Below are 109,664 nucleotides of genomic sequence, written 5' to 3'. Positions count from 1 at the left end.
TTGATTTTACTTTAACATTCCATAAATTGTTATACTGATTTCTCATTTCCAGTTCTGAATAATGTGTACTACAACACTGTTGTTGTTCCCATTTTCATTCTGTCAAGTGTCTTGGGAAAAGTTGTAGAAAAATGCATTGTCTTTCACAAGATACACGTAAAGGATATCCTAAAGTTTAGCGGTTTGGGAGAAACCTGATATCCAGCCAAGATCATTGGATTCAGTTCTTCTAGCTCATATAAAGGCATATGATATTGATGTAGCTGAATAATTGCAAAATGTTTATTTCATATGGAGCACAGACATGTTTGCATAGCTGCTGGGGATTTCTGCCTCATTTGGTCATCATACACAGCCGTGCAGTGTTTCTGTGTTATTGTTATATACAGAAGGAGCTGCACATGGATTTTGACAAGGTGCAAGAAAAGAGCCAGAGACAGAAGCTCCTGCAGTACCACTGAGACATGCACAAGACGTACTGTGAAATAAGAGGTGATGACGAAGTGCAAATTTTAACTATATTTGAATGTTGATTGTCATATATTGAACAATCCTACATGTCACATCAGCTAAGGATCAAATGTCCAATTCAGAGGATGAGGAACATATTATTAAAAATATAGTCTTGCCTGCAAAAACCAATAACAAAAGCTTTCACCTCAACACACAGCTGTGTTTACAGCCTGCTGTCCCAAGACTGCTTTTGCAGCCCACTCCTTCACTAACCCTGCACAACTCCAAATAATCACGAGCACACACATGCACATGGTTAGAGGCTACTACACAGTGACACACATATGGCCCACAACAATCTCCCCAGCTGATATTGGCCAAGATCCAGGTTCTACAGGCACATACTTGGCAGGTTATTTAGTAAAATCTGGGGGAAATCTGTCTGGAGCAGAATTCTATCCCCTGGAGAATTTGTAAGCCAAATATCAAATTGTTGGTACACTATGATATTTGTGTGTGTGTGCGTGTGTGCGTGTGTGCGTGTGTGCGTGCGTCCGTGTGTGCGTGCGTGTGTGTTTATGAAGTATTGTAACATTAACCAGTGAGACAGAGGTGATCGACTAGACATACACAATAAAGTGCCTTACATCCTATCAATCAGGTGTTCAAGTAATAATTAACATAATAATGACATTCCTTATTTGTCCCCAACTTCATTTTTTAATTCTGTTGTTATCTGTCTTGATTTTCATATATACACACATACATGCATTGCGTTGTCAACAAAAAGATAAATTTATGAAGACAAACGATGGACTCAGTGTACTTACTTTAACGTCCATGTCTTGTTTAACTTTAGTCTTTATTTATTTGCTTTTCAGATCCTTTACAGACCCTTGAATACTATTTTCCAAAAATTACAAATTTTTTTCTGCCAAATTTGGAACAGTTGGTTATTTCAAATAAGTCTTAATCACAAGTCTTTTTCAAACTTAAACTTTTATAGATGCATACTTAGTCAGGGATATGTAATGTTATAAATATTTAAGATTCAAAACCAATTTTGGCAGGGCTTTAATATGCTCAACTTCTGAGTCAGCTGAGACCTCGAAAATAGATATAAACAGTTGTCGCAAACTGTCAGTAACCTCCTTTAAAGAGTAGCTATTGTGGTTTTCCTTATTTCTTGTCATGTATGCATAATGTTACTATGTTGGATGTTCATAACACTTTACAGGTGATTTTTTTTTTTCATGGAAGAAAGTACACTCCGCTACAGTCAGAGTACAGATACGAGAGACCCAGAAAAGCTGACAGATCAGAGCATATCAGTGTCATAGTCTGCTATGTCCTGATGGAAAGAAGAATTTAAATTACCTGTATTAGTTAGTCTGTAGTTGTTTTCTCTTACTTGGTTTATTATTAAGAAGATTGTGTTTTCTTAGTTTTGGGGTTTCACTGTGTTATGTTTTTTCCCTCCTTTGTTTCTGTTTTTGCTTTGCAGTTGCCCTGCATCAGCCTTGCCAGTCTTTCCCGACTCCTCATTTTCTCCCAGCCAATCAGCGCCCTGCCTGTTCTTCTGCCTAATCACCTTATTTCCCTCACCTGTGCTTCTCCACCTTTTTTCCTCACCTGCACTTCATCCCCTCATCACACTAGCTTATATTTAAGTCCTGGTTTTCAGTTTAGTCTTCATTTGATTTGGTTGTGAGAGCTGCAGTTTGCTGTTTCCCTGCTTTGAGTGATCTAGCAGAGTTCCTGTCACCTGCATTCTCCTGCTTTTCGGTCCGCCTGTTCAACACCTCACGACAATCAGAAGGGGAACTTAAGGAGACAGGTGTTAAAATAGAGCACGTCAGAAAGAGGATGAATGCAGGTGTTCCAGCACAGATAGCATGAGGAAAATAAAGTGTTTTTTGAAGATTAGGGCATGTAAACATGTAAAAGCAAATACTTAAAATACAACCTGGAAATGAGCACAACTGCTCTAACTCCTCACGACATACAAGATCCATGAATACAAAACACATACAAAATTTCTGTGGTACTTTCAATTTTTAAGAAAGCATCGTATTCACTGACTGCTTTTGGAATTTGTTTAATTGTATAAAAGTTGCCAGAAAAGTCATTGCAAAAGTTTGGAGCAGAAGTGAAGGCTTTGGAAAAACACAATTATGTACTTTGATAAACTCATTCTCTACAAATGTCCCTCTTGGAAAAACATTCAGAAAAAGCACACTCTGCTAAAGACCATGTTTTCTTTCCAGTGGGTCTGGGTAATCTGCAGCTGCACTCTCTGGGAATCAAGCTTGTAAACATCTTATTAGACTTGGCCCGCATTGGAGTTAACATCCAGGTGCTCTTTTATTCTGACTTCCATCAGTTTCTTCAATGATCAATCAGTGCAAAGTTATTAATATACAGCCACTAAAACACAAAATATGCATGCGGCTGTTGGGTATGAAGTATCATGCACTGTATGTTAGAGACAAATATTGTCGCACCACAGCAGTTGATACAGTGTTCATGAATGTAGGTCAGTGCATGAAGAGAGAGAGAGAGAGAGAAACCAAGCAGAGCAACAGCTCTAAAAGTAACATTTGTAATTGTAACTGAGCTTGAGGTCCTGCAGGATTGTTTTTTTTCTTTTTTGAGCAGCTATCTGTCAGAGAAACTTTTCATTAAGATGTATTAATGAAAAACTGATGTTAAAGTGAGAGCCAAATGTCTGTTGTGCAAGTGTTTCAGTATTGGGTGTTTGATGTTATTATGAAAAAGACTGAAAGCATGTGAAAGATATTAATAATTTTGCTTGGAGGATCCCCTTCTTATAATGCTTAAATTTAATTCATTCTAATGAAATAGTGATGAAAATTTCTGGCGGGTGCTTTTTAAACTTAAGACTGGTTTTATTTGAAGTATTATAAGATAAATGAGCTGAATATGACATCCAGAGCATACAGTATGCCTGTATACAGAAACAGTTGAAATAGCAAACAGTGTGAGAGTGGAGGGTGGACCAGAGGGTGGGTGATCGACTTTCGTGACGATGCTGTCGCCATTATCAACGGTAATCACCAAATGAGCAAGACTGTAGCACACACATGCACTGACATGCATGTGTGGCCTGACCATCTATCACGACTATGGACAGAAACCCAGATTACAACACACACAGAGGGAAGGTGACTTCATTCTTTGTTCTGGACGCCATTACTCCACTGTATCTCTCCATAGAAAATGGTGGTTTGCTGCTATATTAAATGTTGCATACAAAACCTTGTAGATGAGTTGATCAGCCAACCAAGTAATCTAAAAGTAATCATATAGAATAAGTTACATTACTCTGATGAAGTGATTTAAATAGTTAAATTACTTATTACATTTTGAACAAGGTAATTTGTAATCTGTAACCTATTAGGCTACATTTTAAAAGTCAGATTTTAAGAAGAAAGCCTGCGTGAAGAGATTGGATGTGTTGGGGAAAAAAAGAAATTATCTAGGAGCCAAGGAGAGTCTAATTGTGTCATGGGAAAGACAGGCTCCACCCATATTGTAACTAAAAGTCAGAATCTCTCAGCTTCTGTTGCACAGATTTTGATCATTCTGTTTAGAGTTTATCTCTTGCAAGTCTACCAACTTCATTTAAGTGCTGTATTAAATCTCTGCAGAGTATCCCTGAAATGTCTTTCCCACAAAGAAGGTTTAAGAAGTTGTCCATTTTGCATTTCACTTTATTTGAGTCAACAATGTTAAATTTCCATGTAAGGTTAGATAAGAGTATCTAAATTCAACAATGCATTTATTGTGTCCTCTTCACCCAAAAATCTCTTTGAACAGATTCCCAGAGCTACAAACAGAACCTGCAGAGGTTGGCTAAGGCAACGTCTGCTTCAAGGTCAGCTGGGCCCAAGGGAATCTGTTCCCCCTCTCTGGTATCCCCCACCTCAGGAAATTACCATGAACACATACTTCTCTACACACTGACATTCAAAGGCTCTCAGCAGTACCCCTGATGCCAAGATCCAGTTTCATGCTGTTTGTCTGTTATCTCTGCTGGCAAAGGAAAAGCTTCTCATTTTTTTCCTATGTTATTTGTAAGATGTGTGTCCTGTATACATGTGTGTTGAGACAGTGCGATGTTTGTGCACAAGTTGTATGCAAGTGATACTCAACTTACAGCCTGTAGGCCAAATCTGTCCCATGACAGGGTGCTGAGTGGCACCCCAACCATTTCTGATTTGCAATGAAAATAAACTGATGAACACTGGAAATATTTTGTACTTTCACTATGAATCAGGTGCAAGAATGCATTAAAGGCATGAAAATAGATCTTGTTTATCAAAAAAAATCCCATGGGAGGGTGCTTGGGACCCCCGACAGAGGTCCGGGTTAAGTCTCAAATTTTCTCAAATCTTATAAATACCCTTGACAACACGTGATCTGTGCAGGGCTGCTGCACCTGGCCCCTAGTTTTGTCATTTTGCAAAAACACCCCCCAGGCAAAACAAGTTGAGTATCTTGTTGTATCGCTGGCCTTTGTGACCCAGTGACAACACAAAGTTAAAAGAAATCAAAAAATGTATTAAAACAGTGTAGTTTCCCTTTACTCACAGACCGTGAAAGATCAGCCAATCAGGAACGATGGTCCCTCCCCTAGCTGAACTTGATTGACAGGTCACGACGTCATTGCGTGATCCTGCGTGTGTGTATTTGAGGAAAAGAGAGGAAACAAGAACGCATGATTGCGACGGGAGAGAAGGAAGTAAACGGACGGAATTAAAGTTAATAGATTAGATAAAAGTGAATGTATCAACAAGTAAACGAACCAACCCAGAAGGCAAACTAAGGAGAAGCAACCGGGAGCTCGGGAAAACACCGGTTTTCCACCTCTATCTATCTCGGTAAGCTAGCCAACTGCGTGATGCTAACATTGCTAATTGCACATGCAGTGCTACATTGCCTACACGTTTTTTGATTGTTGTGAGAACGTTTATTACCTCGGCGCTGTGGTTATTGATTTTTGATAGTGTTTAAAGCATAAAGCTGTTAATTAGCAATCCTAATACAACTGAAATTAGTAACCTGATGCTCAAGTTAGCAGAGTACAGCTGCATTATGTGTGTTTATTTGTTTTAAAGATCAGCTGAGTGAATTTCACAGCACTGTTAGTAAAGAGAAGGTAATGAAAAATACAACATTGTTTTTCATGCTCATTTTATTATTATTTTGAGTGCCAAAATGTGTTTGAATTCTATTGTGGGCAGATATATTTCATGTTTCTGGCATGCCTACTTCCATTACAGTAAGAGCCTTGCAAACATAAGCAGAGCTATTCTTAGCATGTACTGCCTACCATTTTTCCTAATATAGGATAAAGTATAGCTTGATGCTATTGCAGATGGTTAGTATAGGCTGTTATTTTATTAGAACTACAGTGTATGATGGTATACGCTGGTTCTACTGAATGTTGATTCAGAAATTGAACTGAGATGTGAAGTTTTGAACTATAGTGTGATAAATAGGCCTGAACATGTTATCATTGAGTATTATACAGCATGTGGTGCTTGGTGTTACACGGTTATTATGCTTTAGTATGATTGTTGTCCAACACATAGACATATAGAAAAAAAAAACTTAAAGTCCTTCTTGCAAAAACAGGTGAGCTGTTATGGACAGAGTGAGAACCAATCAGAAGATCCCTTTCAATTGATGGTGAGCCTCCCGGTGTGATCCTGACAGGACGTAGAACGGACCCATTGCATACTTCACGTGGTGGTAGGACAGTGCCTTGACTGCTACACACATTCATCCAAAAGCGCATACTCTTTCAAAACCGTTGCAGAACCATGACAAACATTTTAAAGGAGAACTGCTGACAGTAGATAGACTAACGCTAACAGTGTCCACATATTTGAGAGACAGCCTTGATTTACAGTTGATCACTGTGATCCAAGTGGTTTTCAAAGAGTTTTGTCAACCCAAAGCGTTGCAAAAATCACTCAACACACAGTGAAAAGGTAAACTGCAAATTCACAAAAATTTAAGCTGATTTCTGTATCCCTTTTATGCTCTGCCACTTGCGTGACCAATAGGATTAATGGAGGAAAAACAGTCACCGGGCTCTTTGGCTCATGGCCTCAGAATTGCTATTTTTAGTGAGTTTCAGGTCTTTTTTTTCTGTGGCGTCAAGCTTAGAAAAAAGTGACAGGAGAAAGGAGCCAGCTGAGTCAGTGTGAGCCTGCTTCTCATTTGTGCTGACCTTGCGTTACAGGACTGTCTCACTAGTGTCACTCACGCTTCACACTGCAGGAGGGAGCAGAATGAGATGGAGGGGAGAAAGGTATACACAGGAAAAGAAAGACAACATTTGGTTTACCATAGTGCTTGTTGGGATTTAGAAATGCAATCAGATTCTGTGTTAAAGAGCCAAAATAACAGGCCTGTATTTGAACTCTGCTACATTGCTAATTAGTGAGAAATTACAAGAATTAAAGAGAATAATTCCACTGAGAGTTTGTTGCAGTTTTCTAATTGCCATTGTGACGTACCGTTTTATGTTCATTGTTTGAACATTGTTTAAAAATAGCACCATTAATCACGTTTTTAAATGTTAAAAAAACAAATTGTTCTCTGGATTGCATCTCAGAGCAATCAGTCTGCAAAGTTAAGTATGAGCTTATGAAAAAATACAACTAAAAAAATGCTTATTTCCCCACAGCTTCTGAGTGTTTCAGTGTGAGCATGTGCAGGTGTCAAATATTTTACTGAGAGCCCAAACATTTCAGTGTATGGTAAGTCAATCAATCCGTTGGCTTTTAGAGGGCTGGAAGTACCTCAGGAAAGACAAGAAATATTACCAATTGTGCTTATGAACTATTGTATGAACCTTTTTTGAAATGTACAAATGTTAAGACTCTGTAGCATTTGCACGGTTTATGAGAGCAGTGTCATGTGGGAGTAGAAATATCAAGGACACATGATGGACTTAAAAGTGACAAACATGCTAAAATTTTGACCAGTTTATTTTCAGGATGGGAACACACAAGCTACAGTATCTTTACTTTATAGATGGAAATTCCAATATACATTTATATTTTCACATACCGCAAAGTAAACAACATACTAGCAACTGTATCTCAACAGGTAGCAATTACACGATAAATTTACCTTCACTTCCAAAGATTTCTTTGAGTATTAATAGCACAAATTGAAAAGAGGCATGAATCCAGTGGACTTACTTAATATCATCAGTTTTCTGATTGTCTGCAAACGGCTCTCAGCATGAAGGTGGCTGAGCTGGCAGCTAGCAGCTAATGGTGCTAACAAAGCAGACGGTGCACACAACTGCAAATGTGCTAGAAGTGTCATGATCTGCTCTGATCTCCCTCTTGGGGTCATGTTTTATCCGTTTTGATTTTATTTTTAGGTCGTGCTAAGAGTTCCCTATACTTCTTTAACTTTTCATTTGTAAGAGGAAGACCAGTTTTCTCAGTATGCAGTAACACATATTTGCTATGTTCTCTTCATTTACTTTTACAGTGACTGCATAATGAAAATGTCTAGAAGGGACAATGAGTTTATTCAACTAAATCTGAGCATCATGTATTATACAGGATGATAAGATACTGACATGGTGATCTTGAAATAATGAACTTAAATAAATTATTAGCCATTATTCTAAGCTTCGATGGTCTACTGATAATCTGACTTTTATGACTTTTCTTAATTGCTAGCATTCTGAGTGAGATGATTCACTTTTACTGTTTACAGTCTCCAAACTTATGCATATTAATTAATTGGCCACTAGAGCAAGGTCGGTAACAAAAGCTGGTACAACACGGGACAGCAGAACCCCAACTAGATTTCTTTTGACAACACAGTCCTGAGTTGCAGCCAACCACTGCTTTTACTGATTGTGAAGAATGAAGAGCAATAACCCATTTATTCATGATCTCATGCTCTGGGCCTGAATGGACCATTCAACCCTGTGCAGGTTGTGGTGTCGCCAGCCAACCCATTAAAGGGTGGGGTGCCTTTCTAGTTAGTAATTTTTTACTTGCATGAATTACGAGCTACGGCAATAAGATGGAGTTCAAAGATCATGTGGATGGCACCCAGTTGGAGAATACAGAGGAAAGGGAGGGAAGGTGAGTGAGCGTTTGCCAGGATTATTCAATCTTCCCTGCTCTGCAGTAGTCCTAATGGACTCCATTCCTCTTTCTCTGTTCACTCTCCTCTGGTTCTCTCGCTCTGTGTTTCTACAGTAGGCGACTGCGGCAGGAGAGCTGGTCGTGATCCGACTGCCTGTCAGCCTGTTAGTCAGTTAGGATTGTCAGAATGTCAGCAGCAGCTTAGTGCAAGTTCACAATAAGGTTCGGAGTCCTGACTTGCCTCTTTTTCTTCACTTGATGTATCCTTCTGAGTCAGTTATGAAACCTCACCCTTTCCTCCCCCTCTCTTGCCTCGGTTCTTCTTTGCCCTCTCTATTTGTGTCCAAGATGTGAGCCAAAGGTCTGACGGAGATACTGAACTTAAGAAAACACTCTTGGCCCTGAATCAGGAAAGGTTAAACTAACATCATAAGCTGTGAGGAAAAGCAACTGGGCAACAAAACCACTCCTTTTCAGTGCTACAAACACAAAAAAAGAAGCTACACCAAGTCTTTAAAAGGCAAAAAATTGATTGTGGTGGAGGCGAAACATGTTTCACATTATAGGCCATTATGCTGATTTATGATTGATAGGTTGATAGACTGCGAGTCAAGCTTTTTCCTAGATGGAAAAAAAATCTATAATGCTGCACCGAGCATTTTCAGCATTTTAAAACACCACAGTTGCCCGTTTATTTCCCCATGGCTCTGCATATCACGTGTACACCTGATGTTTTTCCACAGTGTGTGAAGCATATCCCAAAGCTCTGTAAGGAGGTGTAGGTCACTGACCCCTCACTGTCAAGGAAACGTCAGGCATTATCCTCTGCAGGTTTTTCAAATAAAAACAATAACGGCAAGCTTTACTTGTGGGGTTACAACCGGCATTCCATTCAGATTATTCGTCTGCTACTCCCGAGCAAAAATCTCACGCATGTTTGTGATGGATTCAATAAGAGCAGAGCTAATCAGTGGTGACGTGCCATCTCAGAGCGTTCGCTTGGCCGTACACAATGAAAACAATAGCAGAAAGTAGCTGCTTTCCAAAGTCACAGCGTTCCCTGCAAGTTTTAATTAATTTCCCATTTTACTCTAAGCTCCCATGTCTGTTATCTGACAAGATTTATTCAGAGAAACTCAAGCTTTGTATAATTAGTTTCCAGTAGTATACCAGCTTACAGTGTGACACTTGTGTTCAGTTTGTGATTTTTCTCTAATTATTTATTCTCTGGCATTTGTAAACAGCTTTTGTCTTTTTGAACCTGTAAATGTGGCCGGTTTGTGCCCGTCCGCCTGATGCAAGAGTCTCTCCATGAGACTGTGAGAAGTACAGTTTTATGGCTTGGCTTGTAGTGCAAGTGCTCAGATACAGAGGCAGTTGAGAGTAAGATTAGCAGAGACATAGCCAGTAGTTCACCCTGTAATCATCATAACTTGCAAGTGTAATAAATATTCTTTGATAACAGACCATTACTTTTTATTAACTTTGATTCTCCGATCCTTCAAAGCCACAGCGATGCTGCTTCACATCAAACCACATGAAGCTTAACTTTGAGACCAACTGATTTTACGATGATTTGCATTCAGCTTTTCTTAAAATTACAACTAAATTGGTCTCTATTGGAGCAGATGTTTTTCTCCCTTGCTTCATTTTTGTTCACTTTCTTCATGACATTTTCCTGTTGTCTCCTGTCTTTCTCAACACCATATCTCATATGAAATATGCAGCTCTTCTGCTGCAGCGATTTACATTTGGTGGTAGTGGTGTTTTGCCAGTGCAGGAAGGAGAGACGTTCATGCAAGAGCAAGAAAATTTTGGTGTAAATTCAACGCGGTTCTCGTATAACAGAATGAATAATTGTTGTTTTGACACACTTGCTGATCAGAATGTGTTTCCAAACTTTCTCTCAAAAAACTCTTGTTTCTGATTGTTAAAGAACTGCCTCATCTCTCTGTCTGCAAGACGGACAAGTCTCAGCTTCATGAGTGTGCCCAGAGTGGAGAAGAAAAATGGGGAATTAAGGAGTATTTACAGTAAGAGCAAGATCAGTTGTATGGGGCTTTTTGGCCAAGAAGAGACGTGGATCAGGCTTATCATTGAGACAAGCCAACTGCTTGTCATGTCAGCTTAAAGCACTGGACCGCTTAAGAACTCTAGGCACAGAGAAATTTGCTCAACACTTTGTTTAGATTAAGTTGGAGGGAAAAAGTAATGCTAAGCACTATGGCTTATATCCATATTATTTGCACTTAAATAAATTGACTCCTTGGGTTTCTTTTTGACAGAGAAACTTACAGCAGCATCATGCTCTGTGACTGAGTCGACAGCTAAGAAGACAGAGAATGACTGAGTAGCAGCCTGACACTATAATATATCGGCAGTATTAGAATTTGAATTTTGATCTTGTGAGCAAAATGTCCAATTTCAGTGGTTCAAATACTTAATATTTATTTATGTAGTTTATATACAATATATCTCACTCAGAATGATATAGGTTATAATGACAGTCATTATAACTAATTACTTAGCATTTAGGATTCACTGTAGTCATTTCTTGTCCCAGCAGATGTTGAAAGTGTGATGGTGTAGACATCCGTTTACTCAGGTAGGAGGATGAGGTCCCCATGCATGCCATTCATACATTTTCTAACTTATAAGTTTCGATTTTCCTGATTCAAAATATTGTCCCAAAGGTCTGTTTGGCAACTGTCTTTGTGGCCATTTTGGATTGCCAACGACAATCGAAAATTGGCATAACTTTTCAACATTATACTTTTTTTCTGTGTAACTTAAGCATGGGGAATTTATTTAGCGGTTACTGTTATGCTTTCAACAAGTTAGACACATTAAAATTTGAAAAATATGAAAATATCAGAATAATCGACACTCAAAATCTTGTATTTACCACATAAATGTGTGTGTATGTATGTATGTATATATGTATATCTATCCTCCTCATGGGCACACGACAAGTGACATAGCCAATTCAACATCTGCAAGGTTAGCATGAGCTATCACAGCAGCATCTCTTAAACTGTCCCAGTAGCACCAAAATGGATCGATTTGTTAATTATCATTAGGTAACGTTAGCCGTGTAATGCTTTGGATGTGATACAGTTAACCCTGTCACTGTGTGTGTGTGGGTGAACTCATAAACTGTCTCTAGCGTGGAACTCACACTCCTGCAGCATTAGTCTCCTAGCGCTGGGTGTGCTTGTCTCGTGATACAAAGAGGGCAAGAATTCACATTTCACCATTACTAGCATTTTGTGGCCTGCTTTTCATATCCTGTGTCGGCGACATCAATAGAATTGTTGAAAATTGGATGGCTGGTCCACATCCATTTATGTAGGTGTGGTCATGAGTCATAGGCACTGAGCCCAGACTCCATCAGGTGGGTTTAATCAAAGCACACAGTTTCTTGCACATGTTGTGTCTATGTCATTATTGAATTGATGCAGGTAAAACTGATGATAGGCTAAAATGTGGCATCACCTTCAAGAAAGCCAGCAGGGTTGCTGAGTGGTCCGAGATGCTAATTATATGATAAATTATTACTGTAAATGGCAGCTAAGTATTCCTTTCAAAGGTCTGAGTCACTGCAGCTGCCAGTAGTAGTAGTAGCTGAGTCAGGATACTGTGGCTCCTGTGTTTGATTATAACCCAGAGTCTCAGGGCTCCAAATGTCTCCCAGGGTGTCTCTCACAGGCTGAAGGAAAAAAGGACAATGTGTTTTGGCCCGCATGAGTAACCAAACCGCATTTCTTCTCTCTTGCACGGAAAGGAGCGAGAGAAAGACAGATTGCAGCACAACAGGGATGTGAAATCATAAAAATTGACAAGGTTTTGGGTTTGCTACTTTCAAAAATGTTGTTTTCTGGCTGATAAAAACCTGGATTACTTTTAGTGATTTATGACAGCATTAAGCATCGCGTGATACTTATTCCACAGCCATTTAGGTGCCTGAGAGGTCAATAGATCTGAACGGACTGGCCCAGTCAATGTGGGTGGTGTAGCTGCAGATAAAATGAGTCATGTTTGAACATGGTTGTTTTTTGGGTTTACTCCTATAATGAATGGTAGAACACTGGAAAAATTGCTTTGGCTTCTTAACCGATGACAGTTGCAGACCACATGATAGAAATATCAGGCACAGCGAGCTGTGAATGATGAAGATTTATGGGGGAGTGTGGATATCTTCGAAGTGTCCCCCATGGCCCACACATTTCCTGAAATGTCCAGAAAATAGACTCCTTCCATAACCTCAACATGAGAGTTCACTCTCATCACTGCCACCTCCCATACTGTGTCCTCTGCTGCTACCTCCCTTCACCTCCCCTCCTCAAACTCTTATAGAGATTTAGATATGCATCAGGGTATTGCACCTTTCCAAAGCCCTTTTCTATGATACTTACAGTGCACTGTCATTTTGACTTATACATGCGTGGAAAAACACTTGGTGATTGAGGAGAAACAAGCGTTGGCTGCAGGGAGGGAGGAAATATATGGCAAGAAAAATGACTTTCTGCAAGTCACTGTCAGTGTAACTGTGCTGCCGGCGATATTTTGAACCATTATTATCTCCTTCTGATTCACTGCAGTCGCTTGACACTGGATGGTTTCTTCTCAGCTCTATTTTATTTTAAAGTCTTTACACGATGAAACATGGTCGGAGCTTCAAGGTTTGTATCCAGCAGTGTCAGTGTGAAAGATGGCTGCACTGCAACTCTTTCCCCTAGAAAGACAGGAGAGATTTGGACCTTGTTGGCCAGATCGTTAATAGTAAAGCATAAACATGACTTAATGCCAGGGGAGTGGATACACAGTGGTCCATGCATCTGTTTTATGCTTGATTAAACCATTTTGTAGGCCATGCTGACATGGACAAAATCAAGCAGCAGCCTTCAGGGATGAAAAATGAAGCCAACGCAGAAGTGCCAAAAAACTGCAGTTTCCCAGAATGGCAACATGAGTTTGGGTCCAAAAGCAAGTTAATCCCCAAAGACTCCCATGTTACATGTTTACAGCCTAGTATAAAAAACAGGTTTGGTTTCTATAGGTAATTTCCCCATTCATGACAAGAGTATGGGGGGTTAATTTTTATGCAACAAATTTTTTATTTTGTTAAGGCTTATGCATGGGGTCAGGGTGTCCGCTGTGAGAGACAGGCTGTGTGCAGATATATTGTCTATGGCTTTTCAGTTAGATCCACCCTTGCTCCTCCACAGCTCCATCATCCCGTCCTAATATGGTCACTTTTGGCTCCCAAAATCTAAAATGGCGACGGCCAAAATGCCAAAGTCGAAGTTTCAAAGTGGGAGTCCACAAACCAACAGGTAACATTATGGTGGCTCCATTATGTATTGTCTTATACTAATTTATAATGGGTTATGTGCAATATTATAATAATAATATATATATAATAAATACCATGCTGTCCACTGTGCACATCTGGATGTCAATATGATGGATGACATGGCAGCTTCCAAAAGTGAGCCAAAAAGTATTGATCGCCCCCTGTTGGCTGGCTCCAGTAAGGATCATAAACCCCGCCCCTCCATGTCAGCAGATGGGCCAAACTAAAAACTAATAATGAATGTCAAATTTTTCACAAAGATGGTTTCTATTATTTTACGTAGTTATTATATGGTTTATGTGTGTTCATGTGTTTGTTATTCTTGATATTTTTGGATTTTTATTTTTTCATTTGGTTAGAGAATATGGAAGTTTGGCATCATGATTGACAGCTTAGTGTGCCAATCGGTGTTCGTGTGATCAGTGGAACTGCTTGTGATTTGTCGTATGGGTTTTTGGGTGGGAACTTGGTGCTGCTGAGACACTACTGCACGGATTCTGGCTCCAAATGATGTCACCAGTGCAAGATGACTACGATATTTTGACGTAATTATTGTACAGTGTGAGGAAGTGGAGAGGTGTTGTCCATCCTTAAGTACAATCATTAGTTTTGATATAATCGTGAAGAGAAGATCTGCTGCTAAGTTATTAAAGGTCAGAGATCTGAATCTTAGACTCTTGCAAACTACAAGATAACATTTACTGATCCTCCATGTTAACTTGCCCCTATATTCTACAGAAAAGCCCTACCGTGATCTTGAAAAACAATTATCATGGCCACGTCAGGGCACCATTTGTCTTTATCGTGCAGTGTTCCCAGCTTTAGAGGAACATCCAGCCTGTGACATTCTTTCCAGCACACTCTGTTTAGCAGCAGTCAGAACAGCAGCACTCAGCAGCACTGCGGTTGCTATTTGTAGACATACCAGTAAATACAAAACACTGTCTCCCTTCACTTTCTGAAGAACTACAGGGGGGATTTTTTGACAGGAGGCAAGTTTTGCTTTGGCTCGCTCACCCCTCGCTTAGCGCCGAACCTCAGTCCGCCTCTTTCTCTCGCTTCTCTTGGCCCCTGCGGCGTGAGCCTTCCAGGTTGTAAAGGATATGGGTTGTGGTTGTACATAGCTCAGATGAACTGAATTCCTGGCAGCGTGGCATGTCACTCGGAGGAACAGTAAGATGTCAAGGCCAGCGAGCCATGAATGAAGAGGGAGAGAGAGAGAAGAAGAAAAACTTGCCCTAGAGATTGTGTCTTGGAATAAGATGGATGAGGTGAGAATTCCATTTCATTATAGAGGCCATTCAGAGCAAAAAAAAGCTTCATTTTTTTCAGCTGTTTTGACATAAAAAAATTTCTGCTTACTATGAATTCTTTTCCATATTTGCAGGTTGTAAATGTCTAAATGAGCAGCTGTGTTTCAACATCAGGCAATTCCAGCATTTAAGTCAACAGCCAGTGAGACTGAGACCTATGTAGATCCATGAAAGTGATGACTTTAAAGCAATAATTTCCCATTTTGAATATACCTCATTTTCTTGCCAAGATGGGAGGATCGATACCACTTTCATATCTGTTAAATTAAATATTAGCTGAGAAATCGTTGGCCTGGCTCTGTCACAAGTCTGCCCTCCAAGCAGAGCAAAACTCCTGCACACTGTCTAACTTGCAAAAAATCATTATTTAAATGTGATGTTTCATTACTTGACAACAAATCTGCCTAACAACACGAAACGGCTTTATATGTTGTGTTTTTTTTAATCTGTTCTAAAATGAGTACAAAAAAATAATAAACTGTAAAATTGACATATTATGTTTTGACATGTAGGGGTATGTGCCAAACTATTACTTCTAGTATGACTATTCAATCCAGTCGCCAGAATAAATGTTAGCATTGAATATTTCTGCAAACCACAGATATGTTACCTTTGTACGTTTCATGTGTATGATATAGCTCAGATTTCATGTGTAGAAACTGAGTTTCTCATCAGGAGGGCACGGTGGATGGCCTGCAGAGGCAAAACTGCAAAACAGTAGATGGCTGCAGACCACTGTTCTAGACCAACAAAAGCAGGTATTTTTTTAGTGAGAATTGGTAATGACAGGAGCATGTATTTTTAACAAGAGTTCAGGATATTTCTAGCCATGTTTGTAGCAATATAGCTGTAGCCAGACGCATTATGTTTTCAGGTTGTCTGTTCACATGTCTGTCCCATTCTCCTGAATGCGTTATCTCAAGAAAGCCTTTAAAAAATTCTTTATATTTGGCACAAACATCCACTTGGACTTAAGGATTAATTGATTAGATTTTGTTCAACAAAGGCCAAAAGTCTAGGTCACTGTGACCTCTTCTGTCTCATTCTCATGACCGCTATATTTCAGGAACACATTTAGGGAATTTGTTTCTATTTGGCAGAAGCATCAACTTTGAGTCAAGGATGACCTGATATGAATTTGATGGTCAGAGTTCAAAATAGTTGCAGAGTCATTATTTTCCATTGTACATGATCACATTCAAAGAACATTACATGGTTAATGGCACCCTAAGGCTAATACTTAAGTACCTGTATATTTTTTCAAATGTTAGTTATAATACAAATTTGATATAGCTTGAGTCAAGTTGAGTATAATCTTTTTAAATAAAGTAATAATTAAACCAAATATTCAAGCATGATACAAACCTTAAAAAGTCTTTTGTTGAATTATTGCTCCAGATCTTCCCAGTGCTCACAATCCTCCTCTTCAACTAAACTACTTAACTTCTGAATCTGTTAAAATGAAAGAGTTACAGAGGACAGCCAGAACCAAGGTTGGCATCAAATTCTGGACCTTGACATGGAAACAAGATTGAGCGTGGAGGACAAAGTAATCCTCAGGGCAGGACACTCTCAGATTTGTGAAATACGCGTATCATGAGGTTAACGCTTGAACCAGATCCAAGTTGACCGACCTTGTGAATTGTATAGTGTGTGAAAAGAGTTGAATTCAGACCCACAGCAGTAGAAATACTTTATTCCTGTGCTCTTGTTTTCCACTGAATAATGGGCATATGAGACTGGGCACAAAAGAAAACCTTGTGTCATTAATCATGAGCTAAAAATAAAACTCACACAAGTACAGCCCTAAGTGATGGAGAAGGTGACCAAAACAGTGACTCTCTGGAGAGTACAGCTAGAGATGTTGAAAACAGCTTAATCATTCCCCACAATGTATGGATGTGTGTGTCTGCCTGTGTGTGCATGAGTCTATATAATGCATATACAGTAAATGTGTTTCAAAGAGCCAAACTGGAGAGCGAGACTATCACTCATGGTCCAAACTGAGTGTGTTTGGAGAACATGGCGCTGATTGTACTTTATTTACAGCCAACTATAAATACATATACGGATCTTTTTACAGTCTTCTCAAAACTGAAGGCGGCAGACACCCACAAGCTCTTCACACTCAGGCCTGTTAAGGAATGGGAGTGCCGCTTCCCTGTCAGATGGAGATGCAGGCGGAGGACACATCATAGGTACTTGTTTTCTGTGAGCTGAGATCACGAAATAAGCTTGCACGCTTTGTTTAGCTTGATGCCAAAGCATTGTGCATTTACACTAAGAAAAATACAATTGTTAGTTATTTGCCTGACTTTGCTTCTCAGGGTCACATTACAGACATGAATTTTGCAAACATCATTCTTGTCATTTGAGAGTGAAAAAAAATAAACTGTCTCAGTATTGTAAGCTGTTACTGTAAGTTATTGTGTGGCAGTATGGCAACACTGTCAACTGACCTCTCGTGAACCTCACCCCGCATTGTTTAGCCGCAGCGTCGAGCCAGATATGTCATTGTTTTTGCTTTTGTAGTTTCTCTCACGCTCACTCTGTCACTGAGGAGGGTCTTTCCAATACGACTCGGCTGACCTCACACAGCGGACTCTGATTTTGTTATGAAGCATTATGCACATCTTTGTACACAAAGCAAGGAATGCTCAAATGTCTGTGTACAAATGAGCATATCTACGTTCTTGTAAGCGCAGGCCAGATTTGTATGTATGTTCCTATCTGTGGTTCAAAACCTCTTGTTGAAGGCCCAGAAACACAGGTTGAAGAAAAACTGGAATGGGCTCAGAAACGCCGAGCAGAGCAAACACAAGTCCAAGACTTCAAGTGGAAACTATTCCAGACTAAAGTCCCATCTGCTTTCACTTTAGAGTCTGAGTCCTAAACTAAATAAAGATCCCTCCTGAACACTTTTATTGCCCTTTTCTTTCTTTCTATCCATCCTTCTCTCGTAGTCTTTTCTCAGTATCTCCTATTCGGAGCACAGATTCTCTTTATTGTTACTTTGTGGGAGCTTCAGAGAGTTGAATGTGAGCAGGCTGTACTGTATCTTTTCCCTCCTCTCTCCCTCTGGTCGCAAATAAAACTGTCCCGTGGTGTTATGAGTTAAAATGTCCCCAGTAAAGGCTAGATCTATTCCCTTTCATATGCGACACTTGGAGTTTATTTTTTATTGATGTGTACTGAAATAACTTTAACCTTCATCTCATTTAAAATGCATTGTTATTGTTATTACGGGTGTATACGTAATGGCCAGCGTCTGTGCCTCCTGCAAGTTTTGATATACTGTAACTTAACTGTTGTAACTGTTCAGGAGAATAATTCTAAGGTACAAGTAGTTAAATCTACTGAGGGGCAACTGTATGTTGGCGGGTTAAAGAAAAAACTCAAACACAAAGATGTCCTTTGTTACATTTTAGCGCATCTTTTTTTTAGTCTTACAACCCAGTTGCTAGAAAAAATGCTGGCAGTATACATTTTTGCAAACTACAGATACAATAGATTTGTATGCCATTATGTAGCAGATCCATTGAAATTTTACATTTCAACAACGCTGTGATTAATGTGTGGTTAGGTTTAGGCACAAAACCTACTTGGTTAGGAAAATATGGTGTTTGGCTTAAATACCTGGTTTTTAGGGGTACAATACCACCTGGAAACACAGTGATGTCTTGGTAATAAATTTACTTAAAAATTTGCACTATCCTAGCAGGAGTAGGAGTGATGGCTCAATAAAAGCAACCACTTTCTGGTGCACTATTCTGGCAGAAAATGCAGTGATGTCTAGGTGAAAAACCTAGACATTGCAGCAGAAAACGCAGTCTCCGGAATTCACAACCACTTTTTGTGGCATTATCCCTGCTGGAAATAACAAAAACGGGTCACCAATAGACTCCCACCATTGGGGCAGAAAACGCTGCTTGTAAAACACTGACATGTCAGAAAAACACAACTGGTTTTGCTGTTTTATGGTCTGTCAGTGATCTGCAACTTGGCAGGCGACGCTTTTGTCACTTTAAATTTTTTGATATGATATATATATTCTCGGTTTGCAGAAACATACAATGCCAACATTTTCTTCTGACATCTGGTCTGTTTCATCTTCCATTTTTATCCAGTTAAAAGAAAGGGCTTCCATCCTGTTCATTAAAAAGTTCGTGGTAGGCAATTTTATTTACTGCATTTTTTCATATGTTTATACAGTTTGTATCTGTACATATGTGTTTTGCATCAGTAGTCATGGCCACTTTCTCTCTCCTCCAATACTGAACACTCATTTATATATGTGATATGGGAAAAGAAAGAGGGCAATAAAGGGATGCGCCAAAAGGCAGATGCCAAAAAAACATCTGAATACTTTTTTTGCTTATGATGTTTGAGTCACAGGGAACAAAGAAAACATGTTTTCTGGGACAAAGACATAATTTATCATCCTGTCATTTAAGTGCCTTTAAGATCATCATTTGATTAAGTAACGGATAACTCTCTTCACTCTTCTGAGGTTGGATGCCATGCTGTAAATTCTCGTCTCTGAGGGCAAGACGGCATTTATCAAAGACATCTTTTTAAGTTGTGCACTTCCCAGCAGCGCAAACAACCGCAGAGTAGCACAGCAGCATTAAATATTCCAATCAGTTCAACAAACAGAATTGTTGAGTACCGTCTGAGCTCACAGGGCCCTACCATAATGAATAGTTACCACAATAAACCAAGGCAATCTGACTTAGTCTACACCACAATTTTAAGTCCCATTAAATTCTCACTGGGATAAAAAAACACTGTAACTCTGGTGCTGCTGGCGAGAAAGACCTGATGAATCCACGTTTAAGTGTCGGTGTTTTAAACGTCGACCAAGGGAGCTCCTACACGGTGAATTACATCCATCTGCTAATGTCATTCCAGCATGCTGCCCTCCCTCCGCCTCCCTCTGCATGGTATGGTTTAGATTGTCACACTCTGCAGCCAATGCAATCACAGGGCTAACTCCCAGGCATGCGCTGCAGCCCGTCGCCAACGGAGGCCATGTTTTTGTTTGTCTAAACAAACACTGTCCATTTTTGATGTTAGATTTGTTTGAGTCTCAGATAACAGGCACCAAAGGAAGGGATTGGAGTTGCTGGGCACTGAACAAAGACTCCTTCATCCATACAAATAATTCATAAAATGAATGAAACACTCCATAAGTCCACACGGATCTGGAGAGGCATCTGCTGAACAAAGACATTATGGTGAATTTGTGGTTGATGGTGACCACATCTCCCAAAGAGACATTTACTGTATATTTATGTGGAGATTCTGTTTGCTGAGGTGCAGTCTAACTGGCTGTCTCGAATTGGTATTACAGGTCAGTGGAGGGCAGACTGTTCTCTGCCTGCTGGCTGGGTCACATGTGACCTAATGGTGCTGGAGACATCGACCGACCTCCCATCTAAGTCTTCCCTTGGGACTCTAACCAGCCTCACAGGGTGCATGAATAAGTCATGAAGTACAGACATCTTTTCAAGAGGTGATGCTCCTCTTTCGAATTGGATTTCTTTATCACTTCTTGCCTATTTAAATTCAGAAAGGGAGGCTCTCTTCATTAAAGTGAAGAATAGCTTCAGCGTCTCTGGATCAGGACCAGCTTTCTTTTAAGAGATTGCACACTTGCCCCTCTCCTTCCCTGTCCTCTGTTTCTCCTTTGGGTCCTCTTGTGGTGAAGAGGGCAATTTATTCATCTATTGATTTACTTGTTTGCATGTGAGCCCCATGTGAGGGAGGTGGATTTCTCTGAGGAGTTCTCGGTCAGCTGCAGTGAGGCCACATCTGGACGACTGAGTCAGATTGAATATATAAGTCAGTCCCTTCTAAAAAAAAAAAAAAAAAAAAAACCCTAAAAAAACAAAATTGTACACGCAATATCAATAATTCCAAAAAAAAGAAGAAAAAGGCAAGAGATTTGTGCATCGTTTGTCACTTTTTGTTCTGCTTGTTTATTAAGGTGCTGTTACATTGAACTGTTTATTGTTCTCATGTGTTTTTATTTCGGGTCTTTTCAGTCTGGGTCTTGGCCATCCCCAGTTTCCAGAAGAAAATGTTGGCATTGTAGGTTTTTGTAAACCACAAATACATTACATTTTGTGCATTACATTCATACATTTCACAGCAATGTTTTTTAAGTGATGTATATCAGTTTTGTCATCAGGAGGTGGAGGGGATTGTGGATAACATTACACCTAAGATGCCTGCCATGCTGCAGACCACTGTTTGAGACCAACAAAAGTGGTTGTGTTTTAGTCATTGCTGTGTTTTTAACGGCTCCATAGCCACCAAGTGTGGGTGTTTTTTTAAGCAACCCATCGCTGTTTTTCCAGCAGCATTTTAGGCATGGAACCTGGGTTAGCGACCCGTTACCATTTTCCACCAGGATAGTACCACAAAAAGCAATTGTTCTTTTAGTAAGACGTTGCTACACAAATAGGATCTTTTCCTAATCACAACCAAGTGTTTTTCGTGACCAAACCTAACCACGTTTTACCCAAACATAAAGAAATGTTAAGTTCAAACACGTCCACTAGAAATAATCTACAAATGTATATCCATGGTTTACAGAAACAATGCAAATGTTTTTTCTGGTGACTGTTGCCATCCCCCAGGGAACAAGATCTGCATGATGAGGGTGTAGAGGTCAAAGGTCAGAATACAACATGCTTAAGAGGGGTGAGAAGGGCTTCAAGGATGATTGAATGTGAGAGAAAAGAAAACAAACTAAAATGGTAACCTGATGCCCCTTGGAGCTAATTTATGTATAAAATGTGCAGAAAGTCAGAAAAAGCATCAAACACCTCTAAGTTCATAATGCTGCATGACTAAAGGAAGAAATATTGCTCCAGTATGTTATCCTTTTTTCTTTTCTTTTCTATTTTTTTTTTTTTTACGTCACATACCAGAAAAGGCCCCTGACACCTGACTTTCCATATCATGGATGAAGTGGTATATCTATTTTTAAATCCAACTAAGCAAGAAGATGAGAAAATCGGGATATAGTGAGTGACAATAAGAGTTTGTTAGATTAGTGTTGGCTTTCACATGCCACAAGCCATTTAGTCGAACATAAAGCAGATGCATATTACCATCAGAATCCAGATCCTGAACTGAGCAGTGTTTCAAGAAAACAGCAATTCTCCGTCGGGTTTGTAATCATCCACAGCCTCTTTCTTATAAAAGTCTATTCACTGTGAGTAAATGTGACATATCATATTACTGTAGCTGCTGCAGTGTCAAAACCTGATCCACAATAGAGACAAAAACATGCCAGAATTGTTTTTATTCATCCCGCATTTTCCTCCATCATACTATGCTGTCTTGCCATGTGATGCTATTTGTGTACACATTCACTGGCTTACTGTCATTCAGCAGATCAAATTCTGCATATACTGACAAGCAGCAAAACACAGTTTCAGGAAAAAAAATAGAACAAGCAAGAAAATATGAGTTTGGCAGGAAGAGACGAGGATGGAATATGCAATTACACAGACAGGAGGTAATAAATAAAGGGTTATAGTAAAACAGTTTCCTCTGGTGTGTGGTATGGGTGTGTGTGTGCATGCACATATTTGTTTGGACACAAACATACGCAGGTCACAAATCTGCCCATCCTAGCATGCATTCATAGCAAAACCATGGATTCACCAAGCAACATGTGCATGTATTTTGGTTGGAATTTCAATTTTTGCCAAGTGTGACTCAAACTACTCAATCTGTTTTTCATATTTATGACATTTAGCCAGCTGGGAGAGGAAAACTGGCTGTTGTTTGTGCATCACAAATGTTGTCTCTGTCACCAACAAATACGTCACTTCGTGTGAGTGCTTGAGTCGACCATTATGTATTCATCAAAGTCCAGAGTACAGGAGAAGGAGGATGGATAAAGATCCCAGTTTCCAACTTGAAAACATCAAGTGATGGATGATGCACCCTTTTATTTCCCAAGAAACATGACTACATCCAGTTAACAAGCTTGTCAACTGATAAAATTTTATACAGCTGGTTATTATTGGTCATATTGGAATCCATAGGGTCGACTATACTATCGACAAGATTTTTTCCTTTTGGCCATTTGACCCATTTCTAAGAACAAGAGTGACGGGTTAGAGAGAAAGAGTTCATAGAGAGGGTTTGAAAAGAGGACACTAAAGTTTACTTTGTACTTCCTGGTTATAATACAGGATAAAAAACCTTCTTTGCTGTAACTCAACGTTGGCAGTCTAAACCCAGCTGAGCTTGAAGCAGTCAAAGGTATTAAACTGGTTCTTAAGCTTCCACAGATGGATACACAACTGTAAGACCCTTTTCTGCTTTAGCCTAGATATACTGTACTCTCCGATGAGGTGGATGTGACTGGAGGGCACAATAAACACTGAGCTGAATATTTCTTAACTGTAAAGGACAGACGTCTCGGGAACATCAGCAGCAATTGCAGGGCTAAGATGAGCAGCTTTAACAGTAAGCCACAATGAAAGGCTCGCAGACGCCATGATGAGCTGTGTTATAAGCTGCACTCGCCCAGAATAAAGTTGAAGCTGTTTTCTTGAAGTTTTTTTTTTTTTCCTTTAGCAGGATAAGGATTTGTGAGAGAATGTTGGGATCACTCATGGCTAGTTTTGATTGGTTTAATCTCTACCGTTGATCCCGTGAACATACCGTCTTTGAGGGGTTTCAGGGGGGATGGAGAGGAAGGGAGGCATTTGCCAAAATTGCAAAGAAGATCATAAAGAAACAATGCACTCGCTTCTTACGAGACCTCAACAGAAAAGTGGACGACGTGTACAACCATAATTCAGGGAACAATTAACCTTTTGTGGCAGGTGGAAGAGAATAGTCTTGTGGGTAAAATAGGGTCCCATATACCTGAATGGCATTTTTTTTAAACCTGTTTTTTTAGCACCCTAATAGTGTCTAGTTAAGGATTTGCCTCACTGCCAAGGTCAACTCATGGCATGGGGTTTGTCAACGTAAATGGCAAGAAAACGTCCATTTTCATAATTTCTGAACCAGGCAACATATGAAGATAAAACAACTCACTTTTATAATATAACTTTGACACCAGGAGTCAAATGGAAAGGCCATTTACATTGTACAACCACTATTTTTGGGGTAAAAAGCAGACAAATGACACATTTAAGGCCATTAACAATATAACTTATGCTTTTTTTTGCTGTAGCTTTGCAGTAGTTTCCTGCAATAGCCAAATGAAACTAGTTTATTTTCTTATATCACTTGCACAGTGATTAAATGGATGAGGTCTATGTGCCAAAAGAAGTCAGTTCCATGTTGGTGAGGAAGACTTCAGGTACCTGATAAAGCAGGATTAATACTGTTGAGTGTGACCTATGTTATAAGCCTTTAAGTTTCATAATCTTTCTTATATACAACCAAAAAACTTTGTTTGACACAATTACCTAGTTCTGACCATCAAATGTGGAGCACATGTCCCCATTACACTTAATAAAGAATAGCTGGATGGATTTACACTTTGCATGCAGCCTGAATTTACTCCAACACCCCAAAGTCACATAATTGCCCGTTATGTAACATTTGCTAATTGTGGGTATCTGTGAAAATAAACTCTACTACATAAATTGACCCTGAGTTTAAATTGTACCTGCTTAATGTAAGTTATTTTCTTTTAAAAAGAGACAAAAACTCATGTGTTCATTACATTTAACCCAGGTATGATCTGCTGTGCATGACTATGTCCCTGGGCTGCACTCAACTGACACTTAATAGTTGTGCAATCATCACAAAGGCTACAAAAAGAAAAAAAAACACTCAGAGGAGCTGCTCTGGTGTCTTTTGCTTCATAAACTCTATAAACACTGTGAGATTTAGTCCAGCCTGCAGAACTGAGGGAGAAATTACACCATGACCATATAAGGACATCATTTCTCCTGATCTTGCAATCTCCAATGCAGCTGTGTGTGTGAGTATGCATGTGTCTGAGTGTGTGTGTGTGTTATATTTTTGGAAAGTGAGGACATTTTTGCCTGACATTTTTTCACTTTTTCAGAAGACCGTTTGGGGGGTTAGGACGATGGTTTAAGGGTTAAGGTTAGACATTGGATTATGTTTCAAGTTCAGGTTAGGTGTTAGGTGCCCAGACACACCAAACCGTCATCAAAGAACAAGTGGTGATGAAGGCTGACTATAACCATATGTTGTCTGTATCTCTGCAAAAACATTGCATTTGAACGCACTGTAAAGACTAAAGACAACAACCAACTAGTACGTAGGTTCTGGTTCTCTGCATGTTAGGAAATAACTCTCAAACTGTGGTGGTCTGTACTCATTATTCAGAAAGGGGACCCAGAAGATAAATAGGACGGATGTTAGTTACAAACATTTACAAACCATTTCTGCTGAGGACCTCAGTGGCTAAAAACTAGGGCTGTCAGCACATTCTAGGGCTGTCAGCACATTCATCACAATGTGATTAAAGTCTGTATATAATGCATTATTTAAGCGCCTTAATCAGCGGCCGACATGCCCATCTTCAAGAGGCTGTAGCAGACTGAGTTTTACAACTAGAGTGATAATACTGGTATCATGTAAAACTACAAGACCAAGGAATCCAGCAGGACCAATCATGTCATGCTAGTTTCTCAGGAAGGGGATTAAATCACACTCCGAATTTAAGTTGAATTTTTTTTTATGGAAAAATGGCATGGCCATTTCACATGTCCCTTGACCTCTGACCTCAAGATATCTGAATGAAAATGAGGGTGGGTTAGGGTTAGGGTTCTGTGGGTACCCATGGGTCTCCCCTTTACAGACATGCCCACTCTAGCATTGTTTGCTGTCATTTGATTTCTAATCAAGACAATCTGGTACCTTTTGCCTTATCAATATAGACTTCAAAACTGTGAAATGGAAAATAATGGAATAGAAAATGTGATTTAAAAAATTTAAAGATTTAAAGATTAAAAGATTAATCGTGATTATCTATGGAAATTCTGTGATTAATCACAGTTTTAAAAATTAATCATTTGAAAGCCCTGCTAAAAACCTAATCTTATCTAACACTATTGTTTTGATCTCATGCCCACTTGTCTTCAGCCATTTGCTTGCTTCCCTCACTTTCATTTCACTACTTGTGCACACAGCTGAACAGCCAATCAGAGTGCTTTCATTCACCGAAGGGCTCCGATGTTTCCACCGCCGATTCAGCATTCTGAATCGACCTGGAACAAAAAATCGACAAGGGCCAACTTTTACCAACAGTGCAGGATGCACTGCAAAAACTTGGGTGACAGGCTTTTTGTTTCGGGGCCCTTAGGGCTAGGGGTTAAACATTGTGATTGTTATTGTGACGGTCAAGGTTAAGATTTGGAGCGAGGGAATACAGTCTGTCAGCGAGTGTCCTTAAAAGTGATTGTGAGAGGGTATATGATGAAATAATGATATTATCAAATTTGCTCCCTCTCAGCAAAATGTTTCACCGTGTCCAGTAAAATACCAACTTTATTTCTATTTTTCCCCGACTTGCTCTTTGCAATGTCATGTCACTTTCCCAAATGAAACATAAGGGTAAATCCGCAGTTTCTGCCTGAGCCCAAAGAGGAATCCATGAAAACTCTCAGTGTAATATAATTTCCCCATTTTACAATGTCACATGTGGTATTCGATCCAAACATGTCAGAATCGTGCTGTAATGATCCAAAAATGCAACAATTCCTCATCCGCTAGAAGCTTTTCTGGATCCTCTACATGCAACATTTTCTTAAAGGAGTCTGGGGATAAAACATGGAATGGGTTTGGAGGGAATACAAGAATGAGAGGAGGGAAAACCGAGAAAGTGTAAAATCTGCAAGTGGGAGAGAAAGCAGGTGGGCCCAGTGCGTCTGACCTGTAAAACTCGCTTTAGGGTAACGGCGGCCTGCTGTGCCAAAGTGGACTCACTTTCACTTCATGCTTAGGGTGGGGGAGGTCACAAATGTGCTCGTGGTGGAATTCATCCGGGAGAGACAAATAGACAGAGGCAAACACAGTGACATAGACACAGAGGTCAACATTTTGGAGTTGGGGGATCTCTGGAATGAGTCTGGCCCATTGTTAGCCTCCTGTTTTAATAGATTTGACAAATAAGTTCATTTTGATGAGTCGCCTTAACCACAGGAGAGAGGCTTAGGAAGTGGCTATTTGGGTGGCGGTGGTCTCCTGCATACCTAAATCCTTATAAGCTCCCTATAAATTAACCTTCTTGGGGAATTCACTTCCAGAAGAGCTTGTGTGTCTCTTTAAAATGCATTTGAGGTCCTGCTGTCTCCATCACCGATAACAAAACCAGTCAGTTTCTATTTACTGTTGCAACAGTCTCTCCAAATTCCTGTATATTTGTTTTAGCCAGATAGTGATTCAGTATTCTTCTTTTTGTTGATTCTTTATGCTAAATGATGTTAAAACCATTAACACAGCATCCTGTCTCTTCAGATGAACGTCACTTTGTGTCTTCGCAACCACTTCAACAGAAGCAAGGTCAACAACTGGCTTTCACTTTATGCATTATCATCTTCAAAGTGTTGCAAAATAATTTAGAGGTAGAAGAAAGAAAGACGAGGACAGAAAGGAAGAGCAGGGGAGACTTTGCTTTTCTTGCAGGGGGGGAGACTGTCTTGTCATTTTAAAGGGTTTCGAGGGGATGTTTGTTCACCCTCTTAATGGCTTAAAAGGACTGGAAGCATCTATCTTTCTCTCTGCGCATTTCGAGGGGGGAAAGCCCAAGAGGAATGGACCAATTCTGCCCTGTGACTGATTGCACAAACTCCAACAGATATGCCCTTAGCACACTTGGAAAAATACCATTATTAAAGCAAATATCACAATGGAATTTCCATTACGCTGACATGATGTGGGGATATACTGCATATTATTAAAATCCCATGAAACCAGTTTACATTTTAATGCACTCATCAGAAGTTCAGGAATCTGGAATTTCATGTTTTTATAAAACTTAGGAAAACACAGTTCAGTACTTGGTCTTAAGAAATACTTGTAGATAAATAGTATTTTCTGTAGAACACTGTTGCATGTATGCGCGCTGTGGGTGTATTATCATTGCATGGTTTGATACAGCCCCTTTACATCCATCTTTTGTGACTTTGTGTGAATGTGCATGATATAAAATACATATTTACATAGAAATTTAATTTCTGTAAGACTACTAATATGTCTCAAGAGGAGGATATACTTCACAGGAACAGCAGTGTGCATGTGTTGTGAAAGAAGGAATGAAAAAAAAGCTGCACAGTGAGAGAGAAAAAATAAGCGAAAAAAACTGTTGCTAGAAATAGATAATGAATATAGATGTATGCGCGCACATATGCACACATATCACCCTCTAAATCACCCTCTAAATCATTTATGCTAGCCGCCACTGAGCGTGACCAGTGACAGCCGTGTGTCTGACAGGCCTCCGTCATGTGGAGCCTGGCACTGGAGCTGACAGCCTGGTCTGAAACATGAGGACTGAGTGGACCTGGGAATCTCTGGGGGGCTGCGTAGGATCTTTCTGCACCTCCGTGTCCCACACATCTGGCCTGCTGCACTGCTGTTAATGGCTGTCAGTACAGGCGGGTGGTAGAGGTGAGGGGAGGGTAACAGTGGTGCATTCTGGGGCAAGAGATGAGGTTGTACACAGCACTGCCATGCAGCTGTTCTGTGGTCTCTTTCTTTTTTTTGTCTGTGCAGACTTAATAAATATGTGAAGATTAAGCAGGCATATAATAAGTGGTTCATTTATCTGTCAGAGGAAAAGCTGTATCCTATGTCATTATTTATGTGTATATGTATCTATGCAGTTTTATCCCTGCTTGTTAATAGTAGTAGTGCCTGTAATCACACTGGGCCTGTCAGTGGTCTATCTGACATAAATTTGGACATTATCCTTTAAGACGAGTGCTCCAGTGAGGCTCATATTGTACCTTTTCCTCATAAACAGACACATTCTTGGCATCTTGGGCACATTACTTACTGCAACTTTGGATTTGACATTAAATACAGGCTACAGTGCACAAAGGAGTACGTCTTGTGACAGCTTATACAGGAGTAAATGTCAACTTTAAGATAAGTTGTCCCTCCTTGTCCCTGCCAAATTATTTCTTGCAGTTTTAATTATCAATCATGATATAGCATCAGAGATACTGTTGTTGAGGTCATGTATCTAGTGTGTTTTCAGTGTTGGGATTCCTTTGTGGTGTAGTGGTTTGAATTTCTCTGTAGCTGTAATGCATTTTTTTCTCTCTATTTTGAATATTCATATTTTTTGTTTTTTTTGTGTGTCTCTTTGTAGCTGCTTTGTGTCTCTTTGAGGCTCTTTGCATCTCTTTAAGTCATTTTTGCATCTTTTTGGTTGTTTTGTGTATCATTGTAGTCATTTGTTTCTGCGAGTTAATTATGCATCTTTTTTGGTTGTTTTCTCTATGAGATCATTTTGTTTCTTAATTGGTTGTTTTGTGTATTTCTGTTGTCATTTTGTCTCTCATTTGATCATTATGGACGTTTAGTCCATCCATGCCTCTAAGACAGAAAAAACATTTAGAAAAATTCACCTTGAACTCTCACCTCAAGTCATAAAGTTGCTATCTTTACAATATTCACCTCTCCTATTTCTCTCCTCTAGTCTTTTCTCTCCCAACAGTTCCAGCTGACCAGAGTAATGGAAAGCCTTATGCCAAACCAGTCTGTACTCAACACATGGTAGAGTCGGCCTAGTGGGTCTCATAAGGTTGAATAATGTAAATGTCACCAAAGAGCTCAGACAGAGACCACAGACAAAGCCAAGAGAGCCAGTGTCTGAGTGCAAGCTTATGAAAGGATTCAGAATTGTATAATCTGTAGAAATATTGAGGCATGATGAGCCCTGTAGCAGTCTCATCTCATCCCACTATTACATGTTGATGCAGCCTCCACAACAATGCAGTTTCGTTTTTTAACTCCCTGGAATTTATACTGTAGGTTTATCATTTTCTGTCACTAATGAGAGAACCAGAAATGATGCTAAAATGTCATAGTTTCATAAGAAGGCACCATAAGTAAAACACATTTCTAAGACAAAGAGCAGTGTGGAATGTCTGAGAAAAAAAAGGTGTTTCCTCCTTCATTGTTAGAGGTTGACTGAATGCGACTGCCTCATAAACCCAGTGAACGCTTGGTGTTTCTGCGGCGGCTTGTTTGATTACAGTCCATTTCCCCTCTCCCACAGCCCCACCAGGTGGCTGCCTAACGCTCCTCTGTGAACCAAGGCCGCTGTGATACCGCAGCACTCGAACCTCCTCAAGGCACTGAGGTTAGTGTCGGGGCTTTTGGGCTCACTGCAAAAATTATGGGTTCGTCAGAACTGTTTCAAAGAACACAAAAAGATCAAACGGGTGCTTTTAAGCTCCTTTATTTGAAAAGGGATTCTTCAGAGTACACAAAATGTTGGAGGTCTTCTAAGCAGCTAAACACTGAATTGAAATATTGGTTTGAAAGAAACTCCCAGATTCAAGTTAATGCTGGTCATCTTCCTTTGCTGATCATGCCATATTTTCTTAAATCTGCACATAAATTCAATCTGAACATTTACACTAATGTATGAAAATAAATCACAACTGGATATGGAAGTTTTCGAAGGTCCGGGCGATCAATTTTGGTTTTAGACCACAGCCAGTGCTTATCATACTTTCTTTGATTCTCAGATATATTTTAATTGTATTATCCTGTGTTTCTTTTTACTCTCATTGGAGATGATTCCAACTAATCTCTAAATCTTTTTAAGACGCATCACCTAAACAGTCCTTTGAGATGTCACCTCAAGAAAAACAAAGTTTAGAAAAATAATCTTGACTCTCATTACCCGCTGATTAACTACGGCTGACGTAAATGTTAAGGACATAGCTCTTATTTATTTTTATTTCATATGCATTTCTTTCTCCTTTGATGACTCGCCCTATGGATCCCCTGTTTCCTGGTGGGATTAGCGCTGTGACTTTGATGTGGGTTGTGCCCTGCTTAGTGTGTGTGGGCAGGCTTCTCACTCCTATGTGTGTGGCAGGGTTGAGGTGAAGGGGGTACGTGCGAGCCCCCTTTTTACTCTGGCAGTGTTTAGATGTAGTGCGTGACCTGCAGTGCACCATAAAGCAGCAGACTGAGGAACAAATACAGCTGTAAAACACCAATCTTGGCAACTAAGGCAAACACGTCTGATCACAGCTTGCTCATTTGGACGTGTGTGTGTGTGTGTGTGTGTGTGTGTGTGTGTGTGTGTGTGTGTGTGTGTGTGTGTGTGTGTGTCCGTGTGTATGTCCCATTATGCAAATCTGCGTTGTTCATTGGTGTGGTTTTTAACAAGCTACGATGTGTCCTGCCAAATCCAGGTAGCTGATTTCAAAAACAAAATAAACTCAGGAAGCCTTAATAACATCTTTGGCACACATGGGAACATTGAATTATTCCAACATTGTAAAAGCCTCCATATGAATTAGATATAGTTCAGAGACTATAAGTACAGCAATATCATGTTCAACATGCATCAATATTTATACCTATCATCTGTTTAATTCATTGATGTGGATTAGAAACACTAATATCAGACAGTCTGTTGAGATTTAGTAAAACACAAGTTTGGGTTTAGGCTTACTGTCTGTTACAGCTCATGATTAGCAATTGTTCTAAAGTCTTGTCCAAAACACACCCCTAGAAATTTTTGCAGCATGACATTTTGGTCTTAATCTTAGCTTTAAAACTGTTGTTTAGCAAAACATATTAACTCAAGATCCCTTTACTACCAGAGGTTTTAACTGTATTCCACAGCATTCCTCAGTGTCGTGTAGTTTGCTTAGATATTCATTTCATGTCATTGTGAGGTTATGTGATGACAACTTCATGACAACCGCTGAATCTCTTGAGGAAGACTGTTAGATGTGGTTGAAAGTTTGGAGGGGGGCCTTGATTTAAAGAGGAAGCACGTCCATTTTTCAAATTCACACGTTATTCATATGGTCTAAGATTGTCCAGAAATATTAGTAAACATGAAAAACTCTCACATCCAAAAACTTGAGTGCTGAAACTTAAATTTGTGATGTCATGGGCGGTAGGCGACCCATCCGTGTTCGTCATTGTTTCTGAACACATGTTGAGATGTACTTGTTTTCAACTGCCCGTGGAACCAACAGACATGAACAAGTTTGTCCAATCTCGACTAAAAGCTCTGTTTTCACTGTCTACTTTCCTCTCTGTAGAGCACATAATGTGAAATTACCTCTCTCTGTGCGTGCGTGTGTGTGTGCGTGTGTGCGTGTGTGCGTGTATCTCAGTCACAATGCTTATTAGGATGCATAGACATGATTGGCGGAATAGCATCATGTGAGATGATTTAACTTGTCTGTGCATCTCCTAAAAAGCCAAACATAACCCAATGCTGAAAATGCGGCGCCAGTTAAAATAGAAATGCTCTGTCAAAATGTAATGATTTACCATTGGTTGTGTGTTGTGTTTTTGTAACTGTTTGAATAAAAATTCGGACACTTATTGGATGCGGAAGGAAAGGATTTACACTCCTGGGCTCTGAAAGCTCCTGTGATAACATTATAGCTCAACAATACACACGCTTTACAAAAACAGCAGCACGACATCCTGCAAGAAAAAGAAAAACCTTCGACGGCAACGACCTGTAATATTTACCCAGGGTGACTCCTGAACGGCTCACACACAGCTACAGAGGGCCCCGCACACCTCAGGGCAGAGGGCGGTTGTTTTTGTTGCTCCTGATGCAGAACAGATGAGACTTTTTAGAAATTTTGTGGCGGCTCTTGAAGATTGGAACACCAGTAGCTTTGTCGTTAGTCAAAATATTTAAACAGTGATATGAGAAAAGTGTGTCCGTGTGGCTGCTTCACAGGAATTTACATGCAATACAAATCTTAGTGGAGGCTTTGGTGTTCAACAAGCGCTGTGAGGTCAAACGCTTTGTTTGAAAAAGGGCCGTTGTGTCTCACCACCATGTAAACACTTCAAATAGAACATCAGTCTATTAGCAGCGTTCCTGATTAGCTGATGAACAAAAGCTATCAAAGGCTGGCGTACCCAACTGGAGAACATATATCAATGTGGTTTGCTCAGTGCCTGGTAGTGATTGGCATGTTGATTAAGTGTCCTGTTTACAATTAGCCCACATGTGAAGTCAGCAGATGATTCCAAGTGGCTCTGAGGGGCTGTTAGTCATCCAGTAGATCATGAAAATGATCGTAAAAGTTGCTGTAGTCATCACCATGTGGCCACGTTGTTTTTTTTCCTTACAGAGAGGATATCCAAGCTGATTTGAAAAGCCTCATCAGCTTTTGAACCAAGTTGTGTCTTTGATGATGAGAGCCCTTGTTAGTCTGCAGTGGCTTATGTGAAGTCTTCTCTTTGTGTATTTTTATACTGTGGACATGGTTCTTGCTCAGCTGTATTGAAATTGGGGATTTGGTGCCATCATGAGGACATTACAGGTATAAAATGGACTTTATATTCAGTATTGAGTGGATGTTGGCAGGCAGCAGACTAAATGTGTTTGCTGCAACGATGCAATGTTCTCATAAATTGATTTTTGATTTGTTGTGTTCGGGGTCAATGGGTAAAGTGTCTGCATGATTTCCCCTAAGATTGCATGAGTCTTCCCATGATTCAACAGGTGAGAGTGCAGGCTAATGACTGAGTAAGGAAGAACATCCCGATTCCAGTAACTAGTCCCTCTATGGCCAAACTTGTGCTTCCTGTGGTCACTGACTAACTCTGAGATCAAAAACTTTCTCCCTCATTTTCTACAACCATGACATTTTAACAAAAAAAGCACTTACCTCCTCTAAGCTCCACACTGCTAACTCTGCATTTTCCAATGAGTGATCACTCACAACTGGTTTATTTGGTTCCCTCCCAACAGTGTTAATGCTATCCCTTGCTAAAGTGTCTAAGGAGCAGTGTTGGTGGCATCTAGTGGTGAGGACTGCAGATTGTGACCAGCTAAAACTCTGCCCATGTGTCAAGTGTGAACTCCTGATTAGGATTCCTTCAGTGTTCATTGTTTAGGGGACTTTTACCAGGAACCAAATTATCCACAGTGGTCTCTTCCTCTCCAAAACAAACAGAACAGGTCATTAAAACCAGTAAAAACACAGAATGAAGTAGTTCCTTGTCACAAATCAGTGTTTCTCTGATGCTGTTTGGCTTGCTGCAGATGGGCTGCTAGCCCAGGACCTGCTAATCAGTGATTGTTGTTTAGGTGATGTGTCTGATAACTTAAGATCCAGACATTCAGGAGGTTTTTAGCAGGAGCTGAATTATTCACAGACGTCTGTTCTTTCCAAAAACAAATGGACCCAGTGATTTAAATCAGTAAAAACACTGAATAAAGTAGTTTCACATCAAAAATGAGTGTTTTCAGATGCTGTTTTGGGCTGCTACCTATGGCGACTGATGCAAAAAAAGCAAAATGTTAATGGCCCTATCTAGGCCAGTTTTTGGTTTGTCTATTCTGGGCTACTGAAACATGGAAACAGAAACATGGTTGTGTAACATGGCAATCGATGTAAACAAGATGTGTGAAGATGTAAATAGCTCTTTTAAGGTAACAAAAACACAACAAGTCTTATTTTCAGGTGATTATATACTAAAGAAAACAAATTATATCATGTTCCATTTCTGCCAATATACCCCCCTTAATTCTACACACTGGAACTTTAATATGCCTAACATTTGTCAAAATGGATATAATATCCTGACGTGATTTTACAGTGATAAGAATTTAATTGACGTGTTTATTCAACATTTATTTCTCATGAAACCAAAAGCACACTGAGCAAAGTGAATTAGAGGCAAAAAGAGTATTTTTGAACACAAGTCTCTGCGGAAGCAACTCGCCTGTACAGCACATGCTGTGATTACTTGATGAAAAATTCAGCTGTTCAGCAAGTCTCTATTTTTCATCTTCCCATCCTGTCGGAGGGACAGATTTCAAATTAGAAAAAAAAAGCACGTTTTTCACTCTTAACACACTGGCCTGAAAATGTGTGTTCTCTGCTTTCGAGGTAAATGTACAATATTTTCATGATAAATAAAATGATTAAATTCCACTCAGTGTCTCTACAGCCTAAGTGAAAAAGATGATAGGTAGGTGCCTTTTGTTTAGTCATTTCTTTTATTAAGGAATATATGGACACTATCCATTTTAGCCATTTCTGTTGTTGCCGTCTCCCCTCTCATATATAAAACACATGGAACGAATGTAATTGCAGCATGTCAAGTAAAACAGTCAATAAATCCAATCAGTCCAATAAATCAAGGCTGAGAACGCAATAAAGGTGAATCATTATCATAATTAGAAGAAATTGGTGGTAACTGGCCAAACTGGAGTGGGAGTGTGACAGCTGCAGGCTATAATCTATGTGGACAGCACTACACACACACACACACACACACACACACACACATCTGCAGAAGCAGCAGCTGTGGCTAATTATGTTTCATGTGATTATATTGTTCACAAGTCTGCAAGCTGTAAAACATTTTCGTTGTTTTTTGAGTAAAGGATAACTAAAGACAAGCTCAGAAGCACTACACCATGTTCACTGGAACAGGTAGCGGCTCAGACTGGCACTAGAAAACACAGACAGCTGGAAAATCCGCTCTGTATTCACGCACACTTCCATTAGTAAAACATTCCCATATGGCATTTCACGCCCCTTCCAGAAAAGACCATGAGAGTTTCTTTTGGCTGTGCTCTTCTTTCAGCATCCAGTCTATTCATTAATAAAATGTTCACTCTTTCCCCCGCTTTCACTTTCCACCTCCTTCCTCACACTCTGACTGACTGCAGAAACTGTTAGAATCCCCTCAGCCCTTCAGTGTTTGTAGGATCTCATCCAACGCCATTAACAGTGTTCATAGTGGTTCATTCATAGCTTGAGTGCAAGAAATATATGCTTTAACTGTATTGCTGAAATACATTGTATTGCATTGTTCCAAAGCATGAGTCATGTTATGAATGAGTCAAAGGTATGTATTGAGTATTAACATCCTTTTATCCAATTGTTCAATTGAACTTAAATCATAGCATTAAAACATTCACTTTCTCTTTAGATTTACAAAAAACATGAAAGTCTCATTGTCTGCAATGAGAACAATAAGTAAGATGACACAGAATCATTTTGGAAATCCTTAGTACTCCGAGAGAAAAGCCACAAGACAGTGGCAGCCCAGCACCTTTTTGTTCCTCATGAGATCACATACTAATACTCACCAACAGAGGGCAGTGTTGTGGCTAAATTGTGCCTCCAACACGGCTTAATGTTTGGAAGTAGAAAGCAAGGAGAAGGGAAAAGTACAAAACCCAATCAAAAAACTCACTGGTGAAATATGTGATTATGGAAAAGGGGGAAAAAAGAACAGAAAATGTATTTTATAGTAGGCTATAAGATGTGGCCCATGGGAGTCCTGAGTCACTGCTTAAAGCATCAATAATGTGTAAAATTATGATTATGATGCTAACTAATATTCGATACATGCTGTGCAAAGGTAATTCTTTTGCACACCTCCACTACATTGGCGGTCCCATTGTATGTTAATGAGCGGCTGACTGTTTGGGGTGGGGTTGGAAGTCTACATGTTTGCTCCCACACAATAGATGACTAGAAAGACAAAAAACTCTCAACTCTTAATTCTCTTAAACGGCTCTGACAATAGGTATTGTCTTTCTTCACACAACTAACTGTCCTTTAGGCCCAACGGTGGGGATGAGGCAGTATAGCACTTGGTTGTAACGACAAGTATTCATACCACACAATCATTCTAAAAACTACTTTCAGGTAAGCGGTGTAAGGTACAGTTATTGTCTCCCAATTATAGGATTAAAGTGATTTTACAATCATAGCCACAAGGGGCAGATTTTCTTGAAATAATGCAAGCAGCCTTTTAATAGACAGTGTTCATAAGTTCAAGCATTTCTATGAGCACAATTAAAAGGACACGTACAGCTCGTGCTTCCCTGAGTTAATGTACAGCCATCTGCAGCCTGCTGAAACCTGCACACATCACCTTCAGGATGCTCCCAAAGATGGGAGCCGCGTGGAGGAAAAGTGAAGAGCTCTCACTCGTTACTAATATCCAGGTATTATTCTAATGCGTAACAGGGACAGGCGCACAACGTGTACTACAAATACATGTTGTCAAAAGCATTAAACGATCATTAAATTAATATAAGGAGGACATTGCCTTAAACTTGAAAATACTAAAGAAATGCACGCATGTTAATCACACTGAAGATGTGTTGAAACTGTGAATTTCTTTACTTTCAGTTGAAACGTTTCATGGACAGGCAAAAAAGTTGCATTATAAATACAATACTGTGCAAAAGCCTTGTAGGCCAGTCTGTTGGATTGCTGTAATTAATTAAATTGTTGTAATGTATGTTGTAATGTCAACTGTATGCATTTTTTACTATGATATAAAAAACAAAGCGGCCATGTAAAATGCATTAAAACACTAAAAATACTAATAGCTTCTTTAGACTATGGTCAATGTTTTGTGTAAAAATGGAATCGAGAAACCATAATAAAAGGTAGCTCCAACAATCAATATTGAGCTTTTGGACATGTCTTGAATGTGACCTGGTGCAAATATGCCAGAAGATTAGTTTTGTAAATCTCATATTATCTGCCCAATAGAGTTCAAGACATGCTAAGTGGAAAGGGAGGTCACACTAAATACTTGCATTTTGGACCTTGCACCTTGTTTTGTTCTGAAATATTTGCATTATTAATATTGTATATATATATATATTTCCTGTATGTTCTGGTTGTAGTGAGAGACTACTAAGAAATAAATATGTATGATCAATGTGACCTTGCAAAAATCACAAAGTCCAAGGTGGCTTAAGGTATTTGCACAATACTGTAGCCTTTATAATATATAAATATCAGAATCAGATTCAGAGTCAGAAATACTTAAGCCTATTGATCCCTGGGAGGAAATTGTGGTTTGTTATAGTCATTCTGATGCCGGCATAGAGAACTATAACAAGTAGACATAAGTACCAGCACAAGTATATAAAAATATGATATAAATATATTAAAAAATACTAAAATAACTTAATGTTGCACTCTGCTTGTGGTGAAGTTTGCAAGCAGGTTGCACCGTTGCAGTTTGTTTCTGATTTGTAATGAGTGATTCATCCTCTCGTTAATAGACGGTCTTCGGATCAGAGCGCGTCTGCAAAATGAATTCCTCGGTGTCGTCAGTTCCGTAAAGCGTTCCTCCTGGCTTCATTAAAACAGAAGATAGAGGATTATTTACGAAGAGTCAGAAGACAAACGCAGTCCCAACAAGGCTTTACGGGGCTGTGACATTTAAATATCCTCAAACAGGAGCGCTGCATTGTTTCCCACGGGCAGTTTTTCCCTCGGACTGACAAAACACACATCAGTCTCCTCTAAGCCGCGCATGAACTGGGATGCACTGCTGTTAGCCTGTTATTAGCTCGCTCGCTAGCTTCCCCAACAGCTCTGTTTTTACGACGGGACCAAGCACACCGTAAGTCAAACCGTTTAAAAACGAAGACATCACAGTCTTTCACAATTTGTGATTTTGCATTTTTCCATTGTTAACCAGCACAGCGAACTCAGTGGGTTGTTTTTAACTAGCCTCCCTGTTAACAGCTGCATGTGTAAAATAAGAGCAGGCCTTTTTCTGGAAAGCAAATTCCAGCCTGAACACTGCTTCAGTGTGATGCACGCTCTCAACAAATACTTATTTTATTTGGTTGTTTTTGACTGTCTGAATTAACCCCCGCTGTGTTGGGCAGATTGAACCCATCGGGGAGGCCTGCATTTTAGCGTTACCTGCTGGAGAAACTGTACACCTGCGCTGGTACACCTGTCATGGCTCTCAGGTTTTTCCAGTTGTGCAACTGATTTCAGGTCTGCCACAATAAAAGTAAACCATTATTCACGTTTTCTTATCTTAGTGATAAAGATAAATAATACGGTGTCTGTTGTAGCACGTTATTTAAGTTATTTTGGAAGATGCCCATTCCTAAAGATAGACTTATAATGATTTGCAATTTCTCATTGTATCAGCCTGGTTTAACCATTTCAAACCTGACTGAGGAAATTGGTTTGATTTCTAAAAAAGAAAAAAAAAACACATGGGGACAAGGCAATAAGCAACTTAACAAGACAGGGTCCAAAAATTAGAAAGAAATTAGTGAAAAGTAACAAGTAAGTAAAATTACCTGAAAATAAGCAAGAAAGGAAAGAAACAAATTAATTAAAAAGGCAAAAACAAAAAAGTGCTGAAAATTCAAAAACAAGATGTATTTTTCCCCCTGTTACATACCTTTGATTATATAATTATAATAATTATGCTGTTGTTGGTTTTTTCTTACACTTATCCTTTTGATTTTTTTTCTCTTTGTAAAAAAAAAAAAAATTTCAGATAACTTTGTCATGTCAGATTTCACTACGATGCTCTTTGCATGTTGTTTTTTTTTCTTTTTAAGAAATTAAACCAGTTTGCTCAGGTGTTGAAGAATTAAATAGCTTGTGAAAGGTGTCTGAAAGCAGCACAAGAAAACGGCCGTCGATCCAGGATTCGAAGAGTTAAGTGACTTGCAGAGAGACATGGTGGACTGACGCACTGAAGACTTAGTGCTATAGCTAGGTCAGAGTCGACCCCAGATGAAGATGTTGTGCAACAAAGCACTTGGTTGCTCTGTAAGAAGACCTTTAGTCTGTGATTTAAAAAAAAACCAACATAGCTTAGTGTCTGGCACTGCAAGTGGAGGATTCGGCATATGGCACTACAGATTCTCTTACTGGAAACAATTACCACAGAGAAGATGTGAAGTCAGTTTTTTTCCATCCTTCAGGTTTGACACAGGGGCAATGAGATGGTTAGAGGAGTGTTTTTGTGTGTTTGAGTATTGGTGAGCGAGAGAAGCACAACTTCTGATGTCTTTAAGTCAACAGAGATGTGTCATTCCTCAGGAAACGGACTGGGCATGGCCCACAAAAGCCCACTTACTAGGCGAGGTCACAGCAAATGTAAACAAACACTACAGTACCTCCCTTCAAGCACTTTTGTGATATTGGTGCCAGCAAGTGATCTAACTGCAATAAACATACAATTTAGTTACCTTTAGTAACATGGCAAAGCCCACAACTGCAACAAGAGTTATTTTTTCTAATTAGTTCAAAATTTTAGTTAGTTTGTGAGCATCATACACATTCATCATACACTATTAGTTTAATGCTGCATGTTGAGTTACACCCTCTAAATTCCTCCAGATTCCCTGTCTTATAGTGGTGTTATAAGTCATTCAAGGTCTTTGAGATTATAAATCAAATAGGATTTAAAGCACAATATACAGTTGTCATGTTTAAGAATGATTTGTCATTAGTATTTAACTAATTACAAACAGAATACTCAGAATGAATGCGTTTAGTGAATGAGGTTAATATTAACTATGACTTATTCACCGACCAGAGACAGGAAGTAAAGCACAGGTTTGTTATGGGTGCATTTATTATTGTTACCTGCCAGATGACACATTTCTCTATTTTGTGACTGAACTGGTGTTTAGCCTTTCACACTGTCTTCATATGTGTTAGGAGAGATCTTTTTTTTTTTACTAAACATAATGATTTAAACTCACAAGGTCTACAACAGATCTGGGAGCAAACTTTCCTAACCAGTTGCTGGTTGTTGTTTTATTCACCCACAGTAATGTGCAAACACTTTGCATTTTAGCCTCACTTTCACTTGGTAGCAGCTGACTGCTCTCTGTTGGAAATTGTAGATAAAATCAGCATACATTACTTACAGTTTGTGTGTTCTCTATGGGCTCAGAGATCAAAAAGCCAAATCTCCAAATCTCTTTGCATAGAGCCACTGTACATGCTGGACTTAACCCAGGTGTGACATGCACCTGTTTAACCCCGCTCTGCAGTGAGAGAACCATTTGAATTATGTACCACATCTTGAGGCCTTCACAATGGGTTTTATCTTGCTCCATCATATGTGGTCTTGTCACAAACACACACACACACATACACACACATACAGTACACCCAGACCTCTCATTAGTGTTTGTGGGAGTGAATTCATTAAGCTGTGCATTCATTATCCCAGTAAAAGACTAAAATAGGAGCTATGTTACTGCTTGTCCGGCACTTTTTTCCTTGCAGACATTCTGCACGTGTAATCGCACATCTTGAAAGTGTAGGTTTGTGTAGCAGGCCAAATCAGATTGCCGTAATAGGATGACTACACAATTTTGATGTAAACATTTTGCAGTCTCCCCTCTAGTCTGGGTTTTTAGGAAGTGGGTGCTGCTAACATACAGCCCTGTAATGAGCTTTAGAGCAGAGTGGCCACTTTAGCGAGACAGCTCATTGAACTGGCGGCGCCTGTGCATGGGGTTTTCATAGGTGTGTTGTTTTTTCATGCCGAGCAGCAGCCTTGCTCTTTGAAAACCACCTCCTCGCTTATTTGTGGCAATTATATTCCCATCTGCCCTAATGATTCGGCTGTTTTGACGACACTCTTTGGTTTCTTCTCTTCAAAGCAGCATTTAGGCCTCACTGTTTATCCATCTTTGCCTTTTTCACTTCATTTACATACATCGGTTTGTCATATTCACACTTTATCCCTCTCTCTCCTTCTTTCACACAGACACAGTGCATTATGACAGACAGCATAATGAGTAAAGCTGCCACAATGGAGATTCCTATCAACAGTAATGGTGACACAGGGACACTACCAGAAGATGACAGCCTTGAACAGGTGGGTCACAGCTACTGTGTCAGTTGACAGTTTGGTGTGTGTACCATCTTGAGACCACCCTGTGTTGTTGCTGTTTACCTATTTAAAGCTATGACACATGGAAACAAACGTGCAAACTGTTAGTGTTTACCAACTTGCCATCCCAAGCCAACACAAGAAACTTTGCATTCAAAACCAAAGTGCAGCAAACAGAAGAGAGTACAGAGAATACCAATGAGTTTATTTTCTTAATCATTTACTTTCTCATATTGTATATTATTTTAAACTTTATTGAGCGGTGCAGGAATGAGCCATAAAACCCAGAAATTAGTTAGCATGTTTTCCCTCGTCCTGAAGTTAGTGGGTTTTTTGAGACAAGCTTTAAAGCTTATGTTGTATTCTATGGCATAGAAATGTCATTAAAAACACCACTTGTAAATTTTGAAGCTTTTACGTGTCTTAAAAAAGATGATTGCTAACAAGTGGCTAAAAAAGACTAAAGAGCGTTATCATGCCTAACACGGCTTTACAGCCTAGTTGTGGTGGTGACGTGGTTAAATCATGCAATTATTGTGTAGTTTGTTATTAGCCTAACAATAGCTTTTTACTTCTGGCAATTGCATTTATACTTCAAAAATCATAAAAGTGATGTTAATTTGTGAAGATTTTCTTGTGAACAAAACATGTAAATATCACAAATTTCTAATCTCAAATCCAACTGAAAAATCTCATTGGCTCTTGTGCAAGACATCGTCGGCCCCTTGCAACTGTTTCATGCATTAGAGACTGTTGTTTTTTTTCAGTCTGGGGGAATATATATATATATATATATATATATATACATACATACATATACCTACAGTTTTTTTAGCTATAGAATATATATGTTTGCTTCATGTATTGGCTTATCATCTTATGTGTAAGTTAAGGTGCACACATTGCATTTTGTCGTCAGATTGTGTTATAAGATCACAGTGACTTTCAGTTCTTTCATCAGGCACCCAGATATTTTTCCCTTAGTTATTCTCCTAAGGAAGTTCTAACAATAGCCTCAACTTGATGACGTCTTCAGTGAAACAGCACTATTCCTGAAGGCTGCAGCGCTCACACAGCAGCACATGAAGTAAATGAAGCCGACATATGAAGTCATCATGTGGTATTACTGTTGGTTTATCACAGCGTGACGGATACATGCGTGCTTTCAGTTGTTGGAAGTTAACATTGTGGTTATGGGTTTTGTTCTCAGCTATCACGAGATCAGCAAAGTGAGCTGGCTCTTTTCATGCCATTCACACCCCCACAGTACTACCCTTTGGTAATATGTACAGTACAATTCAAGACTAATCTTATCAGTAAATATAGTCATTCTTGGACACTGGCTGTATGAATCAGTCACTCACTTTTATTCTCTCATTTGGCTCTGAGGAGATGAATACAGGTAGAGTGATCATTCAGAAGCTGTGTTTCAGTCTCTTATTGTGAACTTAAATATTGTTCTCTGCCTGGATTTAAATATTACTCGTCCTTGTGTTGCTTTACTTGCTCGGCTACAAGTGGAAAGAGAGCCTACTGGGAAATCAAGTGTTTGAGTCCAGCTGTCTCCTTGAGAACCAGTTCCCATTAACGGTTCACGTGGCCTCATGTTCAGGGGTTCAGACACATCTTTTCTGTATTTTGTTAAGCTTAACACTAGGTGTTTAACTTAAATGCTAAACTCTCAGATATACTTGTTGCTCTCCAGGTGATGTCCGTTCATTTAGTGAATAAATAAGCACTTGTGGGCTTCATTTAAAGAGAAAAGACACTTCTATGCAGAGCAGAGGTAGGGCCCAACATTTTGTTTCCATCATTTTTCAGGAGTGTCTGAGAGTCAGTTAGACTGAACCAACAGTGGAGTTGTAGAGTAAGTTAGGTGAAACAGGTTGCTTGTTTTCCTGCCTCCTCAGGGCACACCTTGTTGGACAAACAGACTGAAGATCCTGGAGGATCCTATTATTTGCTCACCAAACTCTGTGCGGCTCCACTCAAGTAGTAAAAGAAAACTCATGGTGAAGAAAATATTAAACCATTTGGTGTGTCTTCCCCAGTTTACTGCGTTCATGTGTGAGAAGTGTTTAGCTGCCCTGTTTAGTGCTGGATATTAACCAGTTGTCATAGCAACTCTGCAATTAATCTGAAACTGGCTGTGCTTTGTCCTTGGGTGAAAGCCCTCTGAAATCAGATTGATATCTGCCGTGCAGCACTGAGTTTAAAGCGACAGCAGCTTGTTTTGCTCATGCACATAGACAAAGATTGGCAGGTTAAAGAAGAGCAGAAGTCTGGTTTCAGATGTCGTAGCTCTGCGCTTTTGTCAGAACAAGAACGTTGACTGGCAGCTTGACAGTGACAGAGATAGCATTGACTGCCAGCAGCTTCCTGGCAAAAGCACTGGATGTATCACAGTGGCTCACTGTGTCTACTCAGAGGTTCAACAGCATTTTAAGTTGCTTGTGCTGTTATACACAATTTGTCATAGGTAAATATTTGTGTTATTAATTTGGAGATAACCCAGTTGTATTGTTAGGTTTGCAAAGCCGTTTAGTTTTTTTTTGAAAAACAGCAGTTTGTGGCATTTTAAAGCAGAGCCTTGCTATCCAGCCTATATATTTATCATGCCATCGCATTGTGGTTGTGATACATCTGTACATAATCAGGCAACACATTTTCATGAGCCTACCAATCCTCACTGTTAAGATGTGACAGCCAGATTATTTTATGATGACGTAAAGGTGCTGTAGTTCTTTATAAATAAGCACTTCGTCAACTTAGTGTTTAGGGAGGGATCATTTGCTACGTCAGCTTTCTCCCACATCGAATAGAAGCCACAACACAAGGCGGATCTCTAACAGAAGGGATACACAGAAGAAACTGTGAAAAAGGGTCCTAATTTTTAACATGTTTCTAGTTAGCGATGGTCTGATACCATATTTCCAAAATGATTCCTTTATCTAAACTTGCATATTGGCCAGTACCAAGTACTTATACATTACTATTGCAAAGAAAAAAGAATTAACAGATATAAGCTACTAATTTTATATGGATGTGAATTGATTGCTGTTGTTGTTGTATGGCATGACTCAGGTTAAAGCCCTTGTATAACATGTAAAGAGCAAATGAATGCAGAGAATAAATGCATAGAAATGACCAAATTGCTGACATTTTGCCCACAGATAACACAGTATTTCCGACAGCATGTCAGTGTATGCATGGCGGAAGCTGACCACCGAGGACGGGGGGGTTAATCATTATCATTTACTCATATTATTCTGTGGACTGTAAAATCTGTTTTTTTTTTTGCGGGTCTCTGGCGTGACTTTCTTCCTCCTCTGCAGCACTTGTCATTCGCACGGTGGATAATTGATCTGTTGTTCTGTTCACAGCTGATCAGATCACATCAGTGGGAGGAGCTGTTTGCAGATTTTTGTAACTGAAAAAGTTTTTGATTTATCGTAACGAAAGGTCAAGTTTCACTTTCAATGCGCCTGATGATCTGCTGTGATTAGTGATGCATGATAATATCGGCACATCATTGGTATTGGCAGATAGTAGCTTTAAAATTGGCCAGCGTGCGGATTTTTGCTGATATCATCAATAGATTTTCACAGAGTGACCACGTGCAAAACATCAACCCTAAGCTGAAGTGTTTTTCTTATATTGCACACTGAGTGAATATTACATACACTGAAAAGCATCGCATTTCCTGTCTCCATCTGCTGGTGGGTTATCATGATAAGAGTATGCATAATGATGTTAATTCCACTACAGAAGAGACTTGACAACCACTAAAATTAGGATTAGGAAGTAAGTGGATATATCTTTAACGGTATCAGTTATCGGTCAAATCAGTTGTTATATATTGGCATATCGGATATCGTCAAGAAAATCCAATATTGCCAATTGCCTAGCTGCGATGTCTCCACCACAAGCGTGCTATAATTAACCAAATGGTATATATATTAAAGCAGCCTTCCTAATTAACAGTCTTGCTCCAAAGATCTAGTTGTGGCAGCAGATGATTTATTTGTGGCAGGCAGCCACCAGTAAATGTGTGTGAAACCCTGGCAAACATTACATTATTTGAGGGAAATCAGTTCTCCTTCATCGCTCTAGTTGCCTGTGGCTGCACAGAAACACTTGCTGTGAAGGCTAAGAGGGCGAAGAAGAACTGATAACCATGAGAACTACTGTTTTATCTTGGTGTGAAACTACTTTAAAAGGTTACGAATAACGTACATGATACTGGATCGGTGCACAGACTTGTGTACATGCCGATACCTGATCCAGCCTTTTAGGCAGTATCAGAGTTATTTCTGATAGTGGTATCAGTATCAGAAAAACTCTATTCCTGGTTCTTGTTTTATTGTCTTATTGTAAAATACATTTGCAAGACGTTAAATGATGACATGTCATTGTAGGCTACAGAAGTCCACTGTTACTATGATGAAGGCCGTTTGGCTAAAAGGTTACACGTTACTCCCGACATAACCCAGAGAATTGTCTTTTCTGGTGATCACAGTGTGCTACCAGATGTTGTGGCACTCAATTTGGTGTTTGTGTTGTTGTTTTTGTGCACTCCCTCTTGATTTTTACCTGTTAATTAATGTTAATTACTTTTAATGTCTGGAAATGTTCTGTAAATAAATGTCTTCGTTTCTGCATTGTTGTATTAGAATCAGTGTTTTCTTTGTCCTGTCAGTGATGGAATAATATCATGGCAAAGATGCTAAAAAGTACCAAGCCACCCGGTGAACTAGATGATCCACTTTAGCACAGAGTAGCTAAATGATGAGTCCTGACCTGAGCTGCTGTGATATCACTCATCACTGCTCTCCATCCTACATCCCTGCTGTCTGTGGACATTATGATGATTTTTTTCTGGGATTTCTTTTGCATCATTCTTTCATGATTTCAGTCATGGATTTTTCTTTTTGTCTCTTTCTTTTTCTGTTTGTTTCTTTTTGTTGTTGTTGTTGTGTTTGTCGATTTCCCCCTCCTCCATGTCTGTGCAGGCTGCAAAGCTGCAATGGAGCTTAGATGAGAAGGTAGGGAGCTCCAGAGGCACCAGGGTGAGCAGGACATTTGTGCATTTGAGTGTGTGTTTTATGTTGGTGTGTGCAGTACTGCTCGGTGGTTTGACTTTATGCGGCATTAAATTGCCTCGCAGCACTACGTTGGTCTATTTCACAAAATGTCAGATATTTCATGTTTATGGCAAACCACTGTGCAGCTTGAATTACGCTGCTTGTTAACTTGGCTCCTACTAACTCTAGATAAAAGGAGTCTCTCAGACTTTTGCAGGTACTGAGAGATAACCTTCAAATTGAGTAGTATTAACAAAATAGTTGACTGCTAACCTTTAATTTTTAACATTTCAATCTGTTTCCATTTGATTTGTCAAAACCATGTGGTGTGTCGAGCTGATGTAGCTTAGATTCTGTGTGCACTGATGTGAGAGTGTGATCCCTTAATTTTAGCAGGTGTTGGCTGACCAAACAAACATTGTGCCGTACTAATAATCATATTATGCTACTGTTGTAATATTGATGTGAATTTGCTGGACTTGTTTTGTGATTTCAGTCACAATGACAAATGCATTTGTGTTGTGGATAGGGACGTGCAGGAGTAGTTGACTAGTTGATTTATAGTAGCTACCCTTACTCTAGTCTGTACCAAAGTTACTAGTCGGTTAAACTAATAATTCAAAAAATGTAATAATCAGGTACACTTCATAAAAAATATTTTTTTTCTAAAGAATATTGTTTGCAATAAATGTTATTTGTTTTATTTAGTGAGTTGTTACATTTTTGGTAGGATGATGTGCAATGTTCATAATGCATGGAGCTAGGTGCCACACATTAAAGCGGCGTTTAAAATATGATTCTGCTATTAAAAAAAGTGATTAACGATTTCAAATGGCTCCTGTAATATAGTCGCTATTTTTTTAGACTATGTTTAACCAAATAGATTAAAATGTTTTCTAAATATTTTCTTACTTTTAGACTAGTTAATTAGTATACGTTTAAACTGTTTAATTGTCAAAAATTACTTATTAGACAATAAGTAATTTCTGGCAAGAAAGTCAAGCGAGAGCTGACCATCTGTACAAACACATAAGGTCTTGAAGCAGAGCCCAGATACATTTAGGTACATTTAGCATCATGCTGATGATTCCCCGATTAACCTCCAGCAGCAAAAACACAGCAGCTGTATTTTCGCTTCCCTTTGGTACAGTGGTATCAAACATACTCTTTGTGTTTGCTTACAGAAAGGAAACAGCCACCTCCCTTCCACAGCTTAGAGTTTTCCTATCGCAATCTTACTGTAGAGAGTTAGCCCAAGGTTTCAGGAAGTTTATGCTTTGTTTACATTTTCAATGGACAATATGGGTCTTTGCCATAGTTCAAAGCAGTATAAGTAGCAAATGAAATAAGAGGCTTCTAACGGCACAGAGAAATAAATTTAAGCCTGTTTATTGTTTTAACTAAGGCTGACTTATGGTTTGCCAAAGTGAGAAATCTGCTCAGGTCAGATTTTCCTTTTTCCATAAATTCCTCACAATTTTGTTTTTCTTTAACAGCTGATACTTGAGCAGGAAGGCAAAGAAAAGAAAACACAGAGTTAAATTAAGGAAAACACACAAGATGGATCGTAACACGGTTCCCCCTCATGATCCTGAAACCTGTGATTATTTTGGAAGGAAAAAATAGTTTGCTGGAGTATTTCCTGCCACATAGATCATTGAAGTCAGTGCCTGGGTGCGATTTTTGCTCTATCACAGCTGTTGTACTGTAGTCCTCTTGCTGCTCCCATCATGGCAGGAGATTGAGGTGAAGTTACTGATCATTGGCTAGACTCTTTAGCGGAGTGTCTTCTGTCTTTCACACGTTTCATAGTTCTCCCTGTCGGTTTCCAGATAAGTGGTAGTAGTTTGACACTGCCTGAAGACTGTGTACTGACTAACCTTCCTAACATAGCAGTGTTTGTCCCCCTCTAGTGAATAAGCCTTTAACCTACATTGTCTACACTGTCGGAATTTAACACTCAATTCATAATCTCCTGTCTACATACCCCAACCCACCCAAAACCCTCTATCCTTCCCTTTGTTCTTGTTCTTTTTTTTTGTTTTCTTTTTTTTATTTCCTCACGTACACACTGCAGGACCTACAGCAGGTGATGGTATCAGGTCCCAATCTCAACGAGACTAGCATCGTATCTGGGGGTTATGGAGGAACAGCAGAGGGTATCATACCCACCAGCTCAATCAAAGGTAGAGTCACTCTTTGTCTCTCTGTTATCTTTTCAGTCTCTTTTCAGCTCAACTCTCGCTGTCCCGTTTTGATTGCTTCTGTTTGACTTTGGTGCGCCTCTGACTCTGTGGTCAATCAGTTTGACTAATGACAATGTAGTGTTTGATTCCTGAGGCCTTATATTATCTCTCCTGTGAGATCATGCTGTGATTAATTGGTGGTCAGTTTACACTGATCATCCCTAGCTTCCTAGCCTCAAATGTATCTGAAAATGTGCTTTTGTGGCCTGTATTACTTAGCGTTTTATGATTCTATGTACAGATATGGGAGGAAGCTGAGTGGCAGAGTTAACTATATTACTTGATTGCTTTCAAAAATTACATGTGAGCACCAAAAGTATTTAACATAATAGTAATGTTTTTACTAGAATTAGTCCCAAACTGCAACTATAAATACAACAGTACCTACCAGACTACCACTGAATGACAGGTTCTTTAATAAATATGTCAGGGTTTCCAAATGTCAGGCAATGTTGAGAATTCCAGGTACCCTGCGTAAAACTCTGTTACTCCCATTATTGATTTAATGTTCCCTCTAGCTTATAAGCATTTAAGATTTTGCTGTTAATCTTACAAAAATAACTACATGCTAAAAGTTAAATAGGTCCAGTACAGTGTCTTTGAATTTCCTTCATGACAATAATAATGATAATAATAATAATAATAATAATAATAATAATAATGCATGTTTTATATATATAGCACCTTTCATACATGGAATGCAGCTCAAATTGCTTCACAGAAATAAACAAGGTACATAAAGGCATAAAAAGAAGCAGAAATAAAGTATACAGATTGTAGATTGTAGATTGAAGTTCCAGTAAGGGATCAGTATCATTTTTTGTTCAAGGCACTGACTTTAGCAGTGGAGCTGAGCTGTAGACACAGTGCCAAAAGGGAAATAACACTCTTTTCAACTCCTTTGATTCTAATATTTCTGCATCTTTGTCCCACTCTTTCTCTCAGGCCCTGCTGTGCGCTACAATGCAGAGTTTAACAAAAGGATCCCAGTTACAGGATTAGGTGGCTCCATAGATTTTATTATTAATAATGTTGGAGAGATTCTTTCCAAAATGTGATAGAATCATGTCGGCTGGTTTATAGGATCTAGAACATCCAGTCTGTAAAAACTGTTGTTAATGATTGGAAACTTTTTTCTCTTAACTGCAATACACATGTTGTGATTTTGATTTTAAAGGATGCGTCTTATGTGATGGCTATCTCATTTTGGAAAGGCACTTTTCACACTGAGTGTGTCTTTTTTAGATTGCTGGGAATCAGCTGCTGTAGCCTTTTATCTTCATCAAATCTTTTTTTCAGTGGAGACAAGGGCTGCATACTTTTTCCTCCTGCTTCTTGATTTCTTGGACATGCTGTGGCTTTTTTTTTTTTATCACAGCGTTTCTTTTACGTAATATTCTTCTATGTGGTTGGTTTCTCTTGCAGTTTCAAGCTCATACATAAAGGGGTCCGCACTGTCTTGTTTTTCCCAGAATAACTCACCAAACTAATCTCTGAACCTCTATGTGGCAAAGAAAACATCTTCACGTCTATCAAGGTGTAGATTGATAAAAAGACCTTTAATATTAACGGCAAAAGAAAAATGTAATTGGGAGAGCGTTAGTCAACTTAAATTTTTGTGAGGCCCTCATTTCTCTCATTTCAACCTTTTGCATGTATTATTATGAAATGAAAAGCAGATCTAGTCAGTATAGTCAGTATCGTGCTATTTAGAACTGCTGCAATTCAAACTGCCCCCGTCTTCATCATCACTCATTTGTCGGCATTGTCATGCACTAAATGTCTTTTCATCTTTGTACTTGTCTTTCTTTGTCCCCCGCCTCTTTTTCACCATTCCCTCCTACATATTCCTCATCCTCCTCTTCTTTCTTTTGTCATTTTACTTTTCTGTCTTTTCTACATCTCCCTGCTCCTCCCCAAAATCTCCCTCTTATGTTATCTTTCCAATTTTGGCCTGCTTGTTCAACCAATACAATTACTTTATGTTTAAACCCTAAATATCATTTTAAATCCTGAAAAAAAAAACATTCCCCAAAACCCTAATGTAAATCCCACACCCTACCCGAATTCGTACGCATCCTGAACTCTGCCCTCATCCGTACCTGACCACCCACCCGCTGTCACAGACCTGCGTACGAAGGCCAGGCGAAGTAGCGTTCCCCCAAGCAGTTCTTTCTTCTGCCACACGGCAAGCCAATCAAATGAATACCAAGGTACTGGGGAGAGAAGGAGCTGAATGCTAAGGGCTCTACATTGATGAATCAGCCATTTTAGAAGTGATCCAAAATATCCCTGCAGTCTACAGTATTTTATGATCAATACAGATAATTTGGTGCCTATAGCTTATGTTGTTTTCCTTAGTCCAATAATGTTCTTTATTTTCCTGCTGCTTACTCACTAATTCACTCTCACTTACTCCTGTGCATGTTTAACAGTGGTTTAAGGGGTGGTGGTGATAGACATGGAAACCAGAAACCATCCTCAGTTTTGTTTTTATTAAATGTAGCACATTTTTAAGTTACTGTAAGTGATTTAGGATTCCCTATGTTGTCGTTTCTTTGCTGGACATAAACTTGTTGTCTACCGGAGAGCTCCTGCTTTTGTTTGGTATTTACCATGTTCCTGTGCTTCTACATTTGGGTCTTATCTTTCAGGTTCCAACATGCACCACAGCAGCAGCAGCTCATCAATGACAGCAGAGGAGGCGACCCGCGGAGTTGCTGTGGAAAAGCTAGAAACAATGAAGAAGTGGGGTCTCAACACTTACAAGGTACCTGAGGTTCTGTGATGTTTGCTTCACGATAAAGAGCTTCTTTGTGGATTTGATTTTTGTGTGTGCCTGATGATCTTATGCGGCATGATACAGTCACAGAAGGGTATGGCTTGCTAATGTCTCTGTGTATCTTCCTTCATTGTTTCAGTGTACAAAGCAAATGATCTCAGAGCGTTTCGGTCGGGGTTCCCGGACTGTGGACTTGGAGCTGGAGGCCCAGATTGAGGTGCTGAGAGACACTAAAAGGAAATATGAGAACGTGCTGCGATTGGCCAGAGCGCTGACCAACCACTTCTATAACATGGTGCAGACGCAGCATGCGCTGGGTGACACCTTTGCTGACCTCAGTCAGAAATCTCCAGAGCTGCGGGTGAGCCCTCAAAACTGTTTATGTATATTTTATGTCTTAATTCTTAACTATTGATCAGCAGCTTGAACGTTAAATAATAGGTTTACGTAGACAACACTGGAAAGGCATTAATACCGTTCACGTTTCATTGTGTGAATTAATGCCTTGTTTGCTTGCCTTTACAGGATGAGTTTGGCTACAATGCAGAGACCCAGAAGTTGCTGTGTAAAAATGGGGAGACTCTACTTGGTGCCATTAACTTTTTTGTGTCCAGCATCAACACACTGGTCAACAAGACCATGGAGGACACCCTGATGACTATCAAGATGTATGAAAGTGCTAGGTAAGAACATGTAATGTATCATTTTTTCTTTGCATCTAAGAGACTGAAGGAGGACTAACAAATGGATGTAGACCAAAGTTAAAGGGTAACTTTGGTATTTCTTAACCTGGACCATATTTTCCCATTTTCTTATAGGATTTGTCAATATATCAAATGTAATAGATGTATTGCGGTTTGCTCCATGTGAGACCTATTGAATGACTAAATTGTCGCGTCGTTATTTTGGGCCACTGGCATGAGACTCGCCTCTGCATTTCAGTTCTCTTGCTCTCCCCCACAGCTCTCTGACTCTCACAGACACACACAAAAAGCAGGGCTTTTGCAGGGCTCTAATCCACGACTATTTGCTTGCATTTTGCAACCATGGAACACTATTGACACAAATACTATTAATGAATGAACTTGTGAGCTGTTTGTTTCCAGCTCTCCAGCGCCACGATAACAGTCTAATTTAGTGATTGGTAGTGCTGGTAGTGTGAGCAAGTGAGGCTGTGTTTTTGTATCTGCAGAGCTCCGATCCTATTTAGTCACATTTTGCGACCATGAAGCACCAGTGCCACTTGCAAACCTTTCTAATATATGAAGTGAGAGCTGTTAAGTTTGTTGCCAGCTCACAGTGAATAAATCCTCTCGTTAAATGCCAGACAGCAACAGTTTGACTTTCTGCTAACGCTGAAACAATAACACCAATACTTCCAGCCCAAAACCAGCCGGGTCCTTCAAAATAATTGCACCACGAGTTCTGCTTTGATTGAGTTTATTATAACAATACTTTATTCAACTTTCTTTTAACAATACTTATTTAACTTTCTTATAACAGTATTTCATTAAACTTTATCATAATAGTTGTTTCTTAATTGTTTTACATGGCAGTAGCTACTTTTTTAAAACTTTGTTTTAACTAGTTTATTCATGCTTTTATATTATTTGCAGTTTACAGTAGTTTAGAGTTGCTTTCAAAACATCAAGATACATATTGTATCGCAGTGTTGCCTTTAAAACTATTTTCTCTGCTCCTTTTTTAAACAGACTGGAGTTTGATGCCTACCGGTCAGACCTGGAGGAGCTGAGTCTGGGTCCGAGGGACGCTGTAGCCATGGCCCGCATTGAAGCTGCTCAGCAACAGTACCAAGTCCAGAAGGACAAGTATGAACGCCTCCGCTCAGACGTCATCATTAAACTCAAGTTCCTGGAGGAGAACAAGGTTAGTGGGCAGAGCAGGACTGTATCATCGGTAGCTTTCAGAGTGAAAGTCCAGGTTTGACTCGGTGTGTTGTCTTTGATAACACACACAACCTAATTTCCTACGCTCCCTTGTTTCTCTCTCTTTTAGGTGAAGGTGATGCATAAGCAGCTCCTTCTCTTCCATAATGCCATCTCGGCCTACTTTGCTGGCAACCAGCAACAGCTGGAGCAGACGCTGAAGCAGTTCAACATTAAGTTGAGGCCTCCGGGGGCCGACAAGCCCTCCTGGTTAGAGGAACAGTGAGAGGGTCAGCTAGACCTCCTGCAGCCTCCTTCTCGACCACCTCCACCTGTTACCTGTTGAAACCCCCAACTTACAGAGGACCACTACAGAGGGCAACACTTACAAATAACTGGGTGGATGAAGATGTGAGATGAGCGTGTGGCTGGATGATGGGACAGATGATGGAGGATTGGACAGATGAATTGCAGGGTATTATTGCTAAATGGAGCAGGAAACCAAGTGGCCAGTTTCATGAACTGTCAGGGGGCGTTTAGTGCCTCTTCCCAACTTCCTTTTTTCACTCTAACCTTCTCTTTGTGCTTCGTTTCCAGAGGAACTGATCGTCTCTTTCTTCCCCCTCTCCTACTTGACCTGATCTTCCTACTATCTAAACACTACTTTGCTCTGTGAGTGTATGTTAGTCATCTTCATGGCAAATATTGTACTCCTCAAGTGCTCCCAGTGCTCTGAGTTAAACTTCATCCCCACACCATCTTGGTAACAAGACAGATGACAAAAGGAAGCATCATAAAAAAAATTAAAACACACTCATATGTAACCAGACACTACACCAAAACTCTTTTAGACCTTATCACTCTCCTTGTGTGCCTCCTTATATATGAGCTAGCATACTAAATGAGCATGTGGCCTGCAGGAAAACAGATAAGTTTCAAACTACACATGAAGGAGATCTGTATGGTACACTGGAAAGTAATGTCCAGACTTTAAAAATCAATGTACATTTCAAATTAAGTACTGTCTCACTTTTGAAATGAATATTATATGATTGTTTGTAGCTCATAAAAACACACTGCTGTGTTTAGTTTAGTTGCTTAATTTGACTGTTATCTTTTTATATTTTAATTATGTTAGTTCTAGTCAGCTTGTATGTCATATGCTTCAGACTGAAGGACAGTATACTGTTTGGGCAGCGTGTGCTGGTGTTTAAGACTGCAGGTACTGCAGTGCTCAGTCTGTAATTATCAGAAACGCTGCAGATTACAATTGTAACCAGAAAGACTTCAACTTCTATATGCAAAGGACATTTAAGGAACACTGCCACAGCTTCCCAAAGTTATACTGGTTGGGTTTTTTACTAATTGTATTTTATTTACCCAAAGAGAATCTAGAGATGTTTACTGGACCCAGTATGTAAGATGGGTATGTCAGTCAATTAAGATCCAACAAACTTGAATGGATTTACTCCATTATTTAATCGTTTAACAGACTGTATTTAAAAAGAATTCATTACATTTTGTTTGTTTTCACATTGAAATGTTTTTTTCTTAAGTTTGATTTTTTTTAAAGCTAACATGGACATGTCATTGACATCTAGGGTCATATCTTTCAATCTCCATGAAGCAGAATATATTTGTCTATGGTTACCTTTCTTCACACTGAAGATTACTGTAGCTGTCTAATATTACTAACTCTAATATTTCAACATAAAATCTTGTAAATTAGTGGGTGGGGAGTAGGATAACACGAATGACTCATCATGTGTTTCAGTTTCTTTAACAGAAATGCCGTCTTAGCATAATGGTAGTAAACAATCATTAATTGTTGACAATTAAGAGAAGGTAATACCACAAAATATTGGCATGGTACTACATATGTAATGTCAAATTTTTATGCATCACTGTATTTATTATGTTCACTGTATGTGTTAATCTGTTGGAATTGACATATTAGTACACTGAAAATCCTGCTTTGTGCAAATTACTCAGTTTGACTTTATGGCATTTTGCAGATGATGCACTAACATGGAACAAATATTCTCCCGAAACTGTTCCTAAACAGCTCGGTTTCTCAGTGTCAAACTTCTGTAAGGTCAAATGAAGATAATCGGTATAGTGAATGTTTTACCATGCTGGACTGAACTCATGATCAGTTAATGGGTTAGTCCTCCAGCTTCTTGTCTCCTCTGTATTTGCATGGCAGGCAGCGATCCAAAGTATACGTGCAGATATGTGTGAATGCACTGATGCTCTACTCTTGGCCTTCTGCACGCCAGCTCGCATGGACAGGCATTATGCCGTGCTCACAGTGGTTGATTTGAATTTTTGAAACTGGCTGAAGCAGAATCCAAAATTTGGGTTTCCTTTTAATGCTGCACTCTAAAGGACAATTATGAAAGGAAGATGTTTTTTTTTGGATGAAAAGCAAATATTGAAAATCAATTCTGTGATTTGTTTGGCTGGTGTTTTCTGAACTCGTATGTGTCTGTGTGTAAAATGAGTGTATTTTATTCCGACTGAAAGAGTCACTCAATAAGACCTTGGCCTCATTTACGGCTAAAATTGCAGTTTCATTGGTCAGCTCCTGGTCTGTTTGACCGTCACACAGCAATATCATCAAAATGTGACTCCTCTTTTCCAAACCTGCCCCTTGAAATTTCCTAACCCCAACACTAAAATGAATGGCAATAGGATTGTTTTGTTCCGTAGTTGTGAAATTTCAGTAAATTGAAAAAAAATTGCGACATTTAAAGTCACTCTTACTAGCAGTCTTTAGTTCGTCGCTGAGAGAGAACCAAGATTTATAAAATGAGATATTTTATTTGTGTACAATCAATATTTTCTAGGCTGAGCTGTATTGTACTGTATGAATGATTGCACATAATGGTATTTAAGATGATAAATGAAGTCATGTCATGGATTGATGTGATACTCCTGCCTTCATTCCTCACTCAGACCTGAAAAATCCCACCCCACCCTGAGGGAACAAAATTAAAAGTACACATTTTCAAATGCTCTGCGTGTATTTTCCTCTTTCATCACATTTGTATTGCTCTGTACCCTTTCTGTTGCATGCAGAGAGAGGCAACCATCTGGATTTAGACAAATAACACTTAAATTTTAATGATCACATTTGTACACAGGTATTAAGAGGATTTATGCGCATCAATTGGTACAAATTTAATATAATATTCATAACTATGATTTAATTGGTTTAAAATCACTTGAAAATAAAAACTGTTTAGTCTTTGTTAACTCTTTATATAGAGTGGGTCCACTTTCATGAGTCTGCCTTTATGTTTCTGTTACAGCCTACAGAAGACAAATCAAACATTGGCTCTAAATAGGGCCATTCACGTTTTTGCATAAGCCGCTGCAGTTCGTCACGCTGGGCACACAGGAGAAGTTTCAGTTCTGCAGTCTTACCACTGGATGCCACTAAATCTTACACACTGGACCTTTCAGAAGTGATCTTTATTAATCATCTGTCAAATACCTCTCATGTAATTAAATGTCCCTGTTTGATTATCAATACAGCTGGAGAAAAAGCTCCCCCTCAAATACACGTTTTTGATTCAGCTCTCTTCTGACAGGCAGACTTTGTAATTAACTAAAGACTAAAATAAGAGTACTCATTTAAAGCAGGAACTGAGGAGATGCTACCATAAGCAAGGAAACACCAGAGGCAGGTTAAAAAACTTCCGATAAAATCACAAGTAAATAGATAGATAAAATACTCTAAATAGTAGATCAAATGCAAATGAAAAGATAACTGCAAGTAATAATAGATAGACATGTTAAAAATAATAAAACAATTATTCATTTGGTAAAACAATAAAACAATAGTTAAAGTTAAGTTAAACGGTAGGTCTTGAGTTTGCTTTTAAAAAAGACCAAAGAACCAGAAGTGACTTATACACACACACAGGCCAACAGTTTCATATAAGCTCAAAGTTTAACACCCCCTTTTTCTTTTCAGAATGCAGATGTGTCATAACATTTTACATTTATCAGTAGGATATATGACAAGGAAATCTATAAAATGGACAAGTACTAATATCCTCACATACTTAAGTCAGACTAATAGTCAGACTTATCTGCCTTTTTGAAGTTTTTAACTAAATTTAGCAACTAAAGATTCAGAAGGGTTAGTTAGGCTTCAGGATTAACTAGCCCAAAAGAATATATTTTTTTAATTACATTTAGATATCCTTGATAATACCCGAAGATGTGAGCCTTGTTGATCACGAAATGGACTCGGTTACCCATGTTTTTAGGCTGCTTCGCCTTTAAAGGGGCGTTTCCGCACCTGGAAACGACATTTGAATTGAATTGGTTGAGGCACCTGCGGCTGCAGTCTGTGAGGCAGACTCTGGCGAGGCGGGAGAGTGAGCCGGGATTTACCTGACGGCTTAATTTTAAAAGCACACGGTGAGTAAAATGAATCTATAACGATGTTTAGGTGAAAATGTTAAGTAAACGTACGTGTCATTGTGTTTACTGGTTGATGTGTCTAGTTAGGGAACCTGCTCTGCCGAGATGTGAGTCCTTCTTTGAGTGGAAAGAACTGACAGCGAAACTCTGATAAGAAATTGACAAATTACTGGTTCCTTGTTTGTTGAAAATGCATAGGCATGTTTTAACAACACCTCCGGAGTTCCTTTTGTCAGCGTTTATATTCGGCATACAAATATCCCACCAAATAGGATACGTTTCAGTGTGTTTTTACTTTATGCTCGGTGCTTCGCTGTTATTTTCAGCAGCTTCCCTCCTCGGGGATATGGGCAGCAATCTGACGGAAAGCCTGATTTTAAAGTTACATTTCCAGGTGGCTTTGTCTTTTGATGGATGCCATGTATGCCGAACACACCACTGCGTTCTAATAAGTAATGTTAAGTATAATTCATGTTATGTGAGGTATTTACATTTGCTGTGAATAAGGATGCATTAAAAAGCCGAGTTTCCCCAATGATGTTTTGTGTAATACTCGCCTACTAAGGAACTATAAATGGGGGTGGACATTTTATTAATGGAGGTGATGTTATGCTGTTGTAGGTAGTTTATGCTATTGCATAGTTCAAGAAAGAGAAGTAGGAGGTAAAACAGTAATGAAAAGGAAGTGATGGCACAATGTTGTTGACAAAGCATAGTGTTTGCTTTTGGGTATCACACAGGACAAAACAGTTGAAACCAAATAAGATAAATGAAACTTCAAGGATTTTCGTAAAGTTGCTTGACTAATCCACTTTTTGTCTAAAATACTGCAGTTCTGATGGATTTAAATCTTTATATCTCCACAGATCTGAGTGGCTAACAGCAGGACACTTCCTCCTTCCATCATCTTTGAACCTGAGAGATGCAGATGGAGGGAGTGCTGATTTTAAAATCTGCCTCTTCTCCCAGCTGTTCCTCTCAAAACTCGTCTCCTCTTTCACTGGATGCTCAGGAGGATTCAGATCTCCAGTCGTCTTCTCCCATGCCTCTCTCCATGTGTGTTACAGCTGCACCCCCACCGCCACCTCCTCCTCCTCCTCCTCTTCCTCCCCCTCCTCCTCCTCCACCTCTCCTTTCTCCCCCTTCTTTTGGCTCTCGTAATGTCCAGCGACGTTCCATGAAAAAGCTTAACTGGGACACCATCCCCAGCCAGCGCGTCCTGGGCAAACTGAATGTCTGGACGTCTAAACGGCCTCAGAGGGACCTCGTGCTGGACTTTCGGAGCATGGAGGAGTTGTTCAGTCATGTAGACAAACGGGCCTCGCTGCACAATTCAAGGGCCACGAGTGTGAAGGCGAGTGAGGGCAATGACGTCTTTCCACAGGTAAGTAGTCAGAGTATTCATTTTTTAGATTTTGTTAGACGTAACAAAGGTTGATTTCTGATGGAGACTCTATACTTTTTATGGTCACGTAAACTCACACAAAATCCACAAGCTAGGGAAGTAATTCACACCCAAATAGGAACTACTTTTTAAAAGTTCCACGCTAATTTTCACATCAACGAGGAACTGCTAAAGTAAAACAAATGTTTGGGAGTGTTTTTTGCTTCTGCAAAGATAATGTGAACTATGATGCTGATTATAGATTTGTCTTCTGAAAGGGGCTGTATAGAGATGAAACTTTTTTAAATCGGTACTGATCATTTTGTCTCCTTTTTACTTAGGTCACAATCCTTGACTCTAAAAAGAGCATGAATATTGGAATCTTCCTGAGACATTTCAAGAGGTAAGGGCTGTTAAAGTTATAATTAAAAGCGATATCGGTGGGAATGATTGTCTAATAAAGAAAAAAGGAGTATCATTCAGTTAAGAAGCCATAAAATGCACATAACAAGACTAAAGGAACTTAAAGTGGAAGAACTACAGTAAGCTGCGGACAGAGCGGCTGCTTTCATGTCAAATAGTTAACCAAAATAGTCAGGCATTCAGGTCACTTCCAATGTGTTAATCATTACCCAACCAACAGGCTCTTTATCTGAGCGGACCATATTCAAATAAATGGAAATGCCCTTTTAAACATCATTTAAGAGTATTCAGTATCAACATGGAGAACAGTTATGACTCACTTTAATACTTCTATTATGGGAAAACAGTGCTGACCCAGTGGGTGAGGCTGAGCAGAGAGGGGGGAAAAGGAGGATACACACAACTTCCAAGCGGGATTACTAGTGTAATATAGCTGCATATGCAACTCCTTCACCGTAATTGTTTCTTTATAAAATGCAGTTTCTGGTGTGGCAACTGGGACATAAGTGCTTGTTGAGTTCCTTCTTACCTAAAAACACCAGGGGTGGATTATGAGACAGTCGGTCCCTGGGCACAGATATGCAAACGGCCCCACCATCTCTTATGCATAGGACCAAGGCACACAGACTTTGTGATTTTGCCTCTTTTTTGTTGTTGTTTTACATCTCTTTGTAGTAGGGGTGGGTGATATGTTGAATGTACTCAATGCTTGTGGCTTGTTTCACGTGCAATGTATGAAATAACTATAATATCGAGTATAAATTGTCACATCAAATTTACAACCCACCGGCATTTCAGTTTTCTTGCTCTCCTCTATGGCTCTCTGCCTCTTACAGACACACACTCACACACACATAGCAGGGCTTTTGCAGAGCTTCAGACCGTGACTGTTTAGTCACATAGACCATGGAAACCATTACCATTACCATTAATATATTAACTGGAGAGCTGTTAGTTTGTTTTGAGCTTACAGTGAACTTTATGATTGCTAGTGGTGGTAGTGTGAGCAGGTGAGGCGTGTGTTTGCAGAGCTCCAATTGCGACTGTTGAATCATAGTTTAATATATGGACTGGAGAGCTGTTTGTTTGTTGCCCGCTCACAGCGAATTAATACTCATGGTTAAAATTGTTACCACTAACAACCAACTGTTGACTGGAAGCTTCAAGTCCACAGCAAAAACATCGAAACTTCCGGCCTGAGACGAGCCAGGTCCTTCAAAATAAAAGCACCATGGGCCCTGCTCTGATTTATTTAATTATAACGGGGTGCCTGGTGGCTCTGTGGATAGAGCAGCGCCCCATATGCAGAGGTTGTATCCTCACCGCAGCGACTGCGAGTTCAACTCCTCTCTCTCTCCCCCTTTCAAGCTTAAAATGTCCCCTTCATTAAAGGCAATGAAAGCCCCAAAAAATAATCTCTAAAAAATCAATAAATAAATACATATTTAATTTTAACAATACTTTTAAAAATTTAATAACAAAAGTACTTTATTTACTACCCTATATTAAATGTTATTGTAACAGTATTGTATTCAACTTTATTATTTGACAGCTACTTTATTCAACTTTATTTTAACTGCAGTTCATTTACTATTTTTTTCTTTATTTTAGTTGTTTACATTAGTTTATAGGGCATTTAAAAATATCGCAATATATTTTGTATCCTGATATAGCCTTAAAATATTGTTAAAATATTTAAAGCCGTATCACCCAGCCCTACTTTATAGTTATTATGCATGTTTTTTGGTGTTGGGTCTCTTGGAAGTAATTTTGTGTCATTTTTGTTTGTTTTGTGTCTCTATAGTTATGTTTTGTTTTGCAGACCATTACTTTGTGGTCATTTTGAGTCTTCTTCTGTTTAGAACATGCTATAGTAATATGGATGACACTTTTCAGATGAAGGCCAAAGGGGGCCCTTACACTTGCCCAGTAGGGCTGTTCAGGACTGCATCCATGACTAACACTCATTGGGGCCCTCGGGGCCCTCATGGCAGTGACGAGTGAGAGTTACCTTTACACCTCCTTTTAGTTTGGTCCCTGAATTTATGGCTGGATTATTTTAATGTAGAGGGTCAGGGACCCAGAGTCTAATGATTTTGGACGTGGAAAATACAACCGATTTTTGTGAACTGTTGTTATCGTACTGTAATGAATTTCAGCATTAGCACTGCTTGCACTTTGTTATGTGTGCAAGTGTGTAGGGCTGATTTCAGAATACAGTCAAGAGACTCTTAAGGTGGAATAGACAACTTTGCCCACCCCAGCGTTTTTTCATTGTGATTGTTGCTGGTTCTGCCATCACAATGAACCAGATTGCTGTCTGTGTTCCTCAGAGCCTAGCAACTACCAAAGTCTCCACAGTTACTTTGGTTTTTCTGCCATCGCCCATTTTGTTATTGGGGTAGTTTACATATACTGGGGATAGCTTCTGATACCTACCAGGGTAAAACAAAGCGCTGTCTTCCTCTTGTCTAAGTTGTGCAATGGCTGATGCACTTACCTTGTGTCATTAATGGAGCTTTCATTTTCCCAGGAGATCGTACCTGGTGGCATGACGTGTCATTATGCTATAGCTATTAAATTGTTTAATCAACATACTTCATAATGATTAGTTAAACCAAAAAAATGTCTTTATTGGCTTTTAACAGAAATGTTTAAAAAATGCTATTTCTTCAATTTTTATGTGTTCCTTTTGTATTAACGCATGTGACTTAGTTTGAATTATATTTACGCCCATGATACTAGTATCTGATTAATAATAGATATTGTTTTTACATTTTTAGAACAAAAACATTTTACATTTTTGACTGATGTTTAAATTGTTTCAAATTAGTTTGGGTTTTGGCATCCAATTTCAATACTACAAAATAAAGTGGATAATATCAAATTGCGTAAACATTTGATCAGTTTATATAGTCTCCTCAGCATGGAGCCTGACTCTGTCTGAACCTCATCAATATGATGTCACTTTCAGTCCAAGGTTCACTCAGCTCTCACTTTGAATACCAAACCAAACTTTTAAAGCCTGTCATCAGCTTAATACTGTGATGTTATCTGCATCAGCATGACCGTCAAATTCAAATTGTTCCTGCCTCCGTGTTGTAATGACGAAACTGCACTAATGACGAAAAGGCACTTTATGATACTTTTTGAATGCATTTGCTGGAAACTGAAAAAAAATACCAGTGTTAACTGTAAAGTCTGACATCTTGTGTTGACTGAATATCTGAACAGACATTTAAGTTTATCCTGTTAGTAGAGATACAGGTGACTTTGTAGATATGGTTGCATGTGGTTTATATCTGGTGGCAGCAGAGGTCACCTAGGAAGCTGGAACATCAAATATCTGAAATCAGCCGCTGAACATCAACTTTCTAAATCAGCTACATCGTTATTTTCATGACAGCCATGTTGGTCATTGTTTGTCTTCAGGGTTTGACTTTTTGACTGTCCTGCTGTGTCCTATCCAGCTCTCTTGTCCTTCCCACGAGCACTTCCATGTAACACTAATTGGGGGTTAACTCAAATTAGCAAGTAGTTTACAGTAGCAATGTCATGTAGCAGCAACATAAAACGATGATCCTTATTTGTTGCATACCTGAATCAAACAGTTTTTATGCCTAATTGTGTTTGATAAGTCGTGTTGATTATTGCAGGACTTTGGGCAGCACCATAGGCAGCACCATAGGCAGAAAAAGCACACTTGCATTACTGTTGTCTTGTGTCTCCCTCTGCAGGCCAGTGTCAGAAGTGGTGCAGGACATTCGTCAAGGGAACTGGCTCAGATTTGGAACAGGCAAACTAAAAGAGCTTTGTAAACTGCTGCCTGAAGAAAGTGAGGTAACACCAGCTCCACTCTTTTAATCATTTCACATTTAAGTGTAGAAGAAGAGATGACTGGTTGCTTGTAGACTATAATCAAATGTAAGTCAAAAACTTGTAGCGGGTGCTCATGGAAAATGGAAACCAACAGGATAAACAGGAAGGAAATCCAGGCACTCCAAAGGTTTGAAAAACATAAAAAATCCAATGAGTAATTACAGTAAACTGCCTTTATTGTAGTGGCTAAATCATTTAAAAAGCCAACATGTTCCGACCACTACCGGTCTTCATCGGGACTTTAAAAACATATGCATCATAGAGATGGTCTCACCTATATAGCGCTAGGAAGTTATCGGGTAACCCTGATGATGAAATGACAGTTAAAACAGAATGAATAACAAAACATTTAAGTGTCTTGTAAGACAACACAACTGTCATTACATTTTGTTGGTTAAAATGTGTGTGCAGGTGAAGCAGCTGCTGTCCTTCAGTGGGAACCTGTCTGTGTTACCTGAGGCTGACCAGTTTATGGTGCAGCTGGTCAAAGTGCCGGGGTGAGTCTGGAGTTTAAAAAAATAATAATATATATGTATTTTTTTTTTTTTACTACACAACAAACCATTTGCACTTATTGAGGAAACCTCTGCTATAATTTTTGGCCTCATCCAGATATCTCTTTGCTCAATAACAGGTAGTAAGAGTGATAATACAGTAATTAGCAGTTATGTTGATGCGTCTCTTTTTCAGCTATGAGGAACGCCTGAAAACAATGGTGCTGAGGGAAGAATTCTTTCCTCTTATGGAGGAGGTGAAGAACTCAGTTGCTGTCATGATCAAAGCAGCTAATGGTAACACTTCACACACGTCAACTAAAGCTGCTAAACGATCCCAACTTCAATGTCTGTTTCACACCACTCTGATCTCATCTGAGGTTTATATGAAGATTTTTTGTATCAGTCTCTTTTTCTTCTCCCCCCTTAGAGCTGTTGGACTGCGATGACCTCCACTCGGTCATTCGGCTGGTATTAAAAGCTGGGAATTACATGAATGCTGTTGGTATTTTTCTTTTAAGACTTGTTTTTAAGTACTTTTTTTTAAGAAAGCCCATTTCTGCCACTTTGATGAAAAAAAAGACACTTTAAGTCATTATAATGAGAACCCTTCTCAGACTAATGACTGAGTGTCTCAAAATAATGAGAAGCTTTCTCAAAAATGATGATTAAATATGATTAAATATCATTTATCATTATCTTTTTGAAAGTTACTCATTTTGTGATACAAGGAAATTGTGAGAAAGTTTCCCATTAATTTAAAATAATGGGAAACAAAAAATTTAATAATTTTTTGGGGGAGGGGGGTCCTTATTTTGAGATACTAAAATTATTTTGAGAGAGTTAATCAATATTTTGGGAATGTTTTTCATTGTTTTAAAATAAGTCTTTTTTTTCTTTTTTTGAAAATTGCTCATTATTTTGAGATACTAAACTTTGTTTTTAATCACACTGGCAGAAATGGGCTTCCATACTTATTGTAAAAGGTACACTAAAAACATTTAAGCTGCCCTGTGTGCTTTTTACTGAGCATTTATTATACTGACAAATAGACCATTAAAATAATTTATTATTCAGGGTGGTTACAGTGCCAATGCCATTGGCTTCAGGATGACCTCGCTGCTCAATCTGGCAGACACAAAGGCCAACAAGCCTGGCATGAACCTCATGCACTATGTTGCCAAGGTGAGGAGGAGCTCTGGGATGTACGGATGAAGAAAATATCAGTGAAATCATAAAAAAACCCTGCTATCATGCTTTGTCCCTAAACAGTTATGTAACTCATTTAAACTGCTGCTCCATCTCTTTACTCACTACTTTTCTCCCTGCTTTATCCTCAACCCTCAGCAAGCAGAGGACATCGATGCTGAGCTGCTGACTTTTCACACCCAGCTTGAACACATTGGGATGGGATCAAGGTGCCTATTATTGGTATCTATTTGATGATTTAACTGAACATGGTTTGTTCCCAGTAGCTTTAAATGTTGTCATATCTGTTTCAATCTGCTATAAAATATGGTTAGTATAATGCAAAATTGTATATTGCCTGGAGTACCATGTCATATACTTCAATTCAACACAGAATTTGTAAAGAAGACGTCATCGCAGACTTTGAGAGGGAAGTCAAGAAAATCGAGGAAGTGAAATTGTACAGCAGCAGACAGCCTGGCCTCTTACAACAAATGGAGATGTTCCTCATGGTAAATTTTCCCCTTGTTGTTTAGCATATATTATGCTGAGGCACCACAGCAAAACTACAAACTGAGCTTGTGAGTTCTTCAGTCTGGATCCCTCTGCTATATATCCTTTTATGTTTCTAATTTCTCAGAGGGCTGAGGCAAAGCTGGCTGAAGTAGAGTCCTCTCTTCAGGAGCTAAAGGCTGTGAGCGATGCTGTCGCCGAGTACTTCTGTGAAGACCCAGCTACCTTCAAACTGGAGGAGTGCTGCTCCATCTTTCATTCATTTTGCAAGCGGTTTGACACAGCTGTACAAGTAAGAAGTAAAAGGACTTACAATAATACTGAAATGAGCATGTATATAAACTACATCACAGGTAAAAAATATGTTATTGCTTTGTTTTATAAAGGAATTCTTGACCCCCAAATAATCATTTTTATAATGATAACTCACCCAGTGTTGTAAATTTGTGAAGAAAACTTTTTCTCACATGCCTCCAAGGTGTTTTTATGAGGAAGTGTTCTGAACAGTGAGGTTTCATTGAAAATGCATGTGTGTGGGAAGTACTGAGCATATGACTGGATAATTGAGCCTCAGGTTACACTGCACAAGTTGTTTGAAAGTTTGTAAACAGACGTTTTTATATAGTTTCGCTGTTGTTAAACGCAGTCCCCTATTACTTCAGTTCATCAAAAATTTCTCAGTTTTTGGATTCTTCGTTGACTGTGGTGGGATGTAAGAAAGTTTTCTTCATGAATTTATTGTCACATCGGATGAGTAATTGATATAAAAATTATGATTTGGGGTTGAAGTATTCTTTCAAGGGGAAATTTAAATTACCCTGTGATAGTTAAATGTTGAGTACTTTTCAGTTTTATGAAAGCGATGTCCTCCTGTCCCCTTACGTCATTATTTTTGCACCGTGTTGTGTTTTACTTGAATATATTCTCCCTTGATATGGCTGTAGGAGAACCGCGAGCGAGAGGCAGCAGAGCAGAGGCGCAAGCGGAAGGAGAGCATCCGCATTGCAGCCAAACGCCGCTCCACAGTGTCCCGCTCAGGACCTGAATCTGATCAGGACTCCTCCAGCTTGGAGTCCATCTTACACAGCTTTCTCTCCACCGCTCCAGAGGGATTATCCAGATTCAGAAAGAAAGAACTTCTGGCAATCACAGGACCCCCCTCTGAGCTCAGCTCTAAGACTGTCCCATCAGTAGAAAAAAATGAGTCTGCGCCTTGTGCTGGAAAAGAGACACCTGGAAAGAAACAACCCAAACTTCAGAGAGAGGACAAGAAAATGACAGATGCAGAAAACCATGAAGAAGCTGAGAGGATGCGTGAGATAACACGTAAGGTGCTCCGCTACCAAAACAGCAAAAGCGGCCTCGATGCTGACAGAGTGTCAGAGACTCCTCGTCAGTTCGAGAGAGTTCAAGACACACCAGCTACCCCAGGTACCCCTCGGTCCACAAGCAGAGACTTCTTATTTACCAACGATGGGGAAGTGGGCTCCCCATGGACTATCCTGAGCCCTTTTACTTGCTCCCCAAGAAATACATCCCACCGAAACAGACGAGCACACGTACGCAGACTTTCCTCTATGCCGGGTGGAGATGACCTTTTTGATGGAGTCTGGCACGGAGGCAATCATCTACCCACATCCTCCACTCAGGACAATCCAAAATCTCCACCTGCTGCTCCTGTGTCTCTGCCTGAGTGCCGCAGTCAGAGAGCTGTGTCGCAGGTTCCAATGCTCAGGTCAGCTTCTCTGGATGAAACCGGGCGATCTCCAGCACCTGGCGTCCGGCTGGGAGACTTGTTCCAGAGAGGCACGTCTCAAAGGTCATACTCCTCTGGATCAACGACAGAAACTATGAGAGGGGAAGGAGCAGGAGTCGGCTCGTTGCTTGGCAGGAAGGCAGGAAATCATGTAGAAGGTCAAGTGAGCACCTCTGGGTTCATATCCTTCTTCAGACGCATCGGAGGCAGAAATAAATCTGCTGATGTGGGCGAACAAAACTTTAAAGGATCTAATACTTGATCCAAAATTTTATATAGAGACAAAGACTAAACTTTGTCATTTTTTTGTGTTTGTTTGTCCTTTTTATTGGTATGGTTTTACCCTTCAGTAGACCCAAAGTAAATGACGACTTGCTTTGAACTGTGAAGGTTTTGATTTTGTGGGAGTCAGTCCCCGTCCAAAGATCTTTTTTGTCTTTTTGTGCACAATAAATGGTGTCATTCTACCTATCAAATTTAACTAGTATATGGATTATGCACTCTGCAACATTTATTGTTTACTGGCTCTCAGGTTGAATTGTCCTCTTCCATGCTTTTTATGAAATCCTTAAGTCTGACAGGTGCTAATGTCTCCTTAGTGATGCCTGCTCAGTTTCCAGTACTTGCCTTTCACTTCATCTATTATTTCTTCTCTCTGTCAGTCTGGCTCGGAGGCAGTAGTTCAGGCAGCAGAGGAGCATTTGATTTGAACTTTAAGGCTTTTAACACATGTAGGATCTTAAAACTGAGACAAACACAAAGCAGATTGGAAATTCAGACCATAGATATATATTCATTTAAATGTCAAACTCCCAGCTCATGCTGTCATCACAACTGACAAAAAAAATCTGAATAGAACATATTGTTGCTGGTGAACCCACGCTGGTTTCCAGAGGATCTGTTATACCACCACTGTGCCACCCTGGTGTCTCTGCTCAGCAGTGGCTGAGTTTTTGTACAGAAAGAGAAGAAAGAGACATTCAGCTGTGTTACTTGGGCAACAGGGTTTGTTTACAGCCATTTCATTTGGGCTATCTCAGTGTAATAATACTCTCTTGAACAAACTGCTCAATACAGGCTCCTTTCTGACTGTTCTGTTGTCCTCCCACGTCCATCCCTCCCACTGGCGAGCACTCAATGGGGACATTTTTCGTCGCCTGGCATTTCAAATCAACGGGTACAATGAATAGATTAAAATCTGAAATACAATTGCAGTTTCTGTGAAAATGAAAGTTAAGTTTTTTCACTTAGCTATATGCAAGCTCTCCTTTAAGACTGGAGATCTGTTGTTAGCTCAAAGCATTGCCTTGTACCCAAGCAGAGATAACAGTCTGGAGCTCAGAGCTACGTCAGCAGCCACTGACCTGTTCAGTGTCAAATTAGAGCTCCAGAGTACAATTAGGCCATTGTGATAAAATGTTGAGTGCTTCTAAGGACCGTCTCATGTGAGTCAACCCCTGAGGACTCGAGGTGACCCGTGGGCTCTCACCAGAGTCGTGCTAATCAACTGTGCGCTCAGAGTATGTGTGTCGCAGTGAAAGATGAGAAACGCGTGAATAGAGAAGAGAAAAGAGGTGGGGTGGAGGGGGGGTAAACTTGGACCGTGTGAGAGAGGGAGGGAGACGTGCAAGTTGTGTTGTGAGAAAGCATTTATGCAGAGAAGAGCATGTAAGGGGAGAGAGGAAGCCAGTATCTTAAAGACAGAGAAAACACGAAAGGGAAATGCACAGAAACAAGAAGGTCAACAGGACTGACAGCTGAAAGGAAGAGCATGTATAGTGACAATCCTGGACACTTTTTAAATGTGGGAACTGGCAACTGGACCAAAAAGGTAGATTCATGCTGAACATGTTTTTGAAGATGCACAACAAATCAGCTGATATGTTGTCAAGAACAAACATTGCTCTGAGTGGAATATTTCTCTGTTTTTATTGTGTAAGCCTAAAACAGTAAGCACTGAAGCAAACTGGCTAGCAGAAAGAGTGTTTTAAAGAAATTCTATTCCCTGCTCTTTGGTAACATGACAGAAGATCACACTGTGTGGGAACTTAATCCACCACAGCAGCAGCTATGGGCATTAAACTGTTTACAAATGTTATAATCTGATTTGAGGTTGGAAAGGAAAACTGATGAATTCACTCGTGATGCACTGAGAATTGTTTCCAGTGTTGCGTTTTAAATCACATTTTTAGGTTTGCAGCTGACACTGCATTAAAGCAGTGGTTCCCAACTGGTGGGTCATGGATCCATACTGAATTGACAACAAGTGACTTGTGAGAATGTGAAATTTGTAAAAATAAAAAAAAATAATAAAAAAAACACTGTTTTTGAAGTAACAGTGAATTTCCAGCACAGAGCTTTTATTTTGAAGTACCGTTAATGTTTGTTCTTGCAATACGCTTAATTTCTCTGTGTTCTGACCCTAATGTGTTGAAATTTTGTGAAACAAAGTTAAATTTGTGGTAGTTTATCTATTGTGTGGCCCTAAAGAGAAATCTTGACCCTGTGGCTGGACAAGTTGGGAACCACTGCATTAAAGCGTACCCCCTCTATACATGAATGTTGACCTGTTACTGTTGTGTGGTACAACAAAGTGTCAGCTACTTCTCAAACCTCCTGTCCAGCCTTGAGAAAAGAGGCCACTCTCTGTTTTTGATTGAAAGCCATTTCTAGACCCCTGTGCTTCTCATAAATGCAATGTATTTTTAAATGTTACCCCAACACAATTGATTTGAACTTACACAAATTGGGACTGACTGAACATGGGAAATCTATATTGGGTTTCACGAAATTGTCATTTTTAATGACTTGTGTGAAGTATAAGTCATGTATCACACTTGCCTACCTCTTAAGTCTTACAGCCCATTTATTAAAATGTTAGTTTTATTTTGAAAGCTCATGCAGCAAAGCATGGTCTGAATTAGAGGACAATTTCTGCATTATGTGCTTTTGTGTTCAATGACAGATAGTCCCCAGCTGTGCAGTTGTGATAAAGAATTGACCCCGACGTGATTTGAACACGCAACCTTCTGATCTGGAGTCAGACGCGCTACCGTTGCGCCACGAGGTCATTTGTTATCTAAACTGGAACACCTGATCATTCCGGCACGGTGGTATGTATTTGAGTCCATTCCGGTGTGTTATTTTGGATATTTGCGCCGATATCGTAAGGTTTTGCCTAAACATACACAATAATGCGCATCTCAGCTGCTGCATAAAGTCTAAGTCGATGGATAGTGTTTTTCGCACGGCAGTTATGTAATTTGGCTTTTAGGCATGCACCATATTGAGTGCGTCTCCCAATTTTCAGGCAAAAGGTGAGATCACAGCATTACTACACACTGCACACAATATTTTATATGCATGATATTGAAGTCTACGTGTCCCTCAAGCTCCAGCCAGTAATGTGGTCCCCAGTCAATCACTAGATGGTGCAATTCAACAGAGGTGAGTTGCTTTCTGTTGTGGCACATCCGCATACATCCAGCACAGAGCCATGCACAAAAATATAGCTGCTACTCCCAAATATTTAATCAGTATGTATTTAAATATAATATTAAAAAATAATATTTAAACATGAAGTAATGTGTTTTCATTTTGTACTTAAATAATGCAATTTACAAATAATCCAACTATACAATCCAAAAAGAATTAGATATAAATTAATTTGCAGTAATAAAGAAAAACAAAAAGCAACCTCCAAAATCCTTGTGTGTTTCTTGTAGTGTTGTATGTACTTTTTTGTATTCAGATGCTTTCATGTCTGTTATTTTCAGCTGTTTTCTGCACAGGAGGTCAAGAGGAGCATCTGGAGAATCTAGGACACTTAACCAGCCAACCTTCATTGGTGACCAGACTGTTCATAGCAGAATGGATGGGTGAGTGAACACAAAAGATGTAAAATATGTTTGCACACATTTTGCATTGTCTGTTTGACAATGGCCATAAAAAGGTAACCTTAACTTAGCTTACAATATTCCTTAGTTCTCTCACAGGGTTTGTTATCATCAACAAAACCGTAATTATTTTCACCTTAAAATAGGGTGCTGATAATAATGTCCTTCTTGCTTCAGCTGTAGCCGCTCTGATTAGGATGCATGCTGTTTTCTGTCTACACTGATGAGATGGGCTTAAACGTCAGGGAGTTGGAGCAGCACAGGATGCATTGATTAGCTGGGTAAATGTCATATTGTTGCCAGCAAGGTTAATGGATGGAGATGGCTGTCAATAGTTAAGTCTTTTCCATTCAGGTTTTTTTTGTGTGGGGTTCTGTATGTCTTGCTTTCTCTTTTGCAGGAGGCAATCTAATTAAGTTTACAGGGGTCAGACTGTAATGTTTGTGGTTTATCATCTGGGGTTGGTTTGGTCAAGTCAGTTGTTTAAGTTCATAGAGGTTTGGCAGTAACGTTTTAACTGAGCAGGATGATGTGTGTGCCTGTCAGTGCTTTTGTGTTTTAACTGGAAAACACAAGAAAGACCAGATTTAACAAGAACATGGCGTTGCAAAAAAAAAAAAGAAGTGTGCTTGTGGTTTTTATTGAGCTTGTGACCACAATCTGTGTGTATTTAGCGTCTCATTTTAAATTAGTCACAGTTCTCATTCTTGCTTTTTGGAAACAGAATAAGAAGTCTAATATATCCAGCTTACACATACACACCTCACTGCTGTGGCAGCCAAAGCTTCACTGCTGCTTGATTCTCAGGCTACTCTCCCACAACTAATACCCATCTGACCACATTCACAAGGGTTTAGCTGGATTTTAAAACCCATCTTAGACATGATCTAGCACTCAGCTGAACGTCCGCTGTCTTACAGCTACTGAGAGATTTTTGAGTGGAGATTTTGTGACAGAAACCAACCTGTCACTGCCATCATATTTGAGAGGGTAAACCATTTACATCACTCTTAAAGAATAGAAGTTAACATAAATTCTTGCTCCTGAGCATGAGGACTGGGACCTCTGTAGTTAACCCTTTGAAAAATGGAGTAACATCACTTTTCTTGTGCTGCTTTCAGACTCCTTTCAGAAGACTGAGCAAACAAGTGCAGTTTTTTTTTCAGACACGTGGGGGGGAAAGAGTGAGCAGCTTTGTAAGAAAGATTCTACAAATTTCAAGAAATTAGTAATTTTGGAAAATTATTTTTGGAAAAAATGAATATTCACAATTATGTAAAAAAATTCCAGGTCATTTCTTTGTTGTTGTTTAACTTTTCTGTTCTTCTTTTTAATTTAATTTAATTTTTAAATTTTTAATTTTTATTTATTTATTTATTTTCTTGTACTTTTTCCTAATTTCTTGCTATTTTTTGGAATCATATTCTCTTTTATTGCTCATTGTCCTCTTCTCATGTTTTTTAAAGGTATCAAGCTGTTTTCATATGTTTCAAGGACCATGCCTGTGTATTTGTATTAGTACATCAGTAACCTGTAAGTTATCTACTTCACATTGCAGCTTAACATTTTCCCAAACCATGCCAGACATTTTTAACTACCCACCCCCGAGATCCACATATTTTTTCCATTTTAGGTCAGGGTAACAGTCAACATGTGCAGACTTTCTTAAACAAATAAACAATCACAGTAAACATTTACCTTCTTTGAGTCTATAAATGTCAAAGTACATTTAAAGTTTTTATGCAAGACTATTTTTCTACAGTCAGTCAGTTTTAAATTTTTGGTGAAAGAATGCAATGACGTGCAGTTAATTCTCAAATCCTTGTCATAAAATGTGTCAAAATCACTGCGCTAAATGTTCACTTAGATGGATTCCTTACCTCTGGAGTCTGCCAGTTAGTTTGTCTATTTATGAATACACTGATTTCATTTTTTTCTATAGTAATATAGCTAAATTCGTATATATTTTGTAGAGAAAAGCCAGCTGCTAGTGCTGATGTGGAGTTTTCAAACAATATCTCACAGATTTAACATTTATGTTTATAGATCGTGAAAAAATTGTCTGAGAGACATTTTTAAAACTCTTTCTATTTTCACAATATTTGATATGAACTGAAACTGCCTGGAGGTTAATCTGAGAATGGTATGTTTTGGGATATGGCCAACAGAATCACCAGTATAGTATAAATATATTTAATAACCACCTATTACCATTACATCACTGTTTTCAGCTCCAGCTGTCATATTATAATATTGCCCACAGTCCACATTCAAATGCAGACCATGTACACTTAACATGGGCTGTAATCACAATAAAGAAGCATGTTAGGATACGTCTGTACACCATCAGTGGAATACACCTTTTTATTTAAACTGATATAACAGGGTTTTTTTTTTTTTTGCTTTACACATGCATGTTAAAATATATTAGATGATACATTTTCGTGACAAATCCTCTTACAGTATTTGGGCTGTTTCTCTCATGTCGAAAAATAGTTGTCTGCATGCTGAGTCAAAAGCTTGTCTATACCTGGAGGGTTTTCTAAACCTGCACAGAGACCAGCTTTTATGATTTGCTGGCCAGGGATGAGAAGCTAACTGGACTGTTTCAGAGAGAGAGTGAGCAGCCATCTGCGTGTTCTGCTGCACTGGATGCAGTCTCCATGGCAACATGGTGCTCCCGCAGCAAAAATCCTGGGAAGATGGTTTGGTCCCCACCCCCTTGCGCATGCACATAGGCACACTTGCAAGGAGGACGGTGCTCATGCCTCCGCTGGCCATACACACAGATATTACAAACCCTACAATCACAATTACCCTGTCCGTACAATTGACTGTTACATATTTTGCATTGTGTTTTGTCTAGTGACCCCAGCTATAAAAGACAGGCACACTAAAAAACACTATTGGTTGTCCTTGGGTAGAAGTTAAACCCTGTGTCCCAAAACACCCTTTTAGTTTCTTGATTAATTCGCTCACTTTTTCTTCCTCATTGCATCTCCCTTTTAGGCTAAGCTACACATTTATCTGCACATCCATCAGTTATTGTTCCCAGCAGCATTTGGTGATTTATCCCTCTTATTCCTCCTACCTTGCACCTACATTCTGTGTGTGTAAGGAAGAGAGAAAGAGTGATATTTCTGTTTGTCACACTGACTCTCTTATTCTCTCATATGAAGCATTAGCCAATTTTCTCATTTTCCTTACACATGCAATCCCAAAAAAAAGAGAGACAGTAGAGGTAACAGGGAGTGAGGACAGAAATTAAAAAAAATTCTGTCTCTTTGTTGCCATCTCTCCTTCACTCTGCTCATCTCTTCCACCATTGGTCAATCCAGCCCCCTCCCATTTTCACTCCAGCCAGTCAGCTCGTACAATCTCTCTGCATCTCTTGCCTCCTAAGAGCCGCTCTCTGTCTCTCTCTCTCTCTCAGTCTCTTTCCCTCCCGCCAGCTCACACATACATGTGTTAAGGCCAGATCCTGATCATACCGCACATACACACCCTTTTCCTGCCTCCCTATCTGTGTGAGGTGCTTTTTTGCTTTGGGATGATGGGTTTTGTGGAAGGATATCGCTCCCTGTGGAGGAGAGCGCGCTGAAACTTCCTTGTACCTCTCCATCATCTGTCAGGAACCTGCTGTAAGTAAATCTTTCATGCCATCCCCACTGTGTGTCATTCTTTCATCCTCCGCTATTTTCCATCTCACAGTCTTCTCCCCTTGTCAGAGGGTGCAAGCGTTTTCCCTCCTATCACGTCTCCTCTCTCCACTCCATCCCCTCCCTCCCTCCCACTGGTGGAAGCATACACCCAATGTTGTCTGTATGCAAACTAATGCCGCAGGACATTTGCTGGCCTGTGATGGGTTTGCATGGTGCAGCATAACCTGAAAATATCTACCTGCTTGTGTTTGTGAGACACCCCCTGAGAGGCTGACCTGACTAATTATAGATGAGTGGGCAGACAGACTGCAGTTAGCTACGCTGAATTTGGGGTTTCGTGATATTTTGGAGTGAATGCAGATTAGGGTGCGCTCTTAAGTGATGATTTTTTTTTAAAGCTTGTACTGTAAGCATTGAGTATGTATTAAGTGAGATGAGAGCTTGTTGACATGAAATAAAAAAACAACCTTTTTTGAGAGAGCATCGTATTTTGTGCAAATTGATATGATGATATAAAATAATGCAAAAAATTAGTAAAAAGTTAAAAGGAAATTACTGGAAAACAAGCAACAAAAAGAAAAGTAAAAACGAAAACAAACAAGAAAATGACCTGAAAAAGGACAGAAAATATGTTTAGAAAATATGTTTTTGTTTCTTTAACATAACTTTAAACATATAATTATAATGAATTTAAATACTGTTTTCTGGACATTTTTTCCATTGTTTTCTGATAATTTCCAGGTCTTTTTCTTCATTACTTTTAACTAGTTTCTTGCAATTTGTGTGACTTTTTTTGTGAAGTTGGTCACAACATTTTTCCCCACGTTTTTGAAAGAAATCAAACCAATTTGTTCAGGTTTCAAAGGGTTAAACAGGTTCAGAGAGGCATCAGAAGTCAGTACAAGAAAACTGAAAACTGTAAAAGGTTAATCTAACAATACAGTTGATGATGTTGTCAACAGAACCTTACTTTGTCCTTAAGCATATGATTTGAATAGCACTCCAACATGACAAAACAATGAGTGACTCACAACAGAAGTATGCACTCCTGCACATGTGTGTGCAGGCAGGCTGGGATATTGAATATTTTTAAAAAGGTTGAAATAGTGATCCAGGGGCACCTCTGGTCGCTGTGGGGGTAAGTGGAGACTGGAATGTCCAGCTGGCATGGGAGGAATGTCACCAGAGCTGCATAGGACGGGTGAGAGTCAGACGAGGAGACATGTAGACTTAACCACCCACGGAAAGAATAACTGACTGACTGGTTGTCAATACTGTAACTGCTAGATTTCTGCCTCATTGGTGAGTGTCACCTCTCAGGCTTGTTTCTGTTAAGGTGTTGCTCTTGTCATTGTCAGAGATGTCACTATGCTTGGATTATCTGCTCACTTGATAACCATGCTGAATCAGGTATCCACAAACAAACAATTTGGTGTTTAATTTACAATTTTAGTTCAATTAAAAACTTAATGAGTGATAAGAGGGTACTTTACAATGGCATATAGTACAGTCACAAATGATGTGACAAATTAATAACGGTAATCGTTGCAGTTGTAACCTGTGTGTTTGTGTGTGTGAAGGTGTGCCACTCTCTTCGTCGTCCGCTCAGACTCCTTCAGCTCTGAGGTGATCGTGTTGCCATGGGTAACAGCAACAGAATCCCTGCTCCACTCTGCATGGTCAAGCAAGTTTATGTATTATTTTTTATGCTGCTTTAGGGGGGGAAAGGTGTTCATGTCAAAGCTGCACTTTGGTGCAGTGCCAAACAGCTCAAACTCATTAATTTTAAGTTTTAAATGTGTTAAGTGTGAAGAAGAGAAAGTCTTAGTAAAGCTAGAGGAGTTCCTTTGAGAGCTTCAGTTGGGAATTTTGAGAGTCTGTTCAGGTTAATTGTAATTACCCTCTGCTGTAGATGCGCTAATGCTGATATGGCTTAAACGCCTTTTTAATTTTTTTCAATTTTTATAGATTTTTTTCCATGTCATGCTAGACTCAGATATCACATCACTCAGTTTGTTAACTGAGTTACACATGCCAAATGTCTGAATATGCATAGATGTACGCATATGCATGGTTTTCAATGTGTGGAATAAATATGTCAGTGCACATTTGCTTTGGTGGTGGGCTTTCAGGTTTTCCAAAGCATATTTAGCCATATTTATTACTTTGTATTATGGGGGGGGGGCTTAGTGACTGAGCTGAGAGATGCAGTCATGTCATGTTGGATATATTTAGATAGATCCCTCAGGGAGGCTCAGTAATAGCACAAGCCATATTGTGCCATTTCTTGAGCATTCCATAAAACATCAGGAATATAAACACTCTTGTTTTACGGTTTGGTCCATTTCTAAATTCACTTAAAAAATTCATGTGAGTGAAAATGCTTAAGAGACCAATTTTACGGTTACTATAAATCTCAATTCACTGGAAAGGTTATAGCATGCTTCATTTTCTTACTTTAACCAGCTTTTGACTGTGCTCCTCTCATGTATTTTTTTCATATTAGTGCTTCAGAAGAATTCTAATTTGCATGAAATTGACATTTTTTGGTCATTTTGACACCACACACTCCTTGATCAAAGTGACAACTGCCTATTTTCCATAGGCTTGCAATTCTGACTTCTGTTGTAATAGTATTGTGAATCTGATGTTCCAGTTCATTGTAAGCTATAATCCTAAAGTGCAAAGAAGATATTTAGCATACTAACTGGCATTTTATATCACTGTCGTATCCCTATCTGTGACAGGAGAGCAATAAAGCTATGTTTTTACATAACACAACTGAAGGATACATTGGTTGCACTCGCTGATCTGGTAAAAGAGTGCACGATTGATGTTCCTGTGTCCACTGTCTTGATAGTAATCGTCGAAGCAGTCATGTGTTGGTTCATTACTTCTTGAAGGACACACACTCGCTCTCATATGCACTGTGTGCATGTCAAGCAGGCCTGTTTAGTCAATATTTGCACTGAATGCCTCTGATTGTATGAAAAAGTGACAGCCTTGAAACTGGATTCTCCTTACTGTATACCACTCTTTCCTAAGAATACAAATAAGAGTCTGTGACAGTAAAACAAATAGCTTGATGTCAGATTAAAAATAAATATAAATCCTGCCACCATTCTGTAAGGCGTAAGCAACAGATTTGACATATGAAGCCCTTTAACTGAATTCTGTTGGTATCTGTTTGGCAGAAATCCTGATTTGTTTTCTGTGTGTTCATCTTTTTTTTCTGTTGACCTGCTTCTGTGCAACCATAGTTGTGTACACCTGCGTGTGTCTGTGTGTATTCACGTGTGCTTGCGTGCTGCTCGTGTGAGCCCGTGTGTTAATATGTTGATACAGGCGGTTCCTGTGACACATTCCTGCCCAGCTTGGCTCAGATCAGGCGAGCTGATAATTTTAGCAACGCTTATGTCAGTCAGTCAGTCCCACTGTGTGTGGACAGCAGAGGGAAGGTACCGCTCCTCAACATTTTGTCATCCACAACATCATCCTTGCCAGAGGGACCATGCATGATAAATGTGTGTGTTGTAACGTGTTAGTCAGCAGACAAGCATCCCCTTTTTCTGCCTGCTGTCATAGCAGCAATCTGGTGTTTCAAGTAGACTGAGACAAGCAGCGTTGAATTTGGCATCACAAATGTGCGGTCAGTATGTGATTTCTTTAGATAGAAGGAGCACTTTTGGTCTACAATCCAATACAACACAGTCCTGCAGAAAGCGCTACCTTTGTCCAGATGGCGTCAGAGAGTTTTGTGGTCATTTTGATGCCTTGTCCATTTAGATTGCATTATAGTAGGAGTTTCTGTTATTTTGTCCACCAGGAGTGCATTTCTGGCCACACTTCTAGTCCTCCTGGATCATAAATCCGTAGACCTATCAGCATGACAAACAAATTATGGAATTTCTAATCCCCTTAAGTAAATGAATTTGCACCGTATTTAGGACTCAAAGCCGTAATGCACATTTATGTTTCAATGGCAGGGTTGTTTCAGTGTGAAGGGCATGTGAACAAAACACCCATGTGCCTTTATTCTTCTGTTGTGATGGGTGTTCTGGATATTTGGATCTTCATAAATCACAGTTTTTATCTTTTTCTTCCACAAAAGCTCCCAGATGATGACAAACATCTAAACTCCTACATACCTGTATAAACAATCACATAAGACATGGATGGTCTGTCAAACTACCTGAACCATCACCATGGTGTTAGCTCTGTCTCGCCGTGTGACATGGAAATAGCTGTTTATGTTAATATATGTTTAGCTCAGGGCGTCTATTCCCTTAGTTATTTAAAGAAACAAATTATTTCAGGATCAGCTCCTCTACCCCGTGGCACATGCTCCTCTTTCACTGAAATAATTCTCTCTGCTGGGAGAGAGGGAGAGGGTTTGCTAAGATTAGTAAGAGGGTTAAGAATCTATGCATCCTGTAATATTCTCTGTGTATTTGACTTGAAAATGTTTAAAAATTTGAAATATAAAAAGTAAGCTGTTTATTTTGTATGCTTGCTGTTGTTGTGCAGGCTTTACATGCTAATTCTGTTGATGTTTAGTGTTAAACACATGCAGGAATAATGAATGTTAAGTGGTGTGTTTGGTATTCATTATTCAGTACAAATAAGAGTAGAAAAAAGAGATTGCCCTTTTTCCCAAATTTGGTCCCATACCCCAAGGTTGTGACAATTTGAGAGTAGGCACAGAAGGTATAAAGGAGGCTGTGTTTTCCTATCTGAACTGCTCGTATATCAGTTTCTCAGGGCTCAGCAGAGTTGAGCTGCTGTTCTGATGTCTGCCTTGATGTTATTCGTGTCAAGAATCTCTTGATGAAGTTCTGTTTGCAGCAGAGCCAGTATGAGGCGAGATAAAATGGTTTCATGACTGCAGTGCTCACAGATTGTGGTTTATTTCAGAGCTGCAAGAAACTGAAATGTCAGTACTTGACTCAGTTATTTCTCTTTTGTAAAACATTTTAATTTTTTGCTTTATGCTACATTTAGGCTATAGCTGCTTATTACTTGTATTGCATTTGTACTTAACTTGAGTCTTTTCTGTTCATGCTACCTTATACTTTACTCAACAACATCCCTTATTGTGCTTTTTACTTCAATACATTAATGTGACCGCTTTAGTTATTTTCCATTTGCTACATATGAAGAGATTCTACAACCTTACCCTTAGCTGCCACTGAATCGTCCAGACTAAACCTTTAAGTGTATTTTCCTGATAATACTTATATACTCTAAATTAAATAACATTTTTAACTTGTGTGATACCTTTGCTTGAGTAAATTATCTAAATACTTCCTTTACAACTGTAGGTTTTATGTGCAAAATATGCTTAACTCATTCAATGAGAGGAAAAGGATAAAAACAAGAACATTTTAGGATTTTGCAGAAATATGTTATTTTCATACTTTAACTACTTCAAGAACATGAGTGATTACTCCTCCACTAGTCTGTTTTGTATTGCTGTAAAGTAAAGGATATTTTTGTGAAGTGGAGCACTCAGCACGCAATTTACACTCACACACCTGCCTTCCCTGAGGCCAGCGGTGGTGTAAAGACAACTGGGTAGCTGCCATGGCATTGAAAGGAAGCATCAGTATTTTCTTTTCAACCCATCAATCAATCGATGCTTGGTATGCACGACAGACGTGAATGTTTACTATGGGCTGTTAATGTCAAGCCTCATTCTTACAATAGAATGTGCGTAGTCTCAAATGTCTACAAAGCCATGCACATGCTAATAATTCCTTTATGAATCTTGATTTTTCATTAACTTACATATAATCAAACATGCTGGCAACCATCGTACTATTGGTATGTTAATGCTATAGTACACACACATGAAGGAGTGACAGCGTGCACAATAAATCTCTGATCTCATGTAAATGTTTGTGCAGCCCTCTTGAGTGTTTCTGAGTCATTACTATGCTGGTCATCTGAGGATCCCTGCGCTTTTTTGCAGTGTGTGTGCAGCTTGGAGCACGTGCCTGCCAGTGGTGTGAAGGGGATGAGAACTGATAGCTCTATATATAGAAGTATATGTATGTGGAGGCTTAAGGCTGGACTGTGCAGAAGAATGGAGGCTTGCAGAGCATACTAGCAAAGGTTACAGAGATGGTCCATTCACACCATCTATTATCTCTGGGTGTGTGTTCATGTGCTGCTGTCTTTGTGAGGACCAAATTAAGGTTCAATCCCATTGAGTGAGGTGTGTGTGTATGTGACTGGTGTAATTTGAGCAGCTATGGAGGAAAAAGGGAGGTGGGATATAGTATGACTGAGCTGCCTGTGTGTGTGTGTGTGTGTGTGTGTGTGTGTGTGTGTGTGTGTGTGTGTGTGTGTGTGTGTGTGTGTGTGTGTGTGTGTGTGTGTGTGTGTGTGTGTGTATGTGTGAGTGAGTGCATGCGTGCGTGTGTGCGTGTGTGCGAGAGAGGGATAGTGTCAGGCCTGGATCTCCAATACTGTCGAGGTTGCCCCGAGATATCAGGATCGTGCTCTATTATATAAGAATCTTCTCGTTATGCAATGTGTGTGTGAATGTACTTATATACAGTATCTGTGTCCCCTCTTCCTCCTCCTCGTCATCATTTTTCCTTTTCATCTTTTTTTTAAGTCCTTTCCTCTTCCTCCTCCTCCACATCTTCCTGAGTTTACTTTTTCTAAACATTTTAGTAGTGAGGTTTGAGAATGCGGCAGGCAGAGGGAGTAGGAAACCACAACAACGTGTATGGAGAGCACACGAAACACAAGATCAAGCAAAAAATAACAAGGCATAAGTGTGCAGCGCTGACTGTGGGCACATTATTGACTGAAAATAAGCACTTGTGTTACTTGATCTCGCATACACAGAACCTTTCTTGTCACTACTTTTTGTGTGATTTCCACAAGGTGCAGAATACAGAAACACCAAACAACAAAAGAGATAGGTGATTCTGTGGGAATGCAGTTAGTTTTTTTTTTGCCTGGGTGTACATTTGCTTGTTGAAAAACATCACTATCATCACTGTCACTGTTCCGCCTCTTACCAACCCTGAGGCAGAACGGTTACTTTTGGTTGTTGATATTGCACAAGCCACAGAGTTAACTGCTGCAGTGGGTTTGTTTTTCCCTTTAAGCTCACAGTTAAGTTTCTCTCAAAGTTTTAACCTTCTATGAACTGTTTATATCTACATAGGGAGTAGGTCCTCTTCTGGGGAGATCATCATGTTGGATCACCATGTTAGTACAGTGGCTCAGAATGAACAAGCCATTACTGGCTCTAGATAGCGCCATTCATGTTTTTGCATAGCCCACCATAGTAAGCAGCCCTTCCACAGTGAGAGGGTTGGACAAACACTGATTTGTGATATAAAACTGCCTTTTTCAATGTTTTTACTGATTTGTACTGAGTACTGTTGCAGTTGGGGAGGAGCACACATGTGAGCCAGGCCAGCAGCCCATCTCCAACATGCCAAACAGTGTCAGAAACACTGAATTGTGACGCAAAACTGCTTTATTTAGTGTTTTTACCAGAAAAAAAAATCCCACAGGATAGCACTTAAAAACATCACTAAAAACATTAATTTCTAAAGTGGTACTCGGTAGAAACAGCAAACAATACTTAAAAACATTCATATCATTGCAAACAATTAAATTACATCATAAACCTACTCATCCCCTTGCAACTCCATGTCCGTGGTTCAAATTACCTCCCTCAAAGGTGAACCATCAACTCTCCCCCCAAATCCTCCTTAACCTTTGTTTTAAATATCGCCTTTGTCTAGCTTTGTGTAACATGCAGGGGCACATAGGGAGATCCCAGTGTATAACACTTATGAGAGAACTGTATGCACAGAAAGGTAATAGTGAGTTTTACATAACATCATGTGTACTAGCTTCAGGAGACTCATTGAGGGTGCCACTGGTGGTTTATCTTCCTCTCGTTTAATAACTGCAGGAGCCGTATATTCTGATAAAACTGTCGTTTCAGCAGAAAGCTCAGCAGCAAACCAATAATGCTGTGGAGTGCTCACTGCAGGGATGACAACAGGCTTTTTCAAAGGGGCTGCCCACGCTGGAGTGCTGCATTTGGTATATTAGTCGTGTCAGAGACCCATTGTCTAATTACTTGGTGTGGAGCATGAGAACAAGACATCCTATTAGATCGTTCTATCCAGCAGCAAAATGTTTGTGGGAGTTGTTTTAGTTTTGAAAGAATGAGCATCAGATCTACTATCAAGTTGAGTGAGCATTGTAGCAAAAACTTGTAAAAACAGCGTCACAATAGCGTGTATGGGTGAGTGAACAATATTTGCTGCAGACAGGTACTGATATGTCATTTTCTGAGTGATATTTTCATCCTCTTATCCTTCACTTCCTGTTAAACCCACCACAGCAGTCTGGCTTGTGAGTTTAGAACGATGGGATTTTGGAAAGGTGTGCGTGGGCGTGTAGAGCCGGAAACGAGGGAGGAGAGACGAGTGGACTCAATCCGCGCAGATTAATGGTAGATTGATGTTTTGTCAGAGATTCATCACCCCTCGCTCCAGATTAAACTCTGACCACTTCAAAAGGACGGGGCGTTTAAGGGATTGGGTGCAACATTTATCCTGTTGCAAGATATTTTACTTGAAATTTAAAAATGATAATCCCCTTTTCAGTGTTAAGGGTCTTTTCTTAATCCCTACATATGTGTAATTTGATACGATGATGCTGGGCGGAGAGGCATATGTTCCAAATTCTTATTTTAAGTGTTTTTAAAGGTGAAATCATGAATTATATAACTCTGTGTTTTGCTTGGCTGCTGCTACTGCTGTGTGTGTGTGTGTGTGTGTGTGTGTGTGTGTGTGTGTGTGTGTGTGTGTGTGTGTGTGTGTGTGTGTGTGTGTGTGTGTGTGTGTGTGCGTGCGTGCGTGCATGCATACTTGGCTGGCTGAGTATGACGTATTTCTTCATAACTGTAACTGGAGGCCAGATGATCCAAATGTTTACATGTTCGTCACCGGTCAGCTACTATTTCTGTTGGTTATAAAGCTGCATTCAACAGCCTAACCTGCCTCTGTGTCACATCGTCATAGTTTTGAGTCTGCATATTTCACAAAAGACACAATTATTCAGCATCTTACCACTTTAAATGCAACATGTTCCTGTTTTTTTTTCTATCCAGCCTTGACAGTTGTTCTTTTCTTCTTGTCTGTTTAAATCTTTGCTTCTCACTCCCTCTGGCCAACACGAATTGTTGGCCTATGATGCAATCCATCGTCTCTGCTAGTTTAACTTTCCCAGCCAATCAGAGCGAGGCAGTAGGAGGGTATCCAGTCAGCTCACGCTTGTAAACAGCACTGACAGTAGGAGGGACTTTAAATTTTCAGTCCCACCCTCTGTTGTCATCCCTGTTCAGCCTTTTCCAGTGTGTGTGGTGGAAAAGGGAAAAGCAAGAGAAGGAAAAGGGAAAAGGAAGAGTGGTCAGCGGGGCCGATGGGGGAGGTGGGCGTGTGCTGGTTCTTCATTGTTAACACAAAGCTACTATGGAGCCTTCTAGACTGCTCCACACTACTGACAGTAGGTAGACTTTCTGTCAACCCTGTGTGTGTGTGTGTGTTTGGTCTCATGTACATGCATGTGTGTATGTATAACTTTACAGTATGAGCTCAGCTGCTACCAGAGAGGAGTGTGTGCCTTCGTGTGTTTGTCCAAGCTGTCAGCACACATTCATTTCTGGCGTACAGGTGCTTGACAGTGAGCAGACGCACTGATACTTTTACTGTTCTCACTCTTTTCTTTATTACACCGCCTGCCTCTTTTCCTGTCCTCTCGATGAACTGGGAAGAAGTCATTTAATTTCCTGTCTTCCTTTTTTTCATTTACACATGTGTTTTTTGAGAGACACACATGAGCTGTGGGGATCCTATTGTAACAGTTAAGCAACAGCGGAGGTTTCAGTGCTGAAATGAGACAAAGAAAACTGTTACTTTTGTATTCCGTAAAGCCAGCAGTGAATAGACTCATTGTGTGTTAACTCTGCGGGTGTTAGCTTGTTGTCACACACAAACATGCAGCAAACACACACGCACACAAACAAACAATTAGTTACACACGCAAAAGCTGTAATCCTGAGAGTTTGGGGAATTAGTGAGGCTAAGGTCACCGGCAACATTACTGCTCTCAGTGCTGCTCATATAATGGCCAGGAGAATGATAACACATTTCATTTTGATGGAATTAGTTGACAGCTCTCTGCAGGATGTGTCCTCTCATGCATCATATTTTTGAAGCTTCCTGCAGTCCTGCCTGGGCTTGGCTTTATCCCACCCTGCTGTCTTTAACTGCAGAGCCTTCAATCTGCACGTCTTCACTCAGTTTTTTGAAGTTCCCAAGCCTTTCAGTTAACTGGTCATGGTTACTTTAGAGCATCAAATCTAAGCATCGTGGCCTACTTTGGAGTTTAAGTGGGCATGAATAAAGTTAGGACCGTATCAAAGCACAGTCTGCTGAATGCACATCATGTGTGCATGCATGCACAATTGTTATGTTTCTCTGTTTATGCACCATGTATAAATTTTAGATTTCCATTAACTTCATATGACAAAAGCTTTGTAAAAGAACCCTCCCTGTCATGTATCAGCTGAACTGTAAATTCAAAAGAAACTTTCTGCTTGTATATTCGTTGTGACTGACTGAACAGATGGTTTTGGCATTTGTGCTTTTTTCATCCAGTGTTTGGCGACAGAATTCTTATTTGGGATTTATTGAGCTCCAGATTCTCCATTGCTCTGCCCAGTAAAGCTGTGTTTTAAATCCAACAGTAAACAAATAGACACTGGCCGCTTCACTCTCGAGCAGTCCCTCTGTCTTATTTTAGTTTCACTGTCATTGCCTCCTCACCTACCCACTAATATATGTGTCTAAATTTAGATACGTCATTACAGAAGATATTAGTATCAGTGTGTTCTTTGCACAGAGAGAGAATGACAGAGAAGTGTGAGAACTGTACGCAAGTAAATTGTACATCCTCTGTTTTAACCCTCTTTAATTCTATGTTCTATTGGAGAGATTCAAGCCTCTTTTCATCAGAGTCCAACAGAGACAACTGGATACTCTTGAAGTGCCGGTTTAAAGCACAGGAATTATAGAGAACAATGCATATTTAGGTTTGGACAAATCATAAGCTACTTAACTTACTTAATCATTTCTGTCAAAAACGCCCTGCCTGTCCCCAACCAGAGTGTGAATGTGACAAGTTGTTATCATGGTTGACAGCTTAAGAAGTAACCTTTTGCCCTCCCAGTCTACAGATTGTTTGTTGTTGGATCCTCTGTGAGTGTGTGTGTGTCCTGACAATAGGACATGAGCTAGATGGTACATAGGGGATTGAGTGCTGTATTAGATCCAGCAGTGACAGATGTGCAGACAGGGGGAGAGTCTGGTGGGGGAATGATGATTATGTGTGTGTGTGTGTGTGTGTGTGTGTGTGTGTGTGTGTGTGTGTGTGTGTGTGTGTGCATGCGTGTGTGTGTGTGTGTTTGTGTGTATGAAAGGGCATAGGTTTTATTTCAACATTGTGGGGGGCACATATGAAATGGGGACTCTGGGTGTCCTTTGCCAGAAAATACTGAATATGAAACGCTTTCTTTCCTGCATTCTGGTGAATCTTAATGCTTCAATTTGTGCCTTGGCTACATCAATGTATGATGTAATTAGCTTTAATTTGGAAAAACTAAAAGTCCTCTCTTACGTTCATGTTTTTATTATGGGGAAAAATACACGTTCTAAATTTGGATGGGGACATGTCCCATACACCCCCCCAAAAAATCTGTACACCCATGTGTGTGAGTCCTCGTCATTGAGTGTGTAATGTCCATAACTACTTAATCTTAATGGCAGGCATGATTGTTTGAAACACATGCTGAGACACTGTGTCTGAAACATGAATAATACACATGTTGACCCACTGAGAAAATGTGACTGGACTACATTGCTGCAGCCAGTCGGCAACACAGAGATAAAAATGACATGCAGTGCACAGTATTTATCATAGGTGGCAATTTTAAGCACGGTCAAGTCAGGTGAAGCTGTTCTCTAACAAATGAATGTTGTCATTGCCTCTTGTCATTGTTCCAAATGGCATATGTACTTTTTTAAATTTCAGACTGCATGTTTTTCCATAGTTAACACCTAGACTTCTCATGTCATTTACACCCAAGGTGCATAGCAATGAGAGCATGCAGCAGTGGCATCTTTTACATGCCGACCACCGTAATTATTATGCCGTAAGTGTTTGGGCTTGCACTGGTGAATGTGAAAGTGGGCCAAGTTGGAAAGAGCAATGGTTTGTGTTGCTAGGCAGAAAATCCAAATCTTGCAGCTGTACATCTATAATAGATGAGATTACATAAGGCATGGGGGCTTCTCTCTTCTAGTTACTTTTTCAAATGATATGTTTGCATGGCTTTTTATTTAGTGTGTCACTGAAAATGTTGGTATGCTTCCTAGATGTAGTCCAAATCAGTGCCAGCATGACATAGTTTCTAGGGCTGGGTAAAAAAAATCGATATATCAGTGCATTGCAATATGTTTTTTACCAATTCAATATTAATTCATAAAATCCTGAAATCGGTTATTTCTGTTGTAATGACACCCCGCTCATGCGGGGGCAGTGTGAGTGCTGTCGGAGTGTGACTGACGTTGTTCAGAGGCCCCGCTTGACCCCAAACAACGTCTGTTGTTTATTCATTAAAATGATGACAGTGGCACGAGGTAGCAGTGTGTTAATATCAGTGCCGACAACATTAAAAGCCAACATTTGGATACATGAAGTCAATAGAAGTTGTGTGTGAGCCTTGTGAGTCAGTGTTCAATCACTGCAACAATACGACGAACCTATGTAACCATTTGAGCTGACAACACGCAGATGTTTTGCAACCCGATGCTAATGCTAAAGCTGTGGATCACACACAAATGCAGGTTGACAAATCCTGCATAAATGTTTATTACTTTTGTTAAGTTTGGCTCAGGTAAAAATATGCACTTTTCTGTAGTTTAAATTTGTTTTTGTTTTAATTTTTATAAATAAGTTTTGGTGCCAGTTTATAATTTTAATTTTCTAAATCAATACAGATAATGCACACTTTATTTAACACATATCTGAAGGTATTCTAATGAATTATCTGGGTATTTCTGACATCAACACACATAACTGAATCGATATCAAAGCAACTGGACCAATATCGAATCGAACTGAATTGTAACTCAAAGAATCGAAATTGAATTGAATTGTGAGGTTTTTGACAATACCCAGCCCTAGTATTTTCTACTTTTTCATATCAAAAGACCTTCATGTGCTGACAGAAGTCTGTGTGCAAAGACAGCACGATCCCCTTTTAAGCAAAATTTAAATGCAGGATTCTAACCTGCTATCACTTACAAATTGAAAGGTTTTTACCTTTATTTTAAAGGTATTTTTCACATAACCAAATGGAACTGCTAATTTTCACCATTTAGACTAAATCCATCTGTATGACCTAGGGGTGTAAATCACAAGTTTCTTCATGATATGATATAACATCGATTCTTTGGAGAATACAATATTTGATATCACAAAATCTGATTAAAAGTTGCAGCAAATACAACTCAAATTTTAAACAATATAGGTGCACAGTTGTGGCAAGGCTCCAAAGACAAACAGAACACAGACACTCAAAGATAAATCTCATTGTCAGCATGATATTACAAAGTCTGTCACAATAAGATTTTGATTTAATGAAGTTCAGGGGCCTGCAATCAGAATGAGCTGATATGTAAATAAATGTCTTTATTTTCTTTTTCTCAGTTCCATATTATTTTATGCCTGGCTCTGGGCTGCTAGCACTGTTTGAATGATAAGTAAGAAAGCAGAGACAGTGACAAAGATGTGCCATGGGATTTTCAAAATCTTAATGATGGTGATCGTTGAATTGATATTTCAATCCAAATCGATGTATTTTATGTATGAACATGAATAAAAATGAATAATTAGTATTTTGACAACTAACTTTACAATTTTTAAAATCGTACTTAAAGCTGCATGTTATGCAAAAGATCAAGGTTTGACATAGAGGCAATACAACTGTAGGAGATAAAGAACTAAACTAAACAGAACTAAAACAAAGTTTGTTGACATTTATGACATAAACACTTCTCTCCACATTATGGTCTGTAACTACAGACTGCACTTCAATTCCAAAATATCTATTGTCTTTTATTTTCCAGCTTTAGTGTTATCCGAGTTAATCAAAAGCAAAGTACATGGCCATGCTGGTTTGCCTACACTCAGGACTGCATCATGCTTCTATTTCACACAGTTCTCTTTCAGTGGGCTTTTGTCTGGTATTAACCTAGAAATAACCCAACAACAATGGACCAATTTTGTACTAATCAAGGAATTAAGCAGCTTTGTTAACTTTAGTTCCTGGTACCTCAAGCGGTAAGTTTGCTGAGTATAAGGGACCCTGAAAATGACACTCTCTAGAAAAGCTTTTAAAGAGAAATGCATGGAAATGTTCACACTTTTTTATTATTTCCCTCTGCAGGTTAACTGCTGTCATTGTCCGTGGCTTTGAATGTCCTTTGCCATGGCGAAGCGCGAGGCTGGGAGCACCAGCCCTGTGGTGCGTCAGATAGACAAGCAGTTTCTGGTCTGCAGCATCTGTCTGGATCACTACCGCAACCCCAAGGTCCTGCCCTGTCTTCACACCTTCTGTGAAAGGTAACTAACATTTCTGCTCTCTGAATCAATGACAACTGGCGAAAGTCCTAATTACCCACACTTCCCTTGAGCTAAAGCTGACACAAACCCAAGTCTCTGCTCACACCGTCTGCTACATGTAGCTTTTTCTGGCCATGTGAAGAAGGTGGTGTAATGCTGTAGCTTTTTCTCTGCCAGTACGTACCCTCCCATTCTATTACTGAAGAATTCCTGTCATATTTACATGTCTCCTGATAGAGGAACCTCATCTATTGCAAATCCCTGGCCACAATTAAATGGCTCAGAGCACTTCTCCTCACCGACTTCACTGGGATAAGTGCATTCCTCAGCATCGGGGACTGTCAACATCTGAGAAAAGGCTCATTGTTGGGAGCACCAATTACAATTTCTCAATTTACCATTCCTCAGAAAAATGACACCCCCTCAGGCGGTACTTACTGGGGCCTTTCCGTGCCGAGCAAAGCAGAGGAGGCTTTCGGGAAGCTTGTTGTAGGTCAGGGTGGGAGGATGGAGGATGAAGAGGGAGGTAGGTACAGAGGATAACTGGGATTATGTTTAAGAATGGTTTACTTATTATGATCAAACAAATATTTATGGAATAGTTTTGAATAGCCACACAGAGTATGAGGTAAATCCTTTTTCCAGGCAGTGTGAGGGGCATTTGCCCACCGGAGGGCAAGTTTAATCCCCCGGTTTAACTGGATGGCATGTGATCTGGAGCCCTGCTGAGGTGAACAGATTTTTGTCTGGAGCTATACGTGATGTTGCCAGACAGATGTTGGATGGGTTGATGTAGTTTTAGGGGGTTTATGGCTGAGCCGGCACACTCACGCTGGGCCTTGTCTGTTTGGTATGGTACTGTAATACTTTTAATTCCGCACCCCTTTTTACTCTTGTTGTGATCGTCCAAGTTGTGTGCTCATTATGCAGAGATCAGGATCATGAGTTTGCAATGGTTTGTGCAACTCTTTCAAATGAAAATAAATGACGTCTGCATGGGGGCATGTGGCTACTTTTACTCTTACTCACAAATGCAGGATATTACTCAACAAGCATGAGTGCTGCACTAGTGCTAAATAATTGTTTGTTGGGAATTAAACTATTTTTTTCCTTTGATTTGCTTTTTTTTTTTAGCAATATTGATGGGCATTTTTCACTTTTTTACATTTTATATACCAACAATATGCTAACAATTGTAAAATAATATTATAACAATGCCATATATAAGTAATCACAATGAACAGATAACTGAACGAGGCATACGGGGCTCAAGCCCAGGGGCCCAAAGTGTCCACCTTCAAATAGTCACTTAAATTAACAAATACCAACCAGGAAGAGACTCAAAATGACTGAAATAAGATGCAAATAAACTGCACAGAGACATAAAATTACTACAAAAATAGGCAAAATAAATACATAAAATTACTAAAAAGAGACATGGTACAACCAAAAAAGACACAAAATAACTCAAAGGAGACATAAAATGACTAAACAAAGAGACATAATATGACACAAAACAACAATAAAGAGGCACAACACAACCAATAAAGACACAAAATTACCTCAAGGAGACACAAAACGTATATAGAGAGACACAACACAACCTAAAACATACAAAATGATCTCAAAAAGACAAAACGTAACCAAAAAAGACACACAATCACTACTACACAGTGACACAAACCACAAAAGATACATAATGAGAGACATACATAATGAGAGACAAGTGCGTCTTGCTCCAGTGTAGGAGAGGTGGAGGGGCCTTTTGCTCAGGGGCCCATTGTCTGACACATTAATCAACAGTGAAAATAGTTTTGAGTTGTGGCCCAAGTACAGATTTTTTTCATCACATAACAGTTGCAGCTTGTCGTCCCTCTGTGACTGTGAGTCTGACACAGCAACAGCAATTTATCCAGTCTTCAGAGAGAGTGTTACAGTGTGTGTTGACAAAGCGATAGATAGACTTTTGTTTAAGCTCTCTGTTGTCCTCAAAAGCTAACGACTGCAGTTTCCCAAGGCTTGGTTGATACAAGCCTGTGTGGAGCCATAAATGAAACAGAACAGTGTTAGTATGCAGCCCGAACAGCTGCCAGACATCCTTGTGTACAACAAGAGAGACTTATCCTTGACACTGACCTCAGGTTTCTTGCAGCATCAACCGCCATTTAAGTGATAGCGGAGGCTATAGAAAAACAACCGTACATTATGCGCTGGACTGCAGCCGGGCTGTAGGCCAGGAGTGCGGTCTGGTAATCTGCATATTGCACTTTGGTGTCTGTGGGTTTGGTTTTGGTTCAAAGGTTGTCTAATGTCAAATAAATTGCCTCCTAGGGGCAATTCAACCTGCATAACATCTTTAGCCTTCAGGGGCCGGTGGGATAGATGTGTGATTGCCTCTGGGATGTATCCAAAACACTTTCACACAGAAAAACATGCAGAAGTAAAAGCAAGCACACTAACATCTATTCTCCCTAAAGTCTTTTGTCTCTTTGCATCTCTGTTTGGCCAATTGATCTGCACGAGCTTTGCTTACTCAAAGTGGAAGTGTGTGTGTCTTCTCCTGAGGCTGTTGGCTCTGTGGAGTGACTCAGATTCACACTTTTCCCCTATTTGTTGTGACAGCCGCACTATTTAGGCACTGTCTCACAATTACTCAGAAAAGGTGACAGCTCTCTCTCCAGCATCTTCCTCTCCTTCTCCCTCTGCCATATTGCTTAATTCAATATGATGATGGAATTGCTCATCTAGATTTTATTCTAATTCAGTGGTTCCCAAATGGTGGGTCGTGGTCCAAAAGTGGGTTCACAGGTCCATTCTGAATAGACCGCATGTGACTTTCGACCATGTCAAGCTTGTGAAAGACACACTTTATTCTGAAGTACAGTGAATTTGCAGCACAGAGCTTTTATTTTGAAGTGCGGTTTCCTGCTGTAGAGAGGGAGAGAGGTTTTTTTTGAGAATAGTAACTATTTCATTGTCCTGTTCTTGGTTTTATGTGGCCTGTTTGTTATTTTTTATTTATTTTGTTTTGTTTTCAAAAATAAGAGTAGGCCTAAGGGACTGTTCTGTATTTATCAGAGGATGGGTGCGGTTGGGTTTTTCCTTGACCCTCTTGAAAGCTAAAAATATTTTTACTTGAGCCTCCTTGAATGCCTCAGGGAAAATGCATTAAGTGTTTGTCCCACATGATGTGTTCACGGACCGTTGGAAATTTAATTTCTGTTTTACAGTTTCTGGCTGTGATAAATGGTGACTTTTGGCCATTTTAATTCTGGTGGGACCACCAGAGATTTAAAAGAAAAACATACGCCAAATCATATCATTTACATTTTGTCAAATAAAAATGAATTTGTGGTAATTTCTCTTATGAGTAGACCTTGATCTAATCACTAAGGAGAATTCTTGACTCAGTGGCTGGACCAGTTGGGAACCACTGCGCTAATTCATGCTTTTCTTTATTTGTCGTCTCCCTCCAGTTGTCTCCAGAACTACATTCCCCCAGAGTCTCTGACACTCTCGTGTCCAGTGTGTCGGCAGACGTCCATCCTGCCAGAGAAAGGAGTTTGCGCTCTGCAGAACAACTTCTTCATCACTAATCTCATGGAGGTTTGACTCTTAATCCCTTTTTTAATTTGAGTCAGGCACAAACGTGTTAGCTAAACAGGATTTTCCAGTGCATTACATGGAAGAAAAGACAAAACACTGAAGGAATTAATTATGAGGTCAACAACAAAGCACTGATTATTTAACATAATTACAGACAGTAGTCAAAGACATGAGACACACTGTGTGTGTGTGTGTGTATGTGTGTGTGTGTGTGTGCGCGTGTGTGTGTGTGTGTTCCTGTATGGCTGTTATTGTGAGAACCACTCTCTGTTAAAGAGAGGGAGGACATTTTTGCAGACTGAGGTCATTCTGGACAGTTTTTCCTTTTTCAGCAGGCTCTTTAAGGGTTTGTCTTAAGTGTAAAGTTTCCATTAGGCATATAGGGGTGATGATAAGGTGAAAGCTAGTATAGGGAATGGATGTATTAAATGGACATTGCTCAAATTGGTATAGGAACAAGAAGGTGTGTTTGTGTCCAAAAGAGAATGAAGTCAGCAATAGACTGCAAGGAAATTCAGACAAGCCTCTATAGGTTACAAGATAACTGACATACTATTATGTCCCCAATTTGATTTGATTCTAGCCAGTGACCTTTGTTCCAAGTTGTTTCTCCTCTCTCTCTCTTTCTCAGTCTCTCTATTTATTTCCATCACCTCTCAATTGTCTACTGCCAAATAAGGAAAAGAATGCCATATTGAAACTGTTGAATAGCAGAATAATGAAGCTGAAAACATTTGCGACAGGTCCTTCAACGAGACCCAGAGTGCTCGCGGCCAGAGGCCTGCAGTGTCCTGGAGTCGGTCAGCGCTGCAGCAGCAGGGAAGCCCCTCTGCTGCCCAAACCATGAGGGAAAGGTGTGGAGCCCTTTTGTGATGCCTCAGCCCAATCATTACTTCACCAACAAACTGAACCTTAAATTCCATACTTGCTGCAAAGCAGAGCAAAGCAGTGAAGGAGCTTTTGTTTTACTCCGTTTGTCTCCCTCTGCAGGTGATGGAGTTCTACTGCGAGTCGTGTGAGACAGCCATGTGTCTGGACTGCACAGAGGGCGAGCACAGGGAGCATGTGACTGTTCCTCTGCGGGATGTCGTGGAGCAGCACAAGGCTGCACTGAAGACACAGCTGGATGCCATAATGAGCAGGTGGGGACTTGATAAAGCTTTTAGAATATTTCACTCACATCAGGTGTTTGGAAGCTTAAGCGTTTGGCCCAGATTTGGCATCTTTCATCAAAGAATCTCCAATGCAATGCTGCGCCTGGCATGTCAAAACATGTTACTGTATTTAATTTCATTAAAGAATAGTTTGGTTTTCTTTTTTTTATGTTTACTTTATTTTTTATTGTTTAAGAACACAACAGATCATATCAGGACATACATTTCTTATACTGCTCTCTCGGCATGAATACATATACAAGACACAAACACATTTAAACAATGAAAAAAAAAATTACAAAGACACAAATGAGAAAAGCACATAAAGGGGAGGCATTAGCATCAGGAGATTATAAATAAATAAATAAAAGTTTAATGAGCATATTAAACTCAGTCTACTCCAACACAGATCATTGCTGACCACTCATTTCCAAGATACATCACTAAGGCGGTACCATTTTTTAACTTACCTAAGGTTCCATGTTCCATTGTTTAACCTCTAGTAAGGAAGAATTCCATCATTTTTGTGGATTTATAGCTAGTTTTTTTTTATTGAATTTATTTTTTTAATCTTGAAATATAATTCCACATTGTGTTATTTTGCAGGCTCCCACAGTTAACAGCATCAATCGAGCTTGTGAGTGAGATCTCCCGCCAGCTAAATGAAAGGAAGAATGAGGCTGTGGCAGAGATTACCAGTACGTTTGAAGAGCTGGAGCGGGTGCTCCACCAACGTAAGACAGCCCTCATCACAGACCTGGAGAACATCTGCAGCACAAAGCAGAAGGTTAGTTATGTTTCAATCACATATGCAGCACATGCACTCATACAGATGGACTTTGTATGCAAACACAGATAGGCATTTTACAGAAATGTTGTCAAGCAGAACCTGCTACATGTCTCACATTCCTGTCAACATGCTCTTCCCCTCCAACTGCTTTTTTTTTGTGTCCCTTTTTTTCCATTATCTTCCACTTACCTGAGCACAGGTCCTGCAGGCCCAGCTTTCATCTCTCCTCCAGGGGAAGGAACATATCCAGAGCAGTTGCAGCTTTACGGAACAGGCTCTCAGCCACGGGAGTGCTACTGAGGTGAATGTAATTTGTACAAGCAGTCTAACAAAAAGGTTATAACACAGATGGGAAGCAAATGTGTTGCAGTAGTGTAACGGGTTGTGAGCTTTGCTTTTAAATAAAAACAAAACAAAAAAGAAAGCAGAAATGTTTAAAAAAAAAAAAAAATTAGAATACAGAATGTGTCTCCTGCAGGTGCTGCTAGTTCAGAAGCAGATGAGTGAGCGTGTAACAGCGCTGGCCAGACACGACTTCCCAGAGAGACCACATCAAAATGCACACCTGGACTGTCAGGTACGGAGTGCTGTTTGCTCTGATTCAAACTATTTCTCAATGCTCGATTTTCATTATGTCGGTCTAATTGATAATGAGGCTTTGTTTTTTTAGCTTTGCTTATTGTCACAAGTACTCTCAAGTTGAAATATGAAATATTTTTTTCATGTATTTACTTAAAAATGTGGGTGATTTAAACTATTTACTTTAGCCTCGGCTGGTCACTGTAAGTAAAAATAATTACATTGCTGATCACAGACATTAAGGCTGAGTTTAACAATTTTTCAAACTCTTTTGGACGTTTTTATTCCAAAAGAAATCTCACAAACACAGCTTTAATATTCCATATTTTTATATCATAGATGGCTGGCTATTTTCACCAGCCACAGTTTTACACCAGGCAGGCAGGTAGCATATAATTGTCATATTTATAAGATTATTTTGTGGTTCTCTGTAACTACACATCACACAGAAACAACCATAAAAAATTCTTAGAGCAATGCAGAATTCTGCAGAGGGAAATATTGTGTATCTTGTATGCTGTCTGCTCCAGGTGGAGACTGAAGGTCTGCGGCGCTCCATCCAGAACCTGGGAGTTCTCCTCACCACAGCCGCTGTGGCTCACACCTCCGTCGCCACAGGAGAGGGCCTCCGCCACGCAGCGACTGGGCAGCACCACACAATTACTGTGACAACAAAAGACAAAGTAATGTCTTCATTATGACATTTTCTTGGAAAAAGTCATTTATTTTATTGTAGCTAAACTGGCCACCAAGGCAGGAATCACTATTATCAAAAACACATCAAAAAACAGTTTGTGATTTCTTGTTTTGAAATTGAATCAATGACCTTTCACTGCAGGATGGGGAGTTGGTGCGAACAGGAAATGCTGTTTTAAAAGCAGAGATAACGTCTGCCGATGGGAGCTGCGTCACAGAGGCGGAGATAGCAGACAATAAGAATGGGACTTATGAGGTGGGCTACACGTTACGCTCTGAGGGGGAATATTCTTTCGCTCTGATGCTGTACGGCCAGCCGATACGGGGCAGCCCGTTCCGCCTGAGGGTGGTCAAGCCCTCAGACGTGCCACAGTCTCCAGATGATGTGAAGAGAAGGGTAAAGTCTCCCAGTGGGACAGGGGGCCACATACGGCAGAAAGCAGTGCGTCGGCCCTCCAGCATGTACAGCACAACTAAGAAAAAGGAGAATCCCATCGAGGATGAGCTCATCTACAGAGTGGGTAAGATAAATGACCCAGAAAGTCCATATACCACCTATTAAACAAACTACCATTTGGACCTATGCAGAACACATATACATTTTCCTCCATAAAGCAGCATGTTGGTTATATTTTACCCTATTAATCATAAATCAGGAATACTTCAACAACACTGGAAAATAGTTTTGAAGTCATACAACCAGTTTTTAGATTGACATTTTCCCCTCTGGGCAGCTTTTGTTTTTCACTTTAAGCCAACAGACTACAGAATAAAAATCATCTTGCTGTAATGTGAGAGAAGAGGTGACATCCAGAAAAACCCCACTGCATTCACAAGCTACAGTATGTTGTCAAAAGATCAGATGCAGAAAACTAATATATATATAAGCGGAAAAAAACTAAGTAGGGAAAATTAGGTGGTTGCCTACTTACATTGTTTACTCTCAGGTCAGAGTGTCCTTTTCATGCAAAAATGACTTAAATAAATAAACCAAGGTGTGCATCATTTTCACAGTCAAGGATTACCTTTCTCAAGCAGGTCTTTCAAGTCTACAAGTTAATTTTGAACTGTAGTGACACAAATAGAAACCTGCATTTGTCCAGAAGGTAGAGAATCCAAAAGCCTAAGTTATGCTCTGAAAAAGAGCCATTTTGTATCTAAAACTATGAGCCTTTAAGGCAAAGTATTACACACCAACACAAAGGTGAAAATATAAAATAGCACATTTACTAAATGTGTAAGTGTGTTTTATTTATTTTCTAGGTTCTCGGGGCAGAGAAAAAGGGGAGTTCACAAATCTGCAGGGAATCTCAGCCTCGTGTAATGGCAGAGTGGTGGTGGCTGACAGCAACAACCAATGCATACAGGTGAGACAGACACACAGAGGAAAATGCATGTAAGTGCACCAGTGTATGCCTCTGTGGTGACAAAATGCTGTTGTAGCACTGCGATCATGGCACGATTCACTTAAAAGGGGCTGGTTACAGGTATTCTCTAATGACGGTCAGTTCAAGATGCGCTTTGGGGTCAGAGGTCGGTCTCCAGGGCAACTACAGAGACCGACAGGAGTCACTGTGGACATGAACGGTGACATCGTGGTAGCCGACTATGACAATCGATGGGTCAGCATCTTCTCCTCTGACGGCAAGTTTAAGGTAAGATCTCATATCTGCCAAGCATGCACTCGCTATTAGGACTCTTTCAGTGTTCATTGTTCATGAGGGTTTTACCAGGAGCCAAATTATCCACAGAGATATCCTCCTCTCAAAAACAAACACACCTGTTGATTTAACATGGTAAAAATACTGAATAAAGCAGTTTGGCGTTCCAGTTATTTTTTTCTCCGACATTGTTCGGCATGTCGCAGATGACCGCTAGCCCAGCACCTGCTAATGTGTGCTCACCTTTTTTCTCTGCAAACTTTAGATCCAGACATTAAGGAGGTTTTTACTGGGAGCTGAATTATCCGCAAAACAGACCAGGTGACTTAAACTGGTATAAAACTCCAAATAAAGCAGTTACACAGCAGAGGGGCTTCTAACCACAGTGGATGAATTGAAAATCTGAAAATTTAAAATTATAAATGGCCTTATCTAGAGCCAGTGCCTGTTTTGTCTGTTCTGGGCTACTGTAAAAATGGGGTGGTGGACATGGCGGACGCCGTTAGCAAAACCCTGCTCCCTTTATTAATGTAAACAGCTCATTCTAAGGGAATGAAAACATGTCAGTTTTTATTGTTGGGGAATTAAACATATAAGAAAATTTAAATATTATTTTATTATTAGAGCCCGAGCACCTAGCGGTGCAAGGACCATCTTGGAATGCAAGGAATTATTAGTTTTTCCGCCAAATGAATCGTGTTGGAGGCCTAAACATACCCAAAAACTCATGAAAGTTGGTAATCTCATCCAGCCTGGCAAAAATGTCGTATTTTGGTGGTTTCCGTAACGGGCAAGGCGGAATGGCTCCACAGTGCCCCCTAACGTGTAGCCCCAATGCTCAGTTTCACCTGCAATTCCAAAATTTGGTACACTTATGTATCATGCCTAAGCGCACAAAATGCCTCTTGGAACCACACCCCAAACCCAACAGGAAGTCAGCCATTTTGGAATTTGTGCTCATTTTTGCTGATGTCCATCTTCTTACTTTTGCGAACTTGGTGATGAAAGGTTATTAAAGGTCTGCCCAAAACTTTTATTGTTTTCCTTTGGCGCGGCATAGAATTGAAATGTTTCACCATAAAACAAGAAATTGTTGTTACTTTTGTGTACATTGTCCGATCTGCCTGAAACTTCATAAGTTTAATAAAGGTCCCGCCCTAGACACATCTGTATGACAATATTCATTATCGTAATAGTGTCACCTAGTTGCCACTGGAAATAATGTTTTTTTTATACTGTCAGGAACTTGTCCTACACAATTAAACCCACAGTTAAAATCATGTCTGTATTATCTTAAGACCTTCTCGATGCACATGCAAAGTGTCAGGAAGTTTGGCTCAGTGGGTAAATCAGGTGGTGAGTGTGCATTAGGTTGCTGTTTCAAGTCATACCTGGGATGGGTGACTTTTGAAGGCTGCTGTCTTAGCACAGAGCTAAAGGGAACATCAAAAACATGCAAAATGGCTGGAGGTTTGGTTCAGTTGGTAAATCATGTGGTTAGTGTGCCTGAGATTGTTGGTTCAAGTCTTGTCTGACACAGGTGACATTTGACTTTTATGGCAGAAATAAAATAAAATATCAGCTGGTACATCCGTATGCTCTGCTGATTTAAGTCATCGATGGCGTACCTTGCAACCAACACTTAAAACCGTTAAAAACACACAATTGTCTCCTGAATTTTCATATACTGCATACTGATTTTCCCTGCCAAGATCTTAATTAATTATCAGCCTGACTCATATATCAGTCAAATTTCTGACAGAGGTCACTGCTGATAGCTAAATGGCACATCAAAGAGGTGGAGGTTTGGCTCAGTGGTTAAAGCAAGTGGTTAGTGTGCCAGAAGTTCCTGGTTCAAATCTTGCCTGAAACAGGTGACATTTGACTTTTATTGCAGAAATAAAATTAAATATCAGCTGATACATCTGAGACAAAAACACACAATTGTCTCCTTGTCTCCTGAATTTTCATATACTGAATACTGATTATCCCTGCCAAGAACTTAGTTGATTATCAGTCATTAGTTGAGTTTTCAATAGATGTCACTGCCGATACTGAGGTAAATGGAACATCAAAACCACACAAACCATCTGACGCTTTAGCTCAGTGGGTAAATCAGGTGGATAGTGTGCCTGAGGTTGCTGGTTCAAGTCTTACCTGTGACAGGTGATATATGATTATCAGCCTGACTCATAAATCAGTGTTTTCAATAGATGTCACTGCTGATACTGAATTTTGCCTTTCAACACCATGTGACCCTTTTATCAGTAGAGCAGACAGATATATCAGATGATATTTTATTTAATTTATGCCATAAGATATCATTTGGCTGTAGATTCATACAGTTTAGACTCTGATTTATCATTGCAGAACAAATTATGGCACATAAAGTTAAGTGATATATCGTTTTGGCCAATGACTCAGGTGAAGTGATCCTGATACAGGTAAAACCAGTATTGGCTGATGCGTCTGTCGAAATCAAGGAATATCAGCCCGACTCACATAAATAAGTCGAGTTTTCAACAGACGTCACTGCGGATGCTGAATTTTGCCTTTCAACACCATATCACCCTTACATCAGCAGAGCAGACAGATATATCAGCCTATATTAAAAATATAATTTGGCTGTAGATTTATACAGTTTAGACACTGACTGTGATATTAAATTACATACATTATACAATTGTTTATACAATTGAAGGCACATAAAGATGAGTGATATATTGTTTTGGCTGTTAAATCAAGTGAGTGGTCCCAAAACAGGTAAAATCAGTATCAACTTTACGTGCCTTAATTTGTTCTGCAATGTCGCAATGCGTGTCGAAACTGTATAAATCTACAGCCAAATTATATTTCATGGCATAAATAAAATAAATGATCGGCTGATATATCTTGCTGCTCTGCTGATTAAAGGGTCATATGGTGTTGAAACGCAAAATTAAATAAATTATGGCTTATTGACTTATTTATTAATTATAAATATTTTGTTTATGCCATAAAAGTCAAATGTCACCTGTCCCAGATAAGACTTGAACCAGCAACCCCAGAAACACTTACCACCTGCTTTACCTACTGAGCCAAACCTCCAGACATTTTGACTTTCCATTTAACTCAATATCTGCAGTGACATCTGTCGAAAAACTCAACTTATATTTGAGTCAGGCCAATAATCAACTAAGTTCTTGGCAGGGAAATTCAGTATTCAGTATATGAAAATTCAGAAGACAAGGACACAGTTGCGTGTTTTTTTAATTGTTTTAAGTGTTCATTGCAAGGTACGCCATTGATGACTTATATCAGCAGAGCAGACACATGTATCAGCCGATATTTTATTTTATTTATGCCATAAAATTCAAACATCACCTGTTAGAGGTAAGATTTGAACCAGGAACCTCTGGCACACTAACCACTTGCTTTAGCCACTGAGCCAAACCTCCAGACACTTAACATGTTTTCGATGTTCAATTTAGCTCAGAATCCATGGTGACACCTGTCAAAAACTCAACTTATATTTGAGTCAGGCCGATAATCAACTAAGTTCTTGGCAGGGAAAATTCAGTACTTGAAAATTCAGGAGACAAGGGGAAAACGCTGTGTTTTTTAACTGTTTTAAGTGTTTGTTGGAAGGTACTTCATCTATGACTTAATTCAGCAGAGCAGACATATATATCAGCCAATATTTTATTTTATTTATGCCATAAAAGTCAAACATAACCTGCACAGATAAGTCCTGAACCAGCAACCTCTGGCACACTAACCACCTGATTTACCCACTGAGCCAAACCTCCAGACAGGTTGCATGTTTTCCACATTCTGGTGAACTTCAACTTGCAATCTCATGGTTTATGAGTAAGTGTTTTAACAGACCAAGCCAATGTATCTGACACTTCATCTGTGTTTTACCTTGAATATAGCTCTGGACAACTGACTTTAAAATTACTAACCAGAGTACTGACATGTTTTAATATTCAAGTGTGTGGTATTTTGTTATTTCGTTTGTGATACAACTGTCTCCTTGTGCTGTATATGTATAGTTTTAGCCAATTCTGGCATTCGTTAAATTTCAGCCATGGATTTTGTACTGCTGCATACAAATAATGTACAGCAAGATGACATGGAATTTATGTGCCCTCCACAGCCATGTTATGGCCGCTGGAAGTACTACACCATGTGAAATATCACACTCCAGGGTCCAAACTCTCTGCGTGCATTATCCACCTTTCACAGAAATGAATGACTGCTAAAGCTGGAGTTCACCAGTACCCTGATATAGGTGGGGGTGCACGTGTCATACGTGTTATCGCTGCTTGCAGCTTTAATTCATTTATGTTCTTCCCTATTGAAAAATGTTTTCTGAAGTAGAAGAAAATCCTGCATGCACAATTTATAATACCGCTCCCACATAGCATAGATAGAGAGACTTTATTAGACAGAGAGACTTTTTGTCCACCTCAGTAGAAATTTGACTTTGGCTTTGCTCAGATACAGCAAAGATACGTACAACATTAAAAATGCACAAATGTACATTATACAAGATACAATAGTGCAAACAGCAGGTAGAGCAATAAATTATATAAACAAAAATAAATAAAAGGGAGCACATCCTATAAAACAGTAGTTTTCCCTAACACAATTATTCTGTGGTAATCACCTGAATTGCATATGGAATAAAGGGCTTCCTCGACCTGTCCAGGGTGTACCCCTGATGACAGCTGGGATTGGCTCCGGCCCCCCCGCCACCCTTGCGAGGACAATCAGTTACAGTAAATGCAGAAACGAATAAAGGACTTCCTATAAATGTTACGACTGCTTTTTAGCATCTTACTTTCTTAGGCGAAACATCGCAAAATGTTATTAGAAAAGCACATAAACAAATAATACTGTCATCCTCCTTCACAGAATAAGATCGGTGCAGGTCGTCTCATGGGTCCTAAGGGTGTGGCTGTGGATAAGAATGGACACATCATCACTGTGGACAACAAGGCCTGCTGTGTCTTCATTTTTCAGTCCAATGGGAAGCTGGTGACTAAGTTTGGAGGAAGGGGGACATCTGACAGACAGTTTGCAGGTGAGAGGGGAGCCTTAGTGTGTAATGCAAGATCACTTTTTATCACTGACATGGAGCTCACAGACAATGGCGCCTTCAGTGAGGCAGTAGTACCTCCTGGGTTTAATTAGGTAAATCTGTCATTATATTTCACATATTCATATATTATGAAAAAAATATTGCATTAATACCATATATTTTTTCGGGATTGTAACTGAGATAAATACAGTAATTAAAACTTGCAAGGAATAAGAGTTGACACTTTTACTGCCAGTTGGAAAAAAACAATGTCTCTGATTGTTTTTTCTGAACATAGATCAATACATTGCATCTCGTGTTACACTGTGTTTAAGCCTGTATATACTTGAAGGCCCCAGGTGATGCAGTGGCCCCCTGCTCCCCCCACAAACTGCGCCTCTGCTGAACTCCCTACTCTTATTTTCTTCTTTGCTTATCCTTATCTCTGACTACTTTTGTTGCTTTCTTTCTGTTCTTCCTCCTGTTTTTCAATCTAGAAAAACTTGGCCCAAACTTTAATAAATCTGGCTCAGTTTTCAGTAAGTACTAAGTGTGGCCTTGCTGCAACCTTAATCCCACAGTGCAGTGCCCTCTGTCTAACCCGACTCCCTGATAATGTGTCTGCCCTCTTGACAACTCAGACTGTTGACGAACCGAAGCTGTGCTTGTACAAGAATAATCAGAATCACAAGTACATGCCATTGTAATAATCACTTACTATTACAATAATGGACATTTTGTCATGTGCATTGTGTTTTTGTTTTTTTGTCGAAATGCCTATGAAAAGATGAGTGTGGATGATTTTCACTGCTCTGACTCCAGTGCCATAAACTAACCGATGTTCCCTGTTTCTCTACAAGACTACAAGACAATCAGTTTTGGGAGCTACAGAGCTCAGTAGTGGGTGACTCAGCCAATAGCCAATAATTTTTCACTTCACATAGGTTGCTCATCATAATACACTGTTTTGTGAATGATCAATGTTGATGGTGAATTGCAGGGCCTTGAGCCTCTCCGTATAATCTAATTTAATGTTTTATTACTTCTGACATTCTAAATAAAACAGAAAAAATATAACATCAAATTACTTTAGGCACAACCAGATGAAAATTGTCTTTAAATAGCCTACTAACACTAAATGGAATGACACACTGTAGGAATCAGTTTCTGTCCCGAGTACAGCAAATTCCACAAAAACCTGCGTCTCACTTTCTTTATCCAGGTCCACACTTTGTTGCGGTGAACAACAAGAATGAAATCATTGTGACAGATTTTCACAATCATTCTGTAAAGGTAAGTTTGTCTTTAGGTTACAGTGATAATAGTGTACCAGTCTATAGCCTGGTACACTAATGCTTTGGTACTTGGGGTGCATCCAGAGTCTCTTATGTGATATTTCTTCACTGCTCTATCCACTATACTATTGTTTAATGTTAATAAGGAGACATTTTTTCAATGTAGCGATTATAGATGGAGATTTAGAGCAAATGTATGTGTTTTACTGATTTCCTGTCACAGGTGTACAATGCGGACGGAGAGTTCTTGTTCAAATTTGGCTCTCATGGTGAAGGCAATGGCCAGTTTAACGCTCCAACAGGTGTGGCTGTGGATGCCAACGGAAACATTATTGTTGCTGACTGGGGCAACAGCAGAATACAAGTGAGACGAGCTATTTTCAGTCTTCTCTTAACTTCACATCTTTGAAATTTGAATATATTCCAATATGGCTTTGGTTTTCATCTAATTAAAATAAGTCGTATTTAAGTTACACAGAAAAAGTTGCATTCAGTTTTAAACCTTACAGGAAATGATATGTTTTTTAATTAAAAGCACAATAAGATATTCAGTATTTTGTTTATTCTAACTCTACAGTTTGTTACAACATAAACAATGAATACTTACCTTTTTGTTTTTATATTTCAGGTCTTTGACAGCACAGGCTCCTTCTTATCTTACATAAACACCTCAGCAGACCCGCTGTATGGCCCTCAGGGCCTTGCCCTCACCTCAGATGGACATGTTGCTGTTGCCGACTCTGGCAACCATTGCTTTAAGGTTTACAGATATCTGCAGTAGTGTACAACCCCCTCTTAAACAAGTTAACTTCACATACTGCTTGTGGACATAAAGCTGCAACGTACCTGCACACCTGACAGTGGCCAGGTTCCACACATGCATATCCTTTTCATTTTTACTAACGACTATTCAGAAGTTACGACAGAAAAATCTGAGTAAAAATGTTTGCATGAAAAACTACCAGAAGATCCACAATTCAAGTGTATTTTAAATTTTTTAAGACAAACAATATAATCTCAAATGGCTTTCTTGATGAAATAAAGGTTAAAAAAAGAAATCAAATTTCACAAGCAACAACAGAATAAAATATCCTGTTAACTGATATAAACAATTATAGTCTACTTTGAACCTAAGTGTTGTTTTTTTTTTTTTTTACCAAATCCCCTGAGGGGAAAAATGAACTAGAAGTTAACTTCTGGAACCAAACGTTGCAGCTGTATTTCTCACAAATGTAACCTCACCAGTAGACAGCCTGCCAGTCTGAAGATGGTGATACATTGCAATTTTTTGGGGCAATGCAGTTGGGCAATACTCCCTGCAACCAGCACACAAAGCGAGAAATGGAAGCAGAACCTGCTTCCTGTTTTCATGATGATGCTTTGTAATCGAAATAACAATGCTCAGGCCTTTTCCTTGAACACTGTTGCATGTCGATGTGCTCCAAAAAATGACCCTGTCGTCGCTGCCTTCAATTTCTCAACAGTAAACACAACAGAACACATGCAGACAGGAATGTGTAAGAGGAAATGTTTTGTATTCTCATTTTGCACCTTATCTACACATGGATAAAGACACTTCTTTTCTTTCAAGTCATAAGATGAGTTGACCTACAGTATATGCACGTTTTTTTTTTTTTTGGTACCCAAAGACAAGCAGCAAGAAGCACAACAGTTAATAGGACGACATCTTCTTCTGTTAACCAAAACAAACTTCTTATATCAGACCCCACTTGTTCTTGCACTTTTGTGTGTTCATACCTACATCCTAATGTAATTGCACATACGGTATGCATATTTAGGTGTACATATGGATTTGGTGTCCAAGTTATTTCACTATATAGCCTACTAATTACAGCACTTAATGAATCAACACTGGAACATATACTTATACAGTAGAAGGTCTTGCCAAGTAGAAGCCAACTGAATGGCTTGCAAACATCAATGGAGCAAAGTTGTACACACATTATTTGCTGTATTATTTTATTTTCAAAGGACTTAATTTATTTTTCTTTTCTTTTTCTACTTAATTTCTTCTACAAATTATTTTTCTAATTGGTGCATTTGAACTGTCTCCTCTTTGCCAAACATCTCCGTACATAGGCCTTGTAACTTGTAGCACTGAAAGCCGTTCTGTCTTTTGCTCACCTCCAGTCACACACTAACTTTTCCTTCTGCCAAAACGTATTGTTGTAAGTTGTTGTTGAACATTGCACAAAATACAAAATATTATAAGATTTATATAGTTTGCCAGAGTAATATATGCCTCTGTGTATAGTTATCATTTAACATAATCAGAGAGTGTACTGTATATTACAATCAGATTCTTGTTGTAGCTGACAAGTGCATTTATCATGGTTTTTTCCAGTATTTGTATTCATTTGCTTGGTTGTTCAGTGTTTTGAAGGGTTTTCTGTGTGGCTCCTCAAGGAACACATCACCAGCTAACACCATTTAATGAAAAACTTCATGAATTATAATGACAGGTTTAGTTGATTTTTCTCCTCCATTAATTAGACCCCTGTGTTCCTATGGTTTATCTTTTCTGTCTGTCTCCTGTGACTGTCACCTACCCACTCATGTCTGTGAGAATTAAATGAAGCGCATACTGTATAAATGAAACAGTATATCAACCATCTTGTGTAGCCTTCTAAAAGAGGCCAGTCTTCAAAAGTTATCACTACATTTATGTAATAATGGCAAAGGTATGATTGTAAATATTAAATAATTACACTATGAACTATGGTGTGAACACTCTGTTCTGTATAACAGGACTTCAGTTAAAAAAAAGAAAAAAATGTACACAATGTAAAATGATGTTTTATTTTAATTTTATAATGATGGGAGAATTTGCATGTTTTGTTTATTTTTGTTATATTAGAAACCACCGTCTCTTCATCTTTTCTTGCAGAGATAGTCTAATATGAAGCTTCCTTATGAAGAGGATTAGCTACGCACAATCTAATATCCCCAAGTAAGTGTTGTCCCTCCCTGGATCAATGACTAACTTGTTTGTCCAGGATTCACATTACAACCAACCAATCTGCAGCAATTCTCAATTGTGATGTCATTCACAGTGTGCAGATACCAAAAATGTCATGCCGTCCAAAATATGACAAAAAAGATATTGCCCAGACATAGTATAATATGTCTGGGCAATATTTTGGTCGACATACTGTAGTATGACATTTTTATCTCACATTTTGACATGTCAAAAAAATGGCTGAAAACGAAATATTATAGCTAATAGAGACACTTCAAAGTATACCATGTTGGAAAAAAAAGGCCAAAACATCATAATATAGCATGTCGAAAAAATGTCTGGAACAAAATATTATAGCTTGTAGAGCACTTCACAGTATACCATGTTGAAAAAAAAAGGCTGAAAATGTCATGATATAGCATTTTAAAGAAATGGCTAAAAACTACATAGTATACCTGTAGTATGTTGAAAAACTCTTACACATTGTGACATGTAAAAATGGCTGAAAACTGCATATTATAGCTTGTAGAGACACCTAATAGTATAACATGTCAAAAAAAGGCTGAAAACGACATAGTATAGTATTTCGAAAAAATGGCTGAAACAAAATATTATAGCTTGAGACACTTCATAGTATACCATGTTGGAAAAAAGCCCCAAAACAACAAAATATAGCATGTTAAAAACTGACTGAAAACAACATAGTATAGTATGTCAAAAAACCTCACATTTTGACATGTTCAAAAAATGTCTGATAACCGCTTATGATAGCTTGTAGACGCATCATAGTATAGCATGTTGAAAAAAAAGGCAAAAAATTTCAAAATATAGCATGCCGAAAAAATTGCTGAAAATGACAGAATATTATGTCGAAAAATCTCAAATTTTGTCATGTTGAAAGAATGACTGATAACTGCATATGATAGCTTGTAGACACGTCATAGTATAGCATGTCAAAAAATGGCTGAAAATGACGTAGTATAGTTTGTCAAAAAACAGCAAATTTTGACATGTTGAAAAAATGGCTAAAAACTGCACATTATAGCTTGTAGAGACACTTCATAATATACCATGTTGGAAAAAAAGGCCCAAAACATCATAATATAGCATGTCGAAAAAATGTCGGAAAACAACATAGTACAGTATGTCATTAAACAGCAAATTTTGACATGTTGAAAAATAGCTGACAACGACATACAATTACTTGTAAAGACATGTCATAGTACACGTGTCGAAAAAAAGGTTTAAAACGTCATAATATAGCATGTTAAGAAAATGGCTGAAAACGACGTAGTATAGAAAGGTAAAAAAATCTCACATATTGACATGTCAAAATATGGCTGAAAA

General features: G+C 39.4%; 3 protein-coding genes, 1 long non-coding RNA gene and 1 other non-coding gene across 14 annotated transcripts; 3 read left to right on the top strand and 2 right to left on the bottom strand.

The window, feature by feature from the left end:
• Positions 1-38,533: 38,533 nt before the first annotated feature.
• On the top strand, positions 38,534-57,144 carry arfip2b (ARF interacting protein 2b). 7 transcript variants are annotated; one of them, XM_088088490.1, is made up of 10 exons: positions 38,534-38,864; positions 42,006-42,116; positions 47,144-47,176; positions 49,293-49,401; positions 50,407-50,463; positions 52,116-52,231; positions 52,383-52,604; positions 52,769-52,926; positions 53,956-54,130; positions 54,260-57,144. In XM_088088490.1, exons 2-10 carry the CDS (start codon positions 42,018-42,020, stop codon positions 54,413-54,415), a joined length of 1,125 nt encoding a protein of 374 aa, XP_087944616.1. In that variant the 5' UTR covers positions 38,534-38,864; positions 42,006-42,017; the 3' UTR covers positions 54,416-57,144. The 7 variants fall into 7 exon arrangements, with proteins under 7 accessions (XP_087944616.1, XP_087944619.1, XP_042354839.1 ...); XM_088088493.1 differs by lacking the exon at positions 50,407-50,463 and adding an exon at positions 51,588-51,674 and having other exon boundaries at positions 47,144-47,200; XM_042498905.2 differs by having other exon boundaries at positions 47,144-47,200.
• A 1,298-nt stretch (positions 57,145-58,442) lies between these two features.
• fhdc3 (FH2 domain containing 3) lies at positions 58,443-68,679 on the top strand. Its single transcript, XM_042499473.2, has 12 exons — positions 58,443-58,563; positions 59,433-59,950; positions 60,292-60,353; positions 64,111-64,213; positions 64,664-64,749; positions 64,943-65,043; positions 65,177-65,247; positions 65,824-65,931; positions 66,094-66,164; positions 66,329-66,446; positions 66,575-66,739; positions 67,392-68,679. Exons 2-12 carry the CDS (start codon positions 59,489-59,491, stop codon positions 68,463-68,465), a joined length of 2,421 nt encoding a protein of 806 aa, XP_042355407.2. The 5' UTR covers positions 58,443-58,563; positions 59,433-59,488; the 3' UTR covers positions 68,466-68,679.
• A 1,140-nt stretch (positions 68,680-69,819) lies between these two features.
• trim3b (tripartite motif containing 3b) lies at positions 69,820-108,074 on the top strand. 4 transcript variants are annotated; one of them, XM_042499181.2, is made up of 19 exons: positions 69,820-70,034; positions 71,169-71,316; positions 71,980-72,081; positions 90,316-90,491; positions 93,968-94,097; positions 94,841-94,951; positions 95,088-95,239; positions 95,858-96,038; positions 96,241-96,342; positions 96,520-96,618; positions 97,151-97,303; positions 97,459-97,837; positions 98,580-98,683; positions 98,804-98,971; positions 103,877-104,045; positions 104,540-104,581; positions 105,265-105,335; positions 105,561-105,701; positions 105,966-108,074. In XM_042499181.2, exons 4-19 carry the CDS (start codon positions 90,346-90,348, stop codon positions 106,116-106,118), a joined length of 2,301 nt encoding a protein of 766 aa, XP_042355115.1. In that variant the 5' UTR covers positions 69,820-70,034; positions 71,169-71,316; positions 71,980-72,081; positions 90,316-90,345; the 3' UTR covers positions 106,119-108,074. The 4 variants fall into 4 exon arrangements, with proteins under 4 accessions (XP_042355115.1, XP_087944388.1, XP_087944389.1 ...); XM_088088262.1 differs by lacking the exons at positions 69,820-70,034; positions 71,169-71,316; positions 71,980-72,081 and adding an exon at positions 75,544-75,740; XM_042499180.2 differs by lacking the exons at positions 69,820-70,034; positions 71,169-71,316; positions 71,980-72,081 and adding an exon at positions 85,154-85,310.
• On the bottom strand, positions 71,202-71,273 carry trnaw-cca (transfer RNA tryptophan (anticodon CCA)). The gene has a single exon. It is a non-coding gene; the product is annotated as a tRNA-Trp (tRNA).
• Positions 108,075-108,706: 632 nt separating the features above from the next.
• Positions 108,707-109,344, bottom strand: LOC148187291 (uncharacterized). The gene is made up of 2 exons (XR_015778886.1): positions 108,945-109,344; positions 108,707-108,852 (listed from the first exon to the last, which is right to left on the bottom strand). It is a non-coding gene; the product is annotated as an uncharacterized LOC148187291 (long non-coding RNA).
• Between the last annotated feature and the right edge of the window lie 320 nt (positions 109,345-109,664).

Source organism: Plectropomus leopardus, chromosome 15 (assembly GCF_026936395.1).
Source record: "Plectropomus leopardus strain MGB_pleo_1.0 chromosome 15, ASM2693639v1, whole genome shotgun sequence".
In the NCBI taxonomy this organism is placed as follows: domain Eukaryota; kingdom Metazoa; phylum Chordata; class Actinopteri; order Perciformes; family Serranidae; genus Plectropomus; species Plectropomus leopardus.
The sequence above is the reverse complement of the archived record's forward strand: the minus strand, read 5'-3'. Positions and strand labels throughout refer to the sequence as shown.

Bases quoted from the DNA above. Each gene is read 5' to 3' on its own strand.
- arfip2b (XM_088088493.1), top strand. From the start codon at position 42,018: ATGACAGACAGCATAATGAGTAAAGCTGCCACAATGGAGATTCCTATC. The intron at 42,117-47,143 runs GTGGGTCACAGC...ATGTCTGTGCAG, and splicing joins AAGATGACAGCCTTGAACAG to GCTGCAAAGCTGCAATGGAG. The intron at 47,201-49,292 runs GTGAGCAGGACA...TACACACTGCAG, and splicing joins GGAGCTCCAGAGGCACCAGG to GACCTACAGCAGGTGATGGT.
- fhdc3 (XM_042499473.2), top strand. From the start codon at position 59,489: ATGCAGATGGAGGGAGTGCTGATTTTAAAATCTGCCTCTTCTCCCAGC. The intron at 60,354-64,110 runs GTAAGGGCTGTT...CTCCCTCTGCAG, and splicing joins TTCCTGAGACATTTCAAGAG to GCCAGTGTCAGAAGTGGTGC. The intron at 66,447-66,574 runs GTAAATTTTCCC...CTAATTTCTCAG, and splicing joins AAATGGAGATGTTCCTCATG to AGGGCTGAGGCAAAGCTGGC.
- trim3b (XM_042499181.2), top strand. From the start codon at position 90,346: ATGTCCTTTGCCATGGCGAAGCGCGAGGCTGGGAGCACCAGCCCTGTG. The intron at 97,304-97,458 runs GTAATGTCTTCA...CTTTCACTGCAG, and splicing joins CTGTGACAACAAAAGACAAA to GATGGGGAGTTGGTGCGAAC. The intron at 104,582-105,264 runs GTAAGTACTAAG...TTCTTTATCCAG, and splicing joins TAAATCTGGCTCAGTTTTCA to GTCCACACTTTGTTGCGGTG.